Source organism: Denticeps clupeoides, chromosome 4 (assembly GCF_900700375.1).
Source record: "Denticeps clupeoides chromosome 4, fDenClu1.1, whole genome shotgun sequence".
NCBI classification, from domain to species: Eukaryota; Metazoa; Chordata; class Actinopteri; order Clupeiformes; family Denticipitidae; genus Denticeps; species Denticeps clupeoides.
Window position 1 is genome coordinate 4,081,097 of NC_041710.1, and position 118,276 is coordinate 4,199,372.

The window sequence follows — 118,276 nt, forward strand, 5'->3', positions numbered from 1 at the left end:
CATGGAGAGCATGCAAACTCCACACACGCAAGGAGATGTGTGGGTGTGTCAACACTCGACCGGTAGTATAGATGAAAAGACGGCGTACAGGTTTTACTGGATTCATCGTACAACCTTCTGCCAGGAAAATAACTGAGACTGTTGAAATGTTTTGGGGGAACTGGGCAGTGCACTCACACATGAAAACAGCGCCCCCTTGCGGGCGACCTGTGTTTCCCCCCCACTGCATAGTAGAGCTGTCATTGGGCCTAAAAAGTTAGGCTAAATTACACTAGACTAAGAGGGAAGGCATGTGAGCAGGTTTAAAATGTAATGGCAAGTCTAGCTTCCATTTGTCTCCTCAGCATCTATTTTTGCATCTCTCTTGCGATAATTAAAACGCATCACCTGACGACGGTGGCCGAGAATAAAGCGAATTTACAACATGCGAAGCTAATTTACAAGCAGAGAATCATACAGAATCATACATTCACTCACTCACTAACTCACTCACTCACTCCAACAGTCAATTTAGAGTCACCAATCCACTTAGCGTATACCCCTCTGGATGGTGAGAGGAAACCAGAGAATCTGGAGGACACCAGCACCAACACGGGGAGAACATGAAAACTACCCCATGTTTGAAGCATGTCCTGCTTTGAGTTTTGAAATAACAGAAAGAGAGAACAGCTCCATCTGGTGGTCATGGGTGGTAGTAGCCTAGTGGGTAACACAATCGCCTATGGACCAGAAGACCCAGGTTCAAACCCCACTTACTACCATTGTGTCCCTGAGCAAGACACTTAACCCTGAGTGTCTCCAGGGGGGGACTGTCCCTGTAACTACTGGTTGTAAGTCGCTCTGGATAAGGGCGTCTGATAAATGCTGTAAATGTAAATGTAAATGAAGCGTCCATCTTGAGAATACTAAATGCAGCTATGTAATTATCGACACTGCTTCTGCACATATAACCTGCATGTTTTGAGAACACACAGGTTCTGCGCAGGGCCGCCGGAGGACGTTTTACACAGTTAAGAGTTAAGACTGTCTGTGTCACTGCAGTGCTTGCTTTCCAGCTGTCTTGGCATCTTTAAATATCTTTAATATACCCACATGGGCTCCTTTTTGTCTTTAAAACCCTTGTCTAAGCCTTTGTGGAAAGTCTGTGCCTGTCTAAAGAGATCAGAGGCCTTTCCATGTCTACCACCTCATTTACGGCGTCATGTTAAATCAGCCTCCAGTTGACACTTAAAACTTCAGCGGTTACTAACAGCAACACATTAATATTCTTTTACATTATTTTATATTGATTAATATTCTGTTTCCAATTTTAATGTAATACTTACAGTTTGTAAAATGGACCTATAGTAGCACTGAAAAATGTTTCTTGGTCTAAATTGAAAGCATTGTGCTGTAGGTCGTGACGAACCATGCCAGGAACTTGGATCTAATCTTCTGCTACGGCTCTGACCGACAAAACCAGCAGCTGCATGGCTGGGTGGTGCTCTGCTCTGTCCACATGATGGAATATCTGATAAGTCCTTGCAGATGGGGATAATAAGCATGCACTAGTGTCCCCTGAGTTTCCATTCAGATTTTACATTCGGATCAACGCTTTGTGCCACTAATGGATCAGAGATGAGATGGGAGCCCAAAAGGAACATTCAAATTATTCCACAGAACTAGGAGCAAATTTAGAGCATTCAAGACTATTCTGTTTTTCTCAATGTATTTCTGTATATTAACACCAATGAGTCCACAGTATGAACCATTTCAATGCTGTGGTCAGTTAGATGAGACGTCCAATGAAAAGCTCAAGCACAGACCAATATATCCCAACAGTGATGGACACATTAATTACATTCTGAAAATACCCTGAATACAAAAATGTGACCAATAAGCAGAATGTTTGGAGAATTCTCTCTTTAAGATCATGACAGATCGACACACTACTGTTAGCCTCATTAATATAGGGAGACGTGAGAACCAAATGGGCGTAAGTGGTGGTAGTAGCCTAGTGGGTAACACACTTGCCTATGAACCAGAAGACCCAGGTTCAAACCCCACTTACTACCATTACGACCCTGAGCAAGGCACTTAACCCCGAGTGTCTCCAGGGGACTGTCCCTGTAACTACCGATTGTAAGTCGCTCCGGATAAGGGCGTCTGGTAAATGCTGTAAATGTAAAATTGTCATGATCCGGACCGGCAGGGGTTGACTCCGGATCCGGACCGTGGTTTCATGTTCGTCCTGTGTAATGTTCCCTGATCGTGTTCACCTGCTTTCTATTTATATAATTGTATAAAACTATCCTGTTCGTGTCTGTTCGCCATCGGGTCATTGTGCGTGTTTATGTTCCCTTGTCTCGTGTATTTTGTATTAAACCCCTGTCCTGTGATCGTGCGAATGCGTCCTCCTTCATCGCCATGTCCAGCCCACCCGTGACAAAAATGTAAATGAAAGTGAAATTTTGGGTAAAATTGAGATCTAGATATTAAAAGAAAGTTACTGGGAAAATGATATGACTACATTCTTAATCATATTTGTAATAATTAGTAATAACAAAACCCAATGACTTAACACTGTCAGGATTGACTGAAGCTGTGTTTATCGTCCGGTGGCCAATCCTGACGGCGCATAAAGGCCGGACATTTCCGCCCCTTTGGAAGGGACGGCATTTTTGTGGACTCTACACGAACCAGACTTTATGTGTTATGTTGTGAGGTCTGGCAATCGCCACACGCCTGCGGGTTTGTTTAAGTTTATTCCCCTTTATTTCCCGTTTTGGCCACCGCGCCATTCTTTATTTGTGTTTATTGTTTGTTTAATAATAAAAACCCTTCCCAGCATGTCAAACCTCTGCGCTTCCTTCCCCCGTAAGTCCGTAGTCGTGACAAACACAGTAGCAGTTGATGCCGAAAATGAGCTTGTGACTAAAGCAATAAGAAATATATATTTTTCAGTGTGTATAATGTCATCCATAAAATTTAAGACATGTGGTTTGTTTAAAAAAAATTAAATCAAATAAAAGTCAGATCCCAAATTAGAACCCATATGGTTCTTACCCATAGACAAGAACTATTTCAGGACTGTTGAAAACCAACCCAGTTGTCTAACTTAATGTGGCTGAGAGAAGCCAAGAATGTGAAATGCTGCTATCACAGCAACTGTTTGCTGCGTTGAAGAGGCTTGAACAACATTTTTACTACAGTGTTGTTTTATTAAATTAAGTTTTCAGTTTTGTTATAGAAATTATATAGAAATAGAGTCAACTCGTGACTGATGGTGTACGTGAAAAGACAAAATTATTCTTCTAGGTGGCAGATCTGGGTTCATCATGAAGGTTTCCACCAAGCAATTAAATTACACTATTAATGTTATATTATACTTAATATAATAATATATGGCATTAATAGTGTTTATTTTGCATGTTTTTGCCCTGTGATGTAACATGCCGTGATATGTGGTCCATCCCTCATAGATGAGAAGAGAGACCTCGGAGAGTCCCGTGAGAATCACCGTGCACGTACTTCTCCTCATCTGAACGCCATTAGCATGTAGCTGGTCTGCACGTGCCACCTTCTTTCACGCTGTCACACAGGAGCTGGAGAAAACACACAATACAGATATTATTAGAAACAAATCAGAAATATTTGAACCATCAGTGAAGAAGTTCATAGCTTGTATGGATGCATGGTTAAACTTGAAAGAGACGATGACCGTGAATTAATAATGAACAAGGTAAGGGTGCTGAAAAATGATGGAAAATAACTGACCTTGGAGAAGTGGTCACCTGAGGGACATGGGCCTGACGACAGTCCTCTTCGGAGGGCAGCAGCTCACGCCCCCCTGATAACACGATGAGAACAGTCAGCAGCTCATCAAGTCCTTATCACCTCATATCTCACAACATGGAGAAGTTCTGGCAGCTTTAAATATACACCGTATAAATATAGCAACGTGACACACACGCAAAAATGAATGAATGCAGAACCTAATGCATAAAACCAAAATCCATTTACCTATAACTATCAACTAGTTCATGTAGTCTAAATACGGCCTGTTTATCAGGTGTGTCCAAATATCATCAGCAACAGAGAAGGCTTGGTAGATATTTATAAATGCATATTGAGATCATTCACTGTGTTTTCATTCATCATTTCATGTTATAAAAATTCGTACCAGTAGCTGAGAAGAGAGGCGTAATATCCTTGTTGAGAGTCTATGATCAGTCTGTTCGGAAATCCTCTCCCTTGTGTGTGAAAGATGTTCAGACATTTGTGAATTGTGTTATTACATCACAGATTACAACACAAATAAGGCCAAAGATAACCAGTTTTAATCATGAACTGTTAGTTGAGTGAAGGGCCAGTGGTTGGGCATTAGGCCCTATTTAGATGAAGGTATTTAGCATTAGTGTATAATTTATGGTGTAACTGATGTTCTATGGGATTCACTAGAGGAGTTTACCTCATTTGTTACCTAATCAGGACCTTGCGAACTCATCTGAAATCTGTCTGTTCACCCCATCAGCAATCACATGCAACCTTGAGGAAGCCATGAGCGTTTCCTCCCTGTCCTTTTGCCCCCATATTGCTAATCTGTCCAGATTATGTTTGTGACCTGGATCTGGGTTGTAACACATGGTCACAGGTTCAAACCCCACTCATTTGTAAGACACTTGTAAGACACATGCTGTAAATGTAAATGTGTTGTGTAATTTGTAGTGTAATTCACTACTGGCCCCATCCAGCCTCTCCAACTAATCATTTACATTTACATTTTCATTTAAGGCATTTGGCAGAAGCCCCTAATGTGCTTCCATGTTACAATCAATGAAGTGATGATGAATACAATCTGAATGACACGTGAATACAATCTTTTATTCACTCTGTTGTAGTTTCAATACATAAGACAGACAATAAGAAGTTTACAAGTTAATCTAAATATTCTCTGAAGAGGAAGGTCTTGAGCTGCCATTTGAAAATACTCAGTGACTGAGCTGTTCTGGCCTCGAGGGGAAGTTCAATCCACCACCGAGGGGCCAAGACCGATTATCCAGCTCCAGTTAGTCTCAAGGAACACATGCATCTATACTCTCTTTTTTGGCACCTTGGTGTTGAAATGAACTCCAGTAAGATCTTCAAATGATGTCTAAAGACCTACCTACAAATGCTGAAAATGCAAATGTAACATGCCCAACATTTTGTTGGTTCGTCATCTGACCACTTTAGACATAACCGATGCTCACGTCCCAACATTCTCAGGACCAAATATAATTGAGACAACAGAAACATGGCAGGCTGCTGAAAGGCCATGACTGCATAAAATACGATTTGACCGTTTTGGGTTTCTGCCTGGAGTTCTAAACATGTCGTAATGACAGGAGTGATAATCTGAAGCTATGGGCTGCACCACTTGCCTTTGCCACTAAGAGGCTGCCAATCACAGGGCCCTGCCCTCTTAGCACAAAAAATAGTCACAGAGGGACCTATCTGTTTTGTTATAAATAAACTCCAGCCATATCGTAGAGAGAGAGAGTGAGAGATCGAGCGGCCTGGCCATTTACTGCACTGAGGCTGGAGCACCATCTGTGTGGCTCCGGTGCAGTGAATGTGACCTTGGTCCTGTCTGAAACCAGGAAGACAAATGGACTGATGTGGGTCTGAACAAGGTGGACAGTCTGCTCATTATATGCGTGTCACACTGTCTCTCTCGTTGCTCTTTAACGGGCCCTAAGACACAATTGATGTGTAAGTTTTGCAAAGAACATAAACCTGTTGAAGTTTACATGTGTGCCTGGTGTTCCACAGAATGTCACAAATGTCTTCTCAAGATCTTTGTCAGTAGAAGAGGTCAACAAACTCCACCGCCGGAACCCCTGGAACCACCGCCGCTCCAGGGATACTGAAGCAGAAATTCTAGAATGGACTTAAATTAATATAAATGTGAAACATTAACATCTTTTATGCATAAATGGGAGACTTTATACTCACACGGTAAAAAGAAACTGATGGGGAGCAGCTCCGTCGCTTAATTGTGTCAAGTGGCGAAAGCAGAACAAATTGCACAACGCAAAAAATATAGTTCACTGTAAGTATAAACTAGTAGCAAGCAGGTCAAAATGCAATTAAAGGGTTGATTCGATGAATCGTAGAGTAAACTGATAGGGAGAGAGAGTGAGTGTGTGTGTGATGTATATATCAGACGCTGGGAACGTGCGGCACGTGAGCGACTCGGGGGCAGAATTCCAGCCTGTAGGCCCTGAGTGGAGCTGAAGGAAACACACCTCTAAGTGCCCGAACACCTAAGGGTGGTATGTGTGTGTGTGTGTGTGTGTGTGTGTGTGTGTGTGTGTGTGTGTGTGCGCATCAGGGAGTGGTGACCACAGGACCAGTAGTACTTGGCCTTTTAGGGTAGGGGCAGCAGGGATTATATATTTGATCTCTGCCAGGGTTGGTCTCCTCAGTACGGAGCAACACGGTCTGACTGCTGCTCCTGACCTTGGGTCAGTGAGTCAATGTGTGTGTAGGCGGCGCATGATGGGGCTGGATCATGTCGTTGCATTCTCGTTTCAGGACGCCTCTGATGAGCTGATGATTGTTTCTTTGTTTGTTTCAGGCCTAGCCGTGAACTTCTGGACTCTCACACAGTCTGTGGTCAGTGGTGGTGGTTGAAATCCTCATTCCAAACGGCATAACCGCTGAACTCTTTCTACCTTGTCGCTTTTTTTGACCTCCAGTCCTAGAGTCGCCATGGGAGACGCAGAGATGTCCGTGTTCGGGGTCGCGGCTCCGTACCTGCGGAAGTCCGAGAGGGAGCGCTTGGAGGCGCAGACGCGACAGTTTGACATGAAGAAGGAGTGCTTCGTGCCCGACCCTGTGGAAGAGTTTGTAAAGGGTTCTGTCATAAACCGGGAGGGGAACACGGCAACCGTGGAAACTCAAAATGGGAAGGTGAGATGATCAGACGTGACATAATCACATTAAAATGTCAAAAGTCTAGAAATGCGCCTGACTAAATTACTTTCTTTAATTCCAGACCGTAACTGTGAAAGACTCGGACATTCTGCAACAGAACCCCCCAAAATTTGACAAGATTGAAGACATGGCCATGCTGACTTTCCTCCATGAACCCGCCGTGCTGTTTAACCTCAAAGAGCGTTACGCAGCATGGATGATCTACGTAGGTTTCGTTTCTCTCAATCAGGTTCTTCAATATGATTTCCTCTCGGTCAACAGATCTTTTCTGCTGTCCCACAGACCTATTCTGGCCTCTTCTGTGTCACCGTCAACCCCTACAAGTGGCTGCCGGTGTACGACCACGCAGTGGTCCTCGCCTACCGGGGCAAGAAGAGGAGTGAAGCTCCTCCTCACATCTTCTCCATCTCTGATAACGCCTATCAGTACATGCTGGCAGGTAATGCTCGGTCAGTCATAATGTGGATAAGGTCGAAATGCTAAGGGCACCATACGTCAAGGGTGGGAGAAGAAATAAAAGTAGAACATTCTTAAAACTAGTTGGTGTGAAATGAATGTAATATGAAAAGAACACGCAACATGAATTTACCTGCTTAGTAAAAGCCTATTAAATAGTAGTAGTAATAATAATAATGATATGTAATTTTCTGTTAATATTCACATTCATAAACCTTACATTTACGGCATTTATCAGGCGTCGTCTAGTAGGGACATAATGATGCACTGTGAACTGGCTAAAAGCCGACATAAATGTCTGGTCGGGATAAAAATGAACCTGTGAAATGAATTTATATTGAAAAGCAGCACACAACAGTCGGCAACACAGGAATACAGTAATATGAACATTGTGTTGAGGCAAGTCGGACTGTCCCCAGATCGAGTGTTTTATCCACTCAATAGCCACGTCACACATCTGCTGGGTCACATCAGGCCAGCTGTGTCCTTCTGTCCCCTTAGACGGACGTCCATCCTGATACACATGCAACACGTTTCAGATAGGATCTATGGTTATAAAATTCACTTTTAGTTGCAGTTTTGACTTCTCTAGATACTGTATAAATCCTTATTTTTACATGTCTGTGATTTTATCCACAGACCGGGAGAACCAGTCAATCCTCATCACGTGAGTGGAACATTCTGGAGATGCTTAAAAATTTTTACTGAGTGCTTTAAATCAGAAGGATGCCTACTTCATGATATTTCAATTCATCAGGACCTCAAAGAGGCACCAAGAGACATCCACACACTCTTTAATGTGCACAAATATTCCCATTCAGAATTACATGTTACATCCTGTAATAATTGTGTTTTTTTTCACAAAGTTATTAATGTAATCTTGTTTGCCGCAGCGGAGAATCTGGGGCCGGGAAGACTGTGAACACGAAACGTGTCATTCAGTACTTCGCCAGCATTGCAGCGAGTGGCGGAAAGAAGGACACGGCCTCCCAGAACAAGGTTACAAAATCATGAAAGCTTTATTATGCGGGGCCCACTGTACTGTTTACTGTAACTGTGTTCAAGTCTTCTTTTGGCATAATTAAGAAAAAAAAAACGGAAAATCATTCAAATAGCCCCGTTGTGTTTTTAGGGTACCTTGGAGGATCAAATCATCCAGGCCAACCCTGCCCTGGAGGCCTTTGGCAATGCCAAGACCATCAGAAATGACAACTCATCAAGATTTGTGAGTTTCTGTTTTCTCGTGCAGCGCTACGTGGATCTTACATCCCCAAAGACACCGAGACATTAACACCAACTGGTGTAAATTCCTTCACCATCTAGGGTAAATTCATCCGAATTCACTTTGACACCCGAGGGAAGCTGGCATCTGCTGATATCGAGACATGTATGCTGTTATTATTCCTAATATTACAATGTGAACAATGTTTTCAATAGAGCGTCAGATAAACGGCCCGACATGCTTCTTTTGCCCCAGACCTTCTTGAGAAATCCCGCGTCACCTTTCAGCTTAAGGCCGAGAGGGACTACCACATCTTCTACCAGATCTTGTCCAACAAGAAGCCTGAGATCCTGGGTCAGTGCAGAGCCAGAGTCGGAGCGAGTAATGGAAGTGGTATAAAACCCTAACCTTTCTCTGCTCCTCTCTGTTCTTTTAATCTTTAGAGATGCTGCTCGTGACAGCCAACCCCTATGACTATGCGTTCATCTCTCAGGGAGAGACCACTGTCCCCTCGATCGATGACGCTGACGAACTGATGGCAACGGACGTGAGTCTCTGCCTGTGAACCTACTGTTGTTCCATCTTTGTTCTGACGCATGGGGTTCTGCCTACAGGAGGCCTTCGACGTGCTGGGATTCACACAAGAGGAAAAGAACTCTGTGTACAAGCTGACCGGAGCCATAATGCACTACGGCAACATGAAGTTCAAGCAGAAGCAGCGCGAGGAGCAGGCCGAGGCTGACGGCACTGAGGGTGGGTGACAAGAAGTGGTGGTAGTAGCCACTCACCTATGAACCAGAAGACCCAGCTTCAAACCCCACTTACTACCACTGTGTCCCCAAGCAAGACACTTAACCCTGAGTTTTTGCTTAATTTTTCTCTATTTTTTCCTTTTCCAATGTTTTCGCTTTTGCCACAGACGCTGACAAATCAGCCTACCTCATGGGCCTAAACTCTGCTGACCTCATCAAAGGCCTGTGTCACCCCAGGGTCAAAGTGGGCAACGAGTGGGTCACCAAGGGTCAAAATGTCCAACAGGTACGTAAAAATCAGACCCAAACGTTCACAGGAGTGATGTGCGAGGACTTTTTTGCTCATGCACTTTGACCTTTGACAGGTGAACTATGCAGTCGGTGCCCTTTCTAAAGCTGTTTACGAAAAGATGTTTCTCTGGATGGTGGTGAGGATCAACCAGTCCTTGGAAACAAAGCAACCCAGACAGTATTTCATTGGCGTACTGGATATCGCTGGCTTTGAGATCTTTGATGTAAGTGTCTGAAAAATGCAAAATATCAAAAGTGCAAAGCTGCAGAGTTAAGAATAAAAAATATATAATATATAATTGCACAAATCGACAACATGGTAATACAACTGCATAAAGACTCATGCTTGTTTTGCAGTTCAATACCTTTGAGCAACTCTGCATTAACTTTACCAATGAGAAACTGCAGCAGTTTTTCAATCACCACATGTTCGTGCTGGAACAAGAAGAATATAAGAAGGAGGGAATTGAGTGGGAGTTCATCGACTTTGGCATGGACCTGCAGGCCTGCATCGATCTCATTGAGAAGGTATGGTCAAGTAAAAATGCAATGTCACAAATATGAATTACATTTGATTCATTTTGCCATCTGTGAACATATATCATTGTCCCACCAGCCCATGGGCATCATGTCCATCCTTGAAGAGGAGTGCATGTTCCCCAAGGCCAGTGATGCCACCTTTAAAGCAAAGCTCTATGACAACCACCTTGGCAAGTCCAGCAATTTCCAGAAACCCAGGATTGTTAAGGGGAAAGCAGAGGCTCACTTTGCCCTGGTTCACTACGCTGGAACTGTGGACTACAACATCAATAACTGGCTTGTGAAGAACAAAGACCCCCTGAACGAGACGGTTGTGGGCTTGTACCAGAAGTCTTCACTCAAGTTACTTTCCATTCTGTTCGTCAACTATGCTGGTGCAGATTCAGGTATGACTACCACTGAGCAAAGCACCGTCCCCACACACTGCTCCCCGGGCGCCTGTCATGGCCGCCCACTGCTCACTATGGGTGATGGTTAAAAGCAGAGGACACATTTTGTTGTGTGCTTCACTTTCACTTACGTTACATAAAATGTAATAAGAGAAAAAATAAAACAATGAATGCAAGCCAACACCAATCTTGCCTGATGCATGTTGTGAAAAATACCTGCTTAAGTATGACAATGAATTCTTGAACTTTTCAGCAATGGCTGATGGAAAAAAGGAAAAGAAGAAAAAGGGATCTTCTTTCCAGACTGTGTCTGCACTACACAGGGTAAAACAGGGACCATTATAACATAATATTCATGATGTCTTGGAGTTCAAAGTTCATGTGACACAGTGACAATACCAGGACAATAATAGCAGTTTTGGTGTCACAGGAAAACCTTAACAAGCTGATGACCAACTTGAGGTCCACCCACCCCCACTTTGTGCGTTGCCTCATCCCCAACGAGACCAAGACCCCCGGGGCCATGGACAACCCTCTGGTGATGCACCAGCTGCGCTGCAATGGCGTGCTGGAAGGCATCAGGATCTGCAGAAAGGGCTTCCCCAACCGGATCCTGTATGGGGACTTCAAACAGAGGTGCTCCCGCTCTACAAGCTTGCATGAATCAAAGCACCACAATGCAAGACATCCACATTAATGTTCACTTTGCTTCCGGAAAGGTACCGCATCTTGAATCCTGCCGCAATTCCTGAGGGGCAATTTATTGACAGCAGGAAGAGCGCCGAGAAATTGCTGGCAACTCTGGACATTGACCACCAACAGTACAGATTTGGACACACCAAAGTACGAACTATGAAGTCTTCACAGAAAAGCTGGATGACCCTGCATTTCACTAAATATAAATTTTTTACGTCGATACAGGTGTTTTTCAAAGCTGGGCTTCTGGGTCAGCTGGAGGAGATGCGAGATGAGCGTTTATCTAAAATCATCAGCGGAATACAAGCCAGGTCACGTGGCCTTCTCTCAAGAATTGAGTACCAGAAGATGGTGGAACGCCGGTATGAGGAAGTGCTCGTTATTAGTAAAATAATCCATTCATTTTGTTTGTTCAGTTGTACAATGACTCGCTATTTTTCAATGTAGGGATGCGCTGCTCGTCATCCAGTGGAATGTCCGCGCCTTCATGGGGGTTAAAAACTGGCCCTGGATGAAGCTTTTCTTCAAGATCAAACCCCTGCTGAGATCGGCTGAAGCTGAGAAGGAGATGGCCAACATGAAGGAGGAGTTCTTAAAGCTGAAGGAGGCTTACGCCAAATCTGAGAGTCGGAGGAAGGAGCTGGAGGAAAAGATGGTCACTCTTCTCCAAGAGAAGAATGACCTCCAGCTTCAAGTGCAGGCGGTGAGTTCCGTCTTCTAACCATTGAACCATCACTGAAGGCAATGCCTTCACCATTGGGGACTGTGCTTCAAAATAGGAACAAGACAACCTGTGTGATGCTGAGGAGAGGTGTGAGGGGCTGATCAAGAATAAGATTCAGCTTGAGGCTAAATCTAAAGAGCTGACAGAGAGACTGGAGGACGAGGAGGAGATCAACGCTGAGCTGACAGCAAAGAAGAGGAAGCTGGAGGACGAGTGTTCAGAGTTGAAGAAGGACATTGATGACCTAGAGCTCACCCTGGCTAAAGTGGAGAAAGAAAAGCATGCCACTGAGAACAAGGTCAGAGATTTTCATAATTTCTGTGTTGCCTTGGTGAAGAAATGAAGAAATCAGGTTTCACGTTCGGACCTCTGCTGTGTGTCACCAGGTAAAGAACCTCACAGAGGAGATGGCAGCTCTGGATGAAATCATTGCCAAACTGACCAAGGAGAAGAAAGCTCTACAGGAAGCTCATCAACAAACTCTGGATGATCTGCAAAGTGAGGAGGACAAAGTTAACACACTGACCAAGGCCAAAATCAAGCTGGAGCAGCAAGTGGATGATGTGAGTATTTTGGGTAACAATAAATGACAGCAAAAACTTTGGGGCAGCTTGAGTAACCAATCCATTTATTTTTATTTCCTTAAGCTTGAAGGCTCTCTGGAACAAGAAAAGAAAATAAGGATGGATCTTGAAAGGGCGAAGAGGAAGCTGGAGGGTGACTTAAAGTTGACCCAGGAGAGCATCATGGACCTGGAAAATGATAAACAGCAGCTGGAAGAACGACTAAAAAAGTATGATTGAAAATCAAATATTAATTTCAATCACTACAAATATTAATAATAAACTAAAACTCGTTTATTAACTAAGCCTAGTTCTCCTAGACTACACATGAGATATCATTCAAAATGATTTTTTAGTCCAGGACTAGGCTGAAATCCATTAATTGACCTCATGAGTTTAATGAACTGCCATGTGCTGGATGTCCAACCAGTCTAGGTACTGATAAAATACAATAACCATTCTCTTCAGAAAAGACTTTGAGATCAGTCAGCTCAACAGTAAGATTGAGGATGAACAAGCCATTGTTGTGCAGCTCCAGAAGAAACTGAAGGAACTGCAGGTATTTTTTAAACCAACATGTCGCCCAACGTGAGTATCTGAGAAACAACGAGAAACATATTTCACTTATACATGGAGTTTATTGTTATAGGCCCGTGTAGAAGAGCTGGAAGAAGAGCTTGAGGCAGAAAGGGCAGCCAGAGCCAAGGTGGAGAAACAAAGATCTGATCTGGCCAGAGAGCTGGAGGAGATCAGCGAGCGTCTGGAGGAAGCCGGCGGAGCCACAGCTGCCCAGATCGAGATGAACAAGAAGAGGGAGGCTGAGTTCCAGAAACTGCGCAGAGATCTTGAGGAGGCCACCCTGCAGCACGAGGCCACGGCTGCTACGCTGAGGAAGAAACAAGCCGACAGTGTGGCTGACCTGGGAGAGCAGATAGACAACCTGCAGAGGGTCAAGCAGAAACTGGAGAAGGAGAAGAGTGAGCTTAGACTCGAGCTGGATGATGTGGTCTCCAGCATGGAACATGTCGTAAAAAACAAGGTAACATTAAAAACAGCCATCGAGGCCAATTGTGAAGCATTAATGCATAATTAACCCCACTTGAGGCTACTTCTTTTCTTCAGACTAATCTGGAGAAGATGTGCAGAACTTTAGAGGATCAAGTCAATGAATTTAGGAACAAGTGTGAAGAGCACCAGAGATCTTTAAATGATTTTACAACCCAGAAATCCAAGCTTCAGGCTGAAAATGGTGAGCGCAGCAACTCTGGTCATTGAGTTAAATAAGCATTGTGGCGAGAAAATTACTCAGTTCACACTAAACGCTTTTCCTGCTTTCAGATGAGTTGGGCAGACAAGCAGAAGAAAAGGAATCTCTAGTTTCACAGTTGACAAGAGGCAAACATTCGTACAGTCAACAGATCGAAGACCTCAAAAGACAGTTGGATGAGGAAGTAAAGGTAGTGGGCCGAACGGTTGGTAGTTAAAAGAGAGATTTATTAGACTAGTCATTGTCCTGATGTTATCCTGGTTGACCTTTAGGCCAAGAATGCACTTGCGCACGCAGTGCAGTCTTCTAGGCATGACTGCGATCTGCTCAGAGAGCAGTACGAGGAGGAGCAGGAAGCCAAAGCCGAGCTGCAACGTAGCCTGTCCAAGGCCAACTCTGAGGTGGCCCAGTGGAGAACCAAGTATGAGACAGATGCCATCCAGAGGACAGAGGAGCTGGAGGAGGCGAAGTACGGGCTTCAAGCACCCTTCATCCGAATGAATCGTTATTCACGCAAATAACAGAACAATAAAACTTCTGTTCTGTACCACTTTCCAGGAAGAAGCTGGCGCAGCGTCTGCAGGATGCCGAGGAAGCTGTGGAAGCAGTCAATGCTAAATGCTCTTCCCTTGAGAAGACCAAACACAGACTACAGAATGAGATTGAAGACCTCATGGTGGACATAGAAAAATCCAATGCAGCTGCTGCTGCCCTTGACAAGAAGCAAAGAAACTTTGACAAGGTCATCACAAAAACGTTTTTCCGTGTATATTGTTGCCAAGTCCGCAGAACATAGTTTGAATTTTGTTGTCTTTTTTTTTACCTCAAGGTCTTGTCTGAATGGAAACAGAAATTTGAGGAGTGCCAGTGTGAGCTAGAGAGCTCCCAGAAGGAGTCACGGTCTCTGAGCACTGAGCTCTTCAAGCTGAAGAACTCTTATGAGGAAACTCTGGATCATTTAGAGACATTAAAGAGAGAAAATAAAATTCTTCAAGGTAGAAAAAAAAAGATTTTTAAATCCAAATTTGAAGCAAATGCTTATAACCCAAAGTACTCTAATTGTATATCTGCAATTTGAACTTAATTTTCAGAGGAGATCACAGATCTGACTGAACAGCTTAGTGAAGGAGCGAAAACCACCCATGAGTTGGAGAAATTCCGCAAACAACTCGAACAAGAGAAGGCTGAGATTCAGTCTGCTCTTGAGGAGGCAGAGGCAAGTCGCAGAAAGTTATTTTATTTGCATTTTTCATTCGTTAAAACATTAATATGGCCTACATGTCATTGTTTTTTTATTTGAAAGGGTTCGTTAGAGCACGAAGAAGGAAAGATCCTACGAACCCAGCTTGAGTTCAACCAAATAAAGGCTGACATTGAACGCAAGCTCACTGAAAAGGACGAGGAGACGGAGCAGTGCAAGAGGAACATGCAGAGGACCATTGACACTCTCCAAAGCTCACTAGAGTCAGAGGTGCGCAGCAGAAATGAGGCCCTCAGGGTGAAGAAAAAGATGGAGGGCGATCTCAATGAGATGGAGATCCAACTCAGTCAGGCCAATAGGCAGGCAGCAGAGGCCCAGAAGCAACTCAAGGTTGTGCAGGCCCATCTGAAGGTGAGACATTCTCCAGTTAACTAGCTGACTGGATACAGATGATTGGAAGAGGCCAGTTAACAGTCAGCACCCTTGATCTGTCTCCTTCAGGACAGCCAGTTGCAACTGGACGATTCTCTACGTGACAGCGACGATCTGAAGGAGAACACTGCCATCGTAGAACGGCGTAACACTCTGATGCAGGCCGAGCTTGAGGAACTCAGGAACGTGCTGGAGCAGACTGAGAGGTGTCGGAAACTGGCTGAGCAGGAGCTGCTGGACATCAGTGAGAGGGTGCAGCTGCTTCATTCCCAGGTGAATTTCAGCCCTTTCACCCATTTCCCTCTAACACAACCTATATTTGAACTTCTCTGAAGCTGCAGCTGTAAATAAGCAATAAACTGGAGTGTAGTTGTCTGATAACAATGCTAATTTTGGCTGTCTAATCTCCAAATTAGTAATGCAATTGTATTTAACCCAGTCAATATGGTAAAGGTACCTAATAGAATAGACAAAAATGAAATTATCTTTCAGTCAACCCAATTTCATAATCAATTAATATCTTATTATTAAATAATTGTTACTTTATATACTCAAGAATACAATACATTAAATGAGAGAAAAGAACGTCTTGTGTCAATGAAAATGAAGAGACATTTTAGTATAATAAAAAATACTATACAAAATTATCAAAAAATTATCATAATAATTATGCTAAAATGTCTTTTCATTTTCGTTGACAAAATCAAGACGAGATGTTAATTTATTGAATTCTTGAGTATATAAAGTAACATTCATGTGTTGATGAAAACAACATTAAACTGGAATCATCTTTGGCCAGAGATGGGCATTCACAAAAGCAATACCTGGAGCCAGACCAGGAATTTTTGTTCAGTTGTGAATTAGTTCAAAAGGTCAACTGGCACTGAAAGTGGCAGCTTGATGGTTCAGAATTTGAACCCGCAACCTTCCTTTGCTTCCTTACCTGTCAAGCCCCCTACTTGCAACTACAAACTGCTATTTTCTGAGACTCAAGTTTCACCTCATAAACTCACTTTAACATGAAAAGTGAAGTTTACCATCCTTCCTCTGTCCACAGAACACCAGTCTCCTGAACCAGAAGAAGAAGCAAGATGCTGATATATCTCAGCTTCAGACCGAGGTGGAGGAGGCAGTGCAGGAGTGCAGAAACGCAGAGGAGAAGGCCAAGAAGGCCATCACAGATGCTGCCATGATGGCGGAGGAGCTGAAGAAGGAGCAGGACACCAGCGCCCACCTGGAGCGCATGAAGAAGAACATGGAGCAGACCATCAAGGACCTGCAGCACCGTCTGGATGAAGCAGAGCAGATTGCCATGAAGGGAGGCAAGAAGCAGCTTCAGAAGCTTGAAACCAGGGTATATTTTCAGTATTTACTCATAGTAAGATAAAATGCTTGTCCAAACTGAATCACGTGAAGCTATTTTGTATGCATTAATTTCAGGTCAAGGAACTGGAGGCTGAGGTTGAGATAGAACAGAAGAAGACAAGCGAGTCTGTGAAGGGCATTCGCAAATATGAACGTCGCATCAAGGAGCTCACCTACCAGGTCAAATGGTCATTTTCAAACAATAATAAGTCACAATTCTGTTAACATCCATTATTCATTTTGTCTGGGATTTGCAGACTGAGGAGGACAGGAAGAATATGGCCCGTCTCCAGGACCTGGTGGACAAACTGCAGCTGAAGGTCAAAGCCTATAAGAGAGCTGCAGAAGAGGCTGTAAGTTCTGTCCAAACCAGCACATCGAGTACATTCTCCCAGTGTAATTGTGCATGATACTTGTTCCACAGGAGGAACAAGCCAACACGCATCTGGGCAAATGCCGCAAGCTGCAGCACGAGCTGGACGAGGCGATGGAGCGAGCGGACATCGCCGAGTCTCAAGTCAACAAGATGCGAGCAAAGAGTCGCGACGTGGGCTCCAAGGTAAAAAATAGTTTTATTTTACAGATCACATTTCACCACCAGTCACTACCAGTCAAAAGTTTGACATTTTGGAGAATCCAATGCAAGAAACATATTTAGTGTTTGTTGTATCAGGAGAAAGTGAAGTATGTTTGATCAGAGTCGTCTCTTTTTTCATGGTTATCATCACATGACTTTACGTCTTACGCTTTTACCTTCGTGGCTACTTTGTTCACTATTGTCATCATCAAAAGCCGTTGGATGAGACTGTTCAGGACTGTAGGAAACTGTCCCCATTGTCCAACTTTAGGTAGTGAATAAGAAGACAAGAGTACATTTACATTTACAGCATTTATCAGATGCCCTTATCCAGAGTGACTTCAATCAGTAGTTACAGGGACAGTCCCCCCCTGGAGGGTTAAGTGTCTTGCTCAGGGACACAATGGTAGTAAGTGGGATTTGAACCTGGATCTTCTGGTTCATAGGCGAGTGTGTTACCGACTAGGCTACTACCACCCATATGAAGAGTATGAAATGCTGCCATCACAGCAAAAGTCAAATCTTCAGCTTTTGCCTTGTTTGACATTTATGTTGTTTTTTTTAATAACTTGTGTAATTTCATAGTCCTGTGTATTAATTTTCTTCTATAAAATGCAAGACCCACCATACAGAAAAGTTCTTCTGGTGTTACAACAAAAAAAAAAAACATTATGTTTTTCTAACAAGTCATTGTAAAGTGCTAATATCTTCCCACAATTCCCCAGATATTTGTAGATTTATCTGTTCTCGTATGTTATCATTTCTATTTTTGTTAGCACTTTTAATTCATTCAAAGCTCAGCGCTGAATCAAGAAATTTTGATAGAAAAAGGACTGAAAAAGGATTTATAAAGGACACCACATGTATGAAATATGAACATTGGTCTCATCGATCTGTATTCTGTGTTTTCTTTCCTTTCTCTTCTTTTCTACAGAAAGGGTTCGATGAAGAGTGAGCCCCAGGCCATTTCTGAAAATGATTAACGTAGTAAAATCTCTTTTAAGACCATCATCTTCTTGTTTCAGCGTGAAATAAAATCACCTCCAGCCAAAAAGGTCTCAAGTTTCACTGGTGTCACTGCATTTCTGCAAAAACGTTGCATTTACTTACGTTTAGACCTAATCATTAATTATATAAATATGTGGGTTTCATTCATTTCAGCTTATTTGCAGAAATGGCTAAAATGCAACAAATGGACATGTGGGATTAAGCGGGATTTGTATTGTTTGAAGGAGACATTAAATGGCAGTTTAAATAGAGAGGGAGAGATAAAACAAAGCCACAGCACCCAAAATAGAGGGAGGGAAAGAGTGTGTGATGCCAAGGGCGGACAAAAAAGAAGGCAGCTGGGACAATAAACTCCGCTGCCAGTCAAGCATGCCTGGTCTCTCCTTGGTCCATTAAAAAAAAAGTACACACCCAGCTGTTGCGCATGTAGAGATGCATTTATTTAATTTTACATACACTTTAACAGTGTGACCACACTAACCAATAATAGTCACTCATATTAGCTCTCGAAAATATACTACTCACAGCATACAGCTTGCAGCATACAGCTTATGTTGTCAGTCTTTGGCGCAGCCGACTGGGGTTTGAATCCCGGCTTTGTCAATCCTGATATCTTTGGGGCAGACCTGCCCAGGTGCCACTGAGCAAAGCACCATCCCCACACACCCGGGCTGGTGCCGTGGCGCCGTGTTCCCCGGGCGCCTGTCACGGCTGCCCACTGCTCTATGGGTAGGGGTTAAATGCAGAGACCACATTTTGCTGTGTGCACTGGGTGCTGTGGTGTTGTGTTTCACATATGACAACTCATCACTTTAATCACGTGCGATCCCAGCCTGATCCCAGGTAGAGGGTATTAGGCGAGGGAAGGATTTTATTGAACCATCTGAACACAACTGACACCTGAGCTTGCATGGTACAGCCTTATTTGATCAAGACCTTTAAGAAAAAAAAAATTAAATGTCAAGCAAGCAAAAGTTTGCCTTGCAAGTTTTTTTTGCTGCACTGAAGTGTATAATAACATTGAATTCAGTTTAGGGGCCTGCATTCCCTTTGTACACCCATCAAAACACAAGCAAAAAAGTTTATGTAATTCATCAATAGTGATGAATTCTGATGGATTGAATATTAAGATTAAGATTAAAGACTTTATTGTCATTGCACAATCATACTTAGTACAATAGTACAACGAGATTCTGGTCCTGTCCACCACCCCTCAGTGCAAAATAGAAAACTATAAATTCTAAAAAAGAGAAAATAGAATAGAATAGAACATAAAAAGGTTGCAAAACAGTAAAAATAAGAATAAAAATACACATTATATGAAATAAATACATAATAAATACAAATCTGTGTAAAAGTGTGCAATACAAGTTGAATAAGAGATATATCACTGAATGTCTGAATTGTATGTATGCTTAACATTAACTTAGCATAACTTTTAAACGATAGAGTCTGAATATTAGTTAATATTGTAGTTAATATTGGCTGTTAATATTGTTTTATCAGAGGTAAAGTCTTAAGTCTACAACAGTCAGCCACTGTTTGCCTTCTTATCGCCTCTCAGTGTTAGTTATGTGTGAATTACATTGAAAAGCAACAGTATTCGACACTGGGATTTAGTTTATTTACGTGTTGTCGTATTGGTGGCTATATTCTCATAACGCTGAAGCTGGTGGAGCTCTAACTTTGGGGCATGATATTTCTCACTTCCACTTGCCACTTAAACACCATTGGGAGCATGGGCAGAGAGAGGAAGTGGACAGGCTCTGGTTGCTGTCAGCATGGAAACTATCTTGGCACTTGGCATAGGTACTTAACTCTTCTGTTATCTCCAGACCTTTGCCCCCCCTCGGCACTTTTTTTTTTTTTTCTTTCTTATGATCAAAAACAATATGGAATACGGAGAATAGGCTTCATACGGCAAAAAAAACAAAACAAAACATAAAAATAAGTATTAAAACTACATAAATAACATAAAAACAAAGACAGACAAAACACAATTACATGTATGATGTGTTAAAACATTCTTAAATATTTCATATTAAACTAAAAATTATGTCATATTTAACACTGGGGATGCATGTGACAGTACGTTTCTTGATGTCAGAAGCCCGGGTAAATGGGAAGGGTTTTGTCAGGAAGGGCATACGGTGTAAAACTTTACCCGAATCATTACATGGCCAATAATGTAGCAGCTGAAGGGAGACGACGTTCTATGTGTAATTTGTGTGGAACACATAGAACGCATCTTTCATCAATTTGCGAACAGTTGAAATTCCCCGGACAGTTGAACAGAAAGGAACAGTTGAACAGGAACAGCACGCAGTTGCACAGGAAGGAACAGGAAGGGCAGGAAGGAACAGTTGAACAGGAACAGCACCCTTTTGAACAGAAAGGAATAGGAAGGGCAGGAAAGAACAGTTGAAAAGGAACAGCATGCAGTTGAACAGGAAGGAACAGGAAGGGCGGGAAGGAACAGCTGAACAGGAACAGCACAAAGTTGAACAGGAAAGAAACAGGAAGGGCGGGAAGGAACAGTTGAACAGGAACAGCACGCAGTTGAACAGGAAGGAACAGGAAGGGCGGGAAGGAACAGTTGAACAGGAACAGCACAAAGTTGAACAGGAAAGAAACAGGAAGGGCGGGAAGGAACAGTTGAACAGGAACAGCACGCAGTTGAACAGGAAGGAACAGGAAGAGCGGGAAGGAACAGTTGAACAGGAACAGCACAAAGTTGAACAGGAAAGAAACAGGAAGGGCGGGAAGGAACAGTTGAACAGGAACAGCACGCAGTTGAACAGAAAGGAACAGGAAGGGCGGGAAGGAACAGTTGAACAGGAACAGCATGCAGTTGAACAGAAAGGAACAGGAAGGGCGGGAAGGAACAGTTGAACAGGAACAGCATGCAGTTGAACAGAAAGGAACAGGAAGGGCGGGAAGGAACAGTTGAAATTCCCCGGACATCAACATGGCGGCCACAAGTCCTGCACCTTTGCAACGCTGTCCCGCACGTGGCATGTAATAACCCCCCTCTCCATTTTAAATGGAAGATAAACCACCAACGGCCCACAAGATGCATCTGTCACACGCGCTTTATTTACAGGCAGAGGAGCCCGTCACCGACTGCAGATGATCCCACGTCCCCAAACACACAAAGACGGTGCCCGTGGGCCGACTGCCTGCCGCGCCGGACGAGCCGCCCACCGCAATCAGCGAGAGGAACTCGAAAGGAATTTCACACGGTTATCTTTGTCTCCAAAGGAACAATGGCCTGTCAACAAGGCTGGGGCCGAGGGGGCAGAGGCTTTCACCGAATGCCAGGTGATAATGGAGGACAATGTGGCCGTGCCCTTGGTCAAACGGCGGCCCATTTATTATTATCATTAACGTCCCAGAGAGCGCATCATCTGGGAGAGCCGTCTGACTCCGGCCCGCCTGGGTAATCCCACGGTCCGAACGTTCTTTATATAGCTCCTGATGGTGCTGTTTACGCGCCAGGCAACATGTTGCACAATGTTGTGCATTAACTCCTCTTAAGCCCCACGGCTGATTGGGACCCGACTGGGTCTATCGGCCTGCCGCGGGGCTGCTTCTCATTACGAATTCCGGGCAATTCTGCGTGACAGTAAATCATTTAGAGAGTCTCTGTTGGAGTACTTACAGAGAATCTGATACAGACACGAAACTTGTTAAAAAGCAAGAATTCACCACATTTGGAAGAACAGAATACAATAAAGTCCTATGCCGTTTTAACTGTGCATTATTTTATGTTAAATTCCTACATTTTCCTTCATAGAAAACATGTAAAAAAATGTTTTATTACTGTAAACTTTCCTAACTAGCTCTCACTTTATTCAAACTGAATAAAAAAAAAAATCACAATGCAATTGAGATTTTTTTTTTAAAAGCTACACCAACTCTAACCCTAAACCCATCAGAATTTATTCTTTAACCATATATTGCTTACTTGTATGTAGCGTGCTACTGATCTGTGCACAATCAAGATCCAGCATAACCAAGAGTCCCCGCACAGCAGACGCAAATGGACGGCTTTAAAATATGGACGCCATGAAACCTGATCACCAATAAGTCCAACTGATTTCTTCTTCTCTAATACCCACCCGCGCATTTGCGGAACCAAAAACCAAACTGAGACACAATAACATTCCTGCCTAGTGAGATGCCATGTCCATGTTTGGGAGTGTGGCACCCTTTATAAAGAAGAACAATGGTCTGTGTCCGTGCAAGCCATCCCGTTATCAGAAGGTAAGTAAGATGCTGGTCTCATGTTAAGGGGAATGACATAATGTAAAAATAAAAATATAAATTTTACTTTTGTTAAACAACTTTACCTTTACTTATTCTACTGTAGCAGTGTTTTTTATTTTACTGTTCTTATGTTAATAGGACCAGTGAAACCCCATTCTTAGCTGTTGGGGTAAATAAGGTAAGTTTTATGGGTACTTTTTAATTATTATGACACGTCAAAAATAAAAAAATATGTGATTGGAATGTTTTAACTTATTTCAGGTCCGAAGGTCTTTAAATTAATTATATTTAAATGGAAAAGATTACAAAATGAATTTAAAAAATGCCTGTAAGATATTCCATAGTCATTTACAACATGTCTGTACTTAAATCTGATGTTATTTGAATGTTTTTTTCAATCAAATATGAGAACATTTCTAAATCACATTTGAATGATTGAAAGGGTGGTAGTAGCCTAGTGAGAAAAACTCTCGCCCTTGAACCAGAAGTCCACAAAGTCACAGGTTCAAATCCCACTGTTGGATTTAAACTGGATCCAATCCAATCCTACCATTGTGTCCCTGAGCAAGACACTTAACTGAGTGTCACCAGGGGGGGGACTGTCCCTGTAATAACTAACTGTAAGTCGCTCTGGATAAGGGCGTCTGGTAAATGCTGTAAATAAATGATAGGGTGCACCCTTTAATCTGAAAGAATAAGGTTACTTTGTGGTTTAGACAATTTTTTGTTGTTAGAAATCAATATAAAAAATGTGTATGTCGTGCTTTGGAAGGGTTAAACATGTCGGATGCTCAGATGAGGGAGTTTGGGGCGGCTGCTCCTTACTTACGGAAGTCAGACAGGGAGCGTCTGGAGGCGCAGACCCGTCCCTTCGACATGAAGAAAGAGTGCTTTGTCCCAGACCCTGAGGAGGAGTATGTGAAGGCTTCTGTCGTCAGTAAGGAAGGTGACAATGTCACAGTCCTAACTGCGAAAGGGAAGGTAGGACTTCAGTCGGAATGTTGTTAGGAAAGTGATACGACGCGTTTATTCTGGCATCATTTGTAATGACTGTTCTCCTTGATTAGTCCGTCACTGTGAAAGATGCAGATGTCCACCCTCAGAACCCTCCAAAGTTCGATAAAATTGAGGACATGGCGATGTTCACCTTCCTCCATGAACCGGCCGTGCTGTTCAACCTCAAAGAGCGTTACGCCGCATGGATGATCTACGTAGGTGCTCCTCACCCCCCAAAAAAACGACCATGAGCAGAATGTAAACTCCATTGTAAACCTCACTTGCCCTGATTCTCTACCCCACGCAGACCTATTCGGGGCTGTTCTGTGTCACCGTCAACCCCTATAAATGGTTGCCTGTCTACAACCAGGAGGTGGTGATTGCCTACAGGGGTAAGAAGAGGAGTGAAGCTCCACCACACATCTTCTCCATTTCTGATAACGCCTATCAGTATATGCTAACAGGTAATTATTATTATTATTATTTTTTTTTACATTGACTCCAGTTGCTGTATTAGCAAATCTTGATCTTGTCTCTCGCCCTCTCTTAGACAGAGAAAACCAGTCAGTCCTCATCACGTGAGTCTCTCCCCTTCTCCTTTTTCAGCAATAATGTGCATGAAAAGCCGGTACATTTACTTTTTACTTTTCAAAATGTCCGCCTTCAGTGGTGAATCCGGGGCTGGGAAGACAGTCAACACCAAGAGGGTCATTCAGTACTTTGCCAGCATTGCAGCCGGAGGGGCTTCTAAGAAGGATGCAGGCTGTGAGAAGAAGGTGCACATCCCACTAACGGAACACCACAAATGGTCCAGCAACAACATCTCATCACTGTAAAAGACGGTTTTCATGTGTTACAATCACAGGGTACCTTGGAGGATCAAATCATCCAGGCCAACCCTGCCCTGGAGGCCTTTGGCAATGCCAAGACCATCAGAAATGACAATTCGTCCAGATTTGTGAGTGTCGCTTTTCGGCAGTCTCGCTTTTTGGCACAGCTGTCTTCTCTGTCTTTGTAAAGCCAGACTTATCATTTGATTTCAGGGCAAATTCATTCGGATTCATTTCGGCGCCAGTGGAAAACTTGCCTCGGCTGACATTGAGACATGTGAGCATAATAAGGAGCGAAGTTCTCACGTAGGACAATGAAACGCTGCTACTTAAGAAAACTGATCTTCATTGTGTTTTTGCAAGACTTGCTGGAGAAGTCCCGTGTGACCTTTCAACTAAAGGCTGAAAGAGACTACCACATCTTCTACCAGATACTGTCCCAAAAAAAGCCTGAGCTGCTGGGTACGACCTGGAGAATGGGTGTTTTTGTTCCTGGCCTCGCATTGGTGGGCAGGAAAAAAATGACTCTTCTGTGCCCCCTTTCTATCTCAGAAATGCTGCTCATCACAAACAACCCGTATGACTACGCCTTCATCTCCCAAGGAGAGACCACCGTAGCTTCCATCAACGATGCTGAAGAGCTGTTGGCCACTGATGTGAGCAACACTGAACCTGCAGGCTACATACATTACCTACATACATCACCATAGGGTGGTAGTAGCCTAGTGGGTAACACACTCGCCTATGAACCAGAAGACCCGGGTTCGAATCCCACTTACTACCATTGTGTCCCTGAGCAAGACACTTAACCCTAAATTGCTCCAGGGAGACTGTCCCTGTAACTACTGATTGTAAGTCGCTCTGGATAAGGGCGTCTGATAAATGCTGTAAATGTAAATGTAAAATTACCTATTTTAATAAAGACATGGTGACAGCACAAGCCATTCCACGTTTCCTTGTCCACAGGAGGCCTTTGATGTCCTGGGCTTCACCCAGGATGAAAAGAGTGGAATCTACAAGCTGATCGGAGCCATAATGCACTACGGTAACATGAAGTTCAAGCAGAAGCAGCGTGAGGAGCAGGCCGAGGCTGACGGCACTGAGGGTGGGTGAGGGAATCTGGGAAGCGAAGTTTTTAGCTATCAAACAGCTGACATGTTTAATAAGATTCATCAGATGGTTCTTTAATCATTTCAGATGCTGACAAAGTGGCTTACCTCATGGGCTTAAACTCTGCTGACCTTATCAAAGGTCTGTGTCATCCAAGAGTCAAAGTGGGCAACGAGTGGGTCACCAAGGGCCAAAATGTCCAGCAGGTAAGCTACTGAATACTGATTCAGTATCCACTCTTTTTTAAATCTCCATAAGATGCAATTTATTCAGTCGGTCATGAATACAGGTGTATTACGCCATCGGTGCACTGGCCAAGTCGGTGTATGAGAAGATGTTCCTCTGGATGGTGGTGAGAATCAATCAGTCTCTGGACACCAAACAGCCTCGTCAGTACTTCATTGGAGTTCTGGACATCGCTGGATTTGAGATCTTTGACGTGAGTCTTCCCAACTAATTCTATATGTACAGAAAAAATGCGACAGTCCCTCTGGGGACACTAAGGGTTAAGTGCCTTGCTCAGGACACAATGGTAGTTAGTGGGGTTTGAACCTGGGACTTTGGGGTCTTCTGGTTCATGGTACCCACTAGGCTACTATCAGCCATATAACATTGGCTGGTACATTGGGTGGTAATAGCCTAGTGGGTAACACACTCGCCTATGAACCAGAAGACCCAGGTTCGAATCCCACTTACTACCATTGTGTCCCTGAGCAAGACACTTAACCCTAAGTTGCTCCAGGGAGACTGTCCCTGTAACTACTGATTTTAAGTCGCTCTGGATAAGGGCGTCTGATAAATGCTGTAAATGTAAATGTAAATTTCCATTTAATATTTGTACTCCCATTATATGTTCCAGTTTAATACCTTTGAGCAACTCTGCATCAACTACACCAATGAGAAACTGCAGCAGTTTTTCAATCACCACATGTTCGTGCTGGAACAAGAGGAATACAAGAAGGAGGGAATTGAGTGGGAGTTCATCGACTTTGGCATGGACCTGCAGGCCTGCATCGATCTCATAGAAAAGGTCTGGGATGTGAATTGCATTTCTGTAAACAATGTATTCAGTACATTCACCCTTAACTGTCCCTTTTCATCTTCAGCCCATGGGTATCATGTCCATCCTCGAAGAGGAGTGCATGTTCCCCAAGGCCAGCGATGCCACCTTTAAAGCAAAGCTCTATGACAACCATCTGGGAAAATCCAACAACTTCCAGAAGCCAAGGATGATTAAGGGAAAACCAGAAGCTCACTTCTCACTCATCCACTATGCTGGCACTGTAGACTACAACATCAACAACTGGCTGGTGAAGAACAAGGATCCACTTAATGAAACCGTCGTTGGCCTTTATCAAAAATCTACTCTCAAGCTGCTGTCCATGCTTTTTGTTAACTATGCAGGAGCAGATTTAGGTACGTGAACACATTTGTATTTCTGTGATGCTGTTTGTCTTTCAGATAATGTAGAAGCAAACAAATCAATGTATTTTTTTCATTGAAAGCCCAAGATAATGGAAAGGGGGGTAAAGGTGGAAGCAAAAAGAAGGGTTCCTCCTTCCAGACAGTGTCTGCACTGCACAGGGTAACTGCACTTCATCATAATGTTTTGAACCTCCAATGTGTCAAACGAATCTGAAATTGGGTTCCTTTCCTCAGGAAAACCTCAACAAGCTGATGACCAACTTGAGGTCCACCCATCCCCACTTTGTACGCTGCCTCATCCCCAATGAGACCAAGACCCCTGGGGCCATGGACAACCCTCTGGTGATGCACCAGCTGCGCTGCAATGGCGTGCTGGAAGGCATCAGGATCTGCAGAAAGGGCTTCCCCAACCGGATCTTGTATGGAGATTTCAAACAGAGGTGCTTCCAGTAATACTCTATGTTGATGTTCATTATTTTGGCTTGGAAAGCCATTTACTTCTATATCTTCTTTTTCTTCTTATTTTTATTATTATTATTTTCTGGAAATTTTATAATATGTATGTTTTAAAAAGTTTTATCCAAACTTCACATGTCTATCCAGCCCAGAAGTGTGCTTTTTAATGTGATTTTATGACTGCGTGCCACACCCACTTTTCCGAGCGACTTTTCCAATAGAAATAACTTGGGACCACTTTTCGACACAATTTTTAACATAGACACCCGAAACTCAATATACCGCATCTCCAAGACCCCCTCTTTGCTTTTGTTCACTTTTCTGTATGTAACCAATTCAACCTCATTTACACCTTTTTCCACCCCCCCCCCCCCTCCACTCCTCATTGTCATCCCTCCATCTTCACATTCACCCACATGGATTTTATAGAGCAACTTTCAGCCTTTCAACCACCACATATTTCACATATTAAAAGAATTTAACCAATTCAACCACATTTAACCTCCTTCTGATCTTTACCCTGGTCACATTTTCAGTCTTACAACTAAGACAATTGACAAAACATCCCTAAATTGAACCTTGACACATTGTGTCCACACCCCGTTAGAATTTTTGATATTAGCATGCTAAAATGCTCCTTTGTGGGGCAGTGGTGACCTAGCGGGGAAGGAAGCAGACCTGTAATCTGAAGGTTGCTGGTTCAAGTCCCTAAACTGCCAAGTAGTCACTGAGGTGCCACTGATCAAAGCACCGTCCCTACACACTGCTCCCCGGGTGCCTGTCATGGCTGTCCACTGCTTACTAAGGGTAATGGATTAAAAGTAGAAGACACATTTGGTTGGGCTGTGTTTCACAATGACAATCACTTCACTTTTGATCATGGTCCAAACGTCACCAAATTTCTTGGGACGAATTGTGTTAATATGCAAATTAAAGCCCAATTAATCTCAATTTGACCAATTTCACAAATTAAATAATTTAACAATGGTTTCACTCTTCCCTTCATCCTTTCATCACCTTGATTTTTAACCTTTCATTGCTTTCCAAGCCAAAATCAAAGTTTGTTCACAAACCTCCCTTTTGTAGTTGTCATTATTCTTTTCTAAACCATTGTGACATTATACAGAATGCATTGTTTATCGCAGATACCGTATCCTGAATCCTGCAGCCATTCCTGAGGGGCAATTCATAGACAGCAAAAAAGGAGCTGAGAAATTGCTTGGTTCCCTTGACATTGATCATAATCAGTACAAGTTTGGACACACAAAGGTGAATAATAGAGAATCAAGAGCTCATAGTTGTTATTAACGTAAAATGTTGGTAGAAAAATATACATAGAAAATTATACAGTGGGAATTATATAAGAATCTATGCATCCGGAATTTGAAAGAACTTGATGTCTCCTTTTTCACGATGTAGGTCTTCTTCAAGGCTGGTCTACTGGGTCAACTGGAAGAAATGAGAGATGACAGATTATCACTTATTATCACCGGAATACAGTCTAGATCACGGGGCCTTCTTGCAAGGCTTGAGTATCAAAAGATTGTAGAGCGCAGGTAGGAATATTTTTAGAACTCTCTTGCTTTAGGTTCCTTTGGACAAAAACTGAATAGTTGGTTTCCCATTTACACAGGGATGCGCTGCTTGTCATCCAGTGGAATGTCCGCGCCTTCATGGGAGTTAAAAATTGGCCCTGGATGAAGCTTTACTTTAAGATCAAACCCCTGCTGAGATCGGCTGAAGCTGAAAAGGAGATGGCCAACATGAAGGAAGAGTTCTTGAAGCTGAAAGAGGCTTATGCCAAATCTGAGAGTCGAAGGAAGGAGCTGGAAGAGAAGATGGTCTCTCTTCTCCAAGAGAAGAATGACCTCCAGCTTCAAGTCCAAGCAGTAAGTTCTCTTTAAAAGCTACAGCAGCCAAAGGACTTTTACCACAGCAATATATTTCAAGATTAAATAATATTGAAAATTTCCAAACAGGAACAAGATAATCTTTGTGATGCCGAAGAGCGATGTGACCAACTGATAAAACATAAGATCCAGATGGAGGCCAAAATCAAAGAGCTGACAGAGAGACTGGAGGATGAGGAGGAAATGAATGCAGAGATGACAGCGAAGAAGAGGAAGCTGGAGGACGAGTGCTCAGAGTTGAAGAAGGACATTGATGACTTAGAGCTCACCCTGGCTAAAGTGGAGAAAGAAAAACATGCCACTGAGAACAAGGTGGCTATTTGCTGAAATTAAATTCTAATCAGCTGTTCATATATCAATCAATGAATATTCTTTCTTGCACCATCAGGTGAAGAACCTCACCGAGGAGATGGCAGCTCTGGATGAAATCATTGCCAAATTGACGAAGGAGAAGAAAGCTCTACAGGAAGCTCATCAACAAACATTGGATGACCTACAGAGTGAGGAGGACAAAGTCAACACTCTGACCAAAGCCAAGGCCAAGCTGGAGCAGCAAGTGGATGATGTGAGTATTATAGATGTTTACAAAAAGGAAAATTGGGATTGGTAGCCAATAACTTTTACAATCTTTGTTAAGCTTGAAGGCTCGCTGGAGCAAGAGAAGAAAGTAAGGCTGGACCTTGAAAGAGCCAAGAGGAAGCTGGAGGGTGACTTAAAATTAATCCAGGAGAGCCTAATGGACTTGGAGAATGATAAACAGCAAATGGAAGAGCGTCTTAAAAAGTAATTTTGTTATATATTGTTGCAGGTATATAGATTTATGGGTAAAGGGTGGTAGTAGCCTAGTGGGTAACACACTCGCCTATGAACCAGAAGACCCGGGTTTGAATCCCACTTACTACCATTGTGTCCCTGAGCAAGACACTTAACCCTGAGTTGCTCCAGGGGGGACTGTCCCTGTAAGTCGCTCTGGATAAGGGCGTCTGATAAGTGCTGTAAATGTAAATGTGAATGATTGGATGTATTTGTATTTGGTGTGCAGAAAGGACTTTGAGATTAGCCAGCTGAATAGTAAGATTGAAGATGAGCAGACAATCAGCATACAGCTCCAGAAGAAAATGAAAGAGCTTCAGGTAAAAAAAAAAAAAACAAATGAAACAAATTCATAGTAAAAAGCAGAATTTCAGACACTGACCTGCCTTTCCACTTCATGATAGGCCCGCATTGAAGAGCTGGAGGAAGAGCTCGAGGCGGAGCGAGCTGCCAGAGCCAAGGTGGAGAAACAAAGATCTGATCTGGCCAGAGAGCTGGAGGAGATCAGCGAGCGTCTGGAGGAAGCCGGCGGAGCCACAGCTGCCCAGATCGAGATGAACAAGAAGAGGGAGGCTGAGTTCCAGAAACTGCGCAGAGATCTTGAGGAGGCCACCCTGCAGCACGAGGCCATGGCTGCTACGCTAAGGAAGAAACAAGCCGACAGTGTGTCTGACCTGGGAGAGCAGATAGACAACCTGCAGAGGGTCAAGCAGAAACTGGAGAAGGAGAAGAGTGAGCTTAGACTCGAGCTGGATGATGTGGTCTCCAGCATGGAACACATTCTGAAGAATAAGGTATGGAACTAATGTTGATTAAGGCTATAAACATCTTAACAATCCCCATCTTTCTTTTTTAGGCGACGCTAGAGAAAGCCAACAGGACATTAGAAGATCAAATGAATGAGTACAGGTCAAAATTTGAGGAAGGACAACGCATTATTAATGATTTCACCATGCAGAAGGCCAAACTGCAGAGTGAGAATGGTAAGCAAGTTCATACAGTCCTTCTTTTCCAATCATTTTTGCAACAACAACATCATTTTAGGCTGGAAAAATCCACAGGTGAACTGTCCAGACAGCTGGAGGAAAAAGACTCTCTAGTGTCTCAGCTAACAAGAAGCAAGCAGTCGTACACCCAGCAAACTGAAGACCTGAAAAGACAGCTGGAAGAGGAAATGAAGGTAACATAATCACTCAGCATATTATCTATAACACTGGGGCCACTGAAGCATTGTGACACTTTGTGCAATGTCCTGCTGTGAAGTCCTGCCTTCGTGTGGATGTTATTTTCATGGTTTTTAATGGTTTTCATGGTTGGCCCTCTTGCAAATAAATATCATGAATAGTTTGAGGGGCACAACTAATCTCAAGACCTAAACTGCTTAAACTGAGATACGCTGACTGGTACATTGCTCTTCTAGGCCAAGAATGCTCTTGCGCATGCTGTGCAGTCTGCTCGTCATGACTCAGATCTGCTCAGAGAGCAGTACGAAGAGGAGCAGGAGGCCAAAGCAGAGCTGCAGCGCTGTCTGTCCAAGGCCCATTCTGAGGTGGCTCAGTGGAGAACCAAGTACGAGACTGATGCCATCCAGAGGACTGAGGAACTCGAGGAAGCAAAGTAAGACATATGTGACATGTGCCTGTCAAGGAATACACATGGTTCTGACAGATAAAGTTTTTGTTTGCATTATGTTTCATCTAAAATATAAGATGAGCAAAATGTTTTTCTGCTGGCTAATCAATCTTCTGCAAATGGTTCATGAGATCATGTGAGCTGGTTTATGGCATGTTAAATGCACAAAAAGAAGATATTTCTTCCATACTCAACTTTTCAGGAAGAAGCTGGCTCAGCGCTTGCAGGAAACTGAGGAAGCTGTGGAAGCTGTGAATGCTAAATGCTCTTCACTGGAGAAGACCAAGCACAGACTCCAGAATGAGATTGAAGATCTCATGGTGGACATAGAAAGGGCCAATGCAGCTGCTGCCGCCCTGGACAAGAAGCAAAGAAACTTTGACAAGGTATTGAATAATCCCCTCGGCACCCATAGTTATCCAGAAGCAACTACAGAACAAAAAAAAACACAAAAGATGCTATAACAAACATTCCAGGTCCTGGCTGAGTGGAAGCAGAAGTATGAGGAGTCTCAGACAGAGCTGGAGGGCTCCCAGAAGGAGGCCAGGGCACTGAGCACAGAACTCTTCAAACTGAAGAACTCATACGAGGAATCTTTGGAACACCTGGAGACGATGAAGAGGGAGAACAAAAACCTTCAAGGTGACCCCTTAATTTTGCTAAAGTCATGATGAGCCATCAATGTAGAAACTTTCTAAAACAGGCAATGACTCTGTGATCTGTAGAGGAGATCTCTGACCTTTCTGAGCAACTTGCTGAGGGAGGAAAAAATGTCCATGAGTTGGAGAAAATTAGAAAGCAGTTGGAGCAAGAGAAGAGCGAGATCCAGTCCTCTCTGGAAGAAGCAGAAGTAAGTGTAGTAAATGTGATATTTGGGATGTTATTGAGATATTTGAAGAATAGGTTTTTACCTGAGTTGACCTGTACTGTGTTCAGGCTTCTTTAGAGCATGAAGAAGGTAAAATATTAAGGACCCAGCTCGAGTTCAACCAAGTTAAGGCTGACATTGAGCGCAAGTTGGCTGAAAAGGACGAGGAGATGGAGCAGTGTAAGAGGAACATGCAGAGGACCATTGATACCCTCCAAAGCTCACTGGAGTCAGAGACCCGAAGCAGGAACGAGGCCCTCAGGATAAAGAAAAAAATGGAAGGAGACCTTAATGAGATGGAGATTCAGCTCAGTCAGGCCAACAGACAGGCAGCTGAGGCCCAAAAGCAGCTGAAGGTTGTCCAGGCCCATCTGAAGGTAAATGGCCCAAACACATGCTTACTTTCTGACTTGGGGCATTGGAGTTTGAAACAACCTGTTTTTGAGTTCCATCTTTTCCCATCTTCACCGCCAGGATGCCCAGCTGCAGTTAGATGATTCTTTAAGGTCCAACGATGACCTGAAAGAGAACGTTGCCATTGTGGAGCGACGTAATAATCTGCTCCAGGCAGAACTGGAAGAGCTGAGGACCACGCTGGAGCAAACCGAGCGGGGCCGCAAGCTTGCTGAGCAAGAGTTGCTGGACATCAGTGAGAGGGTGCAGCTGCTGCACTCCCAGGTTGGTGGAATACTGGACGTGCGATGCCAGCCCAATCTCACTCCATAGCTATGCTAACAATCCTTGATTTAACAGAACACCAGTCTCCTGAACCAGAAGAAGAAACTGGAGGGTGACATTTCCCAGCTTCAGACCGAGGTGGAGGAGGCAGTGCAGGAGTGCAGAAACGCCGAGGAGAAGGCCAAGAAGGCCATCACCGATGCTGCCATGATGGCGGAGGAGCTGAAGAAGGAGCAGGACACCAGCGCCCACCTGGAGCGCATGAAGAAGAACATGGAGCAGACCATCAAGGACCTGCAGCACCGTCTGGATGAAGCAGAGCAGATTGCCATGAAGGGAGGCAAGAAGCAGCTTCAGAAGCTGGAGGCCAGGGTGAGCATTTCATTTTTAAGCAGGTCACTGTACATTTGCCATATGTAATGGGGACACTGTTGTCACGGGTGAAGTTATAAAATTGTTCATGTATTGGACAGGTTAGAGAATTAGAAAATGAGCTTGAATCTGAGCAGAAGAAGGGCAGCGAAGCCGTCAAAGGAATCCGAAAATATGAACGACGGATCAAGGAGCTCACCTACCAGGTATTTTGTTTCTGCAGCCAAGATGTTAATCCATTCGCATGACTGCATAATTTATTGATTTCATTGATGAATCTACTGCTAGACTGAAGAGGACCGCAAGAACCTGGGCCGGCTTCAGGACCTGGTGGACAAACTGCAGCTGAAGGTCAAAGCCTATAAGAGAGCTGCAGAAGAGGCTGTAAGTAGGAGGTTCTGGTTCACGGCAATTGCGTGTTATGTTGCAGGGGTTTTCAAGCACTAAACGTTTACATTGGCACAGGAGGAACAAGCCAACACCAATATGGGCAAGTTCCGCAAGCTGCAGCACGAATTGGACGAGGCCGAGGAGCGAGCGGACATCGCAGAGTCTCAGGTCAACAAGCTGCGAGCAAAGAGTCGCGACGTGGGTTCCAAGGTCAGTAACTGTGTCTTTGTGTTCATGCAATGAAGAGTGCATAGAGTATATATATGAATCAGTGGATATGTGAATATCAAAAGAGGTTTGAGGAAGGTTCAGCGTTTTAAGTGTTAATGTGAGTGAGGCAGTTAATGGCCCATTAATGCCATGCAGTTGTCATCTACATCTCATTAGCTCTGATCGCCCTCATGTCAAGAACAAGGCTTTTGAAATGACACAATTAAGTAAAAAAAAATGTTAATACACACCAAAATTCTCACTCTCATCAATGTTTTTCTTTCATCTCAGAAAGGGCATGATGAAGAGTGAAGCCTGCCTTGATGAAGCTGCCTGCATGTATTTCAATAGAATTTTCCGTCTTTTAATTTCTTGAATGAATAAAACTACTGCATATAACCCGTGTTGGGTATTTTAATATTGCCAAGAGGACACCGTGTACCTATAACAACTTCAATGGGGTTAACTGGGAGGCATCCAGTGGTCATGCTGGTGAGGCTCAGACAGCTGGGACTGGGACAGTGTGGCAGGAGCCTGCTGAGTGAATAATATATGGCAAACAAGGGGACAGGAAAGGGCAGGAGGATCTGATGATCTCACCAGCACACCATAAACTTCAGTTCACCCCCAGATGATCACGTCATATCTATACAAATAGATGCATTAGTTCATAAAGTGAAAAACATATTACACACATGTGCATTTCCGTGGTTCATGTACATAAAGCTATTTTCTTCTGTCATGGATTACCATGCTATCAGTGACCTTGCATGAGTCCTGTGAACATTCAAGCCTTATGGAACATTATATGAATATACTTTGTCATTTCATGTGTGTGAGCAGTAATGTAATGCCAGATGTTGTTTAATAATTTACCAGTAAGAGGATCTGACTGAGGTACGTCTTCCCCAACCTTCTGCAAAATGAACCACCACCAGATGGCACCATTACAGCATTTCAGTGCAACCTACTCCTGAAGAGCTGGCCCTGACCATGCTTGTCTCCTGCAATAGATCCCTATTAATCACTAAGCATACGCTGATTATGTTCTGATATTTTATTACTGCAATGGTCACTATTTTTCATGGAGCACTAGGCCCTAAAAAAGATAAAATGAGAAATTTTGTGAATATGACATTGATTTTAATCATCCAAAAGTGGTTGGAGATAATGGCAGTTGAGAGAATGAGTGCTATCAATCACCAGGCTCCTCCCATTTTGGTCTCAGTTTATAAAAATATAGTTTTTTGCCGACTTGCCTATTAACCAGAAGACCCAGGTTCAGCCATTGACCCATGTGCTACCATTGTGTCCCTCAGCAAGACACTTAACCCTGAGTGTCTCCCTACTGACTGAAAGACACTATGAGTAAGGGTTTCTGCATAATACCGTAAATGTAAATTAAATATAAGTATTTAAATGTATCATTAAAAATTGTGTTCTGGGTGACAGAATTACACACCAACAAAAACAGGACGCATGTTCTACTTATTCAAAATACAGATAACTATCAAGCAACTCTTCTGTTTTTTATCTATTTATGTAAATTCTGAGTACATTTTACCTAATACACGTGAACAAGGATAAAAATTGTGCCCACTGTGACACAAGCATGTAGCAAGATTCCCACAATGCATCGGGATTTCAAGAATGAAAGAGACAAGAATGAAAACAAGCATGAAAATGTGTATTTTTAAGCTGTCTTTTTATTTTATGATTAATATTCACATCACTTGTTAACAATTAATCACAATGAACATACTGTCCATACCAAAAGGGGTGGGGAGGGGGATGATACAACTCAGATAAGATGGGGAGACAATGAACCCAATCTACAACTGATGTCTACAGCCCATTGTCCACTGCATGCTCTGACGGTGTGTTGAAATAGCGAGTACACACGGATGGTGCCTGAAGAGCAGACACGCACAGCTAGGGGGCGCTTTGTTTGTATACTGGAGCGCTCTACCTACTGTAACACATGCCACAAGACAACTACTGTTAGTCTCTTATCAAGGTGCGGGATGGACATTCACAGGCATTGTGTAAGTAGCAACGCGTGGAAGGGAGCATCATTCCAGTGGTCGACCTATGACCTCTAAAGAACGTCTCTCATCTCCCTGTTACCTCTACTCACTTTCACACTGGGCACATATTTATATAAGACCCCCTACTAGGGCTGGGCGATTATATGACTGCAATAAATTCAGATTAGTGAAAGAGAATCTCACACCGCTGCTGGGGTTTCCATCACACTCTCTTATTTGTCTTACAGCATCTTAAAATGATCGTATTTTGGAGAAAACGATCTGCTTCAATAACACATATTATCAGAGACTGTGCATAGACTGTACAGAAAGTTTGTAAAAACCATGTCTGGGCAGAACAGCTACCTGTGTGGAGTGCAGTATGAGTCCCTATACTTAACAAACTAGAATATCATTTACATGTTGCCATTGCAACATGTAAATGATATTTACTCTTAGTGCTAGCTGCAGGCTTTAACATGTCTAACTGATGGCGATGGTGTAAATGTTTACTCTTCGCATCTTCTGTAATTGCCATGCAAATCCACACTTAAACCACGCAAGGTACATCACAGGTGTCAAACTCAATTGTGCAAGGGGTCAAAACGTATCGGACTGCGTTCGGCAAGGCAGCTGAAGCACTGCATTATGAAACCGGTAGTTTGTGTGTTATCAACGCTTCGTTAGCATGATAATAGATCTATATTAAATGATCTCGCAAGCCAGATGTAATTGTACGTCACGCCATGGGTCACAAGTTTATTACCTATGTGTTACATTGTGCATTCATTGGCTGCACGTGAGATGACTGCACATAAACAAGTATGTCTGTGCAGCCAAATGAAAACAGAAATCTGTACCTTACTGTGCTAATGAAATAACTTAGCCATTAAATGAAAGGGCAAAATTTCCATACATTATGAGATTTTTGGAATTATTAATATTACAGAAAAGATCATACAATACGATAATTATCATATAAATGCAATAATTATCGTACTTTTGACAACATGAGCAGGACTGGGGCAGATGACTAACTCTGCCCACAGCCTATTGCCGTGTGCATTTAAAGGCGTATTACCAATATATACGACTGTTACACACACAGGGATCACAGTTGCAGAAATTAATAGTCGTTTCTCGCTGGCAACAAGCATTGTTCAGTCATGAAACTCCCACAATTCAGTTTTGTGGCAATGGTTATGAGTTCAATAATACAAACAGAAATATTGTGCTGAATATTGTAAAAGCATGTTATTTACACTGATGTCCTTTGTCATGGTGTTGTGTAGATAGTGAATCCACAAAGCTTTGCAATCTCATCTCTCTGTGTACTTGTTAATGAGATGAGATGACAATGAAGTTGACTTTGGAATTTCACTATGAAATTAAAATAGGTGCATGTGTGTTCCTGGATTTTTCTATATTTATCTTGTCTTTCTTATATATATATATGAGAGAGAGAGAGAGAGAGAGTAATTAACATATTGCCATATCGCCCAGCCCTACCCCCTATACAGACAAGAGAAAGAAAGTTCTGCCTGGTGTAAAACAGCGGTCAGAGGACTTTAAAACACGTTTTTTTGTTTTCCAGCGACATCATTCGTCATGCAAACTGGAATTGAGCCCAACGCAGCCAGCTAGAAAGGTGGCAAGCTTCCCTGGACGCCGGCACCTTACAGACATCCTTCCACATGCTGAATGAAAAACACACCTCTTTCATTTCACCTAGTTCAGTAAGTGAATAGTTGCGAATTTAAGAAAAAAAATACTGACACGTGTATATACTGTATATACACACACACTCGCATGTGTGTGTCAAGATTTTTTCCCCTTAATTCACAATATATATGCACTCCTTGCATCTTTAAATACATTGCATTTTTAAAAACATTCTTGTTCACCAGCCCTTTTTTAACAAAAAAAGGCAGATTAATTCGAATAAAGAAACACTGTCTAGACAAGAGTACATGAACGCACAGCCTTTCTACGAACTCCATGGAGGATTCGTGTGTTTTCCTTGCAACAGACACTGTGAGACGTACTACGTACAAACGGCTGGTTGGGAGATGGTCTGAAGGGTGCGAGCGCTGGTAAATCATCCATTAAGTGAAGATGTATGACAGTAATAAATGCACAGAGAGAGAGAGAGAGAGAGAGAGAGACCGACATGGACGCCTACTGACTCACCACCAGGGCGACTAAAGACAGGACGGCTGAGCAAAAGCGCACACACACCCTAGACTAGCAAGCATTCGGGGGCGTGTACTAAAACGAGCGCGCCTACTACTCCGCGTTACAAAAAATGTGCCACAGATATTACATTTCAGAACTTCTCAAACCCATTTGAATCTCCAGGACTACGATCCAGTGTCCAGCCAGGTGTTCACAAGTTTTGTTTGTTATAAAGTGCTTTTAAAGTCATTATTCATTGCTTAGCTTACTGAGAGTTGTGTACGTCCTACATAATTGGCCAAGATCAATTTGCTCTGGGAAACTCTTTCCAATTGAACACCATAGTTTTATTTTGAACTGGAAAGTGCTACAGCTTTTCGCGATGAATATACTGAGACAGAACCCGTGAAAAAAGGCTTGATGCTCCTCTCTGAAACCTCGACACTGTGTCACCGATCAACGTGTGTGTATATATTTATAATTATGCATACATATTAAAGAAAAAAGGCCACGCAGTGCCGTTCAACAAATTCAACAGGACGATTACACTACACCTTCGACGATTCCCAATTCATAATAAATAATACATGTCCCACTCTAGTCTGACTCCGCCCATGACAAATGAGAAAAATGACTGTAGCGGCGTCTCCCGTTCACCCTGTCTTTTACCGAGACAGATAGCATCAGTGGGTCTTTTCTAAGTAAGGTACACTGTCTACTGTATTACAGTACTTTATAAAGACTACAGTTGCGACATATCTCCACCCACTGTCCTACCACATGCCCTAAACGGACAAGCCCAGACCGCTGCATTGCTTCAAGAGAAATGGAATAGTGATAGAACGATAGAATGTTACAGTGATTTACGCAAAAAAAAAAAAAAAACACAATACAGAATTCATTCTCTCTTTTTTTTTTTATAAATGTAAATCTCCTACTGTTCAAACAGCCTACGGTTTTCTAACGGGTGACAGGAATGTTCCCAGGGATGCAGAGGGGCTTTCCACCTATGTGAAGAATAAAGATGGTGGAAGATAAAGGTGTGTGTTTGTGTGTGTGTGTGTGTGTGTGTGTGTGTCAGGGCCAGAGGGAAAGGCTGGGTAAGTCTCGTTGGGTCGGGGTTTACTGACAACCCCCTACATGCTCACATTAAAGGGTGCATCGCTAGTGGCCATGACACGATGTAACAAGCCACATCTCTGATGAATTCTGGGGTCTCCTCAGAAGGAGGAACGTTGCTGGAGAGGCAGATTCAGACACAGTGGCCGTGCTCCGATCGGTGGAGGTCTGGCTAAAGGTCTGTGTGGCTGATTTAATCGGAGCAGGTAGGATAAATACACAGTTTCAACAGAACAAGTGCAACCAGACTATGACCAGAGGGCCTCGACCTCCATGCCAACCCATCACAGCAGACAAGGCCGGACCCTCATTTCACCCCAAGCTTCAGCAGAAGAGATCAGAGCACAAGGAGAGAGTCTGGAGGACGAGATACAAGACAGTGTGTGTGTGTGTGTGTGTGTGTGTGTGTGTGGAACAACAGCAGTAGTTAAAACACGTGTTGGGATTCCTTATCCTGCTAGTGCGCTAGTTTGTCCCGGTCGTGTGGTAAAAGGTGCGGGTTGGGCACGGTCACATGTGGGGGAGAGGGAGGTGACGGACCCCAGAGATCCACTGAGAGATGCTGTGATGGCGGTGGGGATGAGGGCGGGGCGGCTTCCGCTCGGTGGGGAGGGAGACTGGTGGATGATGACGGCGCCGTAGTCCCTGCGAGCTCGTGCGCTCCCGTGAAAGCTCAACCTGTACAACTCAGTCTGCCGGAAAACAGCAACAGAGGAGAGAAAAAGGGAGAGAAAGAAGAGACCCTTCTTACAGCATATGTAAACATCAGTTTTAGGGAAACACCTAATCCATTACAGAAAATCACGGGTCTAGCACCCCTGCTGGCTGGCTGCAGAACAGATAAAAAAAAACTAAATGATCTAATCTGTCTTTCTATCCTACTATATCATAAAGATGTGATTACCCTTGCGAATGAAGTGGGTGGAGCTACAAAATGACAGGGTCTACCTAGCATTAACCCTGCATTAACCCTCTGTTTCCACCCAACTCATTTTTATTAGTACAAGGAAGTATCAGGGAGCCGATGTCAGCCCCAACATGAGCACAACCCATGAGTTGACCTGCAGGCAGAGCATGTGTGACCCAGGTGTCACTCACTTGTCCCAGGAATGCGTTTATCCAGACCTTGTATGGGGTCTCGGAGCCCGTCGCCCACAGACGGCATTGGGTTAGGGGTGTGGGTGCTTTCCTTCAGCCCGTTCTCCTTGGGCCCACTGGCTGGCGCCACTGCAGGAATCCCGGGTGGGGAGGGGCTTTCCCCCACGTTCTCTGGAGTCTGAAAAAGGAGCAGTTCAACATTTTTGACCCTCTCTTACATTTACATTTACAGCATTTATCAGACGCCCTTATCGAGAGCGACTTACAATCAGTAGTTACAGGGACAGTCTCCCTGGAGACACTCAGGGTTAAGTGTCTTGCTCTTGAATTGCATAATTGTCAATATGCAAAAGAAAACATGCATATTTTTGTACTTAAATGCTTTAAAAAGCAAACATGCTGAATGCTCTCCTTAAATCAGGGCCACCCGGGATGATAGTTAACTATTTTCAACCATTATGCTACGTCGTCAATATTTTACGCCATCCTGCCCCAGACTTGGCACCAGCACCAAGAAACGCACTGTTCGCAATGCATCACATGGCTGGTTTTTGCTGCGTCATTAGCGGTTCTGGATAAATAGACTGCCTTCTAGTGGACAAAACAAAAACCCAACAAACTCTCCATATTTAAAAATGATTCGTTTTATAAAATATTTTGGCAACAATATGCATCTAAAACAATGTAAATATGAGGATTTTCTAAGGACAGTTGGACTCTTTACCTTACCACCTTCTGTTTCTTCTCCCACCTTGTCCAATGACCCAATTTTGGACTTGGCTTTGACGTTCATCTTGTGGGACTCGATCTTCACGTCACCACCCCCTGTGGAAGACGGTCCAATCACGCAGTTAGAAGACCCATGGTACGGTAGCGTACGGCAGCCATACGCACTCCTGTTAAAAGCCCCTACCCGGCTTGTGCTTGATGTTGTCCTTGGAGCCGCACTTTGACGTCACTTTGCTCAGGTCGACTTTCTTGTTAAGAATCTGAACCTGAAACCAAGAAAATTATGGCTGAATAACCTACATTTTTAGTTCATCCTCGACAAATTAAACGCAATCTGAAAATCTGATTTTGTAGCTAAAGTGCTAATAAAATCAGGTTAGCCAAGCATGATGGTAAATTAGCACACATTATCTATCTAATCTAATGCATGACTCATAAAGGCAAATATTAACAGATAAGCACAGCAGACTCTGAATATAGTGGGATTTATCCAAATTTTGCTGCAACAATGAAACTGGCACACTGAATAAAGCCCACAATATTCTACCATGAACAGGGAATGCATTCATGGGCGGAGGTTAAATGCATCAGCGCTAGCTGGACTTACGTTCCCCCCACCAGGCACATGCTTGATATTGTCCCTGGAGCCACAGCGGGAGGTGATGTGGCTGAAGTCCAGCTTCTTATGAACTATCTGAACCTAAACACAGCACAGCAGAGGCGACGGGGTCACTACAGGAGCCTAAAGTTAGTGGGGCAAGGACACAGTGGCCAAAGAAATGGAAGTAAAGTTCAAATGAAGCACAATTAAAAAGCGCCATCACTGTAATCACCCTGCTAATGATCTTATGAAGTGTCACTGAGTGACAATACAAATCATGTCAGTTATTTTATTTCAAGTTATTTTATTTAGAATTGTATCGATGTCCCAATATTTATGGACATGACTGCACGTATCATCTGAATGACGCGTGAGACAGAAACTCACAAGGTGAATGATCATGATCAATTCACTATTTTTACAAGCCCAACCAAAGGAACTGTTCAAAAACGACAGTAAGGGCTGCGTTTGGAAAGGTTGCAGCTTGTTAGTGAGGGTAAGGCTTGAGTCGGCGCTGCCTCGCCGTCTGGGGTTGAGGGCAGAGCGGCGTATTTCTGAACCGCTGCCCCACGAAACACTTTAGCAGGATGATCACAGGGCAGGTGTGATGCATTGAGGGCCGATGCGATGGCATGCAGCCGATGCATTCATCAGGAGACCCAGTTAAAAACACTACAGAGGAGCTGTCAGTGGAGGCCTTTGGAAAGGGAGTCAAAAAAGGGTGTCAGTTCACAGCAACGTCTGACAGGCTTAACACAGTTAATGATTCGTTATTTTTCACACTGGACAGCACCTTAAAAGGGTGTTTGTGGGATGCTACCGTCATCAGGAGCGAAGGTGTGGCTTTGTGATGAGATAGGGTGATCCCACAAGTCCCACAATTCAAATAGTTGCATTGATATTTGTGATATTTGTATTAATAGTAAGATTTACATTTGAACAGATCTAAAGCATGTAACACAGTCAGGGGGAAGAAGGTCGTGAGTTCTCACAGAACAGTGCCGACAGAAACACACACTGGGTAGAACAACCGGCTTCATAGAAAACAACTCAACACTAGGACATGTTCAGAGACCAGTCACATGTTTCCCGGTGTACAGACAACAGCCATTGAATCAACAACAATATGTGAATTTACCCATTAATGAGCGAGTGAGAACGTCTGTGCTTCAGAGAGTAAAGTCATGTACAACAACGGTTACGTATATGCACATGAGTGAATTTCTTCATACTTGTAAGTGAGTGAGAGTAGTGTGAAGCACACTGGCCTATGAACCGGAAGACAACAAAGTCCCAGGCTCAAACCCCACTTACCACCATTGTGTCCCTGAGCAAGACAGCATTTATCAGACCAGCCATGGCCAGTCATGTTGTGGAGGTTTGTTAACTTTGGCATTACATTTACATTTATGGCATTTATCAGACGCCCTTATCCAGAGCGACTTACAATCAGTACAGGGACAGTCCCCCCGGAGCAATTTTAGGGTTAAGTGTCTTGCTCAGGGACACAGAGGTAGTAAGTGGGATTTGAACCTGGGTCTTCTGGTTCATAGGTGAGTGTGTTACCCACTAGGCTACTACCACCCTTAGACACTTAACACTTAAGTGTCTCCAGGGGGACTGTCCCTGTCACTACTGACTACTAAGTCCTTCTGGATAAGGGCGTCTGATAAATGCCATAAATGTAAATGTAATGCCTCAGTCAACAAACCTCCACAACATGACTGGCAATGACCCACGTCTACAACACCGTGCTTCAAACAAAAGTACCACAAAAAAGCAGAAACATGGAGAGGAGATCATTTGGGACATCGCACAAAGTGCTAGCACAGTGCATGGCTGTGTTTGTCTGTTTGTAGGTACATGTAAAAAACACATACACACACCAGGGTTTCTGCAGCTTTAAGGATGGTAAATTTAAGATCCTGCATCAACTACATTTGTCTAAGGGCCAGAGTTTTTCTTGGCAAACTCTCTTAGGGCTAGATGCTCTCATAAAATACTATATTAATTATACTATTAATATATTATTATTTCCTTCCATATATATTATTTATATATATATATATATTTTTAAGCATGTCAATGTTAATGGTCGCATACTACCTGCACATCCTGCAAGCTGCTCGGGGATGACTGCAATATTTTTGCTTTGTTATTTGTGAGTCATTTCTGGCACTTGCAAGGTGCAAATGATATTCTGGGCTGTTCAGTATAGGTAAAAATTGCATTACAAACTATAATATACCCATTCTATGATAATGTGTTATTGAAGCAGATTTTCTAAACAACACCAAAAAACATCTGTACATGTTTTTTCGCAAATTACGGTCATTTTAAGCTGTTGGTAAAATACTTCAAAATTTTGGATCTGGCAACATTTAATGCACAAATTTAATGCGCAAAAGTTTTTTTTTTGGATTTAAGGATTACTAGTCATTTTGGAAATTCCAATTTAAGATGAGAGAGTTTTATGGCTATTTAAGGAGCCACGGGAACCCTGACACACACACACATATATGAATGAGAGACAGAGTGTATGAGTGAATGGGTGGGGAGAGGGCGGTGGCTCAGACTCACTTTGCCTTGGCCGGTCTCTTTGGAGTGGGAGCCTTTTCCCAGAGCATCACTTGTCACCTGGGGAGACAACGACCCCCCCAGTCAGAAGGGAATGGCCAGGGCCCGGGGGGGCTTGGGGGGAAAGCAGGCTTTCAAGGGGAGGCAGCTGCCCTGAGCCCGTCATACCAAGCCTTATGGCACCAAGGCAGCTTCCACCCTATTTTGCTAACACAAGACTGCAGTTTGGGGGTGGGGGTGGAGTATGAAGAAAAAAATGTAGGGTATCTACTTCTACAGTTTAGGAAGGAAAAGTAGCCTGTGAAACGAAATGACAGCAGCTGAAGGTTTAAAGATGCTCCTCCCCTTTGTGGGAGAAACGTTCTAAGATAAAGATGCCTGGTTTACTTCATGTATGAGCATCAGCTGGAACAGAGCAGCTGGTAAAGCATTTATGAGGTGTGCAGGAGGGATGCAGCTGGTTATGAGACATTACTCATGTTTGGCAGAGATGGCTTGGTTAATGACTGATGTGCACGTGTGACACCTCTGGTGATTCAGAAATAAAAATGCAAATGAATATGCTCCTGAAAAAAGGACGCCCAGCACGCATGATGCGATGAGGCTATTAAATGTGACAGGCGGAGCCTATCTAGGATAAATAAAAAATATAGGCATCAAGCTCTGACTGGATGACAGCATGTGAGTTGGCTGAATGCGACTCAGCAACTCCAGCATGGTGGCAAAAGGAAATGGCACCTTTAAAATCAACAAACCTGCGACAAGTGGCACTTGGACACAATTCTATGGCATTATGGGCCGGTTCCTTGGACAAGGACCGAGCTCGGTCCTGGCCCTGTATTCACCAAGAGTCTGCTGATCTAGGATCAGACATCCATTACCCACCAGTCAGAGTGCTCCATGGTGAACACAGATCCAGGACTAAACTATTCTTGTCCTATACCGGGTAAAACTGCAGTGATGTTCACAGACTCCTCCCACCTTGCCACCGCCGGGCTGGTACTTCATATTGTCCGTGGAGCCGATCTTGGATCGCACGTTCTTCAGGTCGGGCATGGGAGCCGACGGGGGGCGAGTGCGGGGAGCACAAGGGACAGGGGGCTTCTTTTCCAGGGGGGTCTGTTTGGGCACGGGAGGCTTAGTTATGCGGGAGGGGCGGGGAGCTCCATTGGTGGTGGGTGGGGTAGCTGGGGCAGTGGTGGGGGTCCGAGTGGTCCTTGGACGAGTTGAGTTGCCTGCAGAGAAAATATATTTGGAATGAAGAAAATAAATGTGGAGGTAGTCCATGATTCCAACCTTTTAGCATCTCTCTAAATATTTTATTAATTTGGCAGGACTACCTAAATCTGCAATACCAGTTATTACCACTTGTCACCACTTATGACCACTTACATAACCCCATAAGACTCTTGGATCCCTTTGAACACAGTTCAAAATAGGCTTTTTTGGAGAAAATGGGGGTGGAAACTGGTGAAAAGACATGAGACACATCTTTGTCATGATCACATGATATTCAAACCCCCACTTGACCCTGATCTGGCTCTAAGATGGCAATAGGACAGTGCACTCAGAATAGCCAGTCCTGTTATAATCAGATTTTTTGTAGGATCAATGCTCAGATCAAGTTGCCTACCATCGGATTCCTGACTCTGGCCCATTTCCTGAATCCAATAATTCGGTTCCAAGGACTCACTGCCTAATGCTTCCACCCCTTCACAAGTGCCGTTATAACCGGATAATTAACATTATTCACCTCAGGGTCCAGTCCTTTTAATCTTGTGGCTGAACGAATGTGTTAAATCCTGCACAATAAAACCACAGATGAGTAATGTCTGCATCAGCCATCTCACATTCCCAGTGTTGTCGGCCCACCGGGGGACATTTTTCTCCTGGCACAGGACCATAACAGACTCGCATCCGTCTCTGTCCTTGTTAACAAAGGAAAGTGCAGCGATGGCTGTACACAGCTCCCGGCGCAAAAACACACCGAGGTCATCGCTCTGGACACCCTAGGAACACTCACTGTATTGAGAGCCTCTTGCCTCCCCCTTTTTTTTTTACCTGTGCTCGTCTTTCCTGCACCAGGCTTTTTGGATTCCCCTGGTTTGGCCTCAGTCTTTGCAGCTGTAAGATAAAGGGTGGTCACCACCTAGTCCATGTCAGACCTAGGACACTTTCAATGAAAAGCATCCGCATTTTTACTAGAACCATGATTGAGGTGGCATCAGTATAAACTGACGACCATCAGATGAATGAACTAGCCACTAGTTAGTTGTCTCTGAATATCTCTCAATTCAAGCGCCAGTTCCTTCACAGGACGTGGTCTACGAAGGCTTGACCACGTTGCAAGGGTTGCAGCCTCTGAGTTGTGTTAAATGAGTCTCTCCAATGGATTTTTTTCTTTTCGTATCACCACTCAGCAAAACTTGGTCTGAGATTCTTCGTTTGAATTTGAACCTCAAATTCAGCCTTAGAAAGATGCAGCCTCTGAATTGAGACACACCCATGGACATAAATTGGAAGAGAGATGGAGGTCCCTGCTGGTAGTTCTATAGATTATTTATTTCAATCTCATTTAACTTATACAACGTACAATGTACATCGTCACAAAGTGCCTAATATTAGAACGGTGCTCAATGCTCCTAGTGAGCAAGCAAAAGGTGACAGTGGCAAGGAAAAAAGAAACCTTCAGAAGAACCCAGGCTCAGCAAGGGGAACCCATCCTCCTCTGGTCAGGACTGGACTACTTCTATAGACCTAAACGAGTGGGTGCAACCACGAAATTGTTCTTACTGCTCGGCGATTCGCCTTTGGAGGCAGCTGTCCGGGTTGAGGGGGCGCCGTTGGCCTTGGGCACTGGAGGGTGCCGCTGAGTCGTGCCATTTTCAGTCGTCTGGTGAGCAAATGTGAAAACATGAGAAAGAAGAGCACAAGCACAGGCATTCCCAAGAAGCGAGGGCCTTTGATGTTTAGCAGATAATGGTGAAAAATTGGTTTTAGAATGAAGTGTGAATAAAGGGAAGTGAGCGATGGAGAAAAATGAAAACAGCTGGACAGTTAAGACTGGGGAATGTAATGTGTCTATAGGTGGAATTACTCCGGTTGATCTTGGAGGCCACCAGTTAACAGACAGAGACACCAGAGACCTTCAAGGCAGTGATCAGGCGAGGAGGGAAGCGGACGGTGATTGGTCTGAACGGGAAGACGTGATGACCACAGGAGGAACACAAGATTGCGCTGGACCCGACTCACCTTAGACTTAACCTCACGGGCCACAGTGGTGGTTCGCATGGTGCCACCCGAGGGTGTGGTGTTCTTGGAAGAGGGGCTTTTTTTATTGCCGGTGGCGTTGGCTGGGGGGGACGTGCGTTTTGGGGGAGCGACAGTGTCCCTCGTGGACAACGAGTTTGGTCTTGTTTTGGTTGTATTGGGCTTGGTTGACCCTACAGTTGGCTGTATGTGTTTCCAAAAAATGAAGCCATCGTGAAGATGAAAGCATGAAAGAGCAAAAGAAAGAGCAGAAGCCCAAAATCATATAGGCACAGCAAAATAAAGAGCTGCTGAACAAAGCTGGACTCTGCTGGAGTAAAAGTCACAAGCACTAGGTGGACCTACCTTGGCTTTGCTGTCAGTGCTGGTCAGGTCCTTGCTGCCATTAGCATTTGGGGACTTGGCTGCACCTTTTCCAGTCTTCTCGTTCTTGTCTGTTTTGGCCGTCTTGTCATTTTTCTCACTTTCCTTCTTCCCTGCTTTGTCCTCCTTGTTTGTCTTCTCCGGCTTGTCTGCTTTCTCCAACTTTTCGTTCTTCTCCACCTTGTTATCTTTGTTTGGCTTCTCCTCATCCTTGATGATCTTCTCCCCCTTCTGTGTCTTGTCTCCATTGTCTGTCTTCTTCAGGATGTCCTCTTTCTTCTCTGGGTGATCATTCTTGTCCACCTTCTCAGGTTTGTCCATCTTCTCAGGCAGGTTGGTGGCATCGCCCTTCTCTGGCTTCTTCTCTTCTTTCACTGCAGAGGGACACAACGTAAAAGAGTCCAACAGGCATTAAAAGCAACAGACATTAAAGCAACCATGAAAATTCCTACTCCTCAGGACCCACTGTCCTACACAGTGCCCTTCAACTACTAATGACGGGCTTGATAATGATAGCTAGACCAAATCACATAATTCAAGTCTGACCTTGTGAATTCATCAAATGTTATTTACGTACGAGTTGGATGTGGTTATATGAGACTTCTGATCTATAAAAGCCAGGCTGTCCTTTGAACACAAAGTTTGTTCTGACCTCTGCTGCAGTGGCATATTCCACCACATATGTTTGTGCTTTGGACCATGATAGCGAGAGAGAGAGAGGACAGGACAGGACAGGAAGCACACTGTCAGCATTTGGGTGCATTATGTAACCACTTTTCTCCCAACTGAGAGAAAAATCAATGAATGGGAAAAGTGAAGGACAAAGACATGCAGATAGACATGGAGTGGTATGAAGAGAGAAAGAGAGAATTAAAGCTTTTTTTTCCCAAAAAAGATTCTAATTGCAAATATTCTTAAGGAAATATTTTCTTTACCAAACCTTTACAACGGCAGCCTGCTGACTACACTTGCATAACATACCATGCTTGTCACCTTATCAGGTGACCCGGACAACTGAGCCACGTCCATAAAGGACCGCGGCGTACTCGTTCTATCAAAAACAACACAGCACAGAGGGCTTCCAGGCAGCCCAGACAGGGGTGAGCAGCCAGAGCCCTTAACACACAGAGTCCATAGCACAGCACATCCACAGCCCAAAGATGCAATGAAGTTACATCGCCACCTAGCCACAAATGCTCAAAAATGTCACGTGCTCTTGCCACCAGGAAGACATTTGCAGCAACCACACGCATCCACATACAAGCCTGCTCTCACTATCCTTGAGTGATTCTTTGCATGACTGACCGTATTACTTACAAAGTACCTAAGGATATCTGACCACACACACACACACACACACACACACACACACATTTACACACCAGAGCACAGATGCACACAGCATAATTAAACAGATGCCCAGTCAAAGCCCGCTGCCTCTGGGAAAGCAACCACTGACAATATTTAAGCCTTTGCGACATGTTTTTTTTTAAAGCACAAATAGGTAGTTTGTACCAATATTTGGGAAGAACACAGCATGAGTTCCAGCCGGAAAATGACCCGGGGCTCACTTACAATAAGGCTAAATCTACTGAGACACCACTGTTCATGGCCTGACTTTGCAGTTTATGTTGCTATGTATAAATCTACCCTGGTTGTGTCTTGTCCGTGTTGTGTCATTTTGCCTCTACGTCCTCTGTGTCCTGCCTGCGTAGGTTGTCTGACTGCATGCTCCGTTTCATGGCGGCACAGACCCCTGACACTTGCATTTCCCCCCTTTCCCTCTGTAGTAGCTCAGACCAGTAATATGTGATGCCGGATGACCATCACGGATCAGCACTCCTATGTGCTGTATCATTACATGAAAAGCTCTTTCCTCAATTCCCATTCTTGACAAAGAATTTTATTAAATTATATATATGTTTCTTGTAGGGTATTTTTAAATATAACTGAATGTAATAGATTCTGATGTATATGTATATGTATAACACTTTAAAAATGTTCAAAGTAAAAGAACAAAAGGTGACAGATTTGTCCAAATAGAAAATAATTTTTCTGCCTCAAAAATTACAAATACAAATGCAAATATTGGTATTTGCACACCCCCCTGACAAAGATTTAAACACTTTTACACCAAAAATATTCATACGATGATGCGTAAATTTGGATCCCCACATCCATTTGAAGAGCTCAGAATGACAGGGCACCTTGAGTTGTCAACGCGCCTGGCTGAGTCATGCTGCCGGGCTCAGGCAGACGCCGCCGGAATGATGGAATGACGGGTGCTAAGTAACGGGCCGTGGGTACCGACCACCTACCCTGTGCGGCCGGATCTGTGCGCCAGCTGGGGGAGGTGCGGGGAGAGGGGCATGCCTGCCAGGCATCGGGCGGAGCGGCGCTGCCATTCCGGGACGTGGGGAAAGGCTTTTTCTCCGCAGCCGGTGAGGGTTTGGCTCCCGGGTGGGCTGGTGTGTCGGGGTACTTGTCGGGCAGCTGTGGGCTGGTGGGCACAGTGAGGCGGGTGCTGTCAGAGGGGCTCTCCAGTTCTCTGCCCGCACCCCCTGCTGGACATGCAGCACCCACGCCGTCTTTCCCTTGCCCTACATAGCTGTCGGTCACCACACCGATCACGCAGTAGTTTGGTGCCGGAAGCGTGGTGTAGTAGGAGTCACTGGGAGCACGAGACGTGAACTGCGGAGAAGAGGTGGTGCCGACGGGGCTCGGCCTGGTGGTCCCGTGGGCCTCGTGGAGATTCCTGGGTGACGCCGGAGACAGTGAGGTTGACGAGATCGGACTGGTGGGGCTTTCGCCCGCGCTGCCCAGGGTGGCTGTGCCCACGCTGCCATGACAACCCGCCACTTTCGGCTCCGCCTGCGCCCTGCCTGCATGGTCCTGCCCCGTCGGTCTGCCTACCTGACCCTGGTGCCAGTCCCAGCCCTGGGCAGCCGGCGCTGGGCAGAGTTCACTGTAGTCCGAGCGCTGGGAAGTCATCCCGTCTCCTCCTCACGCACCGTGTCTCGCTTCCTTCACTACAGCCTGAAACCGCGTGTGTATTTGTGTGTGTGTGTGTGTGTGTGTGTGTCTGATAACTGCTTTTCCCCCCTTTGTCTCTCCTCATTGAACACAGTGAGACTGGACTACTGGCTCTGATGCATTTGCTCTCTCCCTCTCTCTCTCTCTTTCTCCCTCTCTACCTCCAGTGACATCACAGCCATGCGAAGGTTCTGGTCACATGACGGGCCCAGATCCACTGCCATTGGCTGCTGCACAGTCACAACTGGTGCCAACAGCGCGCATGCATACATACGCACACGAAGCACATCATTCATTCAGGCGTACTCAGCCAATCCTCTAAGCCCTCAGAACACACACAAATTCATCGTTCGAACTTCATTTTTCTTTTCTCCTTTCTTCTCCATCTCTGTAATCCCTACGTACTGCTGACCTTCTGTCCTGCCACCCTCCACCTGTCTGTCCTTCCTCCAACGATTCCCATCAGAGATGCAGAACCAAACGTGCACATGTCTCTTTCTCACATGGGCGTGGTTCGTTGGTGTGTGAAAATCCTGAGTGGTCCACCAGCACACCCAGAGCATCACGTTGAGCCAAACTGCAGGAGACAGGAGGGATTCCATCTCTAATGGGTTGTGACTTTGCCCATGGCGTCCTATACCAGCTCAGCTTCCTCAAGATTGTCATTCCACTCCACTCCACACAGCTTAAAAGTACATGCACACCAAAAAAAACGCATTCTTCAGATGACCGCCACCGCTCCACACGCAGGCCACCACCCACCTTCGCCCGCTGCCTGACTGCAACAAATACGGAGGCTGTCCTCATCAAACATAAATGAGAAAGCCTTACGCAATCTCTAAAACCGGCAGCCATTTACAGCACAGGGGCTAAACAAAGGTTGGGGGGAATGCATTATGCAAGAAACAGAGTGAACTGAAACATGACAGCGATCCCGCAGCATGCATGAACCTCGGTGACCTCACGGAAGAAACAGAAGGATTGTAAATCCTATTATGATAGCAGGAGAATTACAATATGTAAATTTTAGATATCAATCTCAAACGTCCATCTTCAAACAATGAGGTGCCATGAGGTGTTTGTGCTCTTCCTCCACAATCCAGTTGAAGCACTTGATGTCTGTCTGTGGAATTTAAGGACTTCTTGTTTTTTGTTTCACATTTGCTGAAATAATGTTGGTGCATTTGTTAATTAACAAAAAAATGACCTCAAACTGCCCAATCTGGCAACACCAAACTTTCTACATGTGATTTAACGGATGCAGGAGTTTACCTAAAATTCTACTCTTATAATGTTGCAGCCAGATACTCCTCGAGTCAATGCACGTCTATCTATGATCTGAACTCATTTCCTGCACTTCAGAAATTCTATTTCAGCCCTAGTTCTAGCTCTAGTTCTCATATTAAATCTCATGATTCTAGTTATATTCTATATATTCTATGGTCTGGTCTAGTCAGCAACAGTATATGTGAGTTAACAGGCTTCTCCATTTTCTTCAGAGGGACTGTGTGATGCAGGCTGAGGAGCAAAAAAAGCACACGAAAGAATAACATCATTCTGACCTTCATCACATTCACGGGGACATTTGTTCCATTAAGATGTCAGCGAGGCTGTTTTCTGTTCATTTGCAGCCATTTGGTGGGTAATTAGAACGATTGCACTGGATTCACAACTATGTGAACCACTCTGGGAGTGAGTATCAAGACAATTTATGTAACACAACAGAGACGCTGAGCCAAGTCTTCCCAGACGTCAGACTACAATTCAACTGATTCAAACCAAGCTTCTCAACCTCTTTTTGTAAAAGCAGGCAGTTCAGGCGAGGGGTGTGTTCAGCAGAGCTGTTTTGAAGGGAGTTTCTATTTCTGGACTCCATCCTCCAGTCACACCTCATTTTCTGCCTGCTATTGCAGACCCTACTCACAGCATCTCCAAGGAAACCGCCTCCCATATCCATGGCAACGCAATTCCAGTCATAGCAGATGATAAGATTAGAGGCTGTGACATCATGACAGAATGGATGCACATGCAGAGAGGCGGGGACGAAGGAGGAGGAGGTTACAAAACAGGCCAAGGTGACCAAAAATTAGATAATGACATTTATGACACCTTCATCCTACAACACAGCCTAAATCGCTAATTCATACATGATTGCATTGTATAATATTAAAATGTCCAAGGTTCCAATGATAAACTAGTACTGTACTTGCTCTAGCTTGATGTCTACACATAGGGGTGTTATACATATGGTGATATTTTACATTGTGATATTGTATTTTGTATACAAACTTAGTCCACCGGCTGGTGCTGTTAACCATTTCCTTTAGTGAGGTCAGCAGAGGTGAGAGTCAGTGTGCGACTACAACCTCCACTCCTGTAGATGGTGCTGTACAGCTGGGTACTTTGAACTACTGCCTGGCATTTAAGTTTTTAGTGCCTTCATGTTGACAGAATAACGAGGTCTTGCAATAACACTGGATGTGCCTGGAATCCAAAACCAAAGAAGCTTTCCTACAATAAAACCAATCTTGATAAACGCAAAATATCATCTGGCTTTAAGTATCGCAATATGTACTTGTCATGATCCGGACCGGCAGGGGTTGACTCCGGATCCGGACCGAAGTTTCATGTTCATGTTTCATGTGTATGGTTCCCTGATCATGTTCACCTGCTGTCTATTTATATAATTGTATAAAACTATCCTGTTCGTGTCTGTTCGCCCTCGAGTCATTGTGCGTGTTTATGTTCCCTTGTCTCATGTAGTTTGTATTAAACCCCTGTCCTGTGATCGTGCAAATGCGTCCTCCTTCATGCCATGTCCAGCCCACCCGTGACAGAATGACCCGACCACGTGGACGCAGCAGATCTACGCCCCGCTGAGATCCAGGGAACCGTGGTTGGTCGGGAGGACGTCTGCTCCATAGTTCCATGTTCAAGATTCCATGTATGGACGTCCCCCAACGCCGCCGGATTCCAGCGACGCACCTCCAGTAATCGTCAGTTCCCCGCCATGATCCATGTCATGTTTTTAATGAGTTCCCCAAGCGTGACAGACTCTCGGCGGCCTACGAAAGCTACCGTGGGGTCGAGAGGATCTGTCACGCGGTCCATGTTCCCCCTGGCGATTCCGGAGGCGGGGGAGTACCAACGAATCCGTGCAACCGGACCTCGATGGCCTACGAAAGCTACCGTGGGGTCGAGGAGACCGGTCGCGCAGTTCAGGTGCTCCCGGCGTTAACCGAGACGAGGGAGGCGCCGGAGACTGACCGGAGTGACGGTGCCTGCGGACGGCAGACAGGATGCCGGTCCCCCACGGACAAGCCGTGCTTTGGCCCGGGCCTGACACTGCCGGTGCAGGACAACCGCCACTCGTCCTTATGGACTTCTCCCCCCTTTCATGGACCATTTTGTGGGCACTCCCAGGTGGTAGTGCCTTTGAGGGGGGAGTAATGTCATGATCCGGACCGGCAGGGGTTTACTCCGGATCTGGAGTCCGGACCGGAGTTTCATGATAGTCTCGGGTAATGTTCCCTGATTGTGTTCACCTGCTGTCTATTTATATAATTGTATAAAGCTATCCTGTTCGTGTCTGTTCACCGTCGGGTCATTGTGCGTGTAGATGTTCCCGTCTTGTGAAATTTGTATTAAACCCCTGTCCTGTGATCGTGCGAATGCGTCCTCCTTCATGCCATGTCCAGCCCACCCGTGACAGTACTGTATCATGGGTCACCATATATTGTGGTACATATTGTGAGACCCTTGCCAATACACACTTCTAACGTACAGTTTTGTGATACCTATCGTATAGTGATACGTATCATGGGGCAATTCACATGCCAATTCACACCCCTAATGTACAGTATCGTGATACGCATCCTATCGTGAGATCCTTGCCAATTCACACCCCTAATGTACAGTATAGTGATACGTATCATATCTTGAGACCCTTACCAATACACACCCCTAACGTACAGTATCGTGATAGATATCGTATAGTGATACACATCGTATTGTGAGATCCTTGCCAATTCACACCCCAATATACAGTATCGTGATACATATCGTATAGTGATACGCATCGTATCATGAGATCCTTGCCAATTCACACCCCTAACGTACAGTATCGTGATACGTATTGTATAGTGATACGCATTGTATCTTGAGATCCTTGCCAATTCACACCCCTAATGTACAGTATCGTGATACGTATCATATCATGAGACCTTTACCAATACACACCCCTAAAGTACAGTATCGTGATAGGTATCGTATAGTTGCCCGTTTGAATCCCGATCCGCCAAGGTGCCACTGAGGTGCCACTGAGCAAAGCACCGTCCCCACACACTGCTCCCCGGGCGCCTGTCATGGCTGCCCACTGCTCACTCAGGGTTATGGGTTAAATGCAGAGGGCAAATTTCACTGTGTGCATTGTGTGCTGTGCTGCTGTGTATCACATGTGACAATCACTTCACTTTGTTGTTGTGATAGATATTGTATAGTGATACGCATTGTATCGTGAGATCCTTGCCAATACACACCCCTAATGTAAAATATTGTGATACATATTGTATTGTGATATGCATCTTATCGGGAGATCCTTGCCAATTCACACCCCAGCGTACACTATCATGATACATTTCGTATAGTGATACGCATTGTATCGTGAGATCCTTGCCAATTCACACCCCTAATGTACAGTATCGTGATACGTATCATATCATGAGACCTTTACCAATACACAGCCCTAACGTACAGTATCGTGATAGGTATCATATAGTGATACGCATTGTATCATGAGATCCTTGCCAATTCACACCCCAGCATACACTATCATGATACGTTTCGTATAGTGATACGCATCACATCGTGAGATCCTTGCCAATTCACAACCCTAACGTAAAGTATCGTGATACATATCGTATCATGATACGCATCTTATTGGGAGATCCTTGCCAATACACACCCTTAACATACAGTATCGTGATACGTATTGTATAGTGATACGCAATGTATCAGGAGATCCTTGCCAATTCACACCCCTATCTACAGATATAAAAAAAATCTGGTATTAGACTCAAACCATGATTCTCAAGGGCATGACTTCAGCAGGACAACATAGTCAGACTCCTATCTTACACACCCTGCCTCCAGAACGCTGGCTCATAAGGCAAAGGGAAAAGCAAAGCAACAGGGCCAGACCACAGGCAAACAAACTGTCACATTCAATTCTGTCACCAAGCGATTCATTTCACCCAGTTAGGAGAATGAAGAGCAACTGCATTCAGGCTAATTAGTCCGTGTTAGAAAGCCATGAGTGAAAATAAAAAAGCAAATTAGCAGGCAGAAGCAGAGGATGGATGCCGGTCTGAGCAAACTCTCCATTCATAACGACCCACTGTTGTCCACAAGCATAATTATGTGTACGAAATGTCTCCAAAAACAGGAACACAGCAAGGCTTCCACAGTTTGGAGGTGGCCGGTGCCATGTCGGGCAGCACTCTGACTAAGTCTTTGTTCTGCAGAGGACAGGATAGGTACTGTGGAGCTTTGTTATGCCAGAATAAAGACCCCTGTGCAGTTTGAGTCAACAAAGTGTGTTACAGATACCAGGCACCACATGGTGGTCCCCCTGCTCCACCCGCCCAGACAGCAGTCACCTGCCACTACAAGCTTTCGAACCTTCATAACACAGCACCAGCCCACCTCATGCGTTTCGTTCGGTAAATTGGTCACTGTCAGGGACTCACCGATCACCAATCACCTATTAATAAAAGACACGCCATGCATGCATGTCTTGCATAAGGACAAAAAAGCCCGAAAATCAATAATGCATTTGCAAGAGGAAAAGGGACGAGGGATGGAGTTGAATGAAGGGACTGCAAGAGACTGAAATAGCATCTGAATTATACTATTTTAAGCATATTTTGTGTTCAATCAAACTACAATAGATGCGAAACATAATAAGCCCACAGTGTCACGTTCAATAAGCATACTCTCAAGGTATGAGTCTGTAGGCAAAAACAGACTGGTGGGTAGGGCCTTAAAACTGAAAATGACATCATTTAAAATACTTTTTAAAGTTTGCACATGGCAATAGACTTATAAACTTGTCTTTTATTAATTAGAAAGTTCATCAACAGGTAAAAATGTCAAACTATGTATATATCTAAATTTGGAGTAAAGATATTTGTACTTTTACACTGGACAAATCTCTGTACAGTTATAATGACCCTTTATTATAATTATTCTTTCAGTTCACAGACAAATAAACATTTAAAATGATACTTGCTTGTTCTTCCTTGTTAGCTAATCATGCACTATTGCTCATGATTGAGTGACTGGACAGTCACCATTTCATGCTCAGGGACATGATGCTGCTTCACAGGGCGCTTGAATTGCTGTGTTAACTATAACGCCTGCCTTGACGACTGGGAACACCAAGGGAGCGGCAGGGGTGCATGCAGTTTTGCAGAATTCGGAGAATACAGTTGCTTTTGACCGGTAATTGAGTGTTTTAACCATGTGATGGGAAGCAATAATCCAATGTGTGGAACAATAAAACCCCCTTACCTGCTCAGCGTCCAGAGTTGATCCAAGCACCGGGCAGTGTTGCGATGAGGGGAAAAAAAAAGAGCTGGCATTACTCACGACGGTCTACAGCATATCTTGTATTTGGATGCAATTTAAAAGTGTCAGGTCAAGGTAGCGCAATCTGCTTTCTATACTACACACTGCATCTCAAGACATTTTGCAGACAGTCAGTAGCTTTGCATATGCACAAACACAACAAATTATTTATGAATATTCTACTAACTGACTACAGCAAAAAGTAAAGTGAGTAATTGCGTAATAGCTCATTAGAAAAACATTTAAAAATCACACAGTTAACGCATGATTAGTAAGCATTGTTTGCCCAGACAAACCAAAGAAAAAACCTGATGCAGTGCATTCTGGGAGATTTTTAACAGAGGAAAACTGACATCCAAAGACTGAAAAAAACAGACAGTCTGGTGAAGAAACGCATAGCGATCAGTGTGTTATGGCAGCATTGGTGTATGGCGTTGTCACATCCTGATTACAGAAATGACATGCAGGAAAAGAAAGGTCCGAACCCTTTAAGACAGACACACAGACAGAGAGGGGAGGGGTGGCGGACAGTAAGAACGGCTAAATAATTAGAGAGATTATCACAGAAATCGTTTAAAGAGAGAGGGCCCACTCCACTGAGCCATGCACTACGTTAAGCATCCCCACACAGTACTGATTGTCCCCTCTTCAGTGTCACCAACCTTCCAGTAGGGGGAGCTGTGCCAGCAGGGCATCCTGGTGCTCAATGAGGGACGGGATGAAGGGTGGGGCCCGAGGGTTAAGGCTCGAGCTCGCTGTGTTGCCGAGGGTGGTGGGCACCAGGGTGGAAGTGTCCAGAGGGGCGGGGCTTAGCATGGTAGTGGGCTTGGGGGCGGGGGCAGAGCTGAGGGCAGTGGTGGTCTGCGAGAAAGGGCTTGTTACTGGAGTGGCCTGGGAAGGGGGGCTTGAGTCTGGTGGGGTTTGCAGGACAGAGTCCAGAAACATCAAATGTGAGGTGGGGCTCAGGCTCTTCTGGTCTGCAGAAAAGGGCTGAACTTTAGTGGAGTGATAAGAGGCCAGGCCTGTTGGAGGAAGCTCAGGAGAAGCCTGCTTGTCTTGGCTACCTAATAAAGCATCTGTCTCATGGTCCTTGTCCCATTTCCCCGCCATCTTGAAAGTGGTATCGCCTGCATGGATGCCAGTAGGGAGTGAGAAAACGGCGTCTTGTTGGCGGTCTGATGGGACGATGGACACTGGTGTTGTGGAGAACAGGCCAACACCAGAACTAGAGGAAACAAGCTGCGTGTCCATGACCACCGGGGAGCCTGACTCACTTCCAAGTGTTCCCCACTCTTCTGGGAGCTTCTTCCGACTTTTATTCCTCCTGGCCCGGATCCGTCCCCCGGCCCCTCCCTTGGCCCACAACTCACTCTCCCAGCCCTCCTCTTCAACACTGGGGGGCGAGGAGCACCCCTGAGGGGAGAACACTCCTCTCTCTTCTTCTGAGTCTGGGGAGCCGAGGCTCTCCAGGAGGTCGTTCACCTCCTCCCTGTTTCTTCTCTTCTTCTTCCTCTTCTGCTGTTTTCCATTCACAACTTCGCTCCCCTTCTCCTCCTCTCCTGATGCTGGGTCTTGGCCCTGCGACCTGTTGGGGCTGGAGGGCTCCGAGCTGTTATCCGTCTGGTCATCGTGGTGATCGGTTCCAGTAGTGATGGTGGGGGAAAAGGGTGTGTCCATGCCAAGCTTGTCCACACCTGTCCAAGGCCTCCCCAAATTGTCTTTGTGTACAGAGAGGAAGAGGAAGGGTCACCAGGCAACATATCAACTGTCTGTCAACATTTCCAGAGCAAATTCCCACCATTAAAAAAGCAAATCTGCATCTACGCACCGGGACAGCTGACCTTGGTTGCCTCACGGAACACGGCTAGCTAAAAAAAACAAGGCTTTTAAATGCCCCTCCCTCATCACAATGAATGCAAAAAGCTTCTAAAAATAGCTGAAGATAATCTACCATATTGCATAATTGCATACGGTGAGAAAATAACCAGCGTGCGATAAATCAATGGAGAGATGAGCCCGGATGTCCCGGCTAGTGTTTGCTCTGTAAACAAAATCAGACAAATTTGTGTGTTTTACAGTACGAACAGTAGCCGCCTAGTGGACGAAACTCGGAGAGAGAAGGCGTGTAAGACTGCGCCTTAGCAAATGGACTGATGTAGAACTGACGACAATGACAGGTCCATGAGGGACAGGGACAAACAATGTACATCGAGACAGGGAAAGAGGGGTGGGGGTCATGTGACATGAGACTGGAAACATTTGAAACAGACAGGGTGCACACCAGAACACATAAATATATAACATTGTATGCAATACATTAAAACATGGATTTATATATATAAGCAAGTACCATTTAGCAAGTACCATAAGTTTAATGGTGCAACCAGACTATTGTACTTTCTTTGTATTTATTATTTATAGCATTTAACCCTTACAGATTTGTTTAGATTTTTAATTTGATTTAATTTTTAATTGGATTCTCATTCGTTTACATCACAACTCACAGCATTTTAACAGGGCTGTGACCTCCATATTGTTCCTGATGTCTGATTTCCCAAAATCAGGTAAAAAGAGGTCAAAATAAATGGACTAACCTAAGCTAAAGCTGGGTATTTGCCTCTCAGCACTTCACGGAGCACTGGCCTATAAATAGCCTTCTGATCTATACCCTGGCCAAAAGTCATTATTCATCATCTATCAGTACTAAATGGCAGAAAAAACTCCAAAGCAGATGTCAGAATTCTGAATTTATGCAGTGAAAAATATCTCCAAATATGAATTCCAATTCTTTGAAAATTCTAAAAATATAAAATATATATTTTTTGAATTTTAATAGAATTAATTATAGAATTAATATTTTATATATAGTATTAGTATAATTATATATAGTAATATATTATAAATGCATATAATAAATATATGAACAAAACAATTTTGTACAGTGACAAATGGCTTATTCAGCAGTGTGTAGTAATTATGTTTGATGAAAATATATTACTAGTAATATTAGTATTAACAATAACAATATTTCATACAAAACATTTACATTTTACCCTTAACCTTCATGCCAACCATCAAACAAAATTCATCCTTCAGCAGGAATTTTTTTAAACACTGAAATAAGAAAAAGAAAAGTCGACTAAGCTCTGCCATGTGTGACATGCTGGAGTTTCTTGAACTTGACTGATGGTGGCCGAGCTCAGTCTGAACACAGTAGCCCTCTGGTGTGCAGTAGTGAGTACTACAGCCCTGACACAACATGCACTTCTGCGTGCGCCCCATGGCGTCTCTGGCCTTGTTTCTGGTGTATTTTTGCACTTTGCAAGGTGTGCAGAAAACATCTCACTGACTCTTACCTGTGGGAGCCTGTGGTCATGTGCTAATAGAGCTATGGATCTTACCTCCAGCGTTGTCCTTCATGGTGAGCGGGCCAGAGTCATTCGGTTTGCCAGACGTCTGGGCCGGTTTTGGCGGCTCGAAGCCAAACAAAGGCGAGGTCCTGAAGGGCTCGGCCATGGCGGGAGGCTTGGCTGACTGGAAGGGAGCCATCCCAGTGTTCATGCTCACTCCTGTCTGAGAGAAACCTGAAAAAAAAGAGGATTATTTCCGCCGATCATGCAGCATGGCGATGAGGCTCAACTGTGCCGACGCTGTTGCAGTACAAACCCATAAAAGAGTCCGCGCTGTTCTTCACAGTCGATCCCATCTGCTGGTGTCCCCACTGGTCAGGCATATCCATCACGGACCCTGTGCCTGGATGGATGGAAATATGTTGGTGTAAAAAAAGGTAAGTTAATATGCCAGTTAATAGCACCATATAGTAGCCTCATCTGCACCGGAGAACTGAAGAACATAGCATCTCTAGATTACACAGTAAAATTCACTTCTAGTGAGGGAACAGGGATTCTTGAAGCAGACAAGACCGTTTTTCTACATTTACTTCACATTATGTTTTCAAATACGTCAGTGCGATGAGAGTTAAAGCCACGTTCACACGGACTGAATGTTTTTCTGCTCATTAGAGCAGAAATGAGCAGTGGTGGCCTAGCGGTTAAGGAAGCGGCCCCGTAATTTGAAGGTTGCCGGTTCGAATCCCGATCCACCACTAAGCAAAGCACCGTCCCCACACACTGCTCCCCGGGCGCCTGTCATGGCTGCCCACTGCTCACCATGGATTAAATGCAGAGGACACATTTCGTTGTGTCACCGTGTGCTGTTCTGCAGTGTTTCACAATGACAATTGTGTCCATAATAAAAGTGTCCACACGTGCGTTCAGCGCCAGCGCTCAGTTGGCTGCACGTTAGGATGACATCAAATAAATGCTGCATGCAACGTTTTACTGGTGTCAATTTCTGCCAAGTGATGCAGCTACAAAGCGCAGCAAAATCGTGTTCAGAGGTCGTTCATTTCGAACATCCACGTGGACAAGGTCAGGCCGCCACAGTCCCTACCGGCACTACTTTTTAACTCGACTATACCGCCACCAGAAAATCCCCAAGCAAGGCCATTATGATAAAATCGATTATGTTCTGCACTGCATCGATGCAGAATCGTCCACGCAACTTCACTGCAGCAGCCAGGCTCATTGGTATGGAAGTGCGACCTCAACCGTAGTGACACCACTCCATCCAAACCTAATGCATAAATGAAAATGCACTATGCATCAGCTGTGACATCAGATTTGTGCCAGACTGGCCTCAACTACAGTATTCTTTGCCAGTGGTGGAGGGTAAGGGTAATGTTTGGGGTAACTGTCCCCCCACGAATGGATGATAGGACGGGAGAGGCCGCGAGCCCGTTACCATGGTTACACAATCAAATGGGGCGGTCTGACAGCCCCTGCAGCGTTGCCCTTTCGCTCCATCTGTGTCAGAACTGACACGAAACGAGATATCTGTAGCCGATATCGTTCTACACCATGACACCTCGGGGTTTTTGAAAACCAGCTGGATGCAGTTGTGCACTGAGCGGCATATTCGCGTACAGAAGACCTCGGCAGCTGCGTCGCTTTACTGAAGCAGAGGCCAGAGAACGGTCACATGTCCAGAGGCGACATGTGGCCAAAGGGAACAACGCGCTGTTTATTTCCTCTGTCCGCCCCCTGTTTTTTTTTTGGTCTGACCTTGTGCAAAGTGACACAAAAAATAAGAAACCATACAATTTCTTCAAAACCTGGCGGGCAGATGTGAATGTGGATACTGAAGCTTGGGATGGTCATTTGTCATAATTCAGTATCACTTTCACAATATATTGTATGCATATATTTCACAATATGCAGCATTTTGACTTGGCAAGTCGCAGTCCCCTGGCAGGCTGCAGCAGATGGCTGAATGTTAAAAAATATGATGAATCCGTATCACAATCCACGCTCACGGGTGGTCTTTTTCATGCACCCATGCAGTTGAGTGAGCGTCAATTTCAAGCCACATTTCTTAAAATGTACACTTTCCTGGCATGCTGGCAAGTTTAAGAACATGCATGGGCACCCTGACTAGGTTGCAGTTATGCAGCCCCATACACAACAAACCGCAATGTACCTTTTTATCAGAACCTACATTAGCCTTCTTTTGGATGTTCTTGAATGTTCATCAGTGAGTCTTTGTCGTCACCGGTTCATCCTTAAGACTGCTTTTGCATAGTTCTCCCACAAGAACTACAGGTTTGGAGATGCTATCACCCAGCCATCATAATTTGGTCTTTGTCAGGCACTCAAATCCTTACACTTGGCCATTTTATTTTTACTTCTAGTGCATTTCATTGTAAATGTAAATTCAAATTCACATACATTTGTCACATACACAGTCATACACGGAATGATATGCAGTGAACTGCTACAGACCACAGTATTACAAATATTGCAAGTAACAATGAACCAATAAGCAAATATTGCAAACATAACCAAATATTTACATTTACATTTACAGCATTTACCAGATGCCCTTATCCAGAGCGACTTACAATCAGTAGTTACAGGGACAGTCTCCCTAGAGCAACTTAGGGTTAAGTGTCTTGCTCAGGGACACAATGGTAGTAAGTGGGATTCGATCCCGGGTCTTCTGGTTCATAGGCGAGTGTGTTACCCACTGGGCTACTACCACCCTACACTTTTTATTACACTTTTTTATTACAAATATTACACTTTTATGTCTTCAACCTAAAACATAAAATATGTGAAACAGGTAGGGTGAAGGTGTGCAAATGGGATTCAAATAATTCCACCTGCGTCCATAACAGCAACTATATTGTTGACATCTGTTGTCATGGCGACTGGTCTATGTAGTCTATACTGCATTTACCGCATTACTATGGTCTGCATACCGTAGAAGAGTGTTCTCGAAAACAGTCCCAAAAAGAGATGACAGTGACCCAACCCTTGATTTGCATATCTCCTTCAGGTTCCAATGGACAGTGTCCCAGAAACATTTACATAATCTGAAGAGAACAAAAAAAAAAAAAACCCATCACACCCACACACTCCATCACACACTGACAGCATGAAGGATTAAGACGGCTGTGTGTGTGTGTGTGTGTGTGTGTGTGTTGGCACTTTGGGAGCCTGAAGGTGCTGGATGTGTTTACGCCTCGTGTAGCATGCACAGCATTGCCGTGTTCTCTCCCAGTGTCAGCACGGCACCATCTAGCCTGGAGCACAGCGACAGCCACCGCACCATCAGAAGCTGCAACCCCTGAACCCCGAACTACAGATAAATCAGACATGTAACAGCAACAAAAAAACCAAGTTAAAGAACTCTATAGAGGACCCAGAGGGCAGCCTGGGTAAAGATGGCAATGTCCCATCTGAACCCAAAGAAGCATCAGCAATTGCATAATGCTACATTGGGAGAAAAAGCTCCGGAGAGGTTCGGGGCACTGATGACACTCAGACCGACCCTCAGAAAGTTCCAGAAAACAGGGAGGGAAAGTCGATGTGGGTGCAATATGAGGTCCCGTCAGGCCCGGCAGGCGCAGACAGAGCCACTCTTTCACGGTTCCCTTCCGACACCGCGGCGCTTTCATAACCTGAGGAACGTCTGCAGCCCTTTCAAACGATGGTTCAGGGAGCGCACTATAGCCTCAAACATTTTCAATGGGTGAAAAAACCTACTAAGAAAAGCATCGGGCTCCATGGGTGTGGCAGATGTAATGGTGCGTGCGAGTCAGAAACAAGCCAGACAATTCGTTTTTTGAGGTTTACTGAAGTATTGATGAACAATGACAAGACAGGATTGGTGATTATTGCAGATTATTGCAGTATGGTTGTGTGTCTAGTTATAAACAGTGAATCAGAAGCCAATACAACACCTGTATGTCTAGATAAATGCATCCTGACTGTTTCTGTTGTCATGGAGTACCTGCTATGTGGTATATATTTACATTATTTATCAGACGCCCTTATCCAGAACGACATACAACCAGTAGTTACAGGGACAGTCCTCCCCCTGGAGACACTCAGGGTTAAGTGTCTTGCTCAGGGACACAATGGTAGTAAGTGGGATTTGAACCTGGGTCTTCTGGTTCATAGGCGAGTGTGTTACCCACTAGGCTACTACCACCCTGGTATATTGTATTAAACCCCTGTTTATGTACTTGAAGTCGTGCAATTGCACCTTCACTGCCCTGTAAATTTCTCCAAATATCATCTCTACACTTTACATATGCAAATCGATTCTTGCTAAGCAGTTTCCTTAAACACATACTGCAAAGCCACAAATGGTGACTATAATAAAAATGCTTTTTCAGTGGATCCTACAGGCACCATGGCATTCAGGGCTGCACTACTTTGTTAATGTTGGAAGTGCTTCCAGGCTAAAACCGCCTCCTCTCTCGTTGGACTCTGCTCTCATAGGTTAAATATTAACCACATATTTGACGTATGCAGACATTTTTAATGTCAGTGGAAGAGCAGAGATCCAACTGACACAGCAAAGATGTTGGCAACCTGCTGCTAATTTTACCATGCAGCGCACATCAGTGGTGGCCTAGCGGTTAAGGAAGCGGCCCCGTAATCAGAAGGTTGCCGCTTCGAATCATGATCTGCCAAGGTGCCACTGAGGTGCCACTGAGCAAAGCGCCGTCCCCATACACTGCTCCCCGAGCACCTGTCATGGCCGCCCACTGCTCACTCAGGATGATGGTTAAATGCAGAGGACAAATTTCACTGTGTGCACCGTGTGCTGTGCTGCTTTGTATCACATGTGACAATCACTTCACTTTACTTTACTAAATCATCAGCAGGTGGATGACTACATGTTCTGAAATTTAACACACACATACAGCATGCACAACTTAACATGCTGTCACCATTTCATTAAAAACCCTACACCCCCAACTATATGTTCACTGCATAAATTATGATACTTTTCAGAAGTTGGACATTTCTCTGAGCAATCCTAATAAGTATTAAAATTAATTAAAATTCTCAAATGATTAAAATAAGTAATACTTTAATAATTTGACAAACTGTAAGCCATAATCAAACAAAAAACAATCCACTTCACATATACTGAATATATTATATTATACGTATACTGAATTAGCTTTTTCTACAATATAATTTTTTAACCTACATTAATATATATAGCACATTCATACAAAAAACCCTTTTTAAATACACAGATCCTTCAAAAAAACACTGATCACACTTGAACAAACTGCCGAATAATAATAATTTAAATTAAAATACCAAAAAACACAACATGCAATAATGTTAAACAATTAACAAAAAAGATGAACACAGAATTTCTGCAATAGAAAACAGAAGCATGAATTGGCTCATTTTTTTCACAGCTAAATACACTAATGTGGACGCAGCAAAATAAAGAAAATCAGATCATAACTGGACCTTCTTTAATTAGGTGTCATTTGTACAATTGTACAACAAGCTGCAAAAAGCACAAGTGAAGCGAGAGCAGACAGTGGCAGGAATTTGTCTAATCACTTGTGTTCATTCTGTGGTATATAATCAGTTTCCCATCATTTTCTCCCCATTACCTAAATGAGTGACTAATGCATCAGTGAGAAACTGAGTGAAGATCGTGTTAGAGGTTTCCTGGTGCGAATCGCCCATCTGAACTGCCCAAGCATGAGGAGTTACCGCCGCCAAATTTAGCCACGAGTCAGGGACTCGGGTGTGAAAATCTGCCCACGTAACACAACACACACTTATCGTTGAGTGTGAGCACGGGTGACATGCAGCAGTGGGATTTTTCTGGAAAGGCTTCCGGTCCTGTACGGTCCTCTGCCGTACAGGACCGTATCCATAGCGACTTACAATCAGTAGTTACAGGGACAGTCCCCCCCTGGAGGAACTCAGGGTTAAGTGTCTTGCTCAGGGACACAATGGTAGTAAGTGGGGTTTGAACCTGGGTCTTCTGGTTCGTAGGCGAGTGTGTTACCCACTAGGCTACTATCACCCTGGACTCGGACTCATAACAACAGGAACATGGCTGGAATTATGACAGCAGTGTTGCAAAGTCACACGGAGCATGACTGTAGAGCAAGCTGTGAGTAAAATCTGTTCACCAGCCAAAGCCATTCCTCTCCACATTTATAAGCCCTTTTAGAACACTATTACTACAGCTCACCTTCTTTCTTCCCATCCAGCAGGGGGCGATAGTCAGACTTGCTGACAGTCTCTCCGACTTTGTCATCGTAGCTTTCAGCCTGCAGGCTGGCCACAAAATCCCTCTTCAGCATGCTCTCAGAACTCAACGGGGGCTTCCCGTCTGTGAGGGCATCACGCAAGCTCAGGTCCATGTTCCTGCACAGAGAGGAAGGGGAATTAAGCAAACATACATTTGATCCACTACATTTGATTATTGAATTTAGATGAACAAGCTTTTATATAACCGTTACGTCCTTTGGGCCCTAGAATGGTTTGGGGTGCTCTGTGTTTGTGCGTGTTCCCTTTTAGGCTGTCTGCTGGGCGGAGATTGGGAGTATGGTTCCCACCGATGGTACTACTTTAGGACCATTTCAAGCACCAGTCGGGGCTCATTGTTGTGGAGCCGGAGGAAGAGGAAGCGAGAGGAGATTTTTGGAGTGTTGTAGAATTGTAGAGTTGGAGATAAGCCTTTGTTGTGTGTTAGAGTGGTTAGTGTTGTTAGTTGTGGCTTTGTTGTGTATCTGTAGAGTCTCTCCTTTCGTGGTGTGTTGTCCTCCTGTGGATTGTTGTGTAGTTGTTGTATATAGCACTTTAGGTTGGGTTATTCACATAAAAACATATGATATGATAAAGTTGATGGAAAAAGGTTTTAGCCTACATTGCCTACATTGAAAACACATACAAAACCCACATCCCTTCTGTCCCATGGTGTGTTTGTAACAGAGGGGTAGTAGCCAAGCGGTTATCACACTCATCTATGACCACAAAGTCACAGGTTCAAATCCCACTTACTGCAGTAGGAGTGGTGGCCTCGTGGGTAAGAAAGTGGATCAGAAGGTTGCCAAAAGTACCATACCCACACACTGCTCACCAAGGGTTACGGGTTAAAAGCATTGTGTGCACCATGTGCTGTGCTTGCTGTGTATCGCAATGACAATCACTTCACTTCTTACTTCCACCATTGTGTCCCTCAGCAAAGCACGTAACCAAACACTGTCCATGTAACAATTGTTGGATAAGGGTGTCTGGTAAATGCCATAAATGTTAATGTAAAAGAGGGTAAAATTAGTGTTACAGTGAGAGAGTTAATGGGCCAGACAGAGACCCTCCTCAGGGACTAAAGGGCTACAGACACACACCTAATGTGGTGCAATAAAGATCTTCATGTGTGGCAGCAGGTGTCACCGTCTCTCCCACCCTCCCAGAGAGAGTGTCCTACCCCTCGCAGTGCAGCTGAGACCACACACACACACACACACACACACACACACACACAAAAAAAACTAAGGATCATTAATGCTGAATGAGATTAACATTTGATACAAAATAAGCACAGCATTGGGCAGCCATGAAAGGCACCCGAGGAGCAGTGTGTTCAGGATTTGAACCTGCAACCTTTCTTACCCGCTAGCCCACTGCCCCAGAACTGATCTGAACTGCAGCCAATCCGGTAGCACCAGGCCAATGATGTCTACAACCTAATCTAAATGTATCCTGTGTGCAGCATGCAGATGTAATACCAAATACACTACTCACAATAAGTTTGGGATATTGTGAGAGACTTAGTGGATGTCATACATACGGTGTTTGTTTCACATTTTTGGGATGGGGGGCAACTGTATTGGGGTGATAGACACACCTCATTTAGTGTTTTCCATGTAATGGTCTCATTGTGTACAGGTGGGTGTTTATATTGGGGACAATACCAAGAGACAAGCTTTCTCAATGTGGCACCAATTTCAACATTCTGTGGGTATAAAAAGCTGGTATTGTCTGTAAACAATTCCAAATTCATCATTCAAACAGCCATGAACACACGATGTCACATTACGGACAAGCAGCGCTACTGAAATTGTCAATTTTTTTTATTTGGGGCTATCCCTGGTATTGTCTAAATTTTTGGGGTAATAAATATTAAACTAATGAAAATGGTGTTTCTTCTCATACATTATTAGTAATATCAAAGGGAACTTTTACTTATTTCATTAAAATTAAAAGGAAAATAGGAAAATAATTAATGTAAATAACAATATCCCTAACTGAGTGCCACTGATGTGCCACTGAGCTAAGCACCAAATTTCACTGTGTGCACCGTGTTCTGTGCTGCTGTGTATCACATGTGACAATCACTTCACTTATTGTGAGTAGTATATTCACTTTAGCACACCCTACTACATAATAAATAGGGTTTGGTTGTAGTCTAGTGGGTAACACACTCGCCTATGAACCAAGAGACTTCAGGAACCAGGTTCAAACCCCACTTACTACCATCGTGTCCCTGAGCAAGACACTTAACCCTCAGTGTCTCCAGGGGGGACTGTCCCTGTAACTACTGATTGTAAGTCGCTCTGGATCAGGGTGTCTGGTAAATGCCGTACATGTAAATGTAAATATGTGAACATAATACAACATGACAATCACCAATTACACCAAACCTCCCTTATGAAACCACAAACAACAAAAATAATAACAAATTGTAAAAATTACATTATAGCATCCTGTATAGCTTAATAAAGGCCAATTTATGGCCCATTTAATATTAACAGACACAAAAACTGTCTCTCTGTTCTTCTCCTTCAGCCGTTCATCCCTCTCCTCCTCCACACAACAAGTGTCCATTGTCCTGCATAAACACAACACTAAACAATACACACATACACACACACACACACACACACACAAGGTCATCTTCAGATTACTGGGTGCAAGGTTGAGGGCACAGTGGCCTTGTTTCTCATGAAGAGAACTGTGTTTCATTGTTTTGCGGACGGCAGCCCTGACGTACAGCGGGACGGAGCAGATTAGGACAATGACGGGCACTATGCTGTCCTCGTTCTAATCCCAGAAGCAGAGTTTGTTTTTTCGGGGCGGCGAGTTTCTGACCGAACTCCGAGCACCCGTCGCAGCTTTAACAGGCCCTGTGCGGAGAGGGAAGGGGCGTTTTATCATTATCGCTAAGTCTTGGGATTTAAATATAAACCCTTTGCTGTCCCAGACCCCGTCAATGTCAAACAGCATCAATCCCCGCCTAAACCAACCCCCCCTGCCCCCCCATAACCCCACTGCACAAACATCCCCCGCCCACCCCCCAGCAAGGCAGATAGTGGGGCAATACGAGATACGAGCCGCCAGAGCCTCGGACAGAGATTAGTCTCTCAGAGATCAAACAATCCCCGTCCACATGTCCAAACCCAGCCCATCACGGCATCACACACACACACAAAAAGCATCTACTGTAGTCGACTGTACGGCATTACACACTGGAGAACTGCGTGATTGAGGCCAGGAGCTTAAAGGGGGGGCATCCCGTCCATTCCACCACTGTGCTTTCAGGCCAATTTTCGAACAATTTTGACCAACCGTACACTTAACAGTGGTCATATATAAAATCTGACCCGTAATCTTATTCATTTAATGAATTTCTTTGTATGATTTTTTATTTGTATGATTTCTTTATATGATGAGAACGGAAACATGACCTCCGAAAATGAACTCCAGTATTTCAGCGGAAACTAGACCTGCATGCCAACCAAATGTTATAGTTAAAGTGAAGTGATTGTCACATGTGATACACAGCAGCACAGCACACGGTGCACACAGTGAAATGTGTCCTCTGCATTTAACCCATCACCCTGAGTGAGCAGTGGGCAGCCATGATGGGCAGCAGTGTGTGGGGACGGTGCTTTGCTCAGTGGCTCCTCAGTGGCACCTTGGCGGATCGGGATTCAAACCGGCAACCTTCTGATTACGGGGCCGCTTCCTTAACCGCTAGGTCACCACTGCCCCGTTCAATTTAAACATTTTTTAAGTGTTCAACATTGATTGCGGATAACAAATTTATAATATATCTCCAAAAGAATACCAATATATATTACAGTGGTGCCATCCTTCCTGTTTCCTGGAATTTCTCACTAATAGTGTAGAGGCAAAAAGTAATAAGCTTCCAAAAAACACAAAGTAAAGGTAAAGAGTGTCCCATGACGTACGTCTGGTAGAACAAATCTTCCTCTCGGCACCCCGGCGTCGTCCAGTCAGCGGTTTACACCGGTAAGCACAGCACGCGTCTGGCCCTCTGCTGAGAGCGACCAGCTCTCATCGATCAGGAACGGCTTGAGACTCTTCACGCCCGACATCAGCAGCACCGTTAGTGTGCGGGCAAACAACAACGAGTCTGAAACGGGCGGGGCAAGGCGGAAAACGAATAATAAAAAGGCACTGGTCTTTTTTTTTTATATTTCAGATGCAATTCCGCAAATCCCTCCTCCCCTTGACATCCTTTTAAGCTTGAAATGTGTAGAGGCCACCGCTTGTTCTGCGAAGGTGCTGGAAACATCAAGCATTTCTGAATGAATGCACATGGGGCGTGGGCGGGGCCACTGGGTCAATGCATTCCAGCGCAGAGCGAAATCCGCCCAGCACCTCTTCATGCTGCAATTGGCTGTCGGGCGGCAAGCCCTCCTGCACACTCAGCAACTTCAGCACCAAGACCCGCCGGTGGCCAGCACAATGGCCACCGGCCCTGCTTTCAATTGCTGAGAGTCACAGAACTTTTGCTGGCAGCGACACTTCAGTCGGGTCACTGAAGAAGAGAGGAGGGAGGCCGTCGGCCCCGATTACGATCACGGACGCTCGCCCGGAACGCGGCAGATCTCGTATGACAGGACGCCACGCATCATAACAGAGCGCCAGACACCGGAGTGACACGCTGCCAATGCAGCAGACCGGCGTGAAGCACACCGCGCCAGACACTTTCCCCTTCCCACAAACATATGGTGTCAGGGTGGGTTTACTTCAAAACCAGGGACCCCCTCCCCGCCAAACAAATGCCCCAATTATCCACTGAGGGTTCGCTCATGTTCTCACTTCATACTGGATCAAGAACCACTCATCTTCACCAGCACAAATCACGTGACCGCTTTCAATTCTGCAGGTCATTCTAACATTTTAACCAAGGGCCTAAAATGGGCTTCAGAAATGCGTTTCCACCTCTGGCCCAACCAGAGACTCCCTCCCTCCATCCATCCATCCATCCATCCATCCTTACGCCTCTCTGCATCAGTCTCACTCCGAACCGATTTTTTTTTTTTTTTTTACATTTAGATTTATATTAAGCTGGAGAGGCACCCGTACCCCCGCATCGGCGGCGCTCAGACAACAATGAGCGCCCTAATCCGTCGCCGGGTACGCACTCCAGCCATTGTCTCTTGCGCAAAAAGCGCACGCCTCGCCGGCGACGTCCGGGCCCCGCGCGGGGCCCACAAGCCGCCGTTCCACTCCACGGCCGCACGATGCCGGGCGAAGCGGCGTGAAAGTTACGTAAGGATGAGGAGGACGGCGGCGACGTTCGCGCCGCGCTGCGCAGCGCTGCGTCGGGCGCCGCGCTTGAACTGCTGCAGGCAGCGCGTCAACAAAGAGCCGCGTCGTCGGCGCGCCGCGTTCCGAGGAGACACGCAAATAAAAAAAAATAAAAAAAAACCCGCATGACGCCCACAGGACGCACGCAAACAACCAATTTCGCCCGTTTCATCATTCAAGCACGTCACGAAAAACGCAACGTTTTATTTTACACGCTTCCTGTACAAAAGGATGTTGCAGGTGTCACTCGTTCATTTATTTAGCTCTCGTTGACCACTCACCCGTTCCTGTCTTTTTATAATCAGTTGGCTGTCGCCGATGTCGCCGCACGGAATCAGATCCGCCCTCCCGTGCGCCTGAATGACCGCAGGACAACGGTCCCGCCCACCTTCAGAACTCAGCCAATCAGAGAGCAGACGTGCCACGGATTCGACCTCTTTTAGCCAATCGCAGGGCGGCAGACGTTTCCGACGGCCGGGCACCTCGGGCCTCCGCGGCGCTCCGGAGTCCGGTGATGGACAGTCCCGGCGCTCAATAAACGGAGGTCGGAGCGGACGAGGGACCCAATCAGGCGCGGCGGGGGAGGCCTGAAGATTATTTCATATTCGTGTGTGGTAAATGCTTTCTCTCTGAGGCCTGGGTAGGGTTAAGTAAGACCAGCCAGGTGAAATAAGTTACTCATTGCCTGGGCTAGGCCTCCATTGGAACAAGTCAGGTTCACCCTTTGGAATGTTCTCTGACACACGCTGCCTCCGGAAAGCCACCAGCATTATCACACGCTGTGGGGGGCAGTGGTGGCCTAGCGGTTAAGGAAGCGGGCCCGTAATCAGAAGGTTGCCGGTTCGATTCCTGATCTGCCAAGGTGCCACTGAGGTGCCACTGAACAAAGCACCGTCCCCACAGCACCGTGTGCTGTGATGCTGTGTAGCACAAGTGACAATCACTTCACACTTTACACTCTTCAAAAAGGCCAGACTGTGCAACAGCTTCCTTCCACTGGATGTCAGACACCTGAACACTCAGGGGATGGACTGACACACGCACACACACACCATCTCTTCTGTGTTTACATGGTGATACTATTGCACTGTTCCATTTTGCACAGCAGCATCTTTGCACTGCTTTTACTTGCCAACATTACTTACTTGGCACTCATTTAGCGTCTTCTTCGTTGTCGGCATGTTTTTTTTTTTGTCTCAAATGTTACTCTTGCACTGCCTCTGTCCCCTGTTTGCACCTTATGTCGCCCGGTTTTGTCGATGTCGCACATGTTCACTTTATATCAGTGTGTAACGTTGTTTAAATGTTACATGTAGCACCAGGATCCGGGGAAACGTTCTTTTGTTTCAGAGTGTGCCATCTAACGCCTATGTATGACAATAAAGCTCAACTTGAACTTGAACTCTGACACAACTGCTTGGAATCTTTGTTGTAGAATTATATCACATTATCTATATTTTGTCTATTATAATTGACCAAGGACCATGTAGAGAATAGAGCTGTAGTCAGTATAGTGGTATCAGTTTGCATCAAGTGAAACTGGGTGGATTCAGAATGCCTGGGGGGCATTTTCTGGGGACCGGGATTCCGAGAAGAGTGACTAATTTTAGTGATTTCCCTCATTTCCATTACAGCCACTATCAATTATTAAAAATTCATAACAGCAAGACTCACATTTTATCCCAAGAGATTAAGAAACACATAATGGGAATATTAAGATTTCTAATGTACTTGATGAATTGAACTTTTATTTATCAGTTCAGACTTCACAAGTCTGGACAGGGTTTTGTCTCACGAATAGCTAAGTTCCTTTGTGAGTTGCATCTTGAGGGCTGGATCTGTATAATTTATGACCTTTAGCAGGGACGTCTGCAGTTGCCATTTTCATTTCCATCAGATCTCACATGAAGGTGTGCACCAGTCATAACATTATAACCACTTAGAGGTGAAGAATTATCATTTTATATAGGCACCTGGCAGTGGATGAGACATGGATGATAAGTAGGTGACAACTTTATGTCTAAAGATAATTCCTCTAATATCTCTTGTGGATAATTCCTGGTCTGCAGAGGTCAAAATCTGGTTGTGGTACTTTGTTCAGAGGTCCCTCCGTGGCATAGTGGCACCTTCTGGATTCAAACCTTCCAACCTGCCGCTAGGCCACCACTGACCCAGAATATCGCTGGTTCTGATAGCACATCACAGTTGTACTGTTGTGTTGTGAGCATAACTGAAAGTATGCAGAAAGTATCCAAAAAGTATTCACAGTGCTTCACTTTTTTCACATTTTATTATTTTAGAGCATTACTCCAAAATGAATTAGCCTCAAACTTCTACATGCAATGCCCCATAATGACAAAGTGAACAAAAAGGTTGAAAAAACTTAAGTACATAAGAATTTTCAGTCTTTGCCATGACACGTTTCTACAACTTGATTGGAGTTCGCATGTGGTAAATTCAGTTGGACGGGCATGATTTGGAATCATGTTGTTAGAGGGACAGCCCCCCTGGAGACACTCAGGGTTACGTGTCTTGCTCGGGGACACAATGGTAGTAAGTGGGGGTTGATCCTGAGACTTCGTGGTCCTCTGGTTCATAGGCTACTACCACATTAGCTGACACATGCTCACAGTGAGCATGTGAACATCAGAATTGGATTATGAAGTAATGGATGATGGAAACCTGGTCTGATTAATCACAGTTTCTTTTACATCATGAGGATGAACTTGAACTTGATGACCAGGTGTGTGTGTCACCTACCTGGGGAACACGTGGCACCAAGATGCCCTTTGGGCACGGTGGTTTGACGCTTTGGGCAATGTTCTGCTGGGAAATCTTGGGTCCTGCATTTGGGGCAGTTGTGGCCTAGCGGTTAAGGAAGTGGCCCCGTAATCAAAAGGTTGCTGGTTCGAATCCCGACCCGCCAAGGTGCCACTGAGGTGCCACTGAGCAAAACACCGTCCCCACACACTGCTCCCCGGGCGCCTGTCATGGCTGCCCACTGCTCACCAAATGTGATGGTTAAAAGCAGAGGACACATTAAGTGGTGTGCACCGTGTGCTGTGCTGCAGTGTCTCACAATAACAATCACTTCACTTTCACTTTCATGTGGATGTTAATCTGACATGCAGCACCTACCAAAAAATTATAGAAACATTCTCTGATGGCAGTGCCATCTTTCAGCAGAATAATGCATCCAGCTGCACAGCACAAATGGTTCAAGATTGATTTGAGCAACACAAAAACGAGTTGACTTGGTCTCCAAATCAGTCCAAACCGACATAAACAGGATATACCGGAAAATGTCCAATTCACAGGGGCACCACCTCACAACTTACAGGACTTGTCTTTTTTCACAGTTTAGTACTGCCCTTGCCTTGATGGGTAGGGCTGTTTGGGCAACAAATAGAGGTCCTACTCACTTTACTTTACTTTACTTTATTTGGCAGACGCTTTTATCCAAAGCGACTTACAATGGGAAGACACCAGCAATTCTATTTTCGATTTCTATAGAATATCAAGTATACAAACTAAGAGCCCTGATAAGGCTTAGACTTGTCATTGAAGAGCATGCTCGGAGAGTGTTGGGTGCTAGACTAAGAAAAATTATAATGTATTTATACATTTTGTATTTGTTTGTTCAATGTGTATGCATGTGTATGTGTTAGATTTGTCTGTAATATTTTTGGAATAAGAGGGTTTTCACCTTCTTCTTAAAAGTGGTGATAGTCTCGGCTAGTCGTGTGGAGGAGGGCAGGTTGTTCCACCAGCCAGGGACAACAACGGAGAACAGACATGATTGGAATCGGAGACCCTGTGAAGAAGGAATGTTTAGTCTCCTTTCGTTTGCCGATCTGAGAGAGCGTGCAGGAGTGTATCTAGGTAGTAGTGTGTTGATGTAGTAGGGCGCAGTTCCATTTACAGCCCTGTAGGCAGCATCAAGGATTTGAACTCAATGCGAGCAGCTACCGGGAGCCAGTGGAGGGAGGTAAGAAGAGGTGTAACATGGGTGTATTTTGGCTGATTGAAGATGAGACGGGCTGCCATATTTTGGATCATCTGGAGTGGTTTTATGGTGACTGCAGAGGCTCCAGCCAGGAGAGAGTTACAGTAGTCGAGTTTGGAGATGACCATTGCCTGGACGAGGAGCTGCGTAGCCTGTTGTGAGAGAAAAGGCCGAATCTTGCGAATGTTGTAGAGAGTGAACCTGCAGGATCTGGAGATCGCAGCAACATGATGGTACTCAATTGGTGTATACTGTAATTGCAGTGTCAATTACTGGTCTCCATAAATCAATACAATAAAAAAAAATGATTACAAAGTCAATGCAATTCATGCAAAGTGACTACAGACCCACAACTAACCAACAATGAAAAAGACCATAAATATAAATACAGTTAGTTGTGTAGTCAATGAAATCAAAATATGTGGCTTATTATGCCTTTATTTCAAAACTACAAATAAGATGACCATTGCATATATCAACTAATTTTCTCTCAATAAATACTTCTATTTATCCTACAGTAGGTTTGCACATAACAGGCTACCTTCTACACATGAATCTATGGCCGGAAAAGCAAGGCATTCATCCTGATTGACACACATTGCAGAAATAATTACATTTAATGAATGAGGTTTTCACATTTTAATACCATGTGTCACAGTTACAATGCATCATATGCATTTAATTATCTGAATGCACTATTTTTAAGGAATGAAATTGCAGCTTCTCAGCTGTAGCTGGTCATGAATTGTACACATTAAATTTTACCTCAGAATTCTGAATGTTCATATTTCATAAAATGTATAGTTTACACAAGAGATTACACAGGGGGTGGGGATGGGGATGGGGGTGGGGTCATACATTTTTCAAACGCATTACATTTTTACACAGCTGGTATATTTAAGAGGATATGTTCTTCATATAGTACAGTTTTAATCCTCAAAACAACCAAATAGATGGTTGATTACTCATCAACACATTTTGGTTAATACATTGAGGTTAATGTGGTACAGGGTAAGACGCAATGTGTTTGTTAGACCAGCTAACGGGCATCTAAATGCCACAAATGTTTCTAATAATACCAATTTTGGAGTAATCCAGTGTTAAAATGGCAACATGAAGCCCTGTGTCACAGCAACCGCATCATGACCGGTAGAGTCAGCAATGGCTTCCATTGATTCCAGAACACACCATAGCGTAGTTCTCCTAGCTCCCCGGATCTGAAGCATGTCTCTGTGGGGTCCAGAAGTCATCCAGGACTGTATGTTCTTCCGGCAAGGAACGTCGCCTTTGGCCTTCCAAAAGGTCTGGTGACGTCAGTCCTGACAGTAGCTGAGGGTGCAGATGGGTCTCCAGACAGAACGTGTCCATGGGTGGGTGCTCAGGGCCATTAGACAGTCCCAGAGACCAATCCCCTGAATGGCTATACTCACTGGGGTTATTTCCCAAACTCAGAGCTGACCCGTTCTGATGCACCTCAAAGACCATCTGGCCTGAGGATCGGTTGTCGGATTGGCGTCCGAGTGGAAAGAGCCCCTGCCCCGTGGGTCTCTGCACCTTGCTGTGTTTATCCTGCTGGTCAAACATCTATGAGAGAGAAATAGGAGAGCTAGCTGGAGACGGACTGCTTTTCACAATTTCTAAAACCTGGATTGTAAAATTCAAGCGTTATATTAAGACAAAAATTGGCATACACAATCAAATGTTCATATAGTCTTCTGGATTCACATTCACTGATTACTATCTATATATTGTAGATGTGGAACTAGCTACCCATTCAGCCCTTTTGTTAGCATGTCAATTTTTTCAGACATCCGAATAAAATCCAAATGGGAGGAGCCAAATGGAATGACTGACAGCTCCCACGCACACTACTTCCTCATTCTGGAGGAACAGAACCCCCATCTCCTGCAAGATGCCATCTCCTCCCTTCCTTCTCTGTACCACATCTACTACCAAACCATATCCGTACATAGATTAGCAGCTTTTTCTTCTACTAATTCCGATGGGTGAACAAGTGAATCTGACATTCCCCTTGTAAAGCACACTAAAAATATCCTCCAGACCTGAAAAAAAAACCTGAAAACATTAAACTGAGCCGTTCCCATTACCTGTGTAAACGAACCTGAGTCCAAGGGGGTGATCTGTTGCACCAGCGTCTGTGGGTTTGGAGACAACTGAGGCGGAGAAGACACTGTGCTGTAGGATGGGGGCACCATGACCATTTGCCTCTGAAGCAGCTGCATAATGGCACCAATGTCTGTAGACATACGTAACTCCAGCCTGGAAACAACGGATCACACTATGAGGAGCTGAATAAAACAGTGCAACAAAAGCCTGGTAGAAACTTTCCCTGAAATTAGGATTATGTTGGAATTATAAAATCAAAATGGATAGGATTAGGATTGGGGTCACATCACAGTTCAGGGCTCAGCCTAGAGATGGGATTATCAAATGGGTTAGTCTAAGGTTAGAAACTCTGGTGACCTGCTGAGTTGGGCCTGCATCAGTTGCAGCCGGTTCTCCAGTTCATCGCGCTGGTGTGGGGTGACATCGCGCAGGATGGTGTTGGGGTTAGGAGGTACGGTGAAGCTACGGGTCGGTATCTCCTGGTACTGTGGCTCCTGATCCCCTCCCCAAAAGCTGAACATGTTAGAGATCCCTGAGAGTAACACATGAGACACATGTCAACAGTCCAGAAATTTCAGTACTCTGCCAGTACACTACTAGTACGCCTATAACTACTATTACAACTACTATTAATACTATTACCACTAATACTAGTACGACTACTACTAATACTACTACCACTAATTCTACTAATAGTACTACTACAACTATTACTAGTACTACTACTATGACTAATTCAACTACTACTACAACTAATTCTTATACTATTATTACTACTACTACTAAGAGGACTCTGGGACGTAATTTGCGGTTGTTACCTGAGAGTCCATTGCAGCTATTGCTTTTCTGTTCCATCTGTACTTCAAATTGATCACTTATGTGAAACTGGGTCAGCAGGTTTTGGGTGGGGCTTGTTAGAACAGACTCATCCTCCTCGTGGCTGGAGGAGATGGAGATCCTGCGCCTCTGGATCTCTTTCCTGAGCCCAGCATCCTGCTTCTGAGTACTCTTACTAGGTGTTTGCTGAATGTGGGATTGTGAGGCTGTGCCCACACCTGAAATAAAAAGAAGAAGCTCATTGTAACATTACACACTAAACTAAATGTTTATATCCATGATATTTTCACTGCTACATCATGACTGCACCTTTTTCTTTTTTAAGACGGCTGGACCTCGTTCTACGATGGGGATGACTGAAGCCACACGTTTCGATATCTTCGCTGTTCACAGTATCGTCTGCTGTGTTAACCTGCAGATATAAACAATGTTTTCAGTCCAGCAATACCTACGAAAGTCATACTGATTATGATATTAAGATTCTAATTATGATATTGCATTCTAAAACATGGAGTAACCCACATCACGTAAATTAAAGGTGATCTCCAGGTTGCTCCAGAAACAGTCCGAGAACTCTGGGTACATGTCAAGCACTTCCTGCATGTCCTCTCTGTGGATCTTGTGAAGGTCACAGTAGGTCAGGGCTCGCACATCTGCATTTGATTTCCCCTGTTTTGCATTCAAATTGATGGGCTCCCCAAAGACATCATTCTTCCCTACAATGGACACACCCATTATCAGTATACACTACACATAGCACACCAATAATGCACAGCAAAAAAACAGTCAAATTTCATCTCATATTTTAGAATATTAACACTCAGTGACCAGCAGATGGAGCTAAGAGATAATCATGGCTGCACTAACAGTAAATAGTGTACTCAAGTCATATAAGTGCAGACTGGCTGCTTTCCACAGCATGTCACAACAAAACTCCCACTCCTGCCTGAAGGAGTGTTCTCAAAAGCCCTCTTAAATCCTACCTCCAACATATCAGGCAAATGTAAAATGATGAGACTGCAGAAATCCATCTCGTCTGGGCTCGTGTTTTTTTCATGTGAAAAGCTCTGGGTTAAAATTAGTTTTGGAGATGCTTGAGAATACCATCTGTATTGGTCTGAAGCATCTGAACTTTACCCTTACCCAAGATGGCCACCACCACGTCCCCGCGCAGGATCTCGATGGAGCCGCGGGAGATGAAGTACAGGGCTGAGATCACGTCACCGGCGTGGACCAGCGTGTCTCCTGGGGGCGCGTGCGTGGTCTTGAACTTCATGGCCAGAGCCCGCAGGCAGCCCTTTGTGGAGCCTTTGAAGGCCTTGCAGTTCTGCAGCAGACTGCGGTTCAGGTGTAGGCAGATATCTGCCTGGAGACACTCTGGGAAGCCCTTCAGCACCTGTTTAGTGAAGCGGTGGCGGGAGAGCGAGAGGTGGAACAGAGTAATTTAACCAGTAATTTATTATTACTACCATTGAGTCCCTGAGCAAGACACTTAGCCCTGAGTGTCTCCAGGGGGACTGTCCCTGTAACTACTGATTGTAAGTAATTCTGGATAAGGGCGTCTGATAAATGTTATTATAATTTATTCGTTTATAAAGGGAGTGCGTGAAACTCACAGCGTTCATGTCAATGCCGTTGGTGTAGGACCACGCGTGCTGGAAGTACTCCTCCAGCCGCTGACGCAGCGGGTTGGGGATCTGATGGAACCGGATGAACTCCCTCACGCGCAGCATCTGGGCGTGGTAGCGCGCCGTGCCGGAGTACAGCCGCTGGATGATGGCCGACACGTTGCCAAAGATGCTGGCGTACATCAGCGCTGGCCAGAGCAGAAAGAGTTTCACTCTGTAATTAAAGTTCTAAACGGCTTCCGCAAGTCAGTTGTAAGGACAACACCACGGTCTTGGTCCAAAATAGATTTCAACTAACGGTGAAGTCTAATGCCAAAGCCATAAGCTGGCCTTGTGTAGGTACAAGAACATAATTCTACCCAGAACAGAACATTCAGATTCAGTGCTTCAGCGCATATTATATTAGAGAATATACAAGGCAATATTAGGCAAACTGTTAGATTAAGTTACATTTTGTTGTTGGAAGTGGGCGTGGTCACGCTTGTGATGTAAACTGTTCACAAGAGTTATTGGGAGTGTAGCGAAATGGACTACACACTGGACTACACCAGGTGGTAGTGGCCTAGTGGGTAACACACTCGCCTATGAACCAGAAGACCCAGGTTCAAATCCCACCTACTACCATTGTGTCCCTGAGCAAGACACTTAACACTGAGTGTCTCCAGGGGGGGACTGTCCCTGTAACTACTGATTGTAAGTAGCTGTGGATAAGGGCGTCCGGTAAATGCTGTATCGACAGGAGGGGTGACACAGCAAGATGGGTCTGGTGACTCATGAGGGCCGAATGGACCAGGTTCCAGGTGCTGTCGCAGGCAGATAATGAAAATAATAATGAATAATGAAAGTGAACGTGACTGTCACTTGTGATACACAGCAGTACAGCACAGAGTGCACAAAGTGAAATTTGTCCTCTGCATTTCACCCATCACTCAGTGCAGTGGGCAGCCTGAGTGAGCAGTGGGCAGCCATGACAGGCGCCCGGGGAGCAGTGTGTGGGGACGGTGCAACCTTCTGATTACGGGGCCGCTTCCTTAACCACTAGGCCACCACTGTCCCCGTTGACTGCCGGGGTCGGACAGGGAACCAGGCTGGCCGGTGGCCTGTGGATGCCTCAAAAGGAGTGAGGCCCGTGGCTGAGGTCGTGCTTGACCTCTGCGACAGCATGGTATTGGGGTGAGCAGACAGTGGAAGCCGTGAGGACTGCAGAACCAGCGGTCGTGCCTGCTGGCGCGCTGCTCATAGGCGCTGGGGACATGTGAGCCGCTGGAGCGGGCATGACATGGGCAGACACGGCAGCACCCAGCTGGTCTAGAGATTGCTGCTGCTCAGGTTGGGTGAGTTGCTGCTGTTGTGTCACTTGTTGTTGTGGTAGTAGTAGCCAACTGGGTAACACACTCGCCTATGAACCAGAAGACCCAGGTTTAAATCCGCATTGTGTCCCTGAGCAGGACACTTAACCCTAAGTTGCTCCAGGGGGGGACTGTCCCTGTAACTACTGATTGTAAGTCTCTCTGGATAAGGGCGTCTGATAAATGCTGTAAATGTAAATGTTGTGTTTGGAGGGAAGCGAGAAGCTGATTGAAAGTGTCCTGCATTGGCTGCTGCGCCTTTAGCTGGCTCCCCCTTACTGTCAGGTTCAGAGGCGTTAACAAGTCTGTGAGTCAAAGCTGTAGGAGCTAATAGCAACAAAGGGATGAACCACATTAATAAGTGAGCAAGTGAAGTGAAAGTGAAGTGATTGTGAAAAACTCTGCAACACAGCACATGGTGACACAACATAATGTGTCCTCTGCTTTTAACCATCACCCTTGGTGAGCAGTGGGCAGCCATGACAGGCGTCCGGGGAGCAGTGTGTGGGGACGGTGCTTTGCTCAGTGGCACCTCAGTGGTACCTTGGGGATCAGGATTCTAATTACGGGGACGCTTCCTTAACCACTAGGCCACCACTGCCTGAGCAAGGAACGAAGGTGCCACCAGACTGTTCGGGTTCAGCGGGTTCAGGTTCTGCTGTGCGCCCTCTGCTGGTGGCGTGGTGGTGTGGGAACTGTGGCATGGTGGTGCGGGAATGTCTGGTCGGGTTTTTGGACTTGTCTGGGTGATTAAACATTCAACGTGCATATTCGTGCTAGTAATAAAAAGGTATAAAAACGGCATTCTGGCAGCGTTCACTCCCCCAAACCATCCACACGTGTGGAATCTTCACTTTCAAATTTTGTTTGCTGCATGTATATTTTAGGTTTGGCTTATTATTTCATTTGAAATAAAAAGAGAGACCTTCAACTCAGAATTCTAAACGTTCAAAATATTTTCTTTGCATAAATTAAATTCACAAGCAACACACCAGCCTAGTTTTTTTATGCGGTGTTATCTTCATTTCACATGTCAAAAAGAATTTGTGTGTCATGGAGCTTTCTCTTTTGAAGGAACCGGGTCCAAATGGCTTTTTGCGTGTTAAAGGGTGTCGACCCCAGTCTTGAATGAGGAACAACTGTCAATCATGAGTACAGGCTCCTCCACATTTTAAACCTTGTTTACAATACTTTTTTTTTTTACATTTTGAATATGTTGGGTGGGTAGGTAGTTCCTCCTCTCCAAGATAACTAGCGATCGCTCCTTTCTGTTTTCTTAATGTATTTATTTCTGTAAATCTGGATATGTTCGATGTGTCATCTTTATGGATAACTGTGCTTGCATATAATGTCGTTTGCTTGAATCATTAAGGTAAAATGAACTAAAAGAGACTCACAGCCAATGAGCATGACGCAGATGGAGAATATCTTCTCGGAGTTGGTGTTGGGGGACACGTTGCCGAACCCCACGCTGGTCAGGCTGCTGAAGGTGAAGTACAGGGCCGTGACGTACTTGTCCTTGATGGACGGGCCTGAGTTTGCAATGGTGTCGTTGTAGGGCTTCCCCAACTGGTCCCCCAGGGAGTCCAGCCACCCGATCCGCGATGATCCATTGCGCTCCACGTTCCCAATGGCATACCAGATGCAAGCCAGCCAGTGGGCGATGAGTGCGAAGGTGCACATGAGGAGGAAGAGGACGGCTGCCCCGTACTCTGAGTAGCGGTCGAGTTTCCGAGCAACGCGGACCAGTCGTAGCAACCGAGCAGTCTTCAGCAAACCAATCAGTGTTGTTGTCTGAAAGCAAACAGGGAGAAAAACGGACATAAGAGAAGAACAAATGACCAGAGTGGATTTCTAAACGTACCAAATCCCTCACCTCTTCCCCGGAGCGGTAGATCAGCAGGTCAAAGGGGATGGCGGCCACCATATCGATAAGGAACCACCCCTTGAAGTAGTGCACGGCAATCCGCAGCGGCTGGCTCACCACCTCATCGTTGGTGTTGACGTAGGTGGTGCGGAAGTTGATGACAATGTCCACGATGAACATGATGTCCACGATCAGGTCCACCACATTGAGGGGGCTGCACGAGTAGCCGCAGCGCTGCATGGCCGCCTCCTCCTCGTCGCTCAGCAGGAAGGCGGCGGAGTAGGGTGTGAAGATGGCCGTGTAGATGACTAGCAGCAGGATGACCCAGTCCCAAACAGCCTTGAAGGGGCTGTAGTGTAGGATTGTCCACTTGTGGATCCGTGGAGCCTGGAGCTTGTATTCTGGGAGGACGTCGGCACCGAGGGACAGGACCTGGTACAGGGTGAAAGTGCTTGTTTATTGAATAAATTATGCATCTATTGAAGTGAAAGTGATCGGATGTCATTGTGAAATACTGCAGCACAGCAGACAGTGACACAGTGAAATGTGACCTCTGATTTTAACCCATCAGATTGCATGGACAGGCTCCAACTTCCCTGCGGCTCTGAATGAACAGGTTTAGAAGATGAATGGGGCAGTGGTGGCCTAGCGGGTAAGGGAGCGGACCCATGATCGGAAGGTTGTGGGTGAGAATCCTGAGCCGCCAAGGTGCCACTGAGGTCCCATTGATCAAGTTACCATCCCCACACACTGCTCCCATGGCGCCTTTCATGGCTGCCCACTGCTCACTGTGGGGGATGGTTTGAAGGTCCCCTGACGTGAACATTTTTTTTTGCTTTTATATCGGTCTTGTTGGTCCCCTAATACTGTATCTGAAGTCTCTTTGCGAAATTCAGCCGTGGTGCGGAATTACGGCCCCTTTTATCCAGTCTCTCAATGGGATTTCCCAAGGACGTGGCGTTTTAGTGTCTGTAGCTTTAAATGCTAATGAGGAGGAGAGAGGCGGGACGAGGAGGAGAGCAGCCTATAGATGTTAAGGGGAAATTATGTCATCAACAGCATTCACCAAGAACAATGTTTGGCGCAGACAAAAAAAATAATGAATCCCTTTTTGAACAATCACTTCACATTTACTGCACTAAATCCTGAGAACACGGGACCTGTGTTCCCAACCTTGCACTTGCTCAGTTCCCAGACCGCTGTGTTTTTAATTACAGCTGCGACGTGGTCTGCTGCCGCTGCGAAAACAGTCCTATTTCATGAACACTTGGAGAAGCCCAGACTTGGTTGGTCTACGTCAACCCCATAAACTGCCGCAGACAATTAAAGAACCAATTAAAGAACCAGAGGGAACTGTTCTGTTCAGTCACCTAAAAGCATAATGCTGTCCACTGAGGAACACTGAAACATGCCTGTGATTCATTTAGGACAATCTTATATTCCGTATGCTCATTACCCTCTAATTACGCCGAAGGCGCACATCCGTAATACGGGGCCGAGGCAACAGATCACTGAAATATAATCTATTTACGGAGACTCAAGTCTCTATTTCAAGGCATTTAGTAACCAAAAGAAATTACGCTTGAGACAAAATATACAACAGATCCTATCGCCCAAATGCAGGTTTTACTCCACGCTGCAGCTCATAAAACCCGAATCCGAGTAGTTGACAACATTAAGAATATTTAATTAAGGCTTCTATTCCTGTATCTGGGTTACGATTAACATAGACAGCTGCACTTTCTGTCCCCGCACAAACTAGACAACAGCTTCAGAAACACTTTTCATAATAAATAAAGATGCAGATCAATACCATCTTTAAATATTAGTCACCAATCCCAGTCTTAAATCGTGTGTAAAAAGTCCTTAGTTCTTCACACCTGACCTCTCACAGATCTCCTCTGTGCCCTTTTCCCAAAGCTGTCCTGGATCAATTTCTTTCCTCATCCCAACATCTTACCTCTCTGCTGTCCTTGGGCAGACAAGGATTCATCTTGTCCCACCACCTGAGCTTCGGAGTCACCTGTTCTCGTGACATGAGCACGTCAGAGGAGCGAGGTGGACAGAGAGCAGAAGAGATGGAGCGCAGGAGAAAGGTGAGCGGCTTCAGGGCCAGGGTCACAATCATGGTCCACGGCACCACAGTGCACTGGAGAAACCCGCCCATGCGATCACATGGCTGTGGGACCGGGTCATGTTGGCCTTTCCCCTGGACCAAATGAGAATCCCGAGACCACCGCCACATCCAGACGTTATTCTGTGGTCCAGCAGCTCCAGAGCTCCTCTGCAGATGCTGGGGTCAGGAGTCATGCTGGAGCCATTCTGTGGTCCAGTGATCTGTAGCCGACTCTTCAGATGGATATCTAATTATATCCCCCCTATTTCCTTCGCCTGCTCTCTGATCCTGACTGAGAACCTCCCACAAGCGAACTCCGAAAGTGAGGAATAAACAAGCGAAGAGCGATGCAGATTACAGGGCTGAAATGAAGATTTCCATCTTTAGAGATGTGTCAGCTGCGTCAATTTCTGGCAGAATAGTTATGATTTCTCACGCACAGAGCAAGAGAGAGAGAGAGAGAGAGAGAGGGAGACAAAATAAACCAAAGGGGAGGAGCAAATCACGAATCTGGGCTGGGTGACATGGGGAGATGAAGTGAGAAGGCAGAACTTCGTGGCTGCTGATACAAGGATTGTCAAGGTGTCAAGGTTTTGGTCCTTCAGGAAAATCCTGAGCGCAAATCCCCCCTGAACGAAACTTTCCGATAAAACCTGCTGTCCAATAGAGTTCAGGGTCTCCATTCTGGAATATTGATCGGGAAATGTTCATCTGTTCATCCATCACGTTGTCTAAACCGAGTTATCCAATCTCCACCATATGGTATCCAAACAAGATTACAACTCCATAGATGTACTGTAAATTTCCAAATGGTCTCTTCCAACATTTACATGTGTCCTCAGACGACCTGCAGTGCTTCTGACTCGGGAGTAACAGTTCCAGGAGAAGATCCCTTCCAGCCAGCACCGCCTGACACACCAACCCCGTGAATCTAACGGCCCGCGGTCCCACTCTCCAACACTCTGCCGGGGAATGGCGGGCTCCTGCTCCGTCGTCTGTTTAAATGCCTGAAGTGCTCGGTGGTGCCACTCGGATAATTACGCGGGGGGAATGTAAACCCAGTGTTCTCCCACTCAGGGATTAAGTGGCCTGGACAGAGAGACCTGCCAGAACCGTGTGCGCAAAGGGAACTCCCTTCTGCTAACTGGCCCTGGAGGAGCGTGGCTGGCAAGACCGCGCTCTGCGCCCCAACCCAAGATTCCGTTCCCTGTCAATATTCCACCTAGTCACTACTTTCATTCCATATGCAGAGGAACGAGTCCGATTTAATGACTAATGTCACATCAATCACTCAGATCAATTTTTTATGCATTTTATTTACTGTTTGTATGCATTCGGTGTCAGTAACATTATATAGGTGGATTTGATTGGCTTGGCTTGGAAAGCGACACAAGGCGATGGACCCACAATTCAGTTTTGTCATGGAATGACATTGCGGGGATGATTACTGTGGACTGTGTTCCCTTATTTCCCGAGTTTCTGCATTGTCATTGTCATTGTGATACACAGCACAGCAGACAGTGCACACAGTGAAATGTGTGGAAGGAAGAAGGGAGTTCAGCAGCAGGGTAATTCGCTACAGAATCCTACCTTTGTTCCGTTTTGAAGTGAGGAACGTAATGTCCCTGATGCTGGTGTTTAACTCGCCGCGGAGGAGAGCTAGAGGGGGACTTACAGCGCCACCTACAGGTGTGGAGGGGGGATGAAACAGCGTTCGGACTGTTCTCTGCATCTCCGTGTGGATGACTCGCCTATTGTGTCCCTGAGCAAGACACTTAACCCTAAGTTGCTCCAGGGTGGACTGTCCCTGTAACTACTGATTGTAAGTCGCTCTGGATAAGGGCGTCTGATAAATGCTGTAAATGTAAATGTTTACCTGTCATCCAGCTTGACAGGCATGACAAGTTAGCGTTAGCGCGTTAATAACAGTAGTAAAGCAGGGCTGCTATAGTTACTTTGCAAGACATGTTTTTATTAACTAGCCTTTTTTGGACCATTCATTTTTCAATCTGTTGTCATGTATAGCTACACTGCAAAAAAAGCTTTTCTTACCTAGTAATTTTGTCTCGTTTCCAGTCCAAATATCTGAAAAATCTTAAATCAAGATTACTAGACAATGGCATGAGAAAATTAAGTGATGCTTAAAACTTCTGTTTGAGATTATATCTCATTAAGATTAGTTTTCTTACCCCATTGTGTGTGTGTGTGTGTGTGTGTCAGTGTGACATTCAAAGTTCTGACATTCATGTTCTGACATTCAAACAAATCCTGTTAAATTTTCTGATTTGTATTGTTCTTTATTTTTTTATAAATTATCATTCTGGCAGCTCAGGTGGCACTTTATTTTTTAAAACAGTCTATATTTGGCAGATGTAAAGCATACATTTGTATGTTTTTTGTGTTAGTCAATTTTTTTATTTTATTTTATTATTAGCAGCTCAAGGAGCAACGTGTTTGTGCGCTTTCTAAAGATTTTGGTTCTGTTTTTGAATAAAGGGTTGGAAATGAATGCTTTTCTTGTTTTTTGTTTTTTTTTATCTGATTCTATGATTAATCAAAAGAATAATCTATTATTAAAATAATCGTTAGTTGCAGCCCTAATGAACACGCACAATGACCCAACGGGAAACAGACACGAACAGGATAGTTTTATACAACAATTTATTTATAGAAATAAACAGGTGAACACGATCAGGGAACATTGCACAGGACGAACATGAAACTCCGGTCCGGACTTCCGGATCCGGAGTCACCTCTGCCGGTTCGGATCATGACATCAGTGTATTTTCTGTCATTGTGAACAAATCTGTTAATATCACATGAGAAAACAAGTCATATGGTCTCCATGTCAACAATAATCCCAGGGTAAGGGGCAGGGCTGCTCTGTCCTTGCGAGATTCAGCAGGTCAAATTTAACATGGGCTGGACATTCACCCAGACTGAAATGGAGGTGACAGACTGACCCGAACGTGATGGATGTAGGGACACTGAGGTTGAGCTGGCCCTGAGTTGCACAACGTCCCCTGGGCCCCAGGCTGCAAACATGGACACACTCAGCACACAGATAAAAAAGAGCTTTTTATTATTTTTTATTATTAAATTATTAATGGGATTACAATGGCAGCAGTTTTCATTCTGTATTATCCACCAATGTAATATTTTACTCTGTCACATGGCAATTAATTAATCGCAATACATTTTAATTATTTAACACATTTTAATCGATTGACAGTCCAAATAAAAAGTTATATACCGAACAGGATAGTTATCTTTCCCATCTTCTTTCCAAATGCATACACATTTATTGAATAGTACCATATAAAAATAATATATTTTTACATATTCACCTTTATGAATTGGTGTACCATAAAATTCTGTTGCAATTTTATGGTCCGAAACTACATATTAATTCCATAGCGATTATCAAATATGCGTTATAACATGTTGTGCTGCCAAACAATATACAATATTAAAAAAAACATTGAAAAGGTCATTCTGCACCGACCCCAAACCTAAAAGTGGGACTGGTTGAAGCTTTGTTGCCGTGCAACGGGAAATGACTGGTCACGATGGGACATCTCTGCTGCATAATAACTCAGGGTTGCTACCACGCGTCCTCCACTGTTAATCCAGGAACACGGGCCCCGCTGAGAATGAGGCGGTAATGGACACAGAGATGGAGAGCTTGCTTGGACAAAGGCCCATTAACTGAAGGGCCCAGCAACATTTGTTCATGCGTAAGAGGGCTAACTGTCAAAACAATGGCCCTGAAATTTGTCACGCTGTGAAAAATGTTTTGTCACTTTACTATTAAGCCTATATTACAGGGCAATAATTCAGGGCTTGAACCATAGCCAAGTCATTATACTATTTTTTAATTGTGAGGAACAATGCGGGTAGAGCTAAATTAACAATCCAGTAGACAAAAAAATACTTTCATACTTCAGATCTGTTTTTCTTATAACAGAATCAACACCGTGTAAAGTGATATTTTCCATTCTGAGCGGGTTTACTTCCATATAAAGTCCAATCGCCATCAGTCTCCTAACTTTAGTCACAATTCTGCACAACATGCAAAACAGCTGCAGTGGAGAGACAGTGACTGGTGTGAACACTCTGAAACTCGCCACCGCAGGCTCCGGCTTTGCATCAGCACACTCCATACAGAAGCTGCAGCCATCGTTTGCTCCACACAGAAAGCCCATTATCATGACATTTTGCTATCTGCTTTTCTTTTCGTCAGTTCATGCTGTAATCTGATAATAACTAGAAAGAAAAAGACTCAGGTTTACAGCCTTTGAGTAGTGGTTTAAGGCCTTTGAGTAGTGATGACCTTTGCAAAGCCAACATTTACATTGAAAAAATGGAGTCATGTATACCGTGCCTATACCATGTCTGAAATATATCATAAATACAATTTTATATACACTACCTGTAAAAAAATATTTTATAGCGGCTGGAATTGCCTGCTAATGAATAGATTGTATTTCTATAAATGTAGAGTGTCCAGAGTGAACATTTGTTTGTGTGAAAATGCAGCCGAATTAGCCCAACCTCCAACCTGACCCATAAAACAGCATTCGGGCCATTCTCTGCATCTACATGTGGATGACAACGTTTCAGATAACACAAGTTTTTTAGAAACTGAAAACCCGTTTTAGAGAAAAGTGGCCCCCCTGCAGCCGTGTACACACGTCGCCTGCACTCGGCCCTGTATAAACTGTCCAGGATTAATGAAAAGGTTTAAAACTAACACTGGCGAAGCCTCACGTCCTACAATGATGCAACCCAAGAAGTAGCTGTTTACAGCATTGCGTTCCAGCCGTGTCCATGCAGGCCGTCTGTGGACCCATTACCCACAGAGCAGAGGTGGATTTCCCTCATTAAAAATGCATTCTTCATCCATCATTCAGCAGATTCACCATTATCAATTCAATTCACCCATAATTTGTCGATGTTCCTGCCAGAGACTTTGCAACAAAAGGCCTGTGCTCTGGAGTGAAAGCAACCAGGCTGAGGAGTTCCCATGAACTGTTTCTTTTTCCACAGACAGGACAAAGAGCGCCTTCTGCACAGTGCACCAGACACAAATTCTGCCCAATTTGTTTGGATTATTAATCATGCAAACACCAGATGTCTATGGCCATTTATTTCATGGTCAACAAAAGGATTAAAACATTTAAATAATGCCACCAAAGGGCATAATGACACTAGGGACACGTGGCCTCGTGCCTCCAGGCTGCACAACTTCAGCTCCCAGCTGAAGAGTCGACCACTAGATGGCATCCTAACGCATGATGAACTGTAGGCAAACTTGTATCAAATGTCTCTCACACCAAAATAGCAGTATTTTACCTAAAATGGGATTCGTTTTTTTTTTTTTCTACGCTGTCCAATGAGCATCTGGTCATAAATGCGACACACTCACCTCCTGGGCCACCAGGCTGGAAATGCGGACTGCCCTCTTCACGCGAGTGTTCTTGCCCTCTGTGCTCACCAGCTCCCCCTGCTGGGGGACACTGCTGATTGACATCTTTCTGCACGTGCTGTCCCTCACCCTCCAGAGCTCATTCTGGCAGGGAGTCTATGTCCTGGACGGTGGGTGGAACAGTCCTCCACAGGTGCTTCTTGGGAGGCTGTAGCTCAGGTTCTTCAGAGTCCTTTTCTTACTTTTTGGTAATTTGTCAGAACGTGTAAGATCTAATCCAAAAGGTCCCCTGATCAACAAAACATGTTCTTCTGAGTTGCATCTCGTCTTTCTCCTGCTCTGGTGTCATCCAGTGAGTGTAGCAGTCCATCCTGAGGTCCAGACGCTTTGTAGATATTACAGTGCGGATGACTGGTCTTCACCAAAGTTGTAGAACTTGACATAAGGTCTTCAGATGTCACATCCTGGACAGAAGCTGTGATCTCTGCGCGCTCCACATTTCACAAACGCTGCCGTTTCAGCTCGGCAGACCTTCCGTGCATTGTCCCTCCCTCCCACTCTCTCTCTCTCTCTCTCTCTCTCTCTCTCTCTCTCTGCCTCTTCACATCCCCAGTTCTCTCCGGTGTTGGAGACCCTCTCAGGATGAGCTGTAATTGCAGTTGGCTGCAGACCCTGACTGATGTTCTCCCCCAGGTAAACGCACAGCAGCGCTCTCTCGCGACACGGGTCGGCAGGATGAACATATCTAACACATATCTAACAGAAACTACTGTTCGTTATGTTTATTTTGCATTATTTAATAAAAATGTAGTCATAGCCTACAAGAGACAAAAAAAGTCCAACCAAATGATACGTGACCCCCAGAAGACTGGTTATCTGGTCAGACGTGACCTTTTGTGGATGAGTGCACTGGCCACCAGCATAGTGAGACACGTTAAGGGTCAGGTTGGTCAGCTCTTGTCCACATGTGAACAAAGCTTTCTGAGCCATTGCTGACAACCTGGGGGGAAAAAAAACTCTCTCATTTGCCAAATATGGAGCATTTTGCATAAACATTTCTGGTATAAACTCAGTGGCCAGACAAGTATCACCACTCACAGACATGCAGTGTCCAGGTGTACAGTTACAGGCTACAGCTCATCTGTTCATACGACATGTTCTCGCTTTCCGGTTTATCTTGTTTCTCATCATCTCATTCGAGACCAGACTGGGGATAAGAACGGTGAAGGTCTCATCATATGAGGACATTGAGATGAGGCAATGAAAGAAAACTGCTTAACCACAAAGCGCCTCTGTCGGCAACTGAATAAGCAAATATTGGTGCCGGGAGAGACTGTGGGTCTCTTTTATTTTACCAATAGCTGTGAATGCGGGAGACCTAAAACAGAGCTTTCAGGTGTTCAGGTGCACCTGGCCATATGGGTGCTATGTGTCAATGTCTCAGTCCACCCTGATAACATCCATGTGTTTCCCATTCACTTGTAATCAGTGTTCCCTTTATATATGCCTTGCCATTCCTCATTCCTTTGTCACTCGTCTGCTTTGAACCCTATCAGTATAGTGCGGACCACTAAAGAATTGCTTTTGTTTAAGCCTCAGTGACGTTTGTTTTATTTTACTGATATTATTAACAACCACAATGTCGTGCATTTCTTCCTCTTCCTATGGTTGTTTTTGGTTTTCATTTTAACTTCAGTTTTAGTCTAGACTTTGCATCAAGCTGTCATTTTAATCTTTATTAGTCTTAGTCACTTCTATACTTATTTTAGTCTAGTCAACTAAAAGTCTGAGCATTTTAGTCATATTTTAGTCAGAGAAATCTATTTTAGTCTACTTATAGTCAACGTTTTAGTTAATGAAAATTGTATTTTAACCTCTATTTTTAACCTCTAGTTATGCAATTCTATTTAACCTGGTCAATATAGTACAAGTACCTTATAGAACAGACAAAAACAATATTTTATTTTAGTCAAACTGTCACGTCTCGCGGTTCAAGGGGGAAGGCACAGAAGCAGGACATTACAGAAAAAAGGCCAAACAGGGATAAAGAACTACAAAAGGAGAAGGCGTGTGGTGCAAAAACCAGGAACAACGCAAACAGAAACGGTTAGGATTCCACATCAATGTCGCAGCATCTTATTAAGATATTATTGTACCTTATAGACTCAAGAATCCATCCATTCCAGACATGGAAGACACTCAGATGTTCTTCGACCATACATTTTGTTTTCATTTCTACTTCATTGTAATGGAAGTGCGTCCAAAGATCTGCTCACCCATCACAAGTATCCAGAAATAAAGCTGTAATTGAGCCTGAAAATTTAGGCCGCGCCTGGCCCAAGCCTCACAGAGTACAGAAGCATTCAGATAAAAGCCCAGCCCAGCTACAAGCGCAAGACTCTCCTTCAACATCAATTTTCGCATATCTCTCACGATAATTGTAACGCATCACCTAACAACAGTGGCCAAGAATAAAAATTTAAATTTGATCACATTTAATAAAATACATTTTCAAGGTGCGAAACCCTTTTACCAATCAAAACAACCAGAACAAATTTACAAGCAGGGAATCACATGTAAAAGCTATAGATACAAAAGAAGGGAAGTTTGTATTTGCTGGCTAGATCAACCTGACCCGACCCACCCAAAAAGATAAGAATTGAGCCAAAACCCGACCCAACTCAAGTGAAAATTTGGATAGGAGACACAGGAAACAGAAAAACTGCATAAAAATAATAAAATGAGAGAAAACAACATCTAATTTTCGTCAACTAAAATTAAGAGAGACTTTAGTATAAAGTTGTAAACCATATTTAGTCTCATTTTTATTTATGAACAATATTACGTGATATATTTCATTATATGGGGCAGTGGTGGCTTAGCTGATAGGGAAAAGAGACCCGTAAGCAGAAGGTTGCCGGTCCAAATCCTGAACCAACAAAGTGCCACAGAGCAAAGCACCGTCCCCACACACTGCTCCCTGGGCGCCTGTCATGGCTGCCCACTGCTCACCAAGGGTGATGGTTAAAAGCAGAGGACACATCACGTTGTGTCACCGTGTGCTGTGCTGCAGTGTTTCCCAATGACAATCACTTCACTTTCACTTCACTATTTCTATCATCACATGACCAGCATTTTCCCTGTGTCTTGTCTTGTCTTTGTCACATGAAAAAGGTTTATTGAAAAAGATATTTTGTCATAAATTTTGTTCGTGTGATAGAATGAAACTTTTTTCATCATACATTTATCTGGAAGGCAAAATAGTAACATAGAAGGAATAGAAGTGATGCAACTAATTACTCCTGGAAAATTATTTAGTATTTATTACTTTAATTCATTAGTTGAATTTATCTTTCCGTTGTCTTTTACTGATGATCCATCTTTTCAGATCCATCTTTTTTTATAAAAGTAAAATATCAGCCAGTTTTGCCATCATTTTTTGTGCACATGGTCGTATGCTCAGCCCTGCCTTTGCTCTTGCACATGTTCTTGGGCATAGCATCGCGAAAATAGGGCCCTTAGAAATATAGCCAGTGTTAAATAAAAGAACAATAGGAACTCCTTTTCACTTCTCCTGTACAAAAATGTTCCTAAGAAGGTGAGACATTGTTCCTCAGTCTCCCAGTACAACCAGCTGCCCCACAGGAGACATTAAACATCGACTCACTTTGCTGGAGCTACAGTAGCTCCAGGCATGGCAGTTACAGTGAGTTATTATCCTTCTCCTCACCTCCATAATGACTCTGGTGACATTGTTCAGGTGCATTATTGCGCATTCGCATACTGATATATTTCAGATCGAATTATTGCTGTACGAAACATACTTTTAATTATATGGAAGCAAACCTGGAAACCCGCCTAAGCATCAGTTTAGAAATGTAATAATTCTACCCTGTGACTGTTAATTAACACAAACTGAATAGCAGTGGTGCAGTTATGAGACTAATGGTGTCTCTGGATTCCGCCCAGGGCAAATCATTCAAGAGCTCCACCATGAAGCCAATTGTCAGGATCGTTGAATGACTACATTTCCAACAATTTCCCAAGCACATGCCAAATACTATTGAATTAATGTGCTGGCACCTCATTGAAACTACATTATTATATTAATATGAATTAAAATTCTAGAGGAATTAGTCAATCTGGCAATTTCACCCAATTTAAAACATTTAGGCCCATTTCTAGGCATGTGTCATATCTGTTATACAAATACACTAATACAGTGTACTGATCAGGTTTTTGTGTTGATGTGTCATGAAAAATAACCAAAAGTGGCCTTTGTCTCACAACAACAGAGCATAATCGCTTTGCAAGACTAAGCTGTCTTCACACACTCATTAAATCATGGCCTTGAACTGAAAAAAAAAAAAAAAAACTTCCTTTTAAATGTCAACCTGTAGCGATTTACAAAAGAGCAGGTGCGGAAACGCCTCATCTAGCACGGCTGTCAACACTTCCAGGAGTTCCATCTGCTCCGTGACAGAATTCATCAGGCTTGGGATGGACCCTTCATTGAATTCTCGGTTGTTGTATTAAAAAGGGGTATATCAGCCCACCAATGACAAGTTTGATGAGCCACCGGAGCATTAATCTCATTTTGTCACTCGGGTCCATGAGGAAATGCTATCAGGCATACAGGTATACAACATGGATGTAAATCTCATCTTATGAGTAACAGGCACTTGCATTTTAGGTCTGAAGAACTTTGATGATGCTGGAGAAATAATCTTGCTTCAGAGTTGCTTCTCCACTGTACAGCAGTAGCCCATGTGCAAGCAGTTTGCCTCTAACGTCTCCAGATCTAACTTTGCCTAATGTCCTGCACACATCCAGCGCTCGCACGGTGGATCTGGCTGCGCCCTCCAGCAGCACGGCTTATTGGTGATAATGGAAGGCCTCTAATAAGAGAGCGGCCTTCACTGGAGAACAGCAGGGTATGCTGATACTATGGACCAAGCTGATGAACCTCAGTGCTGCCATGGGTTTGTATGTGATGTTTGTATGTGATGTGAAAGTGAAGTGATTGTCACTTGTGATACACAGCAGCACAGCACACGGTGCACACAGTGAAATTCGTCCTCTGCATTTAACCCATCATCCTAAGTGAGCAGTGGGCAGCCATGACAGGCGCCCGGGGAGCAGTGTGTGGGGACGGTGCTTTGCACAGTGGCACCTTGGCAGATCAGGATTCCAACCGGCAACCTTTTGATTACGGGGCCGCTTCCTTAACCGCTAGGCCACCACTGCCCCGTTCAGGCTCTAATGGGACCAATGTAAACAGGGCTTCGCTGCTTCACATGGGATTAACTCTTATTCAGGTCAGGAGTCAGGGTGACCCATAAATCTCTTGTGCATGAGCTATTTATTCATGGAAATATAGCAGGTTTTAGGGTCACTGAGTAAGATGGTTCTAAGATATTCAGTCAGGATATGGGTATGGTCCACCCTTCACATGCGCAATGTTTTCCAGTCATGTCACTGTATGTATATCCCGTATATAATGTACATTAACAGTCAATTATCTGGACACACACCTTGAGTTCCTGTTTTGAACTGCAATGTTAATTCTAGGTCTGGGATCAATAATCAGACAAAATTCATAATTTTTCAAGTGGATATAAATAGGCATAAGTAAACAATGTTTTCAATAAACTTGCAACACAAATATTTATGTTCAATGTCATGAAAAAACACTAGATAGCGCTGTCTGGTTGGGAATGTGGGAGCGAGTTGTCTGATGAGCAAAGTCACCATTTCATATTAGACTTCAGATGAAAACCTTGGCTGAATTTTTAAAAAATTAAATGATATTTTTTGGTTAGTACCTATACGATAACCTGGTGATCTAAACCAGCAAAAGAAGCTTGCAGATGGACAGAACGAAGGAAATGAGCTGCTCTCTTGCGTTCTCCGGACTTCACTCATTATATCATGCCTTCAAGAGTCTGACTCGTCCTGAAGGTAAAGCTGGATCCTACATCCGTTCTCCTCGCCTATCAGTATAACACATTTATTTCTGTCCATTGGAACAACATTTGAACAAATGTCCCTAACCAGAACAAGGCACAATTCCAAACAAAATTTCTATGGGGCAACCGATGTTTTTGGAAAAAGACAAGACACTGCCACCCCACCTACCCTCATACGTCAGCCAATTATCTCACAGATGGGATGGAGTGACCTTGTGTAATGCTCACATGTAATGACAGCCTCTCCCCAGGAGTCACGTCCTTGATGTACATGAGGTCACAATGCTGTACATATGGCATTCCCAAAAGAAACGAGCCTGCCAAGACACAGCACACACAGACCTACTGAACACAGAGGCTCAGAGCCACTGTCTGACACTGGGTGATTAATGCACCGGTGTCAGGGCGAACTGGGTCGGGGCCCTGGAGAGACTGGGGGGGGGGGGGGGGGGGGGGGGGGGGGCAGAGCCGATTGGGACACACGGGTGGAGGAGGAGGAGGTCCAAACGTCCTCACCGTGCAATGTCAGGTCTTTCCCCAACATCAGCACAGTGTGGCCCTAAGGCTAAGGTGGCATAGACTCACCTCATAGAATTCACCTTTCACCCTGTCTGACGTCAACAACGAGCCCCGCCGCGAGCCTCTAGAGAGACGGGGGCTGGTGACGTTCCGGGAAAGCTATACGTAGACGGAGCTTTCCAGCGCGCTCCACGCTCGTTTGAATGAGTAGGGTTGTGTTTTCATAGTCAAATGATTTATGGCTGCTTTGGCCACACATTTACATGGCGCACATATACAACGCAGGACCTCGCCGTGTCACCCAGCAGCAGCAGCCAGCAGCAGGCAGTCCTGTAATCAGGTTCTGACACGATGAAGGTAGAGGCTTACACAGCTGCTCTCCTCAAATGCGACAATCCTGTACAACATCATTACCGTAGTAATGAACGGAAAATTCAATAACTGAGGGACATGAAAAGATCTTCAAGCATTAAAAAGTCTTTTTGTATTTAAAAAAAAAAATGTCCATTGCGCAAATATTTTAGGCTGCAGCAGCCTAACTTTGTAAGCTAATGATCTCCTACAAGAAAAAAGTCTACGGATGGAGAACATTATTGTATTGTGGCTCAGAGAACAACAGGAGAACAGAGTGTCTTTTTCTGGACATACAATGTCTAAGACATCTGCACAGCTTTAAAGGTCCCCTATCATGAAAATGTCACTTTGAGAGATTATTATTTAGCATAAAACCGAGTTCCCCTAGCCTGTCTACGGTCCTGCAGTGGCTAGAAACGGCGTGTTTTGGTCATTCTGCTTCACCGTTCAGACAGCGACAGCTCAGGCGGTCGGATCTGGAATTTGTCCTTTTATGTCGTCATAAGGGGAAAGGTTACCTCACGTCATTTCGGCGAATGTCTCCTCACTTCTATACGCCTCTCTCCTCCTCATTTTCATTTAAAGCCCCAGACACTGAAACGGCGCGTCCTGGGAAATCTCATTGTGGGACTGGATCAAAGTGGCTGTAATTCTGCACCACGGCTGAAAACCACTGACATGGAACTACACAAATGTAATAACTGTGATTGGTCCACTTAGTAGTAAAATATTTTCTCAGTCTTACAGCTTCCGGTGGGAATTGTGCAGCAATGCAACTAAATACAATCATCATACCTAAATTAACCAAAAATATCTGTATTTTACAGATAATTAATAAAAAAGACTCGCATTATGTTGCGATGTCTTGTTGAAAGTTGCATATATTTAGTCTGCAAACTTAGTATGTCAGCAAAAACTTGCAATCAAACAAGCAGCAAACATGCATTCATGTCATCGCAGCTTTCAGCAGTCATATTTTGCAACTGTCATCAATTGGCCAAAGAAAGTATAGCAGTTTGTGCTATACTTCAGAAGAACAAAAAATGCCATTTTGATACAATCTGGATACCATCAGCTCGGTTAAAAATGGCCAGTGTCATTAAGCAGCTTCATGCAGTTCGCAATTAAATCTCATTGTAATTAAAGTCCATCTCTTGAACTCACCTGTGTAACTTTCTCAGTCACATTGTGAGTGCGGTCTATGAGCTTGCAGGGGGCGATGATATCGATCTCGCTGGACGGGAGCGCGATGTAGGAGTCCAGCTTGCAGTCTACGAAGGTCTGGGTGCTCTGTGCAGCTCGGCGGAAGGAGCGGAAGCGGAGGAGATCCGAGTCTGAAGTGGAGTTCTGCATGCTGGCTTTGTTGTTCACGGCACCTGAGGAAAACGGTTCAGTAGAAAAGGGACAGAGAGAAAGAATGAAAGCGTCAGACCATGAGAAGCATCCCACATTTGTACTGGTGCACGGCTGTTTGTGAAAGCTCTACATACAGGCCGCTTTTGCAACCTGGCTGCTCCTCATTTTCATAAGACATGTGTGCCTGGTCACCATGATGCAAAGCATGTCCGGGTATAATGTATAGGGCACAGGGAGTCACTCTCCCATCATCCCAATTACAAGCACATGTTCCCTGAACCAAGTCACACTCAAATATTGAGAAGAAGCTGGACTACAGAACTAGTTATGCCATCACCTGGTCACTTGACTGAAAAGATTTAGCAAGTAAAGTAGTAAAAATGTGCATAAAATAAGCTAAATCAATATAATATCATGACTGATGAGGATAGACATTTTTTGAACAGCTTACAGAAGCTTATTCAGTAGCTTCAGCAGCGACACAAGCTGTATATATTAGGCCTTTAATAGAAAAGGTGGTTTGTCGAGGTGAAAGTGATTTTTGTCACTGTAAGCACGGAACGATTTGGGAGCAACGGGCAGCCATGAAAGGCACCCGTGGAGACGGTACCTTGATCAAGGGGCACCTTGATGGGACTTGAACCTGCAACCTATGCTTTTTAAGCCCCTGGAAGTCTGTTTGCATTTTTTTCACTCCACGATGGAATGTGGTCTGACGTTCTACTAAACATTTAAAGATGTAGCAGTGTGAGTGACCCCTCCCAGCAGCATGCGCAGCTGAACCCTGCCTTGCGCAGAATCGAACCCGTCGCATGCCGACCTCTGTTGAGAATTAAGAGGGGAGGAGGAAGCACGGTGAGCATGGAGGGTAAACGATTCTTCTGTCTGCCAGCATGGATAACTTCGCCCCACCACACCAAAGCGCACTAAATCAAAAGAAACAACAACCAGAGAAGCTGGTCTTTTGGGGGTTGGAGTTCTGGGTTAAAGGGGGGTGCAGTTGTGATGTTTCCGTTCCCTCTCTGTGTTCGAAGTTGTTAATAAAACTGACACAACATATATATTCATATATTAGTGGGGCAGTGGTGGACTAGTGTGCCAGAAAACCAATCCGTAATCAGAAGGTTGCCGGTTCTAATTCCAAGATGATACTGAAGTGCCTTTGAGCAATATACCATCCCCACACACAATTGTTTATGTGTGTGTGTGAGTGTGTGTATATGTACACACACACACACACACACACACACACACACACACATATATAATTATATATATATATTATTTTGTATAACCTTTTGTGTGTTTTTGTGTGTGTGTGTGTATATTTATATATATATATATATATATATATATATATATAGAGAGAGAGAGAGAGAGAGAGAGAGAGAGAGAGAGAGAGAGAGAGAGAGAGAGAGAGAGAGAAAATGACTGTAATGAAAATGCATAATCAGACGTTCTGATGTTTTATTTTTACCAGGCTGAATGCTCAATTCTCATTGGCTGACAAGTGTGCCTTAAATCAGTGTAATTATGTACCTGTCACTTTAACCTGCTGAAAGAGTAGAACTAATTCCTTTTATCAATGTTAACATGTAGAAAGAAGAAGGGTGTATGTTAAAGGTTCTTTGTGCAAGTCGTGCAATAAAATCCTTTAACGCACACCTCACCATGGATTGTCCCTCAAATGTGACGTCAGCCTGCAGTGCCGGGAGCCGTGACCTCTGACCTGTGCTACTGGGTCGTGTGGGGAGCTTGCTGTCCCAGGTGTAGTGGCTGGGTGACGGCAGGGGCTGCAGGCTGCACAGGCTCTCACAGGAGCGGCTGTGGCTCAGGCTGCCGATGGAGGCCGAGGGCTCCGGTCCCAAACAGTGCAGCCGTGGGGAAGACTGGGAGAAGCCCTGGGAGAAGCCCTGAGAGAGGTGCGAAGTGGGGGTCGGCTGTGGCCCATCAGGGCTTCGGCTCCACAGCAGCATGGGCTGAGGGTTGACCATCAGGTCCTGGCGTTCCGGCAGGGCCAGGAGTTTGTCCAAGGCCACCGACTCGTGACCCAGAGATGGGAGACGGCCGCAGTGCTCCCCTTCATCTGACAGAGACTGCTTACTGCTGTTCAGAGAGCGCAGCAGCGGAAAGCAGAACCTGTGCTTCCGACCTCAGAAAGAAATGAAAACACACACATAATTTAATCTGCTGTATGAACATTACCTGTGGTTTTTATTAAACTTTTTATTAAGCTTCCTCTGTTGGCAGAATAATATTTAGTTTTTACCACAGTGGTTATGGGAGGTAGTAGCCTAGTGGGTAACACAGTCGCCTATGAACCAGAAGACCCAGGTTCAAATCCCACTTACTACCATTGTGTCCCTGAGCAAGACACTTAACCCTAAGATGCTCCAGGGGGGGACTGTCCCTGTAACTACTGATTGTAAGTTGCTCTGGATAAGGGCGTCTGATAAATGCTGTAAATGTAAATGGTTATGTGTTCCTTATGTTTACCATCTAATTAGCAGGAATTCAACATTATTATGACCATATAAAAATGTACTCAGAGATTTTTTTTTAATAATCTTTGATCTATATAACCATCTCCACAATACCTCTAGAAAGCCAGGGCAGGGTCGGTTTGTGGTTGGGTTCCCGGTTTGGGGAGACGTGCACAGATTGGTCCAGCTGGTCAGCCAGTTCAAAGTTAAGGATGAACATGATGACCAGGCCTTCTTCGTTTTTCACTGGGACCACATCCACAAAGCAGGGAAAACACACACCTGTGAGTGGTAAAACACACACAAAATGCAAGTAAGAGACAAATTACTACCTCTAGTAGATGCTAAATATTCCTATGGAGAGAAATGTTATTTCCTTTATAAAACAACATATATCATTTGCATGTCTGCCATGTAGAAGCAGCTAAGCAACTAACCCACACTTCTAAAATGCTGCTCCAATTAACTGAATTTAATATGATGATCCCGAAATTCTGTTTCTACTATTGTAAAAACAGTGTTATTTTATGAATGTGTCTTTTTTTAATAAGTGGAATGTGTTACAAAAATGGATTTGGAATGTGTAACATTTCTCTTGCAGCCCCTTTACACTGGTAAAGCAGTTTCTCAAAAGTCTCCACCAGAGGGAGACCGCTGCCAAGATAAAGCAACGGTTATTTATCCTGGTGCAGATGATTTCTCTACCTGGACTTTGAATTCACATTGTCATTCTATGATATCTCCTCTAGCTACCAAACATATTAAATAAGACTTAAAACAATACCCAACTCCAATATTAATCCAGTTTTGATCTAATTGCAAACATTAATGATACATTTTAAAAAATTTAATTGAAGAGAAAACCAGAGCAGGCAATATTGAACACTATGTATGAACCACATCCTGTGATGAGATCTGTGCCTGAGAGTGAAGAACGTCCTGCCCTGGGATCACCCTGGCAGAATCGCACCCTCCATGCCCCACCAGCATGAGCCACGGCACCCACTCTGGCACGGATTCGCCCTCAAGGACAGAGAGGGCGAGGGTGCATTTTCTCTGGGATTAGCGCTCCGTGTTCTACAACGCACTGGGCCGCCGAACCATCTGCTGCAGCCGGTTACCTAAACTCTGCCGGAGACAGAAAACTCCACAACATCATAGCTGTTCGCCCGTTGAAAAGTGGGAAGGACCTAATCCATGTGGTTCAGTGGATGTGAAAAAAAGGAAAAAGAAAAACAAGAACGAGGAAAAGGGGGATCATATGTGTGACGAGGGCGTCTCATCCATACACACGAGTGCCATTCAGCACCAAGGACAGCGGCTGATGTCACAATCGACAAGGATAATTCCTTCAGAGGAAGGGATCTGTTTTCATAAGCACATAAGCAGCATATAAACTGAAATGAATGATGGGATTTCAACCCTCAAATGGACACTGCCCCTCCCCTTCCTGTTGCCTTCACTCTTCCGTTTCATCTTTCCCTACAGGTTATTTTTCATTCCCCTTGAAAATATCCATTAAATGGATGACATTCATGTGATGAAGTAACCTGACGCCTGAGATCATTTAACACAGGCGCGAAAAAAAAAAGAAGAAGAATGTTGCATTGAGAACCAATCAAACCATTCACCAGCAGGAGATTGACCAACATGCACCAATATTGGATTTGTTCTCGCCACTGATTATTGATTATTGGAAGTGTGGGTGTTTCATCATTGCAATTAAGTCAAGTAATGCCTGCAAGAATGGACACAATGCGTCTGGCCTGTCACAACACGGCGCCATTCCAGCAACAGTGGAAAGCCATGGATGAAGAACGGCCGTTTCAATTATTAAGGGCCCTCAAATGACTCCAGTCATTACTCTGCCTAATTATAGCCAAGCAGGCCATTAACGCAACATCCAGACAGACGATGGGGGTGATCCTCCATCTCCAGGCGGCAGGATGGTCCATCTCACAGCGACCCTCCTTACTTCCTCTCCCCCGCCCCCTGGGCTCCTCTGGCTCATTTTTAGCCATGGCAAAAATGCTGCATTGGCAGAAGACTGATATAACACGGGGCTCAATAAAAACTGAATTATAAATATCCTTCATGCCGCATGCATTCTGCTCTTCGTGTAGGCAGAGTCTCGGATTTCTCTCCGCTTTCTCAGTTTCTCTCTGTGAGTTGGGTTCTGCAAAAAAAAAAGTTCCTGTTTGTTTGCTACTGAGTCACCTTGGGCTCGTCCAGTTTGCTGGAAGTGCTGAACATTCTTCACAGGGCTTTTTCTGTGTGAATCTTCAATGGCCTAACATGCCTTTACAACATTGAATCCTGCAGACTACATTTACATTTACAGCATTTATCAGATGCCCTTATCCAGAGCGATTTACAATCAGTAGTTTCACGGACCCTGGAGACACTCAGGGTTAAGTGTCTTGCTCAGGGACACAATGGTAGAAAGTGGGGTTTCAACCTTGGGGTCTTTTTCTGCATATACGATATTAAACTATATTGCATGTTGCAGTTGTTTTATACTGTTGTGTTTGAGAGACACCATCAATCACTCACATACTTGGCCAATAAAAAAACGATTCTGATATTCACCACAATTTTTGGTCAAATTTGTACCATAATGGTCACAACCAACCAATCACCACATAACTTATGTTGTGTAACTTTGTTTGTCCAGTGACATCACAAATGGAGGATTAACTCCAAGTCATGTCCAACATTACTTTTACTGCCTTCACTTCGGCCTTTAGTCATTCTGCACTCTTTCTAGCTTTACCTTCCCCAGAAACTCTGGAGTAGTCAATGGTGTGATGTATTGTGCTGTCGAACTGAATTGTGGGACCATCACTTCACATTGCATGCTACAGAAACTTAAAGGTAACGTGATGTGAACACGTGATGTGTTGGGTCACAACAGTTTTGCACCCTTTTCTGCCATGTGTGTTCCATCATAATCGACCAGATCGACCGTAATTGATGACTTATTACAATCATATAATTGCCCAGCACAATGAGGATGCATTACATCATCCATTTAATCCTTTTAGCACACATGGTTTCTTTTTCATCAATTAACTCAAAAGTGTCTCCCCACTTTTTCTTAAACAATTGTCAGCATTGCCTAATTTTTCCTGGCTGGAGTATTGATGGAAAGTCCACATAATGATGCATATCATAAATAAGACATTTCCTCACTTCTCCCCACCACTGGTTTAGATGCATTAGTGTAGGATGATTACATGATGAATCCATTGACTAAATACAGATTTGGAGTAACTTTAAGCCACAAACAAAATATATTTTTTGATTTCAACTGAGACATAAAATACATGAGTACAGTACAGTATTGTATATATTTAAACTCAATAAAATAACAATAAAATACATATTCTCCTATTACCGTAGATGACCGACCTTGAATGAAATCAAGCACATCACTGCAGAACATTCCAGAGAGAGTTGTAGGACTTAACAGGAGATAACACAAAGCTTAATTTATGTGTAGGTCAGTAAACCCTGTGACCTCCTGAGTAGAAGTACCATGGGACTGGTAAAGCGGAGTTAATCTACAATGTTCCCCCAGGCCCAGAGGTCATCGTATTACCACACCTAGAACTGTTTATACATCCACAGAAAGACACCCCAGAAGACCAGCCCAATTCCTCAGGGAAATGCACCAGAAGAGTCTTCACGCTTCAAGCCAATTGCCCACACAGAAGGTTTAATTATATTCTTGCTGTGCACAAGGATTTTAGTACCCTTTATGAAGCCCCTCTGCACCAATGCAGTCGGCAGTAATGGTGCATTATGTCCGGAACGTAATTTCATGCACCATTACAGGTGTGGCCAATATGCGCGGTGCTTTCGAGGTTTCCCTAATTCATTTATCTGCATAAGGAAACAGTTACTTTATTATAACTTATTATAACACAGGTTATTATTGCATTTTGTCCCACTACCATACAAAACATACCTGGTCAGCAATGACTGTGGTCATGACTGAGCATTGAGTACAATTCATTAATATGAACAATATGAACACTGCGTGACTCAGAGAACAATGTTGCTTGAGAGGATTCTGGAATAAAGATTATAAATAAAGATTGTCTCTGTCTGGATAAACGTTCTGTTATCCTGCTAGACTGAAACTCAAATATTGAACCATACGCAGTAAACCATCACACAAAGCCACGTGATACGGCATTTGTCAGCCTATTGAGAAGAGAAAGTGAATAATACCTCTGGGAAAACATCTGAGACTAAACCAATCCAGTGGAAGGACAAGGATCATTTTATAAAAAAAAAAAAAACACGGTTTGGTGGATACATATTGCAGCTATAAAACATGTGACAAAGTCCAGTAGCATTTTAGAATAACAAGCCCCAGAAACTGGTTTGGACCTGGCCAGTATATCTTGAGTGAGGAAAGGTTTCCTTTTTAAATTAACTTAAATTAATCACATGGATTTGCCTTAATATTTTGACATTTCCAAAAAATGGATCACAGTTAAAAGAACATGATTTGATCATGTAAGAATTACGTGTTTAATTTTGGTTCAGTGCCAAATCACATTTGATTACCTTAAACCATCAAGCTGAACTAACTTAATATGTATGGTTTGAAAGAATGCAAAGGAATTAGGACAGCCTAATCTGTGGAACCAATATCCACTATTCAATTAAATAAAGTAGTTCGGACCGGAGTTTCACGTAGTCTTGTGTTATTATGTTTCCAGGTTGTTATCACCTGTGTAATTGTATAAAGCTGTCCTGTTCGTGTCTGTTCGCCGACGGGTCATTGTTTGGTGATGTTCCCTTGTCGTTTGTACTATGTATTAAACCCCTGTCTCGTGACGGCGACGTATGCATCCTCCTTCCTCGCCATGTCCAGCCATCGCAACAACAGAGTATTGAGGTGAACTTTTGCTATTGATCCAACACTTATGTTCTGCACCAAATTCTTTAAAAAAAAAACATACAATGTGACTTCCTGGATTTTTCTTTCACATTCTGTCTCTCACAGTTTAAGTGTTTCTATGATGGTAATTCCAGACCTCTCTTATCTTTTTTATATACAGCACAGGCCAAAGGTTTGGACGCACCTTCTCATTCAATGTGTTTTCTTCTTATATTCTAGTTTCTTCAAAATAGCCACCCTTTCCTCTGCTTTGCACACTCTTGGCATTCTCTCGATGAGCTTCAAGAGGTCGTCACCTGAAATGGTTTTCCAACAGTCTTGAAGGAGTTCCCAGAGGTGTGTAGCACTTGTTGGTCCAGCTCACCCCAAACCATCTGGATTGGGTTCAGGTCCGGTGACTGTGGAGGCCAGGTCTCCACGTTTTGTTAAGTACATAACTCCACGTGTGTTCATTCATAGTTTTGATGTGAGAATCGACCAATGTAAATGGTCATGACAATAAAGAAAACACATTGAATGAGAAGGTGTGTCCAAAATTTTTGGCCTGTACTGTAGGACTGAGTTGTCCCCAGTATCTTACCCAAATTCAGTCTTGGTGCAGAATTATAGCCACTTTTATCCAGTCCCACACTGAGATTTCCCCAGAACGCGCCGTTTCGGTGTCTGTAGCTTTAAATGATAATGAGTAGGAGAGGGGCGGGACGAGGAGAACGGCCTATAGAAGTGAGCAGGCATTGAAATGACATGATCAACACCATTCACCAACCACAATGTTTGCCACAGACAGGACGTTGTTTAACCTTCCACCCTTCCATGATGACGTAAAGGGAGAAATTCCAGATCTGGCCGGATGAGCTGCCGCTGTCTGAACGGCAAAGCAGAATGACCAAAGCACTATTTACACCTATTGCCATTTCTAGCCACTGCAGGACCATAGACAACTAGTACTAATGTTAAATAATTTCACAAAGTGAAATTTTTAAGTGGGACACTGCCATCAGTCACTGCCAAACACTGTAATTACATGGCCCACAATTTAAAAATGTGCAGTTTTCAGTACATATTTACAGTTACTAGCATTTGGTGTTCAGTAGGTCATTCTAATGTGCATGGGAATCCAACATAGAACTTCAGAAAAATTATTTCACTCTTCACCACAAAGATGATGCTGAAATGTTATGAAACACCGCATCAAAGTATTGCAAAGTCAGGATAAAAGGCAATCGGTAGAATAAATGGATATCAAGTATTATAAACATTAATACATTAATATCACATTAATAGTATAAACATCAGATTGATATGAGTTGAATGTAATAAATCTCAATGAAAGTCTCCATCAAGGTTAGGTGCTTGTTGCAATGGTGTGAATAAAGTATTGGCTATCCTAGGGTAAATCAAAGACTTATAAATAATGGAAGTGCATTATAAAATCCCAGCAGCGGGAGAGCAACATGAAAAATTACTGAGGTGGCAGGTAGGTGCAATATTATGGCTTTTATCAATTCTATAATATAATTTCTCCAAAGGGAAGGCTTTGCACGAAATAAAAGACGTGCTTTTCATGAAAATAGCTTTCAGTCTCTGCTTCCTGTACATTCAGGCGCATTCCCGATTTTTATTTTCAGCGTGGCTCAAAAAGATGGTTGGCAAGAGTTGTTCACTCTTTAGTTGAGATGATTCTCACAGGGCATTTGAAGGAGAAGGCAGTTAATTTGGTTTATTTTGTATAATAAGGGATTTCATTAAGCGGATTATTTCACACAATCTAAGAATGGCAAACATTCTGTGCAAATAAGCATGTCTGAGGTCGACAGCAAGATGCACGATTACAAAAGGGCACCCTGATTCTCTTTGGGAAGACATGAGCTCAGGCTGAAGCCCCACCTGGACTTCTCTGGACCCGCATGGCAAAATTGAGAAATGAAATACAAACTGTAATGCTTAAAACGGCCAAAGGTATTGCTGCAAAAACACGTGCTTTGTGCAGAAAAGCGGTTTGAGACTCATTTTCAGGCTTTTTAACAGGTCAAAAAATCCCATCTATTGAAACAAAATAGATGTTTATTGATCTTTAGGTAGCTGCTAGGTACTTTTTAAATTATTAAAAGCAGCAATACGTACACAAAATCATGCGGCCTGTATACGTACTTATAAGCTGTATTTGCGACTGGTTCAGCCAGCAGACAAGTTTCAAAGTGTGAATTACAAGTGAATTAAACTTTAGCGACCAGATCTTGCATAATGTCGATTTAAAGGCCATTACTTTACTTTACTTTACTTAGCAGACGCTTTTATCCAAAGCAACTTACAGGAGGAAAACACCAGCAATTCCTTCGATTTCTATAGATTTTGAGTTTACAAAACCAAGAGCCCTGATAAGGCCGAACTTTTCAGAAAAAAGAACATGCTCGGAAATTGTTAAGTGCTAGACGAAGAAATGTATTAATTTATTTAAATTTTTTTTATTTTGTGCAGTGTGTGTGCATGTGCGTGTGTAAGTGTTAGATTCGTCTGAAATACTTTTTGAATAAGCGTGTTTTCAACTGCTTCTTTAAGGTGGTAGTAGTCTCGGCTAGTCGAATGGAGCAGGGCAAGTTCCACCAGCCAGGGACAACAACGGAGAACAGAGTTGATTGGAATCGGAGACCCCGTGAAGAGGGGATTTTCAGTCTCATTTCATTTGCCGATCTGAGAGAGTGTGCAGGGGTGTAGCTAGGTAGTATTGTATTGATGTAGGAGGGTGCAGTTCCATTTACAGCCCTGTAGGCAGCATCAAGGTCTTGAACTCAATGCGAGCAGCTACCGGGAGCTGGTGGAGGGAGGTGAGAAGAGGCGGGACATGGGTGTATTTTGGCTGATTGAAGATGAGACGGGCTGCCATATTTTGGACCATCTGGAGTGGTTTTATGGTGACTGCAGAGGCTCCAGCCAGGAGAGAGTTACAATAGTCGAGTTTGGAGATGACCATTGCCTGGACCAGGAGCTGTGTAGCCTGTTGCGAGAGAAAAGGCCGAATCTTGCGAATGTTGTAGAGAGTGAACCTGCAGGATCTGCAGATCGCAGCAACGTGATGGTTCAAACTCAGTTTGTCATCTATCCAAACTCCAAGGCTTTTTGCAGATGCCGTGGGTGTTAACAGTAGCGAGCCAATTTGAATTGAGAGGTTTTGTTGAGGGGAGTTGTTGCCCGGAAAGATCAGAATCTCGGTTTTGGATAGGTTGAGTTGAAGGTGTCGCTCAGACATCCATGCCGATATGTCCATTACGATTTGTCCTGAGATGGCAGGTCAAGTCTGGAAAACACTGAAATTGTGCACTGTCCCCCACTGTAATTATATGGCCCACAATTTGAAAATGAGTAGTTTTCAGTACATATCTACAGTTACTTCATTTGGTTTGGGACTCAGTAGGTACGAGCTGGTCACTCTGGAACCACTGCCTGTTGGAAGAAGCGTCACTCCTCCATTCTGCAACTCGCACGCACACCACGGCACGGCGTACCGAAGCGCGCGCGCCTCTCCGGCTTCTTACGCAAGCACAGGAAAATCCAGAGCGTTAGGCCGTGGGATTTGCGCTACGCTGCGAGTAATCGTCCTTCAAGCAATCACGACCCCGTGTCTCCCGCTCCCATTGTTTTGATCCTCGCGCTCTCGCCCACCTGTCCAGGAAAATCAATACGTCATCCCGACAAGCTGCTTCTTTAAATAGTGGAGGAGGCGGGACTGGCCATAATTAGGACCGCGCCACGTCTGTGTAGGGCCTCCATTATTCAGGGGACACCCTCGCTGGAGATAGACAACATGCTGCGGGAGTAACGACGCCTTCATATTTCACAGTGCGGTTTTCTAAAAGAAAATTTTACTAATATAAACTGAGCAATTTTTTATCATTTTCATAATAAAAATTAATACATTGATTTTTCTTGTGCCAATTCATGGCACATTGTTATAGCTCTTAAAAAATGAGACTGTGAGAATAGTTGCAATTAATGTAAAAAAAATATATAGAAATATAAAAATCTATGGCATTTCTATGGCCACACAATACCATGTGATTATACTGTACTAGTTTTGCTAGTAAACCCTTAAGTTTTACACAGGAAATGCTTTTTGCTTTGTCCGCTGCCATAAGAATGAAGCAGCAGATGAGTGATACAGCAGTTGTGCCTTTTCTATTCTGGGACGGGTCCAACAGGTGCCGGTCGCACCGTGTCTCCTGACACAAGAGAACGTCTCTGTTTCTGTAGCTCACGCACCCGGACCGACGGGAACCGCAGCGGACCTGAAACCATTAATGGGGGAACCCACATGTTCTCCTTTCAAGAGAACAGTTTTACTTTAAAACAGGAAGTGACCACATGATGACCAAGAAGTCGTAATAAACACACTCTCCACGCACGGCAGAGGAATTCAGCCGGACCCAGAGCCCTTACGCCCACTGTTGGGCACAGAAAGGGTGGTAGTAGCCAAGTGGGTAACACACTCGCCTATAAACCAGAAGACCCAGGTTCAAATCACGCTTAGTACCATTGTGTCCCTGAGCAAGACACTTGAGTCCTGAGTGTCTCCAGGGGGGGGGACTGTCCCTGTAACTACTGATTGTAAGTCGCTATGGATAAGGGCGTCTGGTAAAATGCCGTAAATGAAAGCGGAGCAAGGAGCGAGCGGCGGCCCACCGTCTTTCTTGTAGAGCGAGATCTCCACCTTCCTCTCCTCGGAGCCCAGCAGGGCTTTGGCCATCTGCGCCACCGCTGACCGGCCGGTGCCGGGCCCGTACAGGAAGCTGCAGGTGCAGGGCTTCTGCATGACCTCGGCACGCGTGTAGCCGCACATGCCGCAGAAGCCATCGTTGCAGAAGATGATGGCGCAGTTCTCCACCCGGGCGTTGGCGATGACGAATTTGCGACCTGGGGGAGGGATGCCATTCGCCGTCAGGACCCGCAGCCTGCAGTGCGGTGCATTGATTTTGTGCCCATCTTACACACCGGCCTCCGGGGAGGCGAGCACAACTTTGCCAGAATGCATTCTGCTCGTAGATTTAACTTTTTATGTCATAAAACACTGATCTGGCTGTACTCGGTATTATAATGAATACAAATTATTACAATAATACAAATGTGCATGACAAAGACTAACTTTCCAAAACCAGCACATGTTACAATTTCATGCAAAAATGAGTTTCAACATGATACCGAGAAATAAAAGGGAAATTGTACGCAACTCACTTTGCCCTTCGAATTTCCGAATGATCGTGTCCAGGAAGGTGTTCTGGGGCGCGACGTGTCCCCGTCGGACCGGCATGGCTGGCGTCCCCGTCACTTCACGGCGACATCTCCGCGCCTTTCGGAGGTCCCCGCTGGCATCTGAGCGTCATGTGACGCGCACTCCGGGATCTGATGGTCGGGGCGCTCCCCCCTCTTCCTCCTCCTCCTCTTCCTCCTCCTCGGATGCGCGGCTGCTTTTGCCGAGGACGGCGCGGGAAAAGAATCGCGATTTCGCGGCAAAAAGCAGAAGCGAAAGTTGTTCCGTGATGATGCGTTCTTGTTACGGACAGAGTTGCCCGAAATAATGAGAAAAGTACATTATCCTACATGTATTCAGTACGGTACTCGTTACAAGCGTTCGGAATACTTTTAGAATGCATATAATAATATGTATTTTTGGCTGATTATAATAAAGGAAACATAACAACAAACATATTTGCTAGGTCTATCCATAAACAACTATTCAAACTTAAAATCATTCATGTTGAATGTTTAATGATATTTGCATGAATTAAATATATTTTTGGAAGCAAAGATCATGCCTTGTGTTCCAATATTGATAATACCTGGTGTTTGGATATCGGCCAATGGTGATCCAATAATAGTTTTTACCAGTAGATTCCTCTATAGCATAATATATATTACTCTATACTTTCTATACTTCCGGAGTTTCATGTTCGTCTCGTGTAATGTTCCCTGATCGTGTTCACCTGCTGTCTATTTATATAATTGTATAAAACTATCCTGTTTTTGTCTGTTCGCCGTTGGGTCATTGTGCGTGTTCATGTTCCCTTGTCTCGTGTAGTTTGTATTAAACCCCTGTCCTGTGATTGTGCGAATGCGTCTTCCTTCATGCCATGTCCAGCCCACCCATGACAGAATGACCCGACCACGTGGACGCAGCAGATCTACGCTCCGCTGAGATCCAGGGAACCGTGGATGGTCGGGAGGACATCTGCTCCACAGATCCATGTCCAAGGTTCCATGTATGGACGTCCCCTGACGCCGCCGTCTCGTCCGGATTCCAGCGACGCACCTCCGGTAATCGCCAGTTCCCCGCCATGATCCATGTCATGTTTTTAATCAGTTCCCCAAGCGTGACAGACTCTCGGCAGCCTACGAAAGCTACCGTGGGGTCGAGAGGATCTGTCACGTGGTCCATGTTCCCCCTGGCGATTCCGGAGGCGGGGGAGTACCGACGAATCCGTGCGACCGGACCTCGATGGCCTACGAAAGCTACCGTGGGGTCGAGAGGATCTGTCACGCTGTCCATGTTCCCCCTGGCGATTCCGGAGGCGGGGGAGTACCGGCGAATCCGTGCGACCGGACCTCGATGGCCTACGAAAGCTACCGTGGGGTCGAGGAGACCGGTCGCGCAGTTCAGGTGCTCCCGGCGTTAACCGAGACGAGGGAGGCGGCGAACTTTCCAGCGGGGCGTGCCGGAGACTGACCGGAGTGACGGAGCCTGCGGACGGCGGACAGGATGCCGGTCCCCCAGGCCCGAGCCTGACGCCGCCGGTGCAGGACAACCGCCACTCGTCCTTATGGACTTCTCCCCCCTTTCATGGACCGTTTTGTGGGCACTCCCAGGTGGTAGTGCCTTTGAGGGGGGAGTACTGTCATGATCCGGACCGGCAGGGGTTACTCCGGATCCGGACCGGAGTTTCATGTTCGTCTCGTGTATGGTTCCCTGATCATGTTCACCTGCTGTCTATTTATATAATTGTATAAAACTATCCTGTTCGTGTCTGTTCACCGTCGGGTCATTGTGCGTGTTCATGTTCCCTTGTCTCGTGTAGTTTGTATTAAACCCCTGTCCTGTGATCGTGCGAATGCGTCCTCCTTCATCGCCATGTCCAGCCCACCCGTGACAGTATAATATATACACGAGACTTACTTACTTAGTCCTACATACGTCACTTAAATTGTTTTCTTTACTTGTGAAGTGAAACACTGCAGCACAGCATACGGTGACACAACAAAATGTGTCCTCTGCTTTTAACCATCCCCAAGGGTGTGCACCTATCCATAGTGGAGAGCACAAGCACAGTATGCAACAGTTTGGTTTGTGACAGCTGCAAACTGTTACCAAAAACTCTTTCAGTTAAAATCTGATACTCCGCCCTGGCAAAACAGGTCACCACTTGGGTTTAAACACCGGACGCTGGAGCCTTTGACTGGTTAATTATCAAAGTGGTTAATATTTTTCTGCTGGCAACATAATTATTTAATCTTCATCTTATTTAATCTTAACTGGTGCACCAGAAGGCTCCTGCATTAAGCAACTAAGGATGTCACTTAAATGACTAAAACCGGAACATATTAAAATCTTGAAATTCTTAAGGAAGCCTAAAGATAGAAACTTGACATCTGAAATCAGATGTTAAAAAGAAAAAAAAAAGTATTTCCACATGCACTATTTAATGAAGACTGGAATAAGATATTATATTGCTGTAACAAAGCCACTTTGTGAAACTAAAATTTCACTTTGCTAGGGAGCACAAAGACCAGACTCGTTCGGAAAAGTTCATATAATGTGTTGTGTCCAGATTGGCCGGCTCAGTGTAGGGACGTGAATGAAGTGGGGTCTACGCGTGAAGCCCCCTGAATATAGGGAAATGGCAACGGAGTGAATAAAATTGTTGTATTCATAGTTGTGGTCCTAGGGAACCAGGAACTGATTACTTCACTGATGGCAACACGAAAGCTCCATGTAAGTCACTCTGGACAAGGGCATCTGCCAAATGGCACAAAATGCCTGTGGAGAAAGTCCCATGATCTTGGGATCCTTCAGTTGCATTATAAAACATGGCATGGCCATATTTAAAGACAAGCAGGATTCATCAGCATCTCTTTTCACATTTGGATAGGCCACCAGTTACAACTTTAACCCACTGGTAATCTTGCCGGAGAAGACTTTGCACAGTGGTTTCTCTCCCGTCCCTAAAGACGAATTAAACACCGGACTGAAATAAATGATGCATAGAGACTGCATGTTGAAATGCGGTGAAACAAATAGTAATATATGTAACTTTATTGTGAATTTTATTCATATGTTTTAAACGACTATGTAATCACTGAGGCTGGGCGGAACAATGACCTCACACCTTCAAGGTCATGGGTTCAAATATGAGCCATGGCTTTGTATCTGCGCAGTTTACTTGGATTTCCTCTAGGTTCTCCGGTTTCCTCTCACCATCCAAAAGCATGTGCACTTGCGTGTGCCCTCTGGTGGGCTGGCTCCACAGCCCTGTGGCCATGTCCCTGGTGTGGAGTGAGAGACAGCCACACGTGGGAAATAATGTTTGGTTTCGAGTCGCTCGTCCAGTTGAGGGTCGTGGAAGCAGCGTGCTGAGCAGGACAGACTAGACATCGCTTTACCTCAGCAACACTCACCAGCCGAGGTGGGATCCCGAGAAAACTGGGAGATATAATCTTGCCAGCAGTTCCTGGGCTCTCCACCCAGCCAGATTTTGGAAAATGCTCTTTAAAATTTTTTTTATATTACAGCAGATTTATTCCAACAGTATTACAGCCAGACACTGATATTACATGAATTGATATTACATGAATTCAATCACATCACATTAGGCAGTGGTGCAGTGGTACAGGGCAGTGGTGTCCAAGTGGTTAAGGAAGCGGCCCCGTAATCAGAAGACCTGCAAGAGATCCTTTTTTAAAGCCTTCGTCAGAATGCTACATGGCTGTGACGCGTCATGGTTGCCAAAATCAGATAAACACAAGTGAGAAGCAGACGCACCCAATGAGAACTGGGTTTCACGTGCTAGTGATTTGTTTCCAGGAATAAAAACTAAAGCAACAGATCACACTTTAAACAAAATATAAATTCCGTATTGTAGAAACGTTTTATTCAGTAGTGAAACTAATTAAAGGTTTTAATTCAAATTCCCAACAGTAATTTTGAAACGGTTCAGGAAGGGACTATCTAAAGTGTAAAACACACAAATAATTATGATTAAAAAGTGAATGTAGTAATAATGTTGATTCTGGTATGTAAACTCTGATTTCCTAAAAGTAAAGGTCTACAGATGGAGAACAATATCGTCTTGCTGCTCAGAGTCTTTTTCTCTCCACACATCATGTCGTTGTGCATATGGAAATTCCGCAATAAACACTTCAGGTAAAACTAAATTAGGCTCGTCTTTCCTGATTTGTATTGAATTTTTGCTCAAAAAGAATCTAAAATATATAGAATATAAATATATTCTATTATATATATGTATGAGGGTGTGGCAATTCTTGCCAATATTTTTTCTTGCCAACTGGGCACTAGCCCAGGTTCAGTGAATAGAATTTCATTGGGTCATATATTCTAGGTGTAGGAGCTGCGGCTTGTGGCCTAATTGCTTTTCCTGGACGCCGGAAAACCCCCGTAGTGTCTGGATTAATCAAACGTAAAAGACGTAAAAATAAATCTCATTGCTTTTTCCATTCCTTCGCTACTGCTCAGTAATTTATTAGTGGTACATGCAGTGCATGTTATTACTTGAATATTTAGTTGGCAGCTTAAAACCCATTTTGCCACCCTCAAGATGTTGAAGGTCTGAGTGACGATGGAACCTAATGGTTCCATCGTCACACAGATTCTTCAACATTTTCATTTATGTGGCAAACCTGGCTGAATGGTGTGCGCAATGAAACTGATTGGAACCACAAAGTGGTATGTTGGGAGGACTGGAGTCGGTTTCATTGTTTGGGACTGGAAACGCATTTTAAAAAGTCGGTGGGGACAAGCGTTTCTTTTTCGGGAGGGACAGTCATGGGATCATGGTCCTCTGTGAGCTGCTGTTGTAATCCACCTGATTCAGCTTGTCTGAAGATGCTGTGATCGGTTTGCCAAGTTTTGTGGTTTCATGGTGCCTGAAATGCCAGGCAGTAATTCATAGTACAGCGCCACCTACAGGAGTGGAGGTTGTAGTCGCACGCTGACTCTCACCTCTGCTGACCTCACTGTGGGCAGCAATCAGAAGGTTGCCGGTTCGAATCCCGATCCGCCAAGGTGCCACTGCCATTTGGCAGATGCTCTTGTCCAGAGCAACTTACACTGAGGTCCCC

At 44.4% G+C, this 118,276-nt stretch overlaps 4 protein-coding genes across 8 annotated transcripts; 2 read left to right on the forward strand and 2 right to left on the reverse strand.

The window, feature by feature from the left end:
- Nucleotides 1–6,735: 6,735 nt before the first annotated feature.
- On the forward strand, nt 6,736–18,390 carry myh7l (myosin heavy chain 7-like). The gene is made up of 37 exons (XM_028977211.1): nt 6,736–6,936; nt 7,022–7,165; nt 7,243–7,399; nt 8,056–8,083; nt 8,310–8,415; nt 8,549–8,641; nt 8,740–8,803; nt 8,894–8,992; nt 9,082–9,185; nt 9,253–9,391; nt 9,558–9,676; nt 9,756–9,905; nt 10,039–10,209; nt 10,298–10,607; nt 10,864–10,934; nt 11,041–11,246; nt 11,330–11,453; nt 11,532–11,668; nt 11,754–12,009; nt 12,086–12,328; nt 12,417–12,593; nt 12,678–12,823; nt 13,062–13,152; nt 13,243–13,632; nt 13,716–13,842; nt 13,932–14,050; nt 14,133–14,329; nt 14,419–14,602; nt 14,690–14,855; nt 14,952–15,076; nt 15,164–15,472; nt 15,563–15,766; nt 16,551–16,847; nt 16,934–17,038; nt 17,116–17,211; nt 17,283–17,417; nt 18,370–18,390. Exons 1-37 carry the CDS (start codon nt 6,736–6,738, stop codon nt 18,388–18,390), a joined length of 5,811 nt encoding a protein of 1,936 aa, XP_028833044.1.
- A 5,102-nt stretch (nt 18,391–23,492) lies between these two features.
- LOC114788546 (myosin-6-like) lies at nt 23,493–34,714 on the forward strand. Its single transcript, XM_028977210.1, has 37 exons — nt 23,493–23,693; nt 23,780–23,923; nt 24,016–24,172; nt 24,259–24,286; nt 24,376–24,484; nt 24,574–24,666; nt 24,752–24,815; nt 24,902–25,000; nt 25,091–25,194; nt 25,505–25,643; nt 25,736–25,854; nt 25,938–26,087; nt 26,508–26,678; nt 26,755–27,064; nt 27,154–27,233; nt 27,308–27,513; nt 28,675–28,798; nt 28,949–29,085; nt 29,163–29,418; nt 29,509–29,751; nt 29,828–30,004; nt 30,077–30,222; nt 30,482–30,572; nt 30,657–31,046; nt 31,109–31,235; nt 31,314–31,432; nt 31,673–31,869; nt 32,087–32,270; nt 32,361–32,526; nt 32,610–32,734; nt 32,821–33,129; nt 33,227–33,430; nt 33,506–33,802; nt 33,904–34,008; nt 34,091–34,186; nt 34,268–34,402; nt 34,694–34,714. The coding sequence occupies exons 1-37, from the start codon at nt 23,493–23,495 to the stop codon at nt 34,712–34,714; spliced, it is 5,823 nt and encodes a 1,940-aa protein (XP_028833043.1).
- A 1,374-nt stretch (nt 34,715–36,088) lies between these two features.
- map4l (microtubule associated protein 4 like) lies at nt 36,089–73,364 on the reverse strand. 5 transcript variants are annotated; one of them, XM_028976476.1, is made up of 16 exons: nt 73,263–73,364; nt 67,607–67,782; nt 61,688–61,774; nt 61,423–61,605; nt 58,684–59,739; nt 48,344–48,735; nt 47,981–48,181; nt 47,522–47,621; nt 46,790–46,852; nt 45,710–45,963; nt 44,732–44,788; nt 42,158–42,250; nt 41,735–41,816; nt 41,546–41,646; nt 40,849–40,999; nt 36,089–40,415 (listed from the first exon to the last, which is right to left on the reverse strand). In XM_028976476.1, exons 2-16 carry the CDS (start codon nt 67,776–67,778, stop codon nt 40,411–40,413), a joined length of 2,997 nt encoding a protein of 998 aa, XP_028832309.1. In that variant the 5' UTR covers nt 67,779–67,782; nt 73,263–73,364; the 3' UTR covers nt 36,089–40,410. The 5 variants fall into 5 exon arrangements, with proteins under 5 accessions (XP_028832309.1, XP_028832308.1, XP_028832312.1 ...); XM_028976475.1 differs by having other exon boundaries at nt 40,822–40,999; XM_028976479.1 differs by lacking the exon at nt 58,684–59,739 and having other exon boundaries at nt 40,822–40,999.
- Nucleotides 73,365–77,733: 4,369 nt separating this feature from the next.
- On the reverse strand, nt 77,734–113,277 carry kcnh2a (potassium voltage-gated channel, subfamily H (eag-related), member 2a). Its single transcript, XM_028976051.1, has 15 exons — nt 113,162–113,277; nt 112,613–112,843; nt 103,135–103,302; nt 102,267–102,689; nt 100,346–100,557; nt 84,805–85,227; nt 84,326–84,722; nt 81,568–81,767; nt 81,095–81,347; nt 80,474–80,667; nt 80,261–80,363; nt 79,933–80,169; nt 79,472–79,646; nt 79,096–79,267; nt 77,734–78,571 (listed from the first exon to the last, which is right to left on the reverse strand). Exons 1-15 carry the CDS (start codon nt 113,235–113,237, stop codon nt 78,191–78,193), a joined length of 3,645 nt encoding a protein of 1,214 aa, XP_028831884.1. The 5' UTR covers nt 113,238–113,277; the 3' UTR covers nt 77,734–78,190.
- Between the last annotated feature and the right edge of the window lie 4,999 nt (nt 113,278–118,276).

Excerpts from the sequence above, each read along its gene's own strand:
- myh7l (XM_028977211.1), top strand. The coding sequence starts at position 6,736 with ATGGGAGACGCAGAGATGTCCGTGTTCGGGGTCGCGGCTCCGTACCTG. Across the intron at positions 9,677-9,755 it reads AGGGTCAAAATGTCCAACAG|GTGAACTATGCAGTCGGTGC; the intron begins GTACGTAAAAAT and ends GACCTTTGACAG. Across the intron at positions 17,212-17,282 it reads AGAGAGCTGCAGAAGAGGCT|GAGGAACAAGCCAACACGCA; the intron begins GTAAGTTCTGTC and ends CTTGTTCCACAG.
- LOC114788546 (XM_028977210.1), top strand. The coding sequence starts at position 23,493 with ATGTCGGATGCTCAGATGAGGGAGTTTGGGGCGGCTGCTCCTTACTTA. Across the intron at positions 25,644-25,735 it reads CGAGGCTGACGGCACTGAGG|ATGCTGACAAAGTGGCTTAC; the intron begins GTGGGTGAGGGA and ends TAATCATTTCAG. Across the intron at positions 32,735-32,820 it reads CCTCTCTGGAAGAAGCAGAA|GCTTCTTTAGAGCATGAAGA; the intron begins GTAAGTGTAGTA and ends TACTGTGTTCAG.
- map4l (XM_028976475.1), bottom strand. The coding sequence starts at position 67,778 with ATGGACCTGAGCTTGCGTGATGCCCTCACAGACGGGAAGCCCCCGTTG. Across the intron at positions 59,740-61,422 it reads CATGAAGGACAACGCTGGAG|ACAATTTGGGGAGGCCTTGG; the intron begins GTAAGATCCATA and ends CTGTACACAAAG. Across the intron at positions 41,000-41,545 it reads AAGAAACAGAAGGTGGTAAG|ACTCCAGAGAACGTGGGGGA; the intron begins GTAAAGAGTCCA and ends CTCCTTTTTCAG.
- kcnh2a (XM_028976051.1), bottom strand. The coding sequence starts at position 113,237 with ATGCCGGTCCGACGGGGACACGTCGCGCCCCAGAACACCTTCCTGGAC. Across the intron at positions 85,228-100,345 it reads TGACTGAGAAAGTTACACAG|GTCCTGTCCCTCGGTGCCGA; the intron begins GTGAGTTCAAGA and ends ACCCTGTACCAG. Across the intron at positions 80,364-80,473 it reads TCACCTTTAATTTACGTGAT|GTTAACACAGCAGACGATAC; the intron begins GTGGGTTACTCC and ends TTATATCTGCAG.